Source organism: Amblyomma maculatum, chromosome 11, assembly GCF_055883805.1.
Source record: "Amblyomma maculatum isolate TAMU_Amacu chromosome 11, ASM5588380v1, whole genome shotgun sequence".
In the NCBI taxonomy this organism is placed as follows: domain Eukaryota; kingdom Metazoa; phylum Arthropoda; class Arachnida; order Ixodida; family Ixodidae; genus Amblyomma; species Amblyomma maculatum.
The window spans coordinates 117,689,968-117,834,146 of NC_139354.1; the positions used below are offsets into that span (position 1 = coordinate 117,689,968).

Consider the following 144,179-nt stretch of genomic DNA (forward strand, 5'->3'; position numbering starts at 1 on the left):
GTTTGTAACAGAGTACGCGACATATTTTATTCACGTCGCCACCGCAGCGGAGTAAAATGACTTCACTGGCCTACCAAGTAACACGGGTTACCTATTGCCCTGTCCCATTCGCATAAACAGGAATACAGCAGCGACCGATGGAGCACATGCCTTGCTCATTATGTAATCCATATGTGGAGTGTATGTTGAAATTGTACACATTTTTGCAGCGAAAACTTCACTGGCCGCGATGCAGTGATTTCGCCGATAATTTTCACTGTGGCTGCACCGCTCCGCCGTCAGGGTGGCTCAGTGGTCACGGCGCTCAACTACTGTTTCCAAGGACGCGGGATCGAATCCCGGCCTCGGCGGCTGCTTTTTCATGGAGGCGAAGAGCAAGGCGCCTGTGTGCTGTGCGATGTCAGTGCACGTTAAAGAACCCCAGGTGGTCAAAATTTCCGGAGTCCTCCACTACGGCGTCTCTCGTAGCCTGAGTTGCTTTGGGACGTTAAACCCCACAAACCAAACCAGACCAAACCGCTCCGCTCTTTCCATTTTTACTCACACCTTCCTCCCCTTCCCTTGGTGTCCACAGAACAAATGTGACAGGAACTTTCCTTTCCTTTGCTGTGAACCAATAAAATAAATTTATGGGGGAATTCAGCATGCCTTTAACCTAGTGATAGAGCGAAGGCTTAGTGTTGCAGCGATAGCCTGTTTAACACCCGCTTTTCAATCCGCAGCTTTCTTTCACAATTTTTATTTAAGTTAGGGTTGTGGGGAAAGGATGGAGTTTTGTGTATAAGTGGGCTCCACGCAGTTGTGAACATTTACACTTAAGCAGATCAAGACTCATATTTTTCTTGTATATTGTACATAGTCTTATAAGAAAGAAAAGGCACCGTATCTGACCTTCAAGGCTGTTCAAGATGAAAACCTCCGTGACGCTTACGGCTCGTAAATTAGGTTTTGGGGATAGGAAGGAGCTTTTATAGTTTTCAATGGACGCGAAGGAATTGTGGGCACCTACAATATATATATATATATGTATATATTTTTATATAGAATATAATATATATAGAATAATATAATAAAGAAAGTAACGAAATTCCCATAAAGCAAGGGGTTAGGCAAGAAGACACAATCTCCCCAGTACTATTCACAGCTTGCTTAGAGGAAGTATTCAGAGACTTGGAATGGGAGCAGTTAGGGATAAGGGTAGATGGAGAATACCTCAGTAATCTGCGATTTGCTGATGACATTGCCTTGCTAAGCAACTCGGGAGATGAACTACAAATAATGATTGATGACCTAGACAGGAAAAGTAGAAAGATAGGCTTGAAAATCAATATGCAGAAGACTAAGGTAATGTTAACAGCCTCGGGAAGGAGCAGCAGTTTACATTAGGTAGCGAAGTACTCGAAGTAGTAGGCGAATATGTCTACTTAGGACAGGTAGTAACCGCAGATCCGGACCATGAAAAGGAAATAACAAGAAGAATAAGATTGGGATGGAGCGCATTTGGCAAGCACTCGCAGATTATGTCTAGCAGCTTACCGGTATCGCTAAAGAGGAAAGTGTACAACAGTTGCATCTTACCTGTACTCACCTATGGCGCTGAAACGTGGAGGCTGACCAAGAGAGTTCTACTTAAGTTGCGGACAACCCAGAGGGCTATGGAACGAATCATGGTAGGGGTAATATTAAGAGGTAGGAAGCGTGCAAAGTGGGTCAGAGAAATAACTCAAGTTACCGACATTCTAGTGGAAATTAAGAAGAAGAAATGGACATGGGCAGGACATGTAGTGCGAAGAGAGGATAACCGATGGTCGCTTAGGGTAACAAACTGGATTCCAAGGGAAGGAAAGCGTAGCAGGGGGCGGCAGAAAGTTAGGTGGGCGGATGAGATTAAGAAGTTCGCAGGGGTCAAGTGGGTGCAGCTAGCACAGAACCGGGTTAAGTGGAGAAATATGGGAGAGGCCTTCGCCCTGCAGTGGGTATAGTCAGGCTGGTGATGATGATGATGATGATATATAGAATATCACCAGCCCTTATACATAGCATTCATTGATTACGAAAAAGCATTTGACTCAGTTGAAGCCTCGGCGGTGATGCAGGCATTGCGAAATCAGGGGGTAGACGAGCCGTACGTGAAAGTGCTGGAAGATATATATAGTGGCTGCACAGCAACCATAGTTCTGCATAAAGAAACTAACAAAATGCCCATAAAGAAAGGAGTTGGGCAAGGAGACACAATCTGCCCAGTACTATTCACAGCTTGCTTAGAGGAAGTATTCAGAGACTTGGAATGGGAGCAGTTATGGATAAGGGTAGATGGAGAATACCTCAGTAATCTGCGATTTGCTGATGACATTGCCTTGCTAAGCAACTCGGGGGATGAACTGCAAATAATGATTGATGACCTAGAGAGGAAAAGTAGAAAGGTAGGCTTGAAAATCGATATGCAGAAGACTAAGGTAATGTTCAACAGCCTCGGGAAAGAACAGCAGTTTGCATTAGGTAGCAAAGTACTGGAAGTAGTAAGCGAATATGTCTACTTAGGACAGGTAGTAACCGCAGATCTGAACCATGAAAGGGAACTAACAAGAAGAAGAATATTGGGATGGAGCGCATTTGGCAAGCACTCACAGATTATGACTAGCAGCTTACCTGTATCGCTCAAAAGGAAAGTATACAACAGTTGCATTTTACCTGTACTCACCTATGGAGCTGAAACGGGAAGGCTAGCCAGAGGGTTCTACTTAAGTTGAGGACAACTCAGAGGGCTATGGAACAAAAAATGGTAGGGGTAACGTTAAGAGATAGGAAGCGTGCAGAGTGGGTGAGAGAAATAACTTAAGTTACCGACATTCTAGCGGAAATTAAGAAGAAGAAATGGACATGGGCAGGACATCTAGTGCGAAGAGAGGATAACCGATGGTCGCTTAGGGTAACAAACTGGATTCCCAGAGAAGGAAAGCGTAGCAGGGGGCGGCAGAAAGTTAGGTGGGCGGATGAGATAAAGTAGTTCGCAGGGGTCAAGTGGATGCAGCTAGCACAGAACCGGGTTCAGTGGAGAAATATGGGAGAGGCCTTTGCCCTGCAGTGGGTATAGTCGGGCTGATGATGATGATGACACCTAATCATGTTTTCATGTTTTTTGTATACTGTACGTTGGTTTAAAAGAAAGAAAATGCGCAGATTATGCCTTTGACTGCCAGGACGGTTCAAGACGCCATTGGTCAACCCAGAGTTACCTCTCCCTTTTTAATTGGTTCATAGGAAAAGACAGTCGCAATATGTCACACTTGTTCTGTGGAAACCTGAACCGCGTCCTAATGAAAGGGTTGGTTTGGTTGGTTTGTGGGGTTTAACGTCCCAAAGCGACTAAGGCTATGAGAGACGCCATAGTGGAGGACTCCGGAAATTTGCACCACCTCGGGCTTTTTAACGTGCACTGACATCGCACAGCACACGAACGCCACTCCGCTTCGCCTCCATCGAAACGCAGCCGCCGAGACTGGGATTCGATCCCGCGTCCTTGGGCACAATAGTCGAGTGCTTTAACCGCTGCGCCACCCAGGCGGGGCCGTAATGGAAGGGAAAAAAGGTTTGAGTGAAAGAGCGGTGTGCCCCGCCGGGGTGGTGCAGTGGTAAGACGCCCGACTACTGTGCCGGAGTTCCCGGGATCGAATCCCGGCCTCGGCGGCTGCGTTTCGATGGAGGCGAAACGAAGTGGCGTCCGTGTGCTGTGCGATGTCAGCGCACGTTAAAGATCCCCAGGTGGTCGAAATTACTCCGTAGCCCTCCACTACGGCTCCCCTTTCTCTCTATCCACTTTCACTCCCACCTTCATCCCTTCCTTTACGGCGCGGTTCAGGTGTCCACAGAGCAAGTGTGACAGATACTGCGCCTTTCCCTTCCTATGAACCAACCAACCAACCAAGAGCGGTGCAACCACAGGGGAAATTGATACCACGGCGAAATAGCGCTGCCGGTGAAGTTTTCCTTTCAAAAAACGGAGACAGCTTTAGGTAGTGCGCTTTCACGTTGAACAACCTTGAAGGTCAAACACAAATAGTTCACATTTCCATTCTTATAAATGAATCTACAATATAAAAGAAAAATATGAAAACATGATTACATGTGTACAAAATAGAAGCAAAAATATTAATCTTGTCCTGGTTAGGTGTAGGTGGTCACAATTCTTTGGGGTCCACTGAAGAAGCATATGGCTCCTTCTTTCCCCAAAACCTAATTTAAATACCAATTATGAAAAAGCGGACCGAAATGCGGGTGTTAAACAGGCACTCGCCGCAACAATCAGCTTTCGCTTATCACTAGGTAACAGCCATGCTTAAACCCCCATAACTTTTCCTCCATATGTTTGTTTATACTGGTCATTAGAGCACATCGCGTTCAAAGTTTCTCTGTAAGCGGACTATTATGCCATAGAACCCAAGGAACACCACTACTATTACAGCCGAGTGGTTGTACGTGTCACTGCTCTAAGTTAAGCCAAGAAGCGCGCAATGGCGCTCAAGAAAATTGAATTTTTGTCTGAAACATCTGCCACAAAATATTACCCAGTCGTTCACAAATTCCAGCATTTTGTTTCTTAATTTTCATATAGGCGTTATCTAGTACTACATGTATGATACAAACTTAGTGCAAAAATGTGGAGGCTTAAGCATGGCTTTAAACTACTCACAGGACAAAAGCTGTGAACATTGCAGGGATATCTGTAGCACCGCCTTTTCAATCCGCCGATGAGAAGGTGGCTGCTCCTGATGACCTACCTGTCCCAGCCCCACCCACCGAATTTTTATCCGTTGTAGGCCGTCATTGCACCCCGCCGGGGTGTCGCAGTGGTTACGGCCCTCGACTACTGTTCCCAAGGACGCGGGATTGAATCCCGGCCTCGGCGTCCGCTTTTCGATGGAGGTGAAAAGCAAGACGCCCGTGTGCTGTGCGATGTCAGTGAACGGTAAAGAACCCCAGGTGGTCGAAATTTCTGAAGTCCTCCACTACGGCGTCTCTCATAGCCTGAGTCGCTTTGGGACGGCTGTTGTTGCGGCGCGCGTCTTTCTCTCCCTCTTCTTTTTCTTTATTCTCTATTTTCTCTTTTGTCCGCACGAGGCAACGGAGATGGCTTAGCTACAGAGCCAGTATCAGGCCTGTGTATTTTCTTTTATTTCTTCCTACAGCCACAACAACAACAATCAATCCGCCGTCTTTTCATAATGTTTCCTATAATTGGTTCACAGGAAAGGTTAGGCGTAGTATTTGAACATTTGCTATGGGGACACTTCAACTGAGCCATATGGGAAGAGAGAAACATGGGAGTGATAGTGGAAAGAGAGAAAGAGGTGCCTATGTGGAGGGCTGCGTAGTAATTTCCATCACTTGGGGATCAGGAGGGCTGCGGAGTATTTTCTACCATCTGGGGTCTTTGTGCACTGACATCGTACAGCACACGAACGCCTATTTCACCTCCACGCGGCCGCTGGCAGGAATTTTCTTCCTCTCCTGGGCTACGCCACGAATGACGTCTCAAAGGAGGGGCGAAGGGGGCGGCCGCCCCGTGGTAGGCAAAAGATTCCGCTGCTGGTGGCATGGTGCTGAGGATTTGGTCTCGCCTGGTAACGACTTGCTGTGTTTTTAGAGCGCAGATCTTCGGCGCCCGTTCCGTCGGCCTCATTACTAGCTTCACCCCCTTTCATCCCCCCAGTTCGAGCCGGCGCTGCGGCAACCGGAGCCTCGCAGGAAGAAGCGGGGGGGGGGAGAGGGGGGTACACTCAACGGCGAACAATGGGGGCACGAGCGCGCACAGCAACCGGAGAACACAAGGAAAGGAAGGGGGGGGGGGGTCGCCGGAGGCAGCGCTAGCAGCGACTGACCGGTGCCGCTGTCTCCGATAACGAGTCAAGAAAACGAGCCTGCCTAGAACACCGTCGCCGCCATGCAGAAGCAGGAGGGGTTCCCCCCTCTTTCTGCGTGGCGGCGAGGGTGCTCTCCGGTTGCTGAAACACCGGCTCACTATCAGCGGATCACAGTGCGTGCATCCCAAGCCGAAACGCAAAGTCACGTTCTCTATTCTCGCTAGCGGCGTCAGCGGCATCAGTCAGTCGCTACTATCTGTTCGTCGTGCAACGTTCCTGTGGGCCCACGCGCTGCTTTCCGCAACCTCCCGATAACTCAATTGCTCTCTTCATTTCTCCGACCACAAAGCTTCCTTCCTGACAGTCAAGAACTGTTAGTGGAGTGTTTCTTGAAGGAATACGTTTGAAAAATTAAAAAACGTTGTCTGTAATTGTACATACGTGTCTTGCTGGAAATGTTTGCCTCAATCTGTCGAAAAGTTGAAACAGTTGAGCTGCGCTCAAATTTTGCATTAGGAGGTGACGTAATCGCGGGTAATGTTTTGCAACGCCGTCATAATCCCGTGTGGTGTGATGCGATATTCGATCGCAGATGACCAACTACGTGTTTCTTCCGTTCTATACGCGGTCCAATTGTGTTTTAAGCTGTGCAAGGCGCCAAGCGACAAACGTCGTGCGCCGGCAGGCTTTGACATTGTTCTCGACCGTAAGCACATTTTTCTGGTATACAAGTGCGTTCGCGTAATTCTGGGAAAAAGAACATGCACTTAGTAGTTTGCTTTAATGCCCTTCCGAAAAAATCGTGCTGAATGCTGGCCAATCGCGCTCTAAATCGGCCGGGCGGCATGCGATTAATTACAGCGCCTTTAGAGATTCTTGCTCGGCATTGAATTTATTTAAGTTGAGTAGGCCCTGTTGAAGGAGCCAGCTCTCTCACCAAACGGCTTCCAAGGTCATGCCAGCGGCATGATCGCAGAAATACAACAGCATCTCTTGACGGAATCGTTATATAGTTTGTCCAAATGCTATCGTGTTCCAAGCAAAAAGTGTGTTTACTGAAATCATTTAAGCACCCTTATGAATATTTCTGTGCCTTGCATGAATATTATCTTATGGTACAAATCGCGCTATGTTACTTTCCATACCACGAAACGCATTCTTGTGTTATTGCTAGCTTCCTTGTAGCACAGTTTTGTTGACAGTACTGCACGACTAGGCGAAAATAATATTTTTCTTCGTCTGGCCGAAAATAACATAAACTAAAATGTCTGTACTTGGGAGGGACATCATCCAGCCAAGCACGAAGCTCGCGCGTGCGCTGCTGTTTTCGCTCATAACTGCTTACGCTTCGTGGGGCCCAAAGTCGATATTGTGGAGGTTAAAAAAAAGGGAATTATGTTTGTAATATGCCTGTATTGACCCGTTTTCCAGCATGCTTACGTCATATGAATTTCAAGCGTTTGGTAGTATTTCAGGTCGTCCGCAAGCGGCCGTGCCAGTTCATTAACGCTTGTAATATGCCTGTATTGACCCGTTTTCAAGCATGCCTACGTCATATGAATTTCAAGCGTTTGGTAGTACTTCAGGTCGTCCGCAAGCGGCCGTGCCAGTTCACTGAACAAAAATAACTGCATGCATGCTTGCCGAGACTGCGATCTTTTTCAAAGCAAAAATTTCTAATAGGTGCGTGTGCTAAGGAGTGCCGCATATTGTGCCGCATGGGAATATGGCTGTCGAAAGATTTGAAGCGAAAATTGCACAGCATGGGCAGCTTCCCTTCACTCCTTGGCAGGGAGACCCGGCTGAAAGGAGTGCTTTTGCCCGCCAAGCCCGGCGCGCCCCCATCGTCACGTGCCTCCCTGACGTCACATGGTTTGCAAAGAGGATGGCGAAAATGGACCGCGTAGATTTTCCACTATGATGAGTAGGAATCATAAGAAAGAGAACGCCACCATTTGGCAATGAAATTGCCGTGGGAACCGACGGAAGCGAGCGCTATTACAGCAGCACTTGGAACATGTAGAGGACAAACCAATTGGTATAGCGCTGCAAGAAACCGGAGGACATGGGGTCAAACAGGCCGGATACCAAAGCTTCTCTAGCGATAGGGGTGAAAAATGCAGAGTGCATGCCACGCTGGTAAAAAGGAATATAGCAACACTACAGCACGACTTGAGCACGGGAGACATAGAAGCGGTTATGATAGAAATGATCACGGGACCCAAGAGAACAAAAAGCATATTTCAGCTCAATATCTACAGCAACCCGAGGCAGAGGGAAATGAAATTCGGAACAATATTTAGAAAAGCCATCAAACTGGCCGGGCCAAGCCCGTTGGGACTTTAATGCGGCACACCAGGAATGGGGGTACGCAAGGCAAGATCCGAAGGGTAGATTTCTCCTTGAGGAGAGTCCCAAAACCTCGGACTAACCTTGCATACCTACCCGTGTGCGCCTACTAGAGTAGGTGGCGGTGTAATCAGAGACACCACGCCGGACCTCTCCTTCAGTAAAAACACTGGCAGAATAGAATGCGTAAACACCATGGAAAATCTGGACAGTGACCACTTCATTGCAGCCACGAAGCTGGGAGAAGGAGTCAAGCTGAGGAAACTCAAACAGGCGAGAATTGTGGAGTGGGACAAATTCCGGGCGATTCGCAGAAGCCACAAAGCTAAGGAAATTGACATAGGAGACTGGGCAAAACAGCTGAGGGAAGATGCCAGGGACGCGGAAGTGGTAGCCGAAGGGGAAGATGCACCAGAGATAATGAACAGCAAACTAATGAGCATGTGGAAGGAGAAGGAAAGGCTCGAGAATAGACTGAAATCTCAAAAATGGAACAGAAACTTAAGGCGCTCGTTAGCCAGACACATGAAAGAAATGGAAAGGTATGCGATCAAACTGAACGAGCAAACTTGGTACGGTAGTTGCGACGAGATGGAAAGGAGCATGAGCCTAGCAAGGACGGAAGCATCTCCTCGACCCGAGCAAACTCAATCAGGCAGCGAGCGTCAAACAGGTAAAAGCGAGACATGCATTCCAGGGGACGGACAAACAGCAGATGGACAAGCTCAGGGACATTTACATAGGGGACGCGACGGCAGTGCGACAAGCAGAATATGGAGGAGCGGAAAATAAAGAGTCGGACGTGGACATTACAATAGCGGAGATCAGAGCAGCTTTTTTGCTGGGCTAAGAACTCGCTCGCCCCTGGCCTGGATCAAATATTTAATGTCATGGTCAGGAACCTAGACGACTCGATAGAGGCGATTGCACGATACATGAACAAAGTATGGAAGGAAGGTAAATTGCACCCCGCCGGGGTGGCGCAGTGGTTACGGCGCTCGACTACTGTTCTTAAGGACGCGGGATCGAATCCCGGCCTCGGCGGCCGTTTTTCGACGGAGGCGAAAAGCAAGGCGCCCGTGTGCTGTGCGATGTCAGTGCACGTTAAAGAACCCCAGGTGGTCGAAATTTCCGGAGTCCTCCACTACGGCGTCTCTCATAGCCTGAGTTGCTTTGGGACGTTAAACCCCACAAACCAACCAAACCAACCAAGGTAAATTGCCGGAGGAATGGAAACAGGCAGAGGTGCTTCTCATCCCCAAGCTGGGGAAGGAACCAAATTTGGGCAACCTAAGACTGATCTCGCTCACGTCGTGCGTGAGGAAACTCATGGAGCACGTAGTGCAGACAAGGTTAGCGACATACATGAAAGATGGAAACATGTGGCCGCACGAGATGGTGGGATTTAGACCTAAGCTCAACACGCAGGATGTAATGCTCAGACTAAAACATGACATTATAGACAAGAAAGGATTAGATGCCAAGGTGATCCTAGGTCTTGACCTCACGAAGGCATTCGACAACGTCCGACACGAGTAGGTGCTCAGAGGTCTGGAGGAAGTAAACGTGGGCAAGAGAACATACGGGTATATCGTGGACTTCCTCCGAGATAGGAAGGCGGTGATCAAATTCCATGACGCAGAGTCCCCCAGCATAAGACTGGTCAGCAAAGGTACCCAGCAAGGAGCCCTTTCCTATTACATAGCGATGAGAGGTCTCCCGGCTATGCTAAACAAGATTCCTGATATATACAATTCAGCATGTACGCCGACGACATAAACAATTGAATGAATAGCGGAAGTGACGCGGAAATTAAGTAGAGTTTGCAAAGGGCAGCAGACGTAGCGGTGAAGTATGCGGCCGAAAGAGGCCTGGCGTGTTCACCGCAAAAGTCAGACCTTTTTGTATATAATAGCGACGGCAGGAACAAAAGAGAGAAGTAGAAATTAAAGTGGTGTTGGAAGGCCTGGAAGTGCCCAGAGTCGAGGAAATGAGGATCCTAGGCATGTTTTTCAACACGAAGGGCAACAACACCAACACCATAAAGAAATTAGCCACATATGCCGACCAAGTAGTAGGCATATTCAGGAGGGTATCAGTAAAGGGGACAGGACTAAAAGAAAGGAATCTCCTGAAAATGTCACAGGCGTACGTGATAAGTCGGATCTGCTACACGACGCCGTACCTAAACATGAACAAGACAGAAATAGAGAAGATAGACAGAATATTGAGGAAATGCGTCAAGCGAGCTCTGGGATTCCCCATATCCACGTCGACGGAGCGGCTTGAGAAAATGGGAGTTCACAACAGATGGGTTGAGCTGGCAGAGGGGGGGAGAATATCCCAATTGGAACGGCTCGGCCAGTCTGAAACAGGCAGTACAATACTTGAATGGGTAGTAATCCGGCCAGACTACATAATTTGGGAATGTGCTGGCAGCCCGGGCGCCGAGCAAAATATAGATAGAGAAGCCTGCCCGCCTCGATGCCTGCCCGCCGCGACGGCGGCACGGCGGGCAGACATCGAGGCACTCTAGTAGCGGAGCGAGAACCGCGCTCAACAGCAGAAATCCATCCGCCTGGCGGCTTAGGCCGTGAAGCAACAATGTGTCTTCACCAGACCTTAGTTTTGCGAGGCTCCTGAGTAGGGCTCCCTTAGACCTGGTTTCGGGGGGTCGAAAAAGGAGTCTCATTTCGGCGGAAATAAAACGTCTTGATGATGATGATGAGGAGGAGGAGGTCTGTTAGTTCACAGGAAATGGAAGGCGCAGTATCTCTCACACTTATTTTGGGGACACCTGAACCGCGCAGTTGTTGTTGTTGGGGCTGTAGGACGAAGGAAGAAGGAAAAGAAAATTCACGGGCCTGCTAGTGGCTCTGTAGCTGAGCCACCTCCGCTGCCTCGTGCAGACAGAAGAGAAAATAGAGAAGAAAGAAAAGAAAGAGGGAAAGAAAGACGCGTGCCGCAACAACAGCCGTCGGCCTACAACAGATAAAAATTCGGTGCCAGCCTAGTCCCCGCCGCAAGCGGCGGTTACCCACCTGTACCAGCCCCATCAGGAATGGGGCTGGTACAGGTGGGTAACCGCCGCTTGCGGCGGGGACTAGCCTGGCACCGAATTTTTATCTGTTGTAGGCCGTCATTGCACACGCCACCGTCATTGAACCGCGCAGTAGAGCTTTAGTAAAGCATTGTTGTTGTGGCTGTAGGAAGAAAGAAAAGAAAATGCACGGGTCTACTGCTGGCTCTTTAGCTGAGCCACCTCCGCTGCTTCGTGCGGAGAGATGAGAAAATAGAGGTGAAAGAAAAAGAAGAGGGGGAGAAAGACGCGCGCCGCAACAACAGCCGTCGTCCACCACTGAAGCGGTGGCGGGTGCATTGACGGCCTACAACAGATAAAACATTTTGTGGCAGGCTAGCCCCCACCGCAAGTGCCGGTGTCCTACCTGTCCCAGCTCCGTAGGGCCAGCCGCGTGAAAGTAGAAAGATATAAAGAAGAACCGTAGTTGAGAGCTACGGCGTACTTTCGACCACCTGAGTATCTTTACCGCGCGCTGACATCGCACAGCACATGCACGCCTCTTCGTTTCGCCTCTATCAAAACGCAGCCGCCGTCGGTCGCGATCGATGCCGGGAACTCTGGCACACTATTCGGGCGTCTTACCACTGCACCACCACGGCGGCTCCTTTAAATCAAGTTTTGGGGAGTGGAAGGCTCAGTATACTTTTGGAAATGCTCCGGCGTTGTTCTCAATGTGGAAGCATTCTTTGCGAGGTACTCCAGAAACATGTCTCCTTAACGCCTTGTACTTGCACAAAAATGCATAATCGGTAAAAATTCGTAGTTGGCTACGTTACACATCTTTTTATTAATTTATTTAAAATACCCTCGGGGTGCAGATGTACGTTACAGAGGGGAAGGGCTCATACAGGAGATATATCGATTATGCATTTTTGTGCAAGTACAAAGCGTTAAGGAGAAATGTTGCTGGGGTATCTGGCAAAGAATTTTTCCGCATTGAGTATATCGCCGGAGCATTATTATTCTGTAAATAAGAAAAATAGTTAATACAAACTTGACCACAATTGCTGTACCCTCCAAGTAGATTCCCTGAAGCATCCTACAGAACCTGGCGAACTGAACGTGCCCAGTGTATATATATATATGTATATATGTATGTGTATATATATATATATATATATATATATATATATATATATATATATATATATATATATATATATATATATATATATATATATATATATATATGAACAGAATGTTAACACAATAAGCGTACAAATCTCTGCAAAACAAAGTTCGTTTATTATCATTATTCGTTAGAAGTTAGCACATAAAACGAACAACGAGGCACGTGTGTAATTTAGAAAGACGGCATAGGTGTAAAAATTAACAAAATATATAAACTATAATAAGCAACACAATATACAGTGAAGATAAATAATGAGTCATACAATAAGTTTTAATACTAGGCAAGAAAGAAAGTTTACAGCGCGGATTTAAATTTTTTTTCTTCAGTTATACTTGTTAGGAATGCAGACAGGTTATTCCAATCATTACAGGTGCGGGGAAGAAACGAGTTAGATTAGGCAACTGTGTTTGAGTGCGGAATGTTTACCTCTGTGGTTACGGCGAAATGAAATGTAGGATGGTGGTTGAACCCATAAAGAGCGCCATGTTGAGTTATATTTTATGAAAATGTGAGAGGCGGGATAGTTTCATTCGAGTCGATAATAGCGGGAGTGTAAGTATGCTTTCATATTAGTAACACTGGCTGCCCTTTGATAGTTATTGAGGATAAACCGAGCCGAGGGTATTAATCATTATAATACCGTAAATGTAGAATACTGGTAGCTTTACAATCTATTCGGAACAATTTAATATACGTAAACTAAGAAAAACATAAAATGAACTAACGAAATCATTAAGGTTTATTTAATTCAGCGCCTTCACGCTATTACCATATATAAACACAAAAAAAGAAAAAGACGCTTTCTGGATCAAAAATGACATCGAAGAACGGCGAGATAAAAGCCAGACGCTTTACTTCTATGCCACCAAGGAAACGTAATTTTGGTGAAATGACGAGGCGCAAGAGTGCTTGTATATTAGTAGCTAATGCTCAAATGCTTTTCTGTCTTTCGTGCGATTTCCCTTGGGAAAAGGATATTACGCCTTAGCAACATTCTAATGTGAGAAACGAGATGACAATGGATTTACGAAACACGTAATCGCGGGCTTCTACGAATAGCCTTTACGAAAGACGTGAATGCCGCAGTAAATGGTCGACCCTGCAATTTCGATCGTGTTCAGCAGAAAGAGGCTCTTGAAAAGCTGCTTTGTCGATATACCTCAAGCAGGCAGGGTGCTTCTCAAAGCAGGCAGGGCATACACTGGAGACCAATATGGAGGCCCGTCAAGTTAGGTAGCCGCCACAACCACCGTTAGGCAACCTTGGACCTAGCTATCACCACCCTAAAAGACGGACATGTAGGCTCTCTAAATACAGACAACCGTCTGGTCCATCTATCGCAGGCCCTCGAAACCATACTAAACTGCTTGAAGACGCAACGCCACAATAGAACGCTTCGGCCACGAATAGCTCATATAGATAAGCAAATTGAGGCTCACACTCTTGCCTTGACTACCCAACAATGAGGCGAAGTTTGCGACAACATGCGCGGTCAGCTAGCGCTCACCCGCATCTGGCAACTTTGTCAGATGCGGGAAAATATCCCAACAAGACAGCATTTCCCGCATAGTTCATAAACACGCCAGCTCCGACCAAGACCTCCTCGATGAACTTGTAAGGTATTTCAACGCCGCACCTCTGAACCCTTTCTCCCTATATTGGCGATGCCAACCGCGCTATCGATGCAGAGATTTCAGAGGCTGACGTCAGATTAACACTCACTCAACTCCGCCCTAATTCGACTCCGGGACCGGATGGCATTTCAAACGAAACTCTCCTTAATTTGGATGACCCATTCAGTGAAGCCCTCACCGCCTCTATGAATGATTGCTAGGCCCAGGGTGAACTCCCCGCAGCATGGAAACATGCACGGGCAACTTTCATACCAAAGCCCGGCAAACGACTAGCTCTCGAGCATCTTGGCCCCATCTCCCTCACTTCCTGTGCTCGTAAACTCATAGAACACATAATTATCAACCAGATTAATCATTTTGTTAAAGATAATCGCCCCCTACCTTCTACTATAATTGGCATCCGCCGAAATCTCTACACTTAGTATATGATGCTGCAGCTGTCGAAAGAGATATTATGTCCCTCTAACAGAGCGTGAAAAAAGGCAATCCTAGGGCTAGACATAGCGAAATAATTAAGCAATGTCTCCTAAGCAGCTATTCTCACTAACTTCTCCCTACAACATGCCGGCTATCGTACCTACGAGTATATACGCACGTTTCTCTCCGGCCGTACAGCTGAACTAAGCTTTGGCTCTTTACTCTTAGGCCCGATTACCCTCGGTAGCAATGGAACGTCCCAATGATCAGACCTCTCCCTTTTCCTTTCTAATCGCGCCTTGCTCACTCTACCTCCTAAATTAGATGCTGTCACCGGCTATCCCGTACCTTATACGCGGACCACATCACCCCCTGGATTTCAACAGGCAATGATGCCGAAATTGAATCCACGCTTCAGCATGCGGTGGATGTCATTTAACACCACGTAGCTAGAGCAGATCTCTCATGCCCCCCTCAGAACTCTTAGCTACGCATCATCCGATGTTTACCCGGCATTCGGGATCATCCTCCCATCTCCATTACTCTAGCGGCCAGCCTATAGGAGAAGTATCCGTCATTAGTTTATCGGGGCTTCTTATTCAGAGAAATTGGAGCACTACCCACACTCACTCAGAAAAAAAAAATCCGCGTGTCGATGGAATTGCATAAACAGGTTTTGGGTGCGACCTGATGCCGGTGACCACCTCCGGCAACGCACTCCCTCACCAGAACAGGAGTTGGCCACCGTGATGCAGTAATTGGCCGCAACCTCTCATGATAAGCTCCACAAAACCCCGGCCCTCAGTCACCAGCGGCTGCGGAACAACTGACCACGGCGGCGGTCAGACCTGTGACGCAGCAGGGGATGCTAAGAAAGCCTGGCTGCGCTGGACAGGCCGCCATTGGAAACTGACTTTGGCAACGTTTAATGCTAGAACCTTAGCTAGTGAAGCTAGGTTAGCAGTGCTCTTACAGGAACTAGAGGGTATGAAATGGGATGTCATAGGGCTTAGTGAGGTTAGGAGGCCGAATGAGGCAACGAGGCATATACTGTACTGAAGGATGGGCATGTACTGTGTTATCGAGGTTTACCAGAGAGGCGACAACTAGGAGTAGGTTTCCTTGTTAATAAGTATATAGCGGGTAATATAGATGAATTCTATAGTATTAATGAGAAGGTGGCAGGCATCGTAATTAGGCTTAATAAGCGGTATAAACTGAAGGTTGTACAGGCCTATGCACCTACATGTAGTTATGATGACCAGGCAGTGGAAAGCTTCTACAAAGATGTAGAAGCGGCAATGCGAAAAGTAAAGACGCAGTATACTGTACTAATGGGCGACTTCAATGTCAAGGTAGGGAAAACGCAGGCAGGAGACAAGGCAGTAGGTGACTATGGCATTGGTTCTAGGAATAGCAGGGGGGAGTTACTTGTTGAGTTTGCAGAGCGCAATAACTTACGAATCATGAATACCTTCTTCAGCAAACGGAAGAACCGGAAATGGTCATGGAAAGGTCCGAACGGAGAGACTAAAAATGAAATCGACTTCATAATGTGTTCAACCCCCGCCATTATGCAAGATGTAGAGGTAGTCGGGAAAGTGCGATGCAGTGACCACAGGATGGTGAGGTCCCGAATTAGCCTAAATCTGAAGAAGGAACGCAATAGATTAGTAAGAAAGAAACCCATCAACGAATTAGCGGTGAGGGGGAGGGCAGAAGAGTTCAGGATCTCGCTACAGAATAGGTATTCAGCTCTAACTGAGGATGGCGACATTACCCTAGAGGCAAGGAATAATAATTTCAGAGATATCTTACTGAGTGCGCGGTAGACGTAGGCGGTAGGATAGTTAGAGAGGATACCGGTAAGCTGTCTAAGGAGACGAAAGATTTGATTAAGAAACGCCAGACTATGAAAGCTTCCAATCCAACAGACCAGATCGAGTTGGCCGAGATATCAAAGCTAATCAATACGCGCAAGGTGGCCGATATAAGGAAGTATAACATGGAGAAAATTGAGCATGCTGTAAAGAACGGGGGAAGCCTTAAAGCGGGCATAGGAAATTGGGCATAGGCAAAAACCAGATCTATGCGATAAGTGACAAGGCGGGCAACGTCATCATAATATGGAAAAGATAGTCAAAGTAGCCGAGGAGTTATATACAGATCTCTACAGTAGCCAAAGTAGTCAGGACCCTAATGAGATTAGCGGTAGGGAAAAACAGTCAGACGTTCCACCAGTTACGAAGGACGAGGTCAAGAAAGCACTAGAAACTATGAAAAGGGGGAAATCAGCTGGAGAGGATCAGATAACTACAGATTTGGTGAAGGACGGGGGGATATCGTGCTAGAAAAACTGGCCACCCTGTATACGCAGTGCCTGTGTCATCGACGGTACCGGAACCATGGAAGAATGCAAACATTATTCTCATTCACAAGAAAGGGGACTGTAAGGACCTTAAAAATTACAGACCAATCAGCTTACTGTCTGTTACGTATAAGGTATTTACTAAGGTAATCGCTAATAGAATCAGGACAACCTTAGACTGCAAAGAAGCAAAGGATCAAGCAGGGTTTCGGAAACGGTACTCTACTTTCGATCATATCCATACCATCAATCAGGTGATAGAAAAATGGTCGGAATATAACCAGCCCTTATACATAGCATTCTTTGATTACGAAAAAGCATTTGACTCAGTTGAAACCTCGGCGGTGATGCAGGCATTGCGAAATCAGGGGGTAGACGAGCCGTACGTGAAAGTGCTGGAAGATATATATAGTGGCTGCACAGCAACCATAGTTCTGCTTAAAGAAAGCAACAAAATTCCCATAAAGAAAGGTGTTAGGCAAGGTGACACAATCTCCCCAGTACTATTCACAGCTTGCTTCGAGGAAGTATTCAGAGACTTGGAATGGAAGCAGTTAGGGATAAGGGTAGATGGAGAATACCTCAGTAATCTGCGATTTGCTGATGACATTGCATTGCTAAGCAACTCGGGGGATGAACTGCAAATAATGATTGATGACCTAGACCGAAAAAGTAGAAAGGTAGGCTTGAAAATCAATATTCAGAAGACTAAGGTAATGTTCAGCAGCCTCGGGAAGGAACAGCAGTTTACATTAGGTAGCGAAGTGCTGGAAGTAGTAGGCGAATATGTCTACTTAGGACAGGTAGTAACCGCAGATCCGGACCATGAAAAGCAAATAACAAGAAGAATAAGATTGGGATGGAGCGCATTTGGCAAGCACTCGCAGATTATGACTAGCAGCTTACCGGTATCGCTCAAGATGAAAGTATATAACAGTTGCATCTTACCTGTACTCACCTATGGCGCTGAAACGTGGAGGCTAACGAAGAGAGTTCTACTTAAGTTGAGGACAACCCAGAGGGCTATGGAACGAAAAATGGTAGGGGTAACATTAAGAGATAGGGAGCGTGCAGAGTGGGTTAGAGAAATAATTCAAGTTACCGACATTCTAGTGGAAATAAAGAAGAAATGGACATGGGCAGGACATGTAATGCGAAGAGAGGATAACCGATGGTCGCTTAGGGTAACGAACTGGATTCCAAGGGAAGGAAAGCGTAGCAGGGGGCGGCAGAAAGTTAGGTGGGCGGATGAGATTAAGAAGTTCGCAGGGCTCAAGTGGATGCAGCTAGCACAGAATCGGGTTAAGTGGAGAAATATGGGAGAGGCCTTCGCCCTGCAGTGGGTATAATCAGGCTGATGATGATGATGATGATGAATGCCAGGGTCCTAGCAGGCTGATTTTGACATAACTGTCCCATGTGAAACGAGAGACCCAAGTTGGCAGTTCCTGCAACTGAGTCGCGGCTCTGACCGCGCCACGCCGACCGCTTGAGTTGGGAGCCCATCCCTCGATTTTTTGTCACGTAGGGTGTGACGTCACAGTGTCACGTGGGTAATACGTGGCTTCCGCCGCACTACACCGACCGCTTAAGTTGGTAGCCGAGCGCTCATCCTAGTGTCACGTGGGGTGTGACGTCACAGCGTCCCGTGGGTAAGACGTACGTGGCTACCGCCGCGAAACGCCGAAGGCTCGAAACCTAGAGTAGTATTTCTTTATTAAAAGAAGAGGGAGAGAAAGACGTGCGTCGCAACAGCTGTCTCCACCCGCGAAACAGTAGCAGCTGCAATGACGGCCTACAACAGATAGTAATGCGGTGGCAGGCTAGTCCCCGTCGCAAGGCTGCAGTGGCCTACCAGCCCCAGCCCCGTAGGGCCAGGAGCTGCCCACTAAATATATTTGACAGGACCTGCTGACTAAGGCGGAAAGGGACAGCCAACCGCAGACATTCAGTCTTGCAATCACGAACAATCTGCGTGCACTTGGCAGGCGTGCTGAAGCTGTCGTTTTTTGCTGCGGCCGGACCACGATGGCATGCTACAGGGCCCGCCTCTAGCGATGAATCCATGAGCGAATGGAAATGGCGAAAAGCGGATACTGTGGGTGCGAAACGTACGCGGCGAGGACTGGCACAATTGGGAGTGGGTGCAGTGGCATAGTTGGCGATGACGTCTGAGACATTGTGGGCGGGTTTATGGCGATGAACGGATAGTTTGCCCTCCCGGCCGTCGGTTCGCAGTAGAAAGTACTTAGGAGCACGCCGAAGCACCTAACACGAACCATTGTATGGTGACCGTAAGTGTGGACGTGCGGCGTCGTAGCGAAAAAAAGACGTTAGTGCATCGCTGAAGATCAAGGGGAAGACGATGCGACGAGAGTACTCGGGCTGACGTGGCGGAATGACAGTGCTCATAGTGCTGCGTAGACGGCAGGCGTAATCTGGGACGTCAGCAGGAGTGGGTGGCGAGGGCTCGAAGAACTCGCCAGGGACATGGAGAGTAGTGCTAAACGTTAACTCTGCTGCACAGTAGATGAATCACTGCGAAGTACGGGGCGGAGATCAAGCAGGATAAATGGTAGGCGCTCAATCCGTGATGAAGGGAAAGCGGACGCCATAAGTGAAGCTGTCAACTGCCGGTGAATCCTCAATGATACCATTGAACATCTGGTGGTAAGATGTCGTCTTAATGTGATTGATGCCGAAGAGCCCAGATAGGTTGGAAAATAATGTTCAGTCAAATTATCGACCATGAGCAGTCGTAATGCCGGGAGGTAAACCGTAGCGACTTATCCACAGAATGATCAGCGCTCTTGCGATCGACTCCGCCGTTAAGTCCAGAAGGGGCATCACTTCAGGCCACCTGTCAATGCAGCTTAACAGGTGGCGGCGGTTTTCACAGGGAGGAAGGGAACCGACAATATCGACGTGCAGATGGCTGAAGTGGGCATCCGGGGACGGGAAGGATCCAAGAGGAGTCGCAATGTGTCGGTGCACCTTACTTTGCTGACATCTGAGACAAGTGCGCTACCATAGGCGAATGCCGCCATTGATACGAAGCCAGACATAACAAGCCGTGACGATGGACTGAGTTGCGCGGATGCCAGGATGGGCCAATGTATGGAGGGCATCAAAGACGGTTCGGTGGTATGATGAAGGCACGTAGGGGCGAGGGCGACCGGTCGACGTATCACAACAGAGAGGAACCGCGCAGTCAGGCAGCAAGACAGCCTCCAACACCTAACAGGTGTCGCGCGTGCGAAGCCGGTGCAGCTCGGCATCGGCTCATTGAGCAGTAGCCGTAGCTGACGCCGTCCATTTCCCATCGCATTGACTTCAGCAGGAGAATGAGCGTCGGCAACTATGTTTCGACTTGTCGCTGAGGTGAAGAATGCTGCAGGTAAAATCGGAAATATAGGAGAGCTGCCTGATTTCGCGAGGAGCGTAGGAGGAACTTTGGATGCCAGGATATGAAATTGCGTCCCTCGATAAAATGACGAAAATGTTTCAAGGCTGAATATATTGCTAGCAGCTCTCGACCGAAGGTGCTGTAGCGACGCTCAGGGGGCGCAAGCTTCTTGAAAAAGATGGCGATTGGCTGCCAAGCACCAGCGCCGGACTGTCGCAAGACCGCACCGAGAGCAGTGTCCGATGCGTCAACCGTGACCGACGTGGACGCGTCTCATTTGGGATGAACCAGGATCGTCGCGCAGCCGATGGCAGCTTTGATGCCGCTGAATCCGCGGTCGGCGGTATCGCTCCCAGCGGCAAGAGCTGTCGATTTACTATGGCCCGAGAGAAAGTCGTAATGAGGCTGCAGTATTTCAGCTCAGCGAGGAATAAAGTGCCGATAATAGTTGGCGAGGCCGAGAAATTCGTGCAGTTGCCGGGTGGTGGTGGGCCGGGGGAACTGAGTATTGGCGGTGACATGGGCCGGTAACGGGCGGATGCCATGGCCGTTCACGAAATGGCAGGGAAAGTTCCACTCTGCAAAGCCAAATTCGATTTATGGTCTATTGACTACAAGAGCGAAGCGGCTACGCCTTGCAAGGATTTGGCTATGTGGAGCTTGTAGGCCTCTGCCATAGGGCTTAAGACGAGAATGCCATCAAGATAGGCAAAGCAGCACGTCAAACCGCGTACGCCTTGGTCAACAAAGCGCTGAAAAGTCTGGGCCGCATTGCGAAGACCGAAAGGCATCCTCAGATATTCAAACATGCCAAAAGGCGTTATAATGGCGGTCTTCGGGATATCTGAGAGCTCCACAGGAACCTGATGATATGCCTTCTCGAGATCAAGCTTCCTGAGGATTGTGCAGTCATGGAGGGCCGATTTAAAACCCTGGGCTTGGGGAATCGGGTAGCGGTCAGGGACTGTGGCCTTGTTGAGAGCCAGGTAATCGCTGCACGGATGCTAGTCGTCGTTCTTTTTGGGCACTATGTTGAGGGGCGATGCCCAAGTACTGGAAGAGGGACAGATGAAGTCAAGCTCCAACATATGCTACAATTCTTGTTTGGTGACAGCCAAGCAATCCAGTGCGAGGCGACGAGCGCGAGCAAACACGGGAGACACAGTCGTCAAAATATAATGGGCCACGCTGTGAGATACCAGTGCTTGAAGGGACGGGGGTTGGAAGATGTCCGGATTGTCGGAAAGTACACTGGACCAAGGGTCAGGAACTATTCTGTGCGCCTTGACCGGAGTGGTGGATCGCGGCAAGAGACGCCTTGGACGGCTAAAGTCGTTTCAGAATCCAGTATGTAGTTTTGCCACACGTGAACTAGGAGCCTGTAGTCCCAAGGAAGTCGACGCTGATGACTGGCAAGCGCACGTCCGCGATGACAAAAAGCCAGCGAAAGGTAAGGCGGAGTTTAATGTAAAGAGCCACCGACTTATGGCCGTATGTCCGGATTTTCGATCCGTTGATTGCGGTCAGAGGTGAAGAGTCGGACGGCCGGCGTCGCTCAACCAACGTAAGCACAAGAACACAGATCTAGGCACCAGTGCCGATTTTTGTACAAGATTTTTGTTTTACGGTCACTGACAAGGATGAGGCGACTGGATCGGGGGCCGAGAAAACCGATCGCCTTCAGTGTGTGGCCGGACCGTTTCCCGCAAAGAAGCATGGCGGAATTGGCGTGCGTGAGAGCCGTAGCGACGGTGGTACCAGCAAAACGTCCTGGAGGGTGGACAACGGTTACCAAGTATACTGGGGCTGGTAGAGCAGGGTGGCGGTGAGGAACGCGGCAGGCGAGTACAAAGAGCTGCAACATCAGATATAAGCTGTGCTACTTACCGAGTGAGTTCCTCATTAGCATCGATGAGGCAAGCATACTGATCATCAGGAGCTGGGCTGGGCAAATGAGGGGCACGAGGTCGATGAAGTCTTTCCACGGAGAGAAACTTGATGTCCATGATCTTATTTGCAAGGGATTCCAATGTCTGAGATGAAGACACGCTCAGGATCATGCGAAACCTGCGGTGGCAGGCGCTGCATGAAGAGTTCCCGCAAGAGTGTGCTATCGTGTGAAGCAGCAGAGTCTCTATGGTAAGGAGCTGCTGCAGACGATGCGGCTCCATTTCAGAAGTTGACTGGATGAGCGTCACCCTAAGATGATCGCAAGGGCGATTGGCGGGCAGTGAACGGGGGACGTCATGAACAATCGCAGCAGTAACAGCCGTGAGCGCACCAATGACGCGGTCGAACATGGTAACCTGCGAAGTGACACAGGGCCGGCGGAACAAAGCCTCGCTGATGAGGAACCAAAGTTCCGAGTGCGACAACCAGACGTCAGGTACCTTGAGAGAGGAGACCGCGGACTGATCAGGTGGCACCGTGTGAAGCGACGTAGATGGTATATGAGTGGGGGAACTGTGGCCACGGCTTACACGATGGAAGGTAGGCGGGGTCTCGAGCTCTGGGCGCAGGTAGGTCAAACGAAGCGGCTGATCCAAGCACAGGGCAGGAGCAGAGCGAAGACGCGAAGTCCGGATTCACCAAGTTTGTGGACATGGTTCACAGACACACTCCTTGTCGGGTCTCCACAAATATATTTGACATACCACTGAGCCAGGCTGGAACGGGACAGCGAACGCCTGGTATTCAGTCCCCCAGCTACGAAAAACAATCTATGCGTGCTTGGAAAGCTTGCTGAGGCTGTCATCTTCTGCGGCCGGACGACGATGACATGCTACAATATCACGTCAGGTCATGGCCGACGACGTCACCAGGTGGTGATGTCACAGTCGGTCATGACTGCTGATATCTCTGTCGCTATCATCATGATTATCAACATTACCTGTCACTCTCCAACTAACGCTATCATTATTTGTTACTATCTACCATTAACTAGTTCTTCATTGACAGCTGTAAATCTAAACAGAGCATTGCGAAGTCTCGCGGTACCCCTCCGAGCCTCGCGAAGTGGTGTGACACTTCTCGAGGACGCACACGTGCACGGACAAACGAGCACTTATGAGCCAATAAACGCTTTCACCTTAATATGAAAAATATAAACATAGAGCAGCTGGATATAGTCACCAGAAAACACACTATTACAATCACTAGGTGGGATGCATAGCCAGGCACTCCATTGGCAGTTCTCGCTGTCCGGCCGCGCTGTCTTAAAGCTCTTTGGGCCTCGAGGGTGCAGCAGCCGGAGATGGTCATCTCCCAGAATGGAAGGCACTATATATTCCCTTCCCAATTTTAAGGATGGGCTGCCGCCGCTCCATCTCATCATCTGCACTCCTAGCAAACAGGGTTTATGAGACAATAAGGCCACTGATGCGGCCACTTGAGCAATTACACACCAGATCCCTCTTCCTAACTCGTTTGGCTGAAGGCTCATCAACCGCTTCTTCAATTCTGAGAAATCCTAAGCCATTACCTTGACACCATCGGCTCTACCCAACCCCGGCCAAGGAGCGGAATAAGGTGGAGGCGCAAACTGCTGCGCATGTAGATAGGCACTCTTCTCAGTCCTGTCGTACGCAAACACCTTTATCCTAACATTGACGGTTGTTGCCCGCACTGTATATAGATCTGCAATCAATACCTATTACAAGATGTAGGCATGCGCTCAGAATCCCAACCTCCTCTTTCCCCTCCCCTACTCGAGAGGCATGAGAGATTTTTCCTCAGATGCTCCACACTCGAGGCCCAAAGGGCTCTAGTAAAGCAGGTGCAAGACGGCGCCTTGTGTTGTGTCCTGGAATAAGGACACTGGCTATGTGGCAGGGTATTCATACCTCGATACTCTCTTTTCAACCTATAATATTCACCACCACCACCTGCCAGGTCTTTCAGGTGAATAGGGCGGCGGGTAGCGATGGGTTCGGTTGGCAGGCTAATGCAATGTGGAATGCGCCAGACACCTCCCCGCTGTTCCAGCAGCGCCTATTGTATTAGGGATCAAGTTGGCTTCGGGTTACCAGGCGCACTGTATTGGAGAACAGGCACAGGTGTTACCGCACGTTGGCCTTCTCCAGCCCTTTGCACGAGGTGGGAAGAGTTTGGTGTGTGGATTTCTGCAAAATTCTTGTGATGAAGTTGTTTGGAATAAAAGGCGCAGTATCCGTCACAATATCTTTGTGGGCACCTGAACCGCACCGTAGAGGTCATTCGCAAGTCTCAATTCACCTTCAACCCTACATGCGAGAAGTGGAAAACGACCTCTAATGGAATAGTGTAAGGACGGAAAGGTGGAGGATCTGTCGCACTTTCTCTGTACTCACCTAAACCGCGACGTACTTGTAATTTCCAATCCTGACTTGACCTTGAATTGCCCTCTAACAGAATAATGTCTAGGAAGTAAAGGCGTAGAAAATGTCACATTTTCCTCTTGGACATGTGACTGCACCGTAGAGGCAATTTCCAAGCGTTGTTTGACCTTCAGCTCTGCATGCGAGACATGGAGCTTCGCTCCAATCCTAGAGAGGTTCAACGTTGCTGAACCGAACGTCGCGCGATAGCTTTGTTGCTACACGACACAAGGCTGGTTTCAATGTTCGTTCCATCGGTTCCTTTCACTCTTTAACGGCTACGAACAGAGCCTGCAGACAAGATTTCAATAAACTGCAGCGGTTTTTGTCTATTACTAAGAAAATAAATTGGTCAAGTTGATCAATGAGATTATGCATGATGCTCCTTTTCAAACCAAATTTTATGCTACCGATTACGTAATATGTTGTGAGATACATAACGCGACTGACCAACAGCGTTAAATAAGGCTCTTCAAAATATCGACGCTTGACGTTTTTTTTTTTTTTTTAATTGCTTCACAAGAAAGAAAAGAGTATCTGTCACAGCTACTATGTGGCACCTGAACCGCATCATAAGGGAAGGGAGGAAGCTGGGAGTGAAAGTTGATTGAAAGGATTGCCGTAGTGAAAGACTCCGGTATAATTTCGACCGCCTTGGGATCTTTAACGCGCACTGACATCGTATAGCACATTGACGCCTCTTCATTTCGCCTCTAACGAAATGCAGCCGCCGGTGGTCGGGATCGAACCCGGGTACTTCGGCGCAGTAGTCGGACATCTTAACCATGCACCTTGAACAATGCCAAATTTGAAAAGACTGTTCTGTGATCATCATACATAAAACATTCTTTTTATATTTCTGTACTGTGTTAACAGCATTAATCTATTCTATGCATATAAATAGCATTACATGTGGATTACGAGGACCCGAGCTGGACTAAACGCAGGCACACATGCAATCTTCTATTATTTCTTAGGCCGGCGCTAAGTCTTTCATCTTCTTCATTTGCCTTCTACCTACAAAACAATTGTGCTTCCCACCTTAGATTTTGCTCCCAATATCTGGCAAACCTACACAAAAATTTACATTAATAAAGTAGAAAAAGTTGAGAGAAAGAAGGTAAGGATTATTTATATTAGTTTTAGACGCACTTCCGTCATTACCTTATTAAAGAGAGCTAGCATGCCTACAATAAGCCATAGAATGTATTTATTTATTTATTTATTTTATTTATTTCATTTACCCTCTTGGCGCGGTGGGCATTATAGAGGAGAGTGGGAGTTGGTAAAAAAAAAGGAGGGGAGAAAAGAACATGGGTACATGGCATTGTAGGTTATGAAGGCAAATGATGTTTACAATGCAGCATTTACACAATAAAATAATAACTGCAAACAAAACAAATTATACAGGTTGCAAATTATTGAATGCATAAATACAGGATAAGGTAAAAAAAACAACGATGTTCACGATATCGCATACAAACAGCAACACTCGATAAAAAAAAAAAAAAAGGAAGCAGATAAAAAGTCGCATACAACGCTCAACATGATCGCTGGAAGGCCAAAGGGCACAGCTTAACCTATCAAAGTATGGAACTAAAATGAATATTACTATCTATCGTTGCTGCACAGTACACACAGCTTTCTTTTAAATTCATCGACATAGTCAGCAAGCACCAGCGTTTCAGGCAGGCAGTTCCACTCCGTTGCTGTTTTGGGTAAAAATGAATATTGATAAGATGCAGTTCAAAAATGAGGTATTCGTACTTTACAAGAGTTATCGATGCGTGATGAGACGTATGCCGGTGATGTTATAAGTGAATTTTTCATTGTTAGATTATTGTGATACATTTTAAAGAAAAGGCACCAGCGGGAGATTTTTCTGCGTCGCGACAAGGTTCTAATGACAATGTGTGCTTCATGAGTGTTACACTTGATAAACGCCCATAGTCGCCGAGAATTAAACGAGCAGCGAGATTTTGAAGGGACTCTAGAGCATTAGTTAATAAATCTGTGGCGTCCCACACTGACGCCGCATACTCCACTTTTGAACGGACGAGTGATTTATAAAGAAGTTTCACAGATGATGACGCCATATAAAAATTACGTTTAATATAGCCTAGCATGCGGTTAGCATTTGTGATAATGGAAATAATGTGCTCATTCGAAGTTAGGTTTGATGCGACAATAACGCCAAGATATTTATATGATTTTACTGATGTTAATGATGCATCTTTAAGGTTATACGAAATAGGACAATACATGCCGCGACGAGAAAAGCGCATTACTTTGCATTTAGACATATAAAGTGTCATATTCCATGCAAATCACCAGTCAGAAACAGCATCCAGGTCAGCTTGAAGAACTCTTAGATCATTAGTAGTTTTTACTGAGCGATATATGACACAATCATCGGCAAAAAGTCTGACTGTTGATTTAATGTTGTTAGGCAGGTCGTTCATGTAAATCAGAAATAATTAGTCTCAGCACACTGAATATCTTACTTCACTTAAGCGAAACATTAAAAATTAGGTCTCTTATGAGGAGAATGGTAAAAGCCTATTCTTCCTCTCCTATCACTTGCCTCTCATAGTTTGCTTCCAATTGTAATGATAACAGTCATTGTAGTAGTTACTCATTACCACTCAAAGCAAAGCATATAGCCACGTGCCTAGCGCCGCGCGACTGCCTTGCTTGGTGCCGACGACGACGAAGTGTTTGTTAGCTCGAGAGGCGCGCTAGTGCTGGACTCTGTGATCGGAACTAGAAGCGGACCTTATTCTCGGGTCCTCGGCTACGTGTACCTTCGCGGCTCCCTGTGACTTGAGTCGTGACAATATTTACTCATTTTAATCAAATGCGGTCATTAAAAGTTGTCTTTTGACATACTAGTCGTTTCGTAGTCATGCTTAGTCATGCCTAGTCATTGTAGTCGTTACCACTCATCGCTAAGCATGTTTACTCACTTCCAATCATTTTGCGATGCTTACTAATCGTCGTTTGACAGACTGGTCCCTCCGTAGAAAGTTTTGTTATTTTATGTTCCTTATGTTCATTTTATATTCAATAATAATAATTATAGAGAGGTAATAAATTGATAATGACTAATAGTCATTATCATTATTCGTTACCAATTGCTGTCAATATTTTGCATACCTAATTTCCTCCACATATATTCTTTATTAGCAAGTGACACAACAGCGCACAGTCCCATGCACAGATCCCGCGCACAACGTTTGCGCATGAGATTTCATTCCATGAACCTAGAAAGGCTCGCGCCTTAAACCTGACCTCTCTCAAACTATTTTCTTCTTAATTGGTTATGCTACTAGACAGATACGTGCTTAACAATAACTTCATTTAAGACGCGTAATAACTGTTGTAAGTATTAATTTTTCCAAGAACGGTGACTGACTGGGCCAACTCCAGTGACCCTGAAGTTTTGCACTATCGTTTGCTTCCATCTGTCAGTAGCGTCGTGTGAAACAAAGCCCCTTTGTTTGAAATTTCCGTTTTTCACTGCCATTTTGTCATCGCATTGTCTGGGGTATTGCTTTTCCTCCTCCCTTCTAGAGCCTGAAAATGTTTGATGGCAAAATATTAAAAATAAATACAATAAGAACCTCACCGCGTATTGCTTAAAATTTGCTAAAACTTAGTGTGCATGTCTATGGTCTAGTTTTGGCAAGAAGATTAGAACGACTTGCAGGACTACTGGCACCGATAGTATGGCTCAATGTGATGCACACCATCCCCACAGACGGCCCCATCGTATTCTAATATTAAATTATGATCTCCGCTAGCCCGACGCCGCATTTCTGCCCTTTCCTCCATGCCCATTCCACGCGAAGCACATTTTCAGGTTTCGAGTTAGTGCTACTCATCTTCGGTAGGAAAGTAGCTGGTATGGCCCTTTACACTGGCTCGACCTTGATTTCAGTAATTTTACCTTGCTATCGTACGGTTCCTACCATTCTTGAATAAAACTACAGATCGGCTTTTCCAGACGTGAAAAACTTTATGTCGAAATCCTATCGAAAGCCATGTTAGCTTATCAATATCGTGGTTTTCGTATTTCCATGTTTAAGTTTCACTCAGTGAAAGCATTCGATAGAAATTATTCCAAAACGTCTGGAGCTTTACGAAGTTTTCCACGCCGATTATAGTTGGTAACCAAATGATATCAATGTGCTTCCAAAGTGAACCAATTTGTGCAAAATTTTTTATCCTTCTGCCGGTCAATACAGGTACAGGAGATGTGTGTCTGCTAGAGATGTGACTGCCTCGGTGAAAGAGATATTTTGCAGAAATATTCCGGCCAAGTGTATTTAGATTTGCATGCACTACGTCATTCTCTTCAACTACTTATGAATGGTTTTCACTCTACTGCCTTGTAACTGAAGTGGGGGACTTACCTCGCACTGCCACTTGACAGCTATAGGGAAAGCGGCTCGACCAGGAGCAAAAAGGAAGTTGAGATGAAAGAGTTGACGACTCGGTGGGGTGGCTGTAACTTGTGGGTATCCACACGGGCTGCAGTCAGCAATGTATTTCGTGCGGCAAAAATCATGTATATTTTACAAGTCTTACATTGTACGCAGGCGAATTTCCAAAACTTCCGTCGCATTTTTGCAACTTTCTTCTGTGAAAACAATTTTGAGCGAACGTCCCAAACAACCCTCTTTTGAAGAGTCGGTTATGGGGTCTTGGCTCCTGTAATTTGTATTTAAGGAAGATTGTGGTGCGCTTCATATTTCCGCGATGACAAAGATATCCCTTTCTTCATTCTTTTGTCCAGTAAATGCTGTCCAATGCCTTACGGATTTAATCGTCTCATCAAGTGAAGGGGCTGGGTCATTCTGGTGTGTCGCGCTATCCTGGAGAGATGGTAGCCGCTTATCGTTTTCTTGCCACGGGTTTTAGTTGGGAGTATTTGCACAAGGTAAAGAAAAAGCGCCTACCACAGGACCTCAGGGGTGTGGCCTTGCCAGTAACCCTATACCGACAGATTTCCAAAGATACAGATGGTCAAGATGTGCTGAAGAGAGTGAGAAAGATGTGGGTCATGCCTGTAACCAAGACGTTGTTCTTCCATCGAGACACTAGTACATTACCGTTTAAAACTTAGCTATATTATAAAGGAATTGATGCACCATTGGGGACAAATTGTTTCCTGTGTAACAAATTAGAAACAATTAAATACGTTTTCACAGATTCTTGTAGTAAGGCTATCTTTTTTCGGGGACATGTTACAGCGTACTAATAAGAAGCTTCCTTTTATACCGCAAGGTATAAGGTTCTTGCTCGTTCGATACCATACAGTACCATAATCATAATCATCATCATCATCAGCCAGACTATACCCACTGCAGGGCGAAGGCCTCTCCCATATTTCTCCAATTAACCCGGTTCTGTGCTAGCTGCATCCACTTGACCCCCGCGAACTTCTTAACCTCATCCACCCACCTAACTTTCTGCCGCCCCCTGCTACGCTTTCCTTCCCTTGGAATCCAGTTTGTTACCCTCAGCGACCATCGGTTATCCTCTCTTCGCACTGCATGTCCTGCCCATGCCCATTTCTTCTTCTTAATTTCAACTAGAATGTCGGTAACTTGAGTTATTTCTCTGACCCACTCTGCACGCTTCCTATCTCTTAATGTTACCCCTGGTAGGGGTACAGTACCATACGATGCCACATTCTTGTTGGGGCTGCACTCTGTATGGCGCAGTGCTGTGGATTATCAACATTGTGACAATGGAGCGAGATCTGTGTAAGAATATTTGTTGAGAGTATTGTAAAAATCCATGATGTGTTGAAAGATGCAGACTGCGGTGCTGAAACAGCTGGTGTTTTGGAAGCTAGCACAAATAAAATGAGTCCATTTTTCAGGGCTGTCAAACGGCCTGGCGAAGTTGTAAATATATATGTGCTGTATATCTGCTAGTTATGTACATACAGCAATCAGGAAAAAAACAGAAGCGGTGGTCTTGTGGTAGAGCATCCGCCTTGCATTCGGGAGGCAACAGGTTCGATCCTCAATGTCGCCAGGTACCCAGCGGTTTCAATGGGTATAAGCTTTCCCCATGCCTGGTGCTCGGCTCTTTGTGGTAAAATGCTTGGGAAAGGGGTCCAAACAAGTTGCGCGGACAGTGATTCGTTCCGCAATCGGACAAGAGTAAGTCAGCCTCGAGCGGCAGAAACCCATTATGTGACCCTTTTCTTCCTGTTTTACCCTTTTGCCCATATTTATTCAAGTGTATCGCTTTTTCTTCTTGATAGCCTTGTACGTCTTCGCTTGCTTTTTTTTTCAGCTGTTTCTAACTGTTATCTACTGTAGTGAATTGGAAATTAATGTGTACTCCCTGATATGGGAGGTCCTGATACAGTTCATGGCTACGGGGCCTCCTTCTGTATAGACTGCTTGCTATTGTATTTTCACGAAAGAAATAAAATTTTGATTGATTTCATCTGAAAAATTGTCACTCAAAAAGCGGTGCTCAGCTCTGTAAAAGTTTTATTCACAAATGTTGCCCTCGCAATTTTTGTGTACACTGCAATTTTTCCTCATGCTTCTTAACAATATTTAGCACTTTTATGGACTCCATTTCTCAGATACAGAACGTGTTACTTTTGTCTCCAAAATTGAGGAGCAATATCTTGCGACATTTAGATGCAATGAAAACTGGAAATAAAACATCTGCTCAGCTCGTCATGAGGTCAAGCTTCACATACCCAAATTCCGTTTAGCAAACAAAAAATACACTGTTATGTTTCAGCCAGACCAGAGCTTTTAGCAGAACACCTCAAATACTTCCCATCAGCTCATTCAGATAGTTTGCCCCCCAGAATCATTCGCTCCCTTCATGTTCTGTGTGCAAAAAGGCAGGTTATAGCTTTCTTATTGTGTGATTTGACACAGTTCTTGTTAGCAAAAAGGTGTGCCTGAAGGAGTTTTGAAATGACTGGCTTGTAGAGCAGTGTCATACTGTGTCCAGCATGGCACAGGTTAAGAATTCAGTAGTCTGTTCCACGCTGTCAGCATGCACACCTGGAAACAATATGCATAAAGGAGTAGCGTGAGAGGTAAGCACTAGAAGCGTCGCCAATGGTGTGGTTTTTTTGCTTAGGCGTGTACTCACAAGCCCATCGCGGAGCGCCCGCAGTTCCGTTGACGAAAGTCGAGCGTAGGCTTTCTGGTAGCGGAAGCAATATGAAAACATCGCTTGAAAAAAAATTCACCTTGCAACTCCGACAAGTGCGTTGCTATTTATTTAATTGTGCGTTATTGTGACGTAGTATCTGAGTGCACTTTTTATTTTGGCATCATCAACCTTTTGTTTGCCCTTCACTGTCATTTGAATTTGCGAAGCCTACAAATAAGAAACGGTTATAACTACATTTTGCGAGTACACATGGTTAATAAACTTCCATCCAGTAATAAAGTGCGGACGACTAAGGTTTAGTGTCTCCAACGCTCATCTCCTGCATGAATCAAAAGCTTTTTGGCTCATATATCACTTTATGAACAGAGCGGTCTGCTCCTTCGTGTTTACATTTTATTATTGTGCCCTGTCGACTCAATTTTTTGTAGACAAGTGATTATTTACGTTTATTTCAATGTTCGTGCAATCAAACCAACACAATGGATGACAGGTTACATAACTTTAGATATGAGCCTCAAGAGCACATTTTCAGAGCTGCCCCCTCGATCAGCCTCTTAAGCAGTTGTTATATGGCTCATGCAAACCAAACAAGGCTTCCTAACCTTTTCGTAATGGTACGTAATTAATAATAGTTAGCACATAAGGGCACTAAGAAATTATTTTCGTTTTTTATGGCACTTCTGCCATACTCTTTTTCACGTGCACTTACCAAGCGGCATTTTTTGCTATCAACTAGGTGATTTCGTGCGACTCAGTGTATTTCACCCGTTTTGGACGAATGAGAAAGTAGAATAATTTTTAATTTTAAGTTTTCACCATTTGTCATTTCAATGATGTAAACCGCCACGTGCATGAAATATCCTAGATAAAAGGCCCTGCACCATATACAGCTTGTTAACACTCGGCAGTGTTGCTCTGGGGCTTTCAATGTCGACCACTGCTACAAAGGAAACGGGGATAAAACCATGTTTATGGCGGCTGGTTTTGAGGGAGGCCACATGAACTGAACTAACATCCCTCTTGTGTGCATTATTAGTCGGTTAAGCACCTAGAGGAGGTTATAAAATAAGGGGACACTCAATCTTCGCCGTTGTGAGTATGACGCAACAGCATTTTCCATACTTTTTGTTTTTATTTTATACACCGATATTTAGCATCAGCAAGCATGACCAGTTTGACACCATTGAATGCATTTTTCACATTTAAATATTTCAACTGAATAATTATCAGTTACAAAAGCTTTTTTTTTAGCATCATCAAGCATTGCCTTTTTCCTGAACATTTTGGCAACATTAGACAACACTTTTCAATTTTATATTTTTATTTTATTTTATTAATCAATTTATTGTAATGATTTCATTAACTCGTCGTCACTTATCACGCCTCTATATATAATAAATTACTGGAACAAGGACATACTGTAATAAGACTTCTTTTGCCCAGATCCCTATTATTCATATCCGACACGCGGTACCGACAGCTACACCGCAGGCTTTCAACCGAACGAGCTGTATATGCTATTGCCTAATTATTCAAAGCCTCTGTCCCGTTTTGCAAGCTAGCGTTGTTTTCGAGTGTTGTTTTCATCCTCTCCTCAAATCATCTGATTGGTGGATGCACCGAAGCCGGATGTCGCTTTTGTTGCCTTCCGGTTCCGGCGTTTACAAAAATCGAGGGCGATAACGGTGAAAAACCCGCTTCTGACAATAACGCAAAACCTGAATAGGGTCCCAGCATTAAGGAAGCTGTTGAACTAACGTGCCCATTCGGGACTCCCGTAACTAAGTGTCTCATCTGGTTATGAGCTCTCTTTGCTATAAAGTATTTTCTTATACCTTTTCAAAGCTCAAAGAGAACCTAGAGGGCAATTTTACTGAGTAATTTGGATACTTTTTATGCAGCTGGCAGACGTTCATTTCTGGTCTCTGGCAGTAGCATCGGAACAGTATATATTTGGCCGACAAATTCTTTAACAATGTACTTTCTGTATTGCACTGTTCAATCCGGTCGGCACTACCGACTCCATAGGATCCTTGAAACTACAATTTGTACTGGATGTTTGCAGGTACTATATTCATGAATTATTTCGCTTATGACCCAACAAGCCGCACTGAGCGACGGTTAACGCATTTCTTTCATATCCAAGCAGCGGTATGACTGAAAGATGGCCGCACATGCATGTTTGAGTTGGCAGCAGCTCAAAATTTATGGCGACAAAATGTTTAACAGAAACCACAAAATAATAAACTGCATACGATAGTAACAACATTAAAGTACGGCTTTAAAAACCTGTTCATGAAGTACTCACCAACAATTCTCGTTGATTTTTCATCACACAGTCGATGTACTGCCGGTAAAAAAAAAGAGCGAGCATGCCTTGTGATGGACTGCAAGATTTTAGACAAGCGGGAAGGCTGAAACGCGAAACTCAAGTCCAAGCGAAACCTCAAATACTGACGAGACAAGGTGTCATTAAAACAAAGGAGATGTACATTAAGTTCGTTAAGAAATGTGAAAGCATTACTTGTTCTTTGTGTACTTCTGTCAGACGTTCTGCATTTTGTGGCTTAATACCGTTGCGTAGAGTTCCTATTGCTTCAATTCGGATGAAGTCAAATTTTCGGTGGGGAAGGAACCAATTTTGATAGCGGTTCACAATATTTCAAAATCATCACCTAGTTGGTGATACTCCAATTAGGTTACACACCAGTCTTGATCGAGTAGCAGGCCAGATTTGAATTATTCCGGCCAACCTCTCTGCTTTTCCTTTAAATAACTCCATCTATCTTGATCAAATTTGGACGAATCAAAATTTCGGTCGTCCAGGTAGGACAAAGTTCGGAGATGGCCATATAAGTATGGAGGTCACCACTAAATTGACCATACCTGTTTTAGATTGGACATAAATTTGGTCAAATTCTGACGAGGGCACATTTTGTGGATCTAGGGAGGCAAACTTTTGGGAGTGGCCCATCCCAGTTTGGAAATCAGCACTGAATTGGTCATACCCGAATAAGGTTGGACATTACTTTTAGTCACATTCAGACGAGGTCGAATTTTGGAGTTTCATAGAGGTCAATTTCGGCAGTGACCCATCCCAACCTAGACGTCGCCACTGAATCGTCCCTACCCTTATTGGTTCGATATCAACTTTGGTGAAATCTAACAAGGTAAACTATTGGCGGTCTATTAAGTCCAAATCTAGCCAGGGGCGCACCTAAGCTTGGAAGACCAGGGACGGCTTGCACGATAAAGATGGAGCTAAGTCCAGACTTAAACGGTCCAGACTTAAACAAGCCGCACGCTTCGGTTCGGCTCGTGTCCACCAGAGTGACTTCCATGAACGCCCTCAGCAACCACTTGGGGTATTTTTCCTCGTAACACAATCTTAAGCCGCAAAAAGCAATGGCACGGATTTTACACAGTGCAAGATTGACCGAATGTTTACATCTTACCGCGAGGACAGGGCCAGCGCATCCCTGTAATTTCGTAATTTCTCGACCTAGGTACCGGGCGTCCTTGTGTCTTAACTAAGACGGCCTAGAGTCGTAATCGCACAAGCGACTTATTCAAGTCAGGACTGAAGCCCAGTCTTGACTTCAGTCTTAAGCGGCCATGCTAGCGGCCTAATCCTTTAGACTGCAGTTAAGTCTGGACTTAGCTAAGACAGTCTCAAGATCGTTTCGTGCAAGCGGGCCCAGTTAATTGGTCATACTCGAACTATACTAGATACCAAACGTGGGACTATTATATTAATTGCCTATGCAATGGAATACTGGAAGTTAATGCTGCCGCTCACTGATGAGATGCTCTGTCCACAAACTCTGCCGACACAATTTAGTGCGGTCATTCATGAGACAAGTATTATTTCTTATTAAAACGTTGCCCTGTTATGAGCAGCTGAATTCACAACTTTTGCTTTCAAAACTCAAGTGTCATTACCGTCACTATCGTTTTTGTTGTCGTGAAGTTATGACCATCACTATCGTTTTTGTTGTCATGAAGTTAAACACGCTTCAGGACACTTCCCTCCAGTTAGCCCAGTCCTTTGGCAGCCGCCTGATTTCCAATCTCTAACCTTAAGTGCTTCTCTTGCAGCACCTGCTCTGTTGTACCCCAACCCACGCTTTGTCCATTGCATCGCTCCGCTGATGATAGTTCTCTGGTGGGGTGTGTATTCGCTTTTCATTAGATGTGAAACATTTCTCGCCTCATAAGGGGCGTCATCAGGACGTGTCACCACAGGCCCCCTCCTAACACTCTGTTGCCTTATTTATTTTATTATGTACATTTGCAGTCCCGCATTCGTTTTGTCCAGAATGCGCATACCTGGTGGAATCTGCAGTACGCGACAAGCGAAGGGGCTCAAGAGAAGCTGGAAGCAAACGTTTTTGCTACAAAACATAATCACGTTAAAGTGTGCACGAAACTGCGACTACAAATAAACTATAGTGAAATTTGGGATACCCAAGCTACAGTCAAGTATGGACCAATAGCCTGCTTGAAAACTTCCACAAATGTCAAAACTCTTCGCCGTTTCTATAATAGAATGGCAATTCTACACTGACTCAGTGCGGTATGATGTACACTCTGGCGCTAATAATAAGGAGCAGCCCAGCTCTTCGGATTTATTGGCCGTGGAAGCAGTTCTTAGGCGTTGCTTTCCCTGTTTGAAAACGCCTTTATAAGTACGGAAACACGAGCCGCTGCGCACTTGTGTATGGGTATGTAACCGTCATGCTTTCTCTACAGAATGCGTAAGAAAGTATGAAACACCAAAGCCTGCTCATTGATATTGTGGTCACATGGCACCACACCCGATCTGATAATGCAACAAGGTTCTGTGTTGATGCGCAAGTCGCTCAGGATAAAACATTGTGCCCGGAAAGTCCGCTTTTCTTTTTGGATCTTATGTTCTTTGATAAAGACGAATATCAACACTATGTCTTCTTTATAGTAGTGAGTTTTCTATGACCGTGTCCACGTCTAAAGGTATTATTACCATTATTTGAGAAGCGAGTTCTTTTATTTTCCCCGAAACGCTGTTAACTAAGAGAGTCAAGTATTCTTAAGCGCTTCGTTTCTGTCATAGTGTATACATTTATGCACAGCGGTTTTTTTTTTAACTCGAAAGGTTCTTCGCAAGTGAAGATGTGTTTCAAAACTCTGCAAGTATTTCCACGAGTTAAAGCGCCCATATTTGTCCATATACGCACCGGCTGGAAGAGTTCCCTTCGTGCACAGAAGACGTCCCGGGGTTTTTCTTCGTCAGCCTCGGGCCCAGCCACCTGCTTCAGGCAGGCGCCATTTCTGTGGTCGCTCAGGTTGGCAACCTCATGCGGGGAAAGCGGAAGCGTATTTTTAACGACAATTATCTGCTGCCACCGCCTAGCAGAAATTACGCCCCCCCCCCCCCCCAACGTTTCAAAAAAAAAAAAAAAAAGAAACGTAAAATCAGGAAGCAGCAACCCTGGAAAAAAATCCACGTTTTCTTTAGCGATACACTAGTGCAACGGAAACGAAACAAAACCACAATACAGTACGAATACTGACACTGCCAACGGAACATTGGCTTGTTTTCTGTTTACCTGCGTAAGCCAAAAAAGTCAATAAAGATAGGCAGGAGAAGATATATCCCAGCTCATTGTTGCGAAAGCAAGCAATCCGGCCCATTGCTCCACAGATGCACGTTCTGCGAAGGTATCAAGATCGAATGGCCGGAGAAATTTGTGCAACTTTTGTTATTCATATCAAGGGACAGGCCAATGTTAGGTCGGCCACGGTTGCGCCCCTGAAGAAGGAATTGATTTATCTTAACTCTCATAGGTATAAATATTTGTGTCTTTCTAGCGCTATTTATTTCATTCGGAGGAAAAGAAACTTTCCAGGGGCACTAAGACCCCTTAATAGGTACAAGGCTAAAGACCTTGGAACGAGCTTTTCTGCTGTAGTATTTATTCGACTGAATCCCGCCAACCTCACTGGGCAGGGCAGTGGCTTTTTAGGTGAAAGATTCGAGGTTCTAACTTTATTGGACGTTGATGGTTGATGGTAAGCTCAATACGTCGATTGGTCTTCGGAGCTGCAGGAAGATGGCGTGTAGTAGTGCTCGACTTGTGGCGGCGGGCGGCCGGATAGGCTCCCTCCTAGAGACGAGCGGGAAGCAGTAGTCGTCGCGCTAGCTACGTTGCCTTGACACGGCAGAAACGCTAGACAAGAATTATGATATGCTTCCTACGTGCCGAGGTGGCATTATTGCGCTCGGCTGGTGATAGGAGGGGCGGGAATTCGATTCGCGGTAAAAGACAATTTTTTCATAAAGGTTACTCACTCCAGGAGCCAAGGAATGCTGTAATCATCACGTGACGCGCCCGGGAAGCCGGTGGCTGCGGAGCAGGCTCCGTGACGTAGGAGATACGTGAATGTGACGTCGAAATTCTGCCTCTTCAAGTTAAAGCGAGCACGGTTTTTGAAGCTACAAAACGGGAGTTAGTAAAGTTTTGCATTAGAACATGCAATTATTGGCTAAGAAAGGAAATGAAAAGAAAGAGCCGTTTTTAAATTGGCACGCAGCGCTTGTACTACCTTCTTATGTTTTGTGTATTACCTGAGCTACTTCAGTTCAGTTCAGTCGTTCAGTCGTGTCCGACTCTTCGTGACCCTATGGACCATGTCACGCCACGCTTTCCGGTCTCTCACTATCTTAACATCACATAGCTTCATCTGCAATGCCTCGAGAATGCCATCTAACCATCGCGTTCGCTGCCTACCCCTTCTCCGGCGACCCTCAACCTTTCCCAACATCAAATCTTTCTCCAGCGACTCCTCTCTTCTCATCAGATGACCAAAGTAGCTGAGCTTTAACTTTAGAATTTGACCCTCCAATGAGCAGTCAGGGTTTATGGTCGACAATATCGACTGATTTGATCTTCTGGCAGTCCAAGGAACTCTTAAGAGTATATCGTAATTAACTATTCAGACCAACTAGCTCGAAGAGCTGCCCTTGGAAAGATTACAGTACCAATTTCATATATGTTTCCGTCCACGTTATATATATATATATATATATATATATATATATAGAAGACAGAGAGCCCGAAGAGATGTGGACTGATGTTCGTGATATAATACAAGAAGTTGCTACTAAGGTAGTTCCAAAGCAAAAGAAATGCAAGAAGGCAAAGTGGTTACCTGAAGAGGTTTTGCAAATAGCTGAGGAAAGGAGGATGGCAAAAGTTATGGGGGAAAGAGAAAGATACAAGGTTCTCAATGCTGCTTTTCAGAAAATAGCAAGGAGAGATAAGAATGCCTTTCTGAACATACAATACCAAGCAGTTGAGGACAACAGCCAACTGAGGAACACAAGAGCTCTGTATAAGACAATCAAAGATATCAAAGGAAGCTTCTGTGCTAAGCTGGGCGTGATAAAGGACAAACGAGGCAAGGACCTCACTGAAGCCTCAGAGATAAAGAAGAGGGGGCAGGAATACACAGAAGAACTGTACAAGAAGGACCCGAATGTGCAAACCCAACATAAGACGGTTGTGATTACTGATCTCGAGCCGGGCATCCTGAAGAGTGAAATTGAATGGGCCTTAGCCAGCCTTACTAAGAACAAAGCTAGCGGAATTGATGGCATTCCAGCTGAGTTGCTTCAAAACCTCAACTATGACGCTGTTAACATTCCGCATACATTATGTCAGAAGATTTGGACAACCCTGCAGTGGCCACAGGATTGGAGGAGGTCAGTTTACATACCCATTCCAAAGAAAAGCAGTGCCAAAAATTGTTCCAACTACCGCACGATCGCACTTATTTCGCATGCTAGCAAGGCGATGTTGAAAATCCTCCAAGGTAGGCTGCAGCAGTATGTGGATCGGGAGCTTCCGGACGTGCAAGCTGGGTTTCGCAAAGGCAGAGGAACTAGAGACCAAATTGCCAACATTCGCTGGATCATGGAAAAAGCAAGAGAGTTCCAGAAACCCATCTACTTCTGCTTTATTGATTATGCGAAAGCGTTTGACTGCGTAGATCACAGCAGATTGTGGCAAGCTCTCCAAGAGATGGGAGTTCCAATTCACCTCATCTGTCTCCTCAGGAACCTGTATGAAGAAAAGAGGCCACAGTCAGAACTGGGCATGGTCTTACTGATTGGTTTTCGATCGAGAAAGGAGTGAGGCAAGGCTGCATACTGTCGCCCTGCCTATTTAACCTATATGCAGAGTGCATCATGAGGAAGGCCGGTCTGGACGAGCCTTCAGCTGTTGTGAAGATTGCTGGAAAACGTATGAACAACCTCAGATATGCGGATGATACCACTTTAATGGCAGAAAGTGAAGTGTAAATCAAGAGACTTCTGATGCGCGTACAAGAAGAGAGTGAGAAGTTTGGGCTTAATCTGAACATTAAAAAGACAAAGATCATGGCGTCTTGCCCTATCAAGTCCTGGAGCATCAATGGACAAGGAGTGGAAGCTGTGACAGATTTTCTGTTCTTGGGCTCCAAGATTACCACGGAAGGAGACTGCAGCCATGAAATTAGGAGACGCCAACCAAGATCCGTATAACCCGTGCTATGGTCTTTCCAGTTGTGATGTATGGATGCGAGAGTTGGACTGTGAAAAATGCTGACCGCCGAAGAATTGACGCGTTTGAATTGTGGTGCTGGCGAAGACTCTTGAGAGTTCCTTGGACTGCCAGAAGGTCAAATCAGTCGATATTGTCGACCATAAACCCTGACTGCTCATAGGAGGGTCAAATTCTAAAGTTAAAGCTCAGCTACTTTGGTCATCTGATGAGAAGAGAGGAGTCGCTGGAGAAAGATTTGATGTTGGGAAAGGTTGACGGTCGCCGGAGAAGGGGTAGGCAGCGAACGCGATGGTTAGATGGCATCCTCGAGGCACTGCAGATGAAGTTATGTGATGTTAGGAAGATAGTAAGAGACCGGAAAGCGAGGCGTAACATGGTCCATAGGGTCACGAAGAGTCGGACACGACTGAACTGATATATATTGAAGGCTCCGCCTTCTGGAATACGGGTCCACGAGCGATGGTCTCGCCCGACGTGTGAAAACCAAGACTTTCTTAAAAACACCGGTTTATTCCGGATCAACAGAAAATAAACAGCATTGGTCAAAACTGCGCTGGAAACATGCCGTCGAAGTGCGCGACAATGGACTATGCAGAATAAAACGGAACATTGGTCAGGGCTTCACCGCGACAACACAAAACACACTGCGGCGCGGATAGGGCGAGTACAAAGCGTTGATTACGGTACAAAAGCATTGCTACTCGCGTGGCAGCACTCACGCTAACACTCCTGAGGCTTTCTTGTAGGCGCCGCTTCCGTCTTTGCCTCGCAGGACTCCGCTCCGTCGTCCGTGTACATCCTGCCGGCTAGGGACGCTGCCACGCCGCCCTTCCGTGGCCGGCCTCCCGGCGAAAAAGCCACGAGCCCTGCTTCCGACGCGCTTATCTACCCTCTGTCTCGCGCCGATAACATGCCGCCCCCGCTCCGGGCAGCTCGCTCATGCGTACTCGCGCTGCCCGGGCGGACACCAACACAAACAGAAAATGTGCGCGCGGATAGAAAACCTAAAAGGGGCTGTGGGGCCCCACACTATATATATTGTAAAACAGGTAATCGGCTCTGATATGTTCAGCGCCTGATGCTCTGAAGAGAAAGACAACCATGTTCAACGCGCGTGACGGTCAGGAAGGAAAACGACGACAAAGCTCTCTCTCCGACGCTCGTGCGTGCGCTTACAGAAGTGCAACGACTGATCGCAGAACGTTCCATTGACTGTTGACGGCGTAGCGCCCTGTTCAAAGACTCCTATTACAATATATATATATTGGTCGGTAGTTTTTTCGTAATGACGGTGCGGTACAACATAAAGCTCTACTTGCCTTCGAAATTACACCGCTTCTCGATAGCCTGTATTCACAGTTGAGCATTTAGCCACACAAGTGTGCTGGAGTATAGATATTTACGTTTCATCGAAACCACTTTGAAAGGAGAAGAAAACATCGCACAAAGTTATGTGCGGAGCTAATAGAGCCACTCATTTTCTTTATTTTCAACCAAACGACTTCTTTCTCACACAGCCAAAGTATTATAGGCAAAGATATGCTCCCAAACATGTGTTTTGTAATGCGGCGACTTGTGATCCATGCAGTTTTCGCACACCATATAGTTTTAACCAATGTCTTATCAAATAAAATTTTGTATTTATTTGCTGGCTACCATAATATTCACAACATTATCATAACGCGATTATGATGATAGTGGAGTCTACATTCAAGTCTTCAGGTCACTTCACTTCAGGTCTTGTTCTGTCACGTCCATATTCGGGGTATACACAGTTAAACCAACACAGAATAAGCGCTTTAATAGGCACTTGGTGAAAACTAAAGTCCTGTCCAGATATCAAACTGCATTGTGACAATCTCGACACGTTCAGGGACAAGAAATCTTTATATACTGCAAAAAGTATTACTGCCAGAATACTGCACTGAGAAAGCAATGTGCTGGCACTTTGCTCTGCGCTGATACCGGGTACTAATCACGCAGTCTTTACGGCGCAGATGAGATTAGTTTGATTTAGGTGCCGGAAAATAATTTAAACGCACTGCATTGGCCGAAGAAAGCGTGTTTTGCTCGAGTAGTCGTGGCATCATGTGCTAAACGAAGCATGAAATTCATTTTTGCCTCAACAAGGATTGTATCCCTGTCTGTTCTTGCTGCATGAACTACGAAGATGCATTTATTCTGTCACTGCTATCAGTGGCTTCATAATTACTGGCGTAGGTGGCCTGCTTTGTATGGTAGAATATGGCGATGCATTGAGCGTATGGCATATGGACAAAGAAATGCACACCAGTAAATGCTGAACTAAAGGCCAGCGCCTGAGTGTAATATTCAAGGGGGAAACAAAGCGTGCTTGGTTTCAATGGATGACAGTATTTTAGAAAATAATGAGGAGGTAGTTTCTGACTGAAAATAGCTCCAGATGCAGAAGATATTGAAGAAGCGACCAAAAAAATATTCGCGCAAAGCATGCCACTACTCTTGAAGCATATGAGGACCTAGTTTCCTGAACAAATAATAGTAGCATTTTGGCGCACTTAAACCTAGTATAATAGGCTAAAGCTCTTCCCGACAGATGAGAATTGATAAGGACGACGGCGTGGAATGTACAGTGCGAGAATTTTTTTGAAGTCTGGAATATAGAGGTGTATTGCAGTGTGCATAATACAGAAAAAAATGGTGTTACAGTTTGCATAATGCAAAGAAAAACTTTGCTGCACTCCGCAAGCGGCGGCGAACAGCTGCAGCGATAGCTCCGACATTGCGTACTCGTTTCCCACGATGACATTTTGTGTTCATATGCGTTCCGCTGTGACCTTTATGTTTTTCTCCGATCTCGGGATAAGCAAGACGCAAAACTCCTGGTTTTGTTTGACCATGTGAAGTACCGCTTTTACTCTAAAATCATCCGGGATTCAACCAGGTTACGTCGATGATACCATGCAAAAGCAATGTTTGAATTACCCGCTTCAGGACACCCTTTCTGTGACGTTGTGATCTAGCGGGTAAATTAGCATTGAGAAACAGGAATGGTTTGCAAGATTCTTGCAGAAATCCGGTATTTGTATTAGTGCTTTCTTTCTTTAAAAAGTTATCATGGAAACATCTCGTCCACATCACATTCAGGAGCTTTGAATCTTGGCAACTGGATACGAATATAACTATTTTCATAGAACGCTCCTCTTCTTCTTCTAAAACATTTCATGATTATAAATAAACTCAAAATTAAACAAGCACGCTGAGAAAGGGTCAGCAGCTGCAGTCATTAACCATCGATTTCGGTTCAACTTATTTCTTCAGCCTTCGTCACAGGTTAAAACGATGCCATGCTCTGGTTTTCGTTGGTATCTGAAATTCAGGGGAAAATATTGTGCAAATACAAATGACTCGCTGCTTCCTTAATGACTGGTGTTTCATATATGTGCTTCGTCCCTATCCCTGGAAGATCGCCATGTTTATAGGAGCGATATTGTATAAAAGGTTTAACTCTGCGAGGTAATGTGTGCTACGAGAGATCATAAATGAGACAATCTGGAATCCTTTAACGTCCAGAGAAGTCTCACATTTCATGGCTAACGTGCGTTTTTTCTCAATAGAAATGCGGTCATTGAAGTCAGGTTCCCATACTCATCATCTTGATCACAAGTCGAGCTTTTTAACCATTTACGAATCGTGGCGGGGCTCCTCGTGTACAGTCACAACATGAAACGTAATGGTCTCTATATTTTTTAGTTGCAAAGAGAGGACGCTTCATGTAGGCAGGTAAAAACACTAAGATACGACGGACAAGCGCCATCGTTCAAATGTTCTTTGAACAGAGTACTAAAAAATTCCCGATGATGGAATGCAGGCACATGAGATGGAAACAGCAGTTTAATGACACCGCTTTAAGGAGAGGGGGACATAAAAGATAACGTGAATTCATTCGGCCCACTTATCGTATAAGATTCTCTGTAGTGAACTCGCGGACACTTGAATTGACAAACTTATCCACGCATATGGTCCTTCGTAGAGCAAAACTCTAATGTTCTTGCCTCCCTTGGAACGATATCATAAGCGTGTTTTGCATTAGTCATTTTTCTGCTGGTCGTTTAAATTTATAGGGTATTTTTTTCCATTTCGGTTTTTAATTGTTGAGTATAAAGTGCTCGGAAAGTCACATGAAGAAAAGAAAAACACGTTCTGACTCCGTATTCAATTTGTTCACCCATTGCATCAGCTGGAGCTGCCGCATTGCACAATTTATTATAGGAGTTCAGCACAAATTGACCAGCAAGAGACGATAAAAAATACCTCTCGTTATGGATCAAGATGCTACATTTCATACACTGCCCATCTTAAGCAAATCTGTGCTCTTTACATCATACTCAGCCCATGGAGGTGACTCCATGACGACGGAACGGACTGTTAAGAATCCTGAAAAAAAAAAAAAAGCTGGTCAAGAAGACTCACCGATACAGGAAACATCTTTTCGCATTTTTTGGCGTTGTTCCGCAGCTGATCGTTTACTTCTGAGGGAAGCTCTAAGAAGAAAAACATTTCATTTTTGTAAATACTCAAATGCCTAGCTCCATGAAGGATTTATTGAACTGCTTCGCAACCGCGTGACTCGAAGTTTCATAAATTTGTGCTGAGTTAAAGTAAATAATTTTCTTGCAATATCGTGTATGGCAGAACTGTGTTTTGGGGGCACCCATCGTCTTTCTCAAAGCAATCATGAAAGCCAAGTAATGTCGAGCACTAATCTCGGTAATTAGGTACACATCATCCTGTCGATGTGTGTATTTGTAAAATGGAAAATCGTGATGTGTACAAAAAATAAAGAACTAGTTTATCATTGACACAACGAAAATATTTATATTTTTACCAAGACTTGAAAAACATATTCCGCGTAACTTCGGCGGGTTCTGACACCGCTGGCTGCTTTAGTGCACCAAAATGTGGGCCTTCATCAATCTGTCATACAATGTAGAACTTTGAAAGAGTAGCGTCTCATTTTGTCTGGTTTCCCATCATACAACCAGAAATAAATATGCTGGATCGATGACCTGATGGTATAGCTCTCACTGGTTTTGTGCTTCAGATATATAAAAGGCCTTGAATAGACCTTAAAGATAACTCACACAACCTCATATACGAACGAAGTGGTCGGCTAAATTTGCTTTGCGGCGCCTTGCCTCCTTCATGACCCTTGGAAAGAAAGCGGTGCTGATTGTGTACAGCCCTAGAAGAATAGGAGTGTGCCCAGAGCAGGCCTTCCAGATAAAGTATACTTATGTCGCGAGTTAGCGAAGCAATGTTATACGGAGCAGTATCCCTGACGTTTGTGTTTCTGAAGATTTTATGGCGAGCTGGAGAAGCAACGTTAGATAGTAAAAGTACAAGATAGTGCAGCATTACTAATGTTTGTGTTTCAGAAGCAAAACCAGAGAGCTCGCTCTTTGAAATTATTGGTTGGCTGGCATCTGAAACTATGGCAGATACCCGCAAAGGTGGAGCTACCAATCCAAATTTTTCCCCTGGATGGACTGGAGCAGGGGCGGCCTCTTCTGCATTTTATAAAATGGTGGAATGAAAACTGACCGCAGATGATGTCCAGCGCAGTACGCTTTGGTACCGCGCTCGCCCCGACCACTTCTTCGATGGCACCGCAATACAGGAGAAGAACCACTAGCAGTGCGCAGGCCGTACTCGGCCACTGTGTCGTCATGTCCGAGCTCCGTCTCGTACGAGTCGAATGAAAGTGGTTTTTTGCGCTCCGGCCAACACACCACCCGAATGTCGCGGACGAGGAAACCGCTTCGCAGCGGAATACATTACGCTGCCCCAAAATGGGGACACGGATCATTAGAGCAATGTGTGTACAGCTGAAGCTCGAAGGATGTAGCAATCCGTATTGCGCCATTTCTGCTTCACGTCCATTCCGGTGAGTGCGTGGTTCGAAGCATCCGGTGCCGCCACCCATAAAGGTGCACGCACGAAATTGGAGCGCTAGGCAAACACTTCCTGCCAGCCGCGTTGATTGAGTGCTTGTCTCTAAGGGTCGTTGTACTATGCAGCGTACTGAGAGCACAGGAAGCAGCTTTAGAAAAGGGGTACAATGCTTTTTGCGCATCGAGGGTCATGTGACGCCAAGACGAATAATGCCTAGCCGCCATTGTCTTTGTAGACATCCTTTTATAGCGTTCCACATTTTCCGCTATTGATGGCTTTTCTTGATTTAAAAAATAGGTTTGCCGAACTAGAAGTCGTGCATGTCGACAGTCTCCCACAAACGTGAATGTCCATCAATCAAAAATTTTCGGGTGACATCTGGTTGCTTACAAGAACATCTGCGAGAAACTCGTTTCTTAGAATGCTACGTGACGCCCCCAAGGACGAGTGGTCGCAGTAGAGCAGGCAGTGAAAGTGCACGGTCACGGAACTGTCGGACTCGTCGTGAATCAACATTCATCCTAGAAGTGCGAACCAATTCTTTTCCGTATTCCCTTCCTAAATCTACGCAAATGTAGTGGTCCTGCGTAATTTGCTACCACCCTCCTGCTGGACAACACTAGGCCGACAATATGGCGGTCGCTTCTGGTGTTCCACATCACTCCAGAAAAGAATTGCTCGGCGAGTCCTTGGCTGTCCGTCTGCGGGCTTTTCTCCCAAAGACCGCTTGAGCAAGCGGTTGCTCTAGGCTGGCGAATCGGAAGGCCGTGATTTCTCCATTCGACCACCAGCGTCTAGATGTATTCAACTGGGGTACATTTTCATTCGTCAAAAGATAATAATCCTCGAAGGCAGCCTCAATGTTGTCGCCTTTTTTTTTTTTTCAGCTCCGCAAGTAAGTACTTGTGACGGCGAGCGATACTCATTTAACCTTAGGCTTCATATCAATAGTTACCATTCGCCTTAAGGCGCTATGTTTCTTCCTCGTGTTCTGCGCAGCAAGATATTTTCTTGGGCGGGCTGCCAGAGAAGTAAGCTCCTTCGCTGGGTACGGACATTTAACTTCTGCAAGAATATCGTCACCAATGATACCGTCGGCGTTGCGCCGAAGAGCGGTTTTCCTAGTCTACAAAAAGGCCACAATTTTTCACCACAATGTTGCTCCCATTCTCAAGCTGTCTCGGTGAAATACACTTGTGGTCCTCTTCGTACCTCCGAAATGTCTCCGACTGTGCGGCCGAATCCGTCGTTGATTTTATTCTATAACTGCACCAGAAATAGATGTCAGCCGCGTAGATTTAAACCATTAGGAAGATCAAAGCTCGGTCCAGCAGAAGGCCAAACCATATTTTCCAAGAATGTAGAAATTGATACTACTTTTATGTAGCAACTGACCATCCTGCTGCAACGCTGTAAATTTAACTCCCCGAATGCATTTTAAAAGTAATTACAAAAATTGTTCATCACTTTCTATACTAATGAAGTCTGCCGAATTAGTGAGGTCCAGCACCACCAGTATTCCTAAGCAGTAGAACATTCTAGCCGAAAGCGTTTCGTTTCAAATATTGGGGCTAGGCAGTGCTAAAAGAGCCCATGAAGACTGTATACACTGGACGTATTACTTTCTAGATTATTTAACGAAACCAATTTTGTATGCTCAGAAAAGCATTGTATACGATGATGTCTTGGAAGCCTTTCACAACAGCGCCGAGAGGCATGCGGCTTGCAGAAGGTAGCCCTATCTATAATCTCATGAAATAATGGGTTGTTTACTCTCAACCAAACTACATTCATGTGTTCCATAACCTGGTGTTGTGAATCGCCATGTCGCAGGAATGAAGCAGAAGCTTGCGAGTCTACTTGCCTAAACCAGCCAGTACTGCTGCCATCAGCTGGCCGTGTATCGAATAGAGTTTCCATGGACTCGTTATCAGAAATTAGAAAAAACAAACTATCTGAAATTACTGCTGTTACAGTCAAGATAAAAGACACGAAGCGCGCCTAGCACGCAGCTCTGAAAGTCGACCAGAAAAACAGCCAGGGTGCATCCGCCGCCCACGCATCCTTGGAATAAGCGCCAGGGAAAATGACCAAAAAATTAAGTCGGTCTCCTTTTTTAACGAACTTTATTTAGCCTTTCTTGGTCGTGATGGGTGACCTAGCCAAACATTTATCAATTCAACATAAATTTATTTTATTTGTCACTTTTGCACCTAACAAAGAGGATAATATTAATTATTTTGAGATAGTATGCAGATTCAGGGCGAGCAGCTGAATTTACCGAAGGGCCACAGTTTTCCTTTATATGGCATTGCATTTGGACGACTAGAATGACGTGAGGTCGAACGCAAGCAAGAAAGCAGGAGTGAAGAATTTTACGCTGTTTACTATGATAACAGCTCGTTTATTGAAATCCAGTGATTTCCATTAGCGCTAGTTACAGACAAGTTGCAAGCACACAAACTCCACTGGAGGTATCCAGAGAGAGAGAGAGAGAGAGAGAGTAAACTTTAATTATTTGAAGGGAATAGCGAGGGTGGTTTCCTCAGTCCGGGATACTATTGGCCTGGGCTGTCTCACGGGCCCTGGTGAGCAGGCTGCGCTGCTCATAGAGACCCGTGTGGGTCAGCTCTGTCTCCCACTCCGCTTGGCTGAGCGCTCGAGCTTTATATTTCTCTAATTGCTCTTTGCAGTTCCATATCATGTGAAGGATGTCCGTGACTTCACCGCATGCAGTGCATGCGTTATTTTTTAGTTTTTCGGGGCAGATTTTGTGGCACTGGAGGTATCCAGAACTTACCTAATCAGAATCGCTTTCATGTGCACTGTATAAAATGAATATTCGAAGCATTTCTTAATGTCTGTCTGCTTCATTTTTCTGCTAAATATAACTGTCACATTAAATGAAATTGATGTCATAAAACGATTTTCCCGGAGATATAGGAGCCCCGCCGGGGTGGTGCAGTGGTAAGACGCCCGACTACTGTGCCGGAGTTCCCGGGTTCGAACCCGACCGCGGCGGCTGCGTTTCGATGGAGGCGAAACGAAGTGGCGTCCGTGTGCTGTGCGATGTCAGCGCACGTTAAAGATCCCCAGGTGGTCGAAATTATTCCGTAGCCCTCCACTACGGCTCCTCTTTCTCTCTTTCCACTTTCATTCCCACCTTCCTCCCTTCCCCTACGGCGCGGTTCGGGTGTCCACAGAGCAAGTGTGACAGTTACTGCGCCTTTCCCTTCCTGTGAACCAATTTAACTTTAACTTTATATAGGAGAAGTTTAGCCTCATGGATGCAGCTGGAGTTCTTAAAATGGCGTGAAGTGCTGAAACTAATTGATTCACGACAGCAGAACAGCCGCAAAGTTGAAACAAACGCTGGGAGATTATTATAAAAACTAGGGTCTCAACGCTGCTGAACCGAATGGGGTACGAGAGCTTTGGTAATGGGAGACCTAGCGTTGAATCAAACAGGATCGGCATTCCGTTGTACGCATCAAACTTCCCCCGCGTTCAGTGCAGATCCCACTTTCATTCCCTGTGCGTGCGATGCCTGCAGAGAGCACCTGATTATCTCCAGCGCGATCAGAACGGTTACGAACCAAAAGATTTATTCTGCAGTATAACAATAGAGACTTTTAGTATAACGTACATAAACACAGCAGAGAAATAGCGCACGACAAACATATTGTGCTGCACACTGCGCATGCCCAATACGATAGCCGAGAACGAGCTTTCGCGTATGATCGGCCAGCGTACGCGAAATTTTGAGTGTATCGTGCCAGGCTCTCACGTACGATGGGGAAATAGCATTGATAAGAAGGCGGCGTCGAGTTCGCTTCGGTGCGAATTTCTCTTCATTAGTCTGTTTTTGGGCGCGCTCATGACTATAAATGGTACATGGTGTAGCGAACTATGCAAGGATATCACGAAGACGAGGATGAACTACGCGAGGCCGATCGATCGCAGTCATGGCTTCAAATTGGCCTCTTCCTGGAGCTGTTCTTGCGCGTCACAAGCTATGGATTTCGTAGTCAGTAAAACATTGCTTTATGAGTATTGCGAGCAAAATGAGATAAAAATTTACAAACCACTCTAGAAGCAGAAAAAAAGATTGCATATTCTCTACATTTTTTATTTTTGTTCAGTCCCTGAATTTTGAAAACTTAACCTCCTCGGTTTTATGGCTTGCATTCTTTTTTCCTCCTTTCGTGTGATAGTATGCCTTGCAATAACGAAAGATTTTTTACAAAAATAGGTACACACCGGACTCCTAAAGGAAATATACTAAGCCCCATGTATAAGTGGCCCTTGCTAAATTTCCTTTGGATCAGATTCATACCGTCCGATATTCACATCTCCATTTTTTTTTGGTGCCAAAAGTAACGTTTCACATTTGAATTTTATGCTGTCATTATTGTTTTTTGAACCTAATGGATGACATCTTATCAATTGGTTTCCTTCCACAGTTTCTGCCAAGATATTTAAAAACAACTTCCTTTATTCAATAGGCTTTTTTTTTTCATTCCTTCTGTGGGCCAGTATACAAAAATCTGCATGTTTTAGAACTCTTGAAATGCCTGTGTTGTACTGGCACTCATGTAGCGGCAAAATGCCTGCTAAAAGTTGGCAGAATTTCTGACCAATGCTATTTCTGATTTTTTTTCTGGAAATCAAAAAGCTATCTCTTGTAATATTTTAGTAAAAGGGAGCAATATTGTGCAGAATGGTGCATCAAAATTTGCATAATGTGCTTCAGTTTCTTTCCGCACTTTTGTGGAGTATATTTCTGTCAGTGGTCATATAACTGAATGTGTAACTTACTTTTACATTTTTCAAAATACCTTTTTGCCAAATCCTTTAGGGCATGCCAATGCCATTATTACTGCTGATCAGTCTTTTTTAATACAGGCATGTCTACTTTACCTGCAGCTACTCTGGAACCCTGTTCTATGTCAGCACTCATCACTGACAAGGACAAGGTGGCTCAAGCTGCAGTGCATTCTGTGGATCTAGCTTAAGACCATTTCTTGCCTGTCGACTGCGCTGCTGCACGCCCTCTGAGCTCTGGTATATTTATTCAAGCCATCACCCGCCTGCAACTAGAGAGAATGGAGTCATGCAGTCACGTTTTCAACTCAGGTTAGTTACGAGACTGGTAAACAATTCTTAATTTTTATATATCACCTCCTTTGACATTTGTTGCTGATTAGCATAATCCATACACCTACATGGCCTATCAGGAGACGTGGAACTAAACCCTAGACCACGCATAGTAGCCTGCCTGCATTCCGTATAATTTATCTGAAAAGCTTTATTGTAGTTGGAACTTACCGAATACAAAATCCTCGCTTAACTCACTCTTATTTCCTGCTCTATGAAACATTGAAGGTACATTTGGCTGTTGGCCATTTTGTGCTGGCGCACTAAAAAAGGCTGGGCAAATTGAATACCTGTTTCATTCTGCACACTGATGAGAAGCATAGGAAATGTGCGCATATGATGAGGATAAGGGTGTGTTCAGTTAAGAACGGTAATCAAGGTCCCATGGCCATTTTTTGTCTTCAATGAAATCTTTATATGTGGCGGGCAAATGTCTCGATACAAAAAAATGAACCTTAATTTTGCATGATATGATGTAGTTTTCTCTAGAAAAAAAAAAATCGTAAATCACTACAGGTCGAAAATGCCATTTATGCCCTTTCAGAAAGTTGCAACTTTGGAGACCTGCTGCTAGCGTACAGAAATTTTGTCATCCATCCCTTTTTACCCACTGAATCTATCCAACTTTTACCTCTATAAGAATGATTAAAAACCTGCTTTGCTGTTGCACTTGAGTTAGTAAAAGATCGCAAACATTACTCCGGAAACAGCGCGCTACAAGAAAGTCAATTTTCAAACTTATATATGGGCATGATATACTATGTCGTTAGCATTAAAATCTTTTTCTGTTTATTATTCAGATTCTTTGCTTATTTCCTTAATTTCATGCAAAATTGGGAGCTCATCAAATAAAATATGATATAGAAAAAAGGTAAACCAGGTTAAACCGTTCTGGCATTCTGCCATGAAATTTTAAGCAATAGCGAATTTAATCCATTTCAAGCAATCAACACTGCCAACAAGCAGAAAGTGACTTTATAAGCGTTGAGAAGGCTTTGGAAATTGAATATGTTAGATTGAAAATAAATTCAGCAAATAATAAATTGAACTTTTGACTCCTACTTCTTAATAGGAAGCCTTAAGCATTTCTACAGACAACATGCGTTCAGTTTTATATTTATTTTTATACCTTTAGCTTACATAGCGGAACACATTTTAGTACCAGATGTTTATAAAGTACTAAGAATTGTTTTTATGGGAGTTCAATGAAAAAGAAGATGCTGTAGTTTTTTAAATCCAAGTCACAGTTGTCTGTTTTTTTTTTGTAGTTTAAAATTTTTGCCAATTGCAAGATAATATGGAGGAAGAACAAGCAAGTCTAGGACTTCCAATTTTTTGAGAAATAGAGAACTAGGCCAGGATAATGTGCAGAAAGAGTTTTAGTGGCAGCACTTTATTTAGTTGTGCCAGAATGTAGCGTTGAATATTAACAAGCTTCAAAACCAGTGCTCAATTTTTAACTTTCTTTATAATGTTAAACAATATAATGCAACCCTTCTTCAAGCTGTAATATTCATTAGGTACTGAGGATTCTTGAGAGGGATTTTCATAAAAATCGATATCTAAAAAAAGTTGAAATCAAATTTTTGCATTTCTGCGGTTTTCAAATCTTGGGCAGATTTCATCCATTGGCGAGAACACGCAGGGCAGTCTAGAGCTCCCTGTTTTGCCTGAAAATAAGGAAATTATCAGATTTATAAACGAAAAAAGTCTTCATAAAATTATTGTCATCATGCCCCTATTTAAGGTTGAAAATTGATTTTTTGTAGCGTGGTGCCTCTGGAGCAAAGTCCCGGATTTTTTACTACATCAACTGCCACAACAAAGCATGTTTTTAAAACTCCCATAAAAGTAAATTTTGCATAGACTTAGGGGATAAGAAGAATAGCTGACAAGCTTTTAGTACGCTAGCAGCAGGTCTTCAAACTTTCAACATTTTTAAATAGCAAAACTGCATTTTTCACCTGCAGCGATATTCGACTTTTTCCCAAAGAAACTACACCACACCTTGCAAAACTAAACCCATATTTGTGCAGAGACAATTGCCCACCACATATAACAATTTCACTGAAAACAAAAAATGGTCATAGGACCTCAATTATAGTTCTTATCTGAATACGCCGATAAGATATTGTAGATTGCTTTTTTCAATGACAGCTATTTCAGTTTTCAGTAAATCATGAAGCTGCTTAACCGGCTTCAATGTTGTGGTGTATTGGGCATTATGGCACATAGACTGCTAAGGCCATTATGCATTAGGCTTATTTCTGTAACCGAACCCCAACTTTTATTTCACTTTATAAGGTTACCGTGCCCACTTTTCGGAAAGTTACTACTACCACTTTTTTACCCATGCCTGGAAAACAGTACAGAAATAATATCAATAAATCATCTTAATTCTGCTCACAACAGTACATAGAAGAGAAATCTCTCACTTAAAGGTATTGTATAACCTTTTTTTTCTGCTGTTTGGGACATAATTCTACTGCCACCTATGAGCATCATTGCAGCTCTCACATGGAGTTCTGTTATCACTGATGAAAAGAATTCATTATATTGGACCACTCTCTCATTAAATGCGGCCCTTCCAAGTTCAGTCGGCAGCTTATATTTCACTTGGAGCATGAGCACATGCTAATTTTGCCTTTCATTTCCTTTTATTTGTATTTTTCAAGTGTATTAAAGGTGTATAGGGCTTTTCTTTCTTGGTGCCTGCAGTATCTAAACTGTAAGACTACTGCCACTCTTCAAAGTTACGTTTCTTAGAGCACCTTAAAAGACAATAAAATAATGATTATCCTTTGTATTTTGCATTATCTGTACACATTGTTTCCAAGAATACTAAGCAAGGGTTGAGGGTGAGCCTCAGTCCAGAAGCCAGCATTTCAATAAAGGTACTTCTCTTCATCTTGGCAGCGTGGTCATCAGTTGTGGAGCTTGTGCATGCTTTTGTTTTACAAGAAGGAAGCATAGGAGGGAAGGAGAATAGAGCTAAGAGTTAAGAGAATGTTATCTTTTAAATAGCTTTCTCTGAGCTCGGCTACAGCAGCAGCAGCATAGTACTTTTTAAAAGCATTCCGGAGGTGGCGAATTATATACCAGCGTTAGGTGTCCAGGAGTGCAGTGATAAAAAAAAGAATTATATGTCGCATGTGAATAGTGAAAAATTATTCAACATTATCAAGAAGAAAAAAATATAAAAAGACAGAACTTTGGGTAAACACGTTGAGTCATGCATTGGAAAAAGTATTCATTACCTACTGTCTAGATAAACAAAAATTGGAGAGACAGGGCAATGAATGAGCATAACATGAAATAGTCGTCGGGCAGGCACAAGCAAAACCTTCCTGAATGCAGTCTATAGCCTTTAAATGAAATTGGCCATAATTTTGATGAAATTAGGGTATTTATCTCGAGTAATCTTTAATTCTACAAAAAACCAACTATAGGGAGCCATTTCTAATCCATGAATTTAGAGCAGTGGAAAATAAATATCTCAAAAGGAACGTTTGAATCCCTTAAATACAATCCCCCCACACCATAAGTAGTTGGCAAGGCAGTCACATGCACCATGAATAGTGCAATTTATTTACAGCAAGTGTATCTCCACTAGCATAAGCTCAACATGTTTATTAAACATTTCCTCTTTATCACTGGTGACTTTGGTTACCCCTTGAATCTTTCGTCTGATAATGCCTTTTTTGGCAGGTAAGGCTTACTAAAATCTATTTTTTCAGTTGTCCTTTCTCCTCAGCATTTCATTTATGTTTTGCATGGCATTCTTAGCCTATGCTAGTACTTAACCATTTCCAAACTGCTCCTAACAACTATTTAACTGCAGCTGAATTGCCTGTTCCTTTCAAGAAACATGTACCAGCGTTGAACCTGCTTTATATGCTGACTTTTCTACCCCATACTGTAGTTTTCCCTGCTACTTCCACCTTTTTATTTTGTTTTTCTGGTGATAGACCACCCAGACCAAAGTCATAGAAGTTAATACCAAGGCAAACATAATTTCACTTCTCGCTCTGCCCCTCTTTCTCTCCCCTCCCTCCCTTTATCAGTTTTCGCCTTGGGAAGTAAAAGGTTCTTCCCTGCCAGTAATGCTCATGGTGTCCAGATAGACAAGCGCTTTTTCAAACTTTTGGCTTGGCTTGCAAACTGAAGCTTTTCTGCTACCCTTCAATTCTCTTTCATGCTGTGTAGTCACCTTGCTCTTGTTTTATCCTGGGTCATCTTATAACAAGTAGTATGTTTATGTACAGGTAATGGCCACAGTTCTATGGGCCTCTACCGCCCAAAAGGGAATCTGTCAATCTACATGCAAAGTAAACCCATAAATAAAAGGTGATCTAAAGGCCTAAAAAACATATTATGGAGAGCTGCTGAATGTCATTTTGATTCCATAGCTTACTGTCTTCAGGATTTGTTATAAGCGTTACCATGTAGCATTTAAAATTGTATTGTGCAGAAGAAAATAATTCCTTTAGAGCTATGACGGTAAAGAGCAACAGAAGCATCAAAGAGCCTTAGAACTGTGAGCAAGAGCAGGTGGCACATTGTATCTGCAGGTGGAGCAGTTTCCCAATTATACAACATGAAAAAACAAAAAAAAAAACAAATGCTGTTTCAACTAAAGGCTAACTTTTAAAATGTGTAGTCTTCACGCACATACCTATTGTCAGCATTCCACCTGCAGTCGTGCCACTTGTTTTCTGTTTCATAGCGAATTTTTAATGACATCTCTAAATAACTTGCAGATTACAGTTGGCAAAGAAATTGTGTCATGTGTATTTTCATCAGTGTTTAATTAAATTACAAACATATTGACATGAGTAAATTTGGAATAATAACAAAAAAACGAAAGCTGCCAATTTAGACATTGTAGGTTTGCTGGCCTTTGCCCCCAAATTTACATTTGCCTTAAGCAACTTTTGTGTGCATAAATATCAAACAAGCCGTTTGTATTGTTAACATTCTTTGTATTATAGTGAGGTAATCTGTAGCATTTGAGTAGCTATAAAAGAAGTGGGTTTGAAGGAATACTTTAACAAATCTTGAAAATGGGCTAGATGATATATTGCAACTTGACGAAAGGTAAAAGTGCACAGGAAGACACAAACCCAAGTGAAGACGACACAGGACACACGGGACAGTGAGTGTCCGGTGTCGTCTCTACTCAAGTGTGTCTTCCTGTGCACTTTCAACTTTTGTTGCAAGAATACCTCTTCAGCAATCGGCACTGATGCAATATTTTATTGCCACTGCAGGACTCGTGTACCAGCTACTCCTGTCAGCATATACTCTGGGGAAAATATTGAAGATGCCGACCTGCTGCGCATCCAGGTGGACCGTGAAAAGCTGTTCTCTGTGACAAGTGGGTGCAGTGACTGGCAGCGGTTCTGTCCGCGAACATGGTCTTCAACATTCAGTATGACTGCAAGCTATTCAACACATGTTCTAGGTGCCTCTTCTTTCATTATGCATTGTACCTAGAGTGGTGGCTACCAAGTTCTTGAACAGTCACCTAAAGTATCTCAATTTTCATGTGCTAGGAGTTGTACGTTCTGCTGTCTTGTCATAAATATACATGCCGTTTTTGTATATCTACACATTTCTTAGCCATTTGTGTAGGAGAGGGTGTCATGCACTAAATAAGTGATGCAATATTTTGCTCTTGCTCTGACATGTCATTATGTTGTGATACTACACTGTAATAAATTGTAGACATTCCTCCAGCCTAAGTAAGTTTGAGTTGTCCAACCCTATAAACCAGCCAAATAACTTGCTGATAGTGTGAATAAACTTTGCTACCAAAACTGTAGGTGTCACTTGTATATGATTGTAAAGCTGCCTCTGAGTAACTTTGCAGCACACATTATTTCCCGTTATTGTTTCAAGAATCTCCATGCCCTATTTTTGATATGTTTGTGCTCAGCATGCTTGTCTGAACAGTTGCCAAGCAGACCTTCAAATTGAGCAGTATACATGTCATTGTGCCTCATCAAAATTACATATACCTAAACATGGAAAGTATTTGTGTTAGATGCCTATAGGATGTTCTTCATAGACTCGCCCTGAAGCGGAAGCCTGGGATTGATGTGTGGCAGGAAATACATGCACAAATGTAGAATTCTGTGACCCCATATTCTTAGTTGTATTATTTTTGCCCTCAGTTTATTGATACGAACACAGGAACTCCTCGTCAATGCTGACTAGCAACCGAGCAGACTTCTCTGCAATGCTTTAACAAGTGCAGGTGAAAGTGAAAATGACACTTAGGACACATCACGGGTGCATGAAAACTTTTGAATATGAGTTTTTATGCACCCTTGACATGTCCGAAGTGTCATTTTCACTTTCTCTTGCAATGGTTAAAGCATTTCAAAGATGTCTCTTGGGTTGCCAGTCGGCATTGACACGGATTTCCTGTGTTTACTAATCTGTTGAGAGCGAAAACGATGCAAACTAAGAATATGGGCCCACAGAGTTCTATATTTATGCTTACAATTCCTGCCGCTTATCAATCCCAGGCTACTGCTTCAGGGCGAATCGATGCGGTGCACCCTTTGCCACCTATTTCGTAAGGGTGCAGAGGAAAAAGTGCACCCTTAGAGAAGGGTGCAACAATTGCACCCTTTAAAATTTTAAGCTGGGTACCCTTCTTTAAGGGTGCAGTATCTGCACCCTATTTTTTGCACCCTATTGGTTGCACCCTTTAGGTAAGAAAGGGTGAGCGTCTGGGGACAAGCCAATTTTCACCCTTAAGGGTGAGAAATTGTTTAGTGTGTACAATCCGTTTTCGCGCCCGCTTACTCTTCTACGGGGTGAAGCTCCTGGTTCTATTCAACAATCCCACCTTCTATCCGACCTGGACGCCTCCGAGGCCTACCGTAGTAACTACATTGATGTCCTGCAGTCCGACCCGACGTCTTATCCGTTGCCAGACTTCTTCCAAACCGCCATAGATGACGCTCTTCCTTCCATATACCGCACGCAACTTGTGGCCCTTTTACAGACGTTTCGCTCCACTTTCGACACCGCCCACACACCTCTCGGCCTCACTTCCACAGTCGCGCGTCACATTCAGACCGGCTCTAAATCGCCTTTTCGACAGCGATCCTATCTTGTGTCAGTGGCACAGCGTCGCGTCATCAGAGAGCAAGTTGAGGACTTGCTACAACGTGGTGTAATCCGTCCGTCTCAAAGCCCCTGGTCTTCACCAGTGGTGCTAGTAAAGAAGAAAGATGGCTCAATTTGCTTATGTGTCGATTACCGGCGCCTGAACAAAATTATGATTGCCTCCAAGGTGCCGAGTACTTTTCGTTTCTTGATTTCCGTTCCGGTTACTGGCAAGTGCCAATGGCCGCCTGTGACAGAGAGAACACCACATTTGCGACCCCGGATGGCCTCTATGAATTTAATGTAATGCCCTTCGGTTTGTGCAACGCGCCCGCCACATTCGAGAGGCTGAGGGATAACACGTTGCGAACAAACGCAGCAGTAGCAGGCGTGAGCGCGCCAATGACATGGTCGAACATGGTCACCTGCAAAGTGACACGGTGCCGGCGGAATAAGACCTCGATGATAAGGAACCAAAGTTCCGAGTCCGTTGACCTGAAGTCAAGGAGCTTGAGAGCGGGGACCACGGACTCAAGTGGAAGCGCGGCGTGGGACAACGGAAACGGTACCTGAGTGGAGGAACCGGTGGCCATGGCTTACACGAGGGAAGGCAGACGGGGTCTCGAGTTTCGGTCGCTGGTAGGCCAAGTGAAGCGGCGGATGCAAGCGCCGGGCAGGAGCAGAGCGAAGACGCGAAGTCCGGAGTCACCAAGAACGAACTGCGCGTGCTGGGCAGGCGTGCTGAGGCTGTTGTCTTCTTTTGCGCCGAAACCACGATGGCGTGTCACACTCGAATTGACGCAGTTTCCATCAACCATCGCATTTAAAAAAGAAGCAGGTACATGGGCTACAAACATCACATCTCCAGTTGGAAATTACCGCAAACGTCTCGTTGAAAGTAGATGACGATTACATCATTTCATCACTTAGAAATAAAAACAACGCCCACTGGGGCAGGTGAAGATAGGCTCCCCTGGCTTAAGGTTGACATAGGGTGTATTTAAGGTCGGTGCTTGTGTCAAATCACTTAAACTTATAAACTGACTTTGTTTTGCGCGAAAATAGCTTGTCATACATTTAGCTCTGTATACAACAATCATAGATATCAAAGAAAGCTTCTGTGCTAAGCTGGGCGTGATAAAGGACAAACAAGGCAAGGACCTCACTGTAGCCTCAGAGATAAAGAAGAGGTGGCAGGAATACACAGAAGAACTGTACAATAAGGACCCGGACGTGCAACCCCAACATACGACGGTTGTGATTGCTGATCTCGAGCCGGGCATCCTGAACAGTGAAGTCGAATGGGCCTTAGCCAGCCTTGCTAAGAACAAAGCTAGCGGAATAGATGGTATTCCAGCTGAGTTGCTTCAAAACCTCAATCATGACGCTGTTAACATTCTGCATACATTATGTCAGAAGATTTGTACAACCCTGCAGTGGCCACAGGATTGGAGGAGGTCAGTTTACATCCCCATTTCAAAGAAAGGCAGTGCCAAAGATTGTTCCAACTACCGCACGATCGCACTTATTTCGCATGCTAGCAAGGTGATGTTGAAAATCCTCCAAGGTAGGCTGCAACAGTATGTGGATCCGGAGCTTCCGGACGTGCAAGCTGGGTTTCGCAAGAGCAGAGGAACCAGAGACCAAATTGCCAACCTTCGCTGGATCATGGAAAAACAAGAGAGTTCCAGAAACCCATCTACTTCTGCTTTATTGATTATGTGAAAGCGTTTGACTGCGTAGATCACAGCAGATTGTGGCAAGCTCTCCAAGAGATGGGAGTTCCAATTCACCTCATCTGTCTCCTCAGGAACCTGTATGAGGGGCAAGAGGCCACAGTCAGAACTGGGCATGGTCTTACTGATTGGTTTCCGATTGAGAAAGGAGTGAGGCAAGGCTGCATACTGTCGCCCTACCTATTTAACCTATATGCAGAGTGCATCATGAGGAAGGCCGGTCTGGACGAGTCTTAAGCTGGAGTGAAGATTGCTGGAAAACGTACCAACAACCTTAGATTTGCGGATGATACCACTTTAATGGCAGAAAGTGAAGTCGAACTCAAGAGACTTCTGATGCGCGTAAAAGAAGAAAGTGAGAAGTTTGGGCTTAAACTGAACATTAAAAAGACAAAGGTCATGACGTCTTGCCCTATCAAGTCCTGGAGCATCAAGGGACAAGAAGTGGAAGCTCTGATAGGTTTTTTCTTCTTGGGCTCCAAGATTACCCCGGAAGGACACTGCAGCCATGAAATTAGGAGACGCCTGCTTCTGGGAAAGAGAGTCATGGTTAGCCTTGACCGCCTAGTAAAGAGCAGAGACATTAGTCCGCCAACCAAGATCCGTATAACTCGTGCTATGGTCTTTCCAGTTGTGATGTATGGATGCGAGAGCTGAACTGTGAAGAAGGCTGACCATCGAAGAATGGACGCGTCTGAATTGTGGTACTGGCGGAGACTCTTGAAAGTTCCTTGGACTGCCAGAAGATCAAATCAGTCGATATTGTCGACCATAAACCCTGAATGTTCATTGTAGGGTCAAATTCTAAAGTTAAAGCTCAGCTACTTTCGTCATCTGATGAGAAGAGAGGAGTCGCTGGAGAAAGATCTGATGTTGGGAAAGGTTGAGGGTCGCCGGAAAAGGGGTAGGCAGCGAACGCGATGGTTAGTTGGCATCCTCGAGGCGCTGCAGATGAAGTTATGTGATGTTAGGAAGATAGTGAGAGACCGGAAAGCGTGGCGTGACATGGTCCATGGGGCCACGAAGAATCGGACACGACTGACCGACTGAACTGAAGTGACATTTAACTCAGGATTCGAGCCAACGAGACTTCAGTTGTCAGTGGAAAGTGTTACCAGCGGCGCCACGAAGTCACTTTTCTTTTTATTGCTTCAAAACAGAATAACACCCACATTCGTAACACCTCAAATAATTATGATGCACCATGCGAAATGCCCACATATTACTGCCAGCTTCCTTTTACAATTTGCCCGCGCATAAATATACCATTATACACAGGTATACTTCAGCTAAAGGCACTTGATCAAAGTTGCGCACCATATAACCCCCGCCGCAAAGCCTATACTGCTTTGCATGTAGACTGAATGTGTGCGCTGTGATTAGCGATACCATGCGGCTCTTCCACATGTTGCCTACAGCATACAGGTATCAACAGATCAAATAGAACCTTCTAATTCAGAAACATATCTTATAGTGCGCGTATCGCAATGAATATCTAGATTATTTATTGCAGGGGGCACGAAAACATGCTTGTAAATCTGTGGTACTAGTGGGGCTTACATGCATGTCGTTTGGTATTTCCCATAAAATATTTTTGTGCGCTTTCTCGTGCGATGTGAAAACCGTTCAGAGCAAATGAAATAGCCCGAAGGCAAAAAGAAAGGAGGACAGGAAAGAGCGCTGTTCCTGTCCTCTCTTCTTTTTTGTGCGCGTTTGTTAAATGCTCCGTTCATACCAACTGAATATCTTAGCATTATTTTGAGTTCCATCATATTTTAGCCTTTTCCCCTGTTTTGTGTTTTATTGCCTTTAAGACCCTTTACACCATGTGCTGTTTGACTGCATCTGACTCTTCTTCCATCGCTCTAGTATTTATTGCACACGTTTTGCTGAACAAAAATCAGTTTTCATTCAGCGTTCTTTCCTGTCCTCTATTCTTTTCGCCTTCGGGCTATTTCATTTGCGCTGAAGTTTTTTCGTATCGTTATGGACCAACTAGGCCGACAAAAAGTTTTACTTCACTTGCTTTCTCCTGCGGTTGCGTTTATTTATTCAAAGAAGTTTAAGCATAGAAGTAGCATTTACGCGAGCTACAGAGTGCATGTTGGCGTTTATCATATTTGCTTGACGTGGGATTGTGGAACTCTTACGGGAAAGCCACGGGAACACACGTGCAACCCAATGCATGCTGCTGCTTCAATGTATGGAGTACGACCAGTATGAAGTTTAATGGGATTTGAATCTAGGTGGAATGCTTATTTGGAGTTTCAGCATTATCATGCATCTAGGTGGCATCATTCCATTAGTCCTAAAACTGGCTTTAAACATTAGTCCTAACACTGACTCACGGCGGCGGGTTCCATGTAACGATTTTGTTTTTTTTTTGTTATTTATGAGTTCATATTGAACTGTATAATGTTATAGAGCGCATGCATTAAACCATAATCTCGCTATGTATTCAGAAGTCGCTAACACTTATATCACTTGTTCACGGTTTCTAGAGGTATCCGTTCGGTATTTTATATTAATAACTCTTTTTATGTTGTAAGAAGTATTCACATCAAAGTTTGATTGAATCAGCAAATACGGCACAAATGTGAATGGAATAAGCTTGAATAAATTACTATTATTCACAACATTTAAATGTGCCTACCAAAGCAATGGTTTTCTTGAATGTTTTATTCAGGTGTGACCTGCTTGGACCTAACCACGGTCCGCAGTATGTTTGTAAATAAACAAATAAAAAAATTATCAATGTTTGTGCTACATTCGCTCTTGTAAACTGTGGTTGTTTGTTCCATTTCCCAGTAATAAAGAAGCCCAGAGAGCCATACAGATATAGACTGCTATCGTGTCATACCTTACAGGTATGACATAATTATAACTAGTGAACTTAATTGGTCGTGAATAAGCTGTCATCTTGCCGTCTGAGCACCCACCAAATTATCAACTCCTCTTGCGAGGCTGGAAGTGTCATAGTCCTCGTTCGACGGACTACCGGGCAGACGCAGCGTTCTAAGATACAATACCTTTAAACGTGATAGCTTCTTTAGCCAAGACACTTCCATCGCCTTCTACTGTTCTACTGATCCTAGTTATCACACAAATCGTATGAACTACCTTTCGCTGACATTTATTGCCACTACGAAATGTTCCGATTCAAGCTATCAGGAATGGTACGTGCAACATTTAGCACTGTTCCAATTCCCATTTAACTTCAAGCTAAACCACTGTGTGCCAGTGAACCTCATCAACTGAATGTCGCTGCTTTTGATATATGGCTTTTAAATTACTAATTTCCTAAACGTTATTGAGTGAAAGTTGCTACTCCTAGATTTGTTATGCGTTTCCTTGTGCTGTAGATTCTTTTTTTTTTTTACTTTCTAAACTGGTGAATCAATTCTACATTAAAAGCTATAACTTTCTCATTTATGAAGTTTATCTATATCTCTATCCTCGAAAAATTCTGACTTCTTATGTACAGTGTTAACGATATTATGCTGCTCATCTTTTGTTGCTTATCAATTGGTGGTATTCTGATCTAGATTGGTTAATCGGAGCAGAATGGCATTATATCTGCCACTTCTCGGTGGACGCCTGACTGCACAGTGAGGGAAGGGAGGGATGTGTGACGGTGAGAAGAAATAGAAAAGGCACCATGTGTAAGACTAGAATAATTTCGATCACCTGGGGGTCCATTAAGTGCACTGAGATAGCATAACATACGCCTCCCAGTTTCTTTCGCCACCAACACAGCGATTGGGTTCGAACGTGGGTACACCGGTTCAGTAGCGAAGCGTCCTAACCAATGACCCACGGCGGTGGGTTTCATGTAACTGTTCTGTTTCCTTGGTTATTTATGAGTTCCTATTCAAATGTATAATGGTATAGAGTGCATGCATAAAATCATAATCCCGCTATTGTTTCAGAAATTGCTAACACTTATATCACTTGCTCGTTGTTTCTAGAAGCCTCCGTTCGGTATTTTATATTAATATCTCTTTTTATGTTGCAAGGAGCATTCACATCGATTTTTTATGTGGATCAGCAAATTCGGCACAAATGTGAATAGAATAAGTGTGAATATCTTACTTTACTATTATTCATAAAATTTCAATGTGCCTACCAAGCCAGTGGTTTTGTTGAACGTTTTATTCAGTTGTGACAGACTGCATAGCAGTTAATGCACTTCGTTACGTCAGCTTGCTTTACACCAGTAACCTATAGCCTGGAGGCACCCGGCCACGAGGGTTCAGACAGTGTCCCGTCGCAGGGTTGCTCCTCTGAGCATAGCAGAGACATCCTTGAGGACATATAGTGCGAGCGTTCAACGGACGACACTGCAAAACAAAAATGAATGTGCTTAAAAACATCGGTGAATTAAAACTGAAGGGTTGCTTACATCAAAGACCGCTATACAATATTTACACAAAGAAGGTTCAGATAAGAATAATTGTATTCCGATATCTTCAATATAATATCTCGTCATATTATTTCTGTTATTGGCTGAATAAAACCATATCACAATGAAATGTTTTACAGGCCCTTTTAGGTACTCTTGTTCTTTTTTTTAAACTGAGAGGACACAAGCTTCGTCGTTAACGGTAAGACGGGATAGCGTTTCTCACACACAGATGATATTTTGTACTTTTTATTTTTTGTCATTCATTGTTTTCATTTTTATCGTTTCTTTTCTTTTTATTTTTTTAAATTTTATACACCGATACTTAACATTAGAAAAAAGTAGCTTCTATTATATCAAGTTTGGCACCTTCGAACAATATTTTGAATTTTCTTCAGTAATTTCATTTAGTAATTGATCACTTACGCACTCTGAATTGTCTTAGCATCATTAAGGATTGGCTGTTCATTCTGAGCATTTTGAGAGGTTTGCATCACCTCTGTCCTTTTTTTCACTTCATTGATTCATCAATTAATCAATTCTTAAAATGGTTTCATAAACCCGTCACCGCCTACCAGAACAGGATCAGTCATCATCCGGAGGTGACCGCAACCACTACCACTATCCCTACTACTATTACTACTACTACTACACTTTTCTCCTACTATTACTACCACCACTACTACTACTACTACTTGTAACACTTAACTATTACTACCGCTGCTACTACTACTACTGCGCCGGCAGCTTTTCGACCGAACAAGCTGTATAAGCTATCGATGATACTTATTTTGTAATCTGTACCCTGTATCGCTCCTATCTTGGTCCTGACCGGAATGATAGTATCTCTAATAAATAAATAAAATAAATAAATTATACAGCTACGTGCAGTCAGTCTCATCTCTTGTAACAGAAAAATAAAGTTAATTTCATGATTTCCTAATTCCGTAGGCGATATTTAACTGTAAATTTGGAAGGCTCCCTTTCTATTAGTCATTTATTATTAAAGGTGCGCACCTTACATGAAACCGCAGTCACCGTTCGAGAGACCAATATAGTGTGGCACAAATCAACAAGATGTATGGAATGATCTATGACCATAAATGCATGCATTAAAGTCGTTCGGGACACATGGCTGCTGTCACGAAATCGGCGCCCATTTTCATCAAGCCGGTACGGCGCGAGGCCCGCACGGCGTCGCGTGGAAGGCATGGAGAGAAAAGCCCCCTTCGCCGCGCGGGAGAGCGCGTAGCTTTGTACGCGTTGCCGTCACCCTCTTTCCCATTGCCCGGGGAGGACGGTGGTTCATCGGTCTGGAATCAGCCAGAAATTTCCAGCATGTTCTATGGGACCTGGCCAATGGCGACGCGCGGCTCGACGGGAGGAAGAGAGAGCGCTATAACCAGCGAAGCTAAGTGTGTGTGCGCGCTAGCTTTGACGCGTGCTAACAAACAGACGCGGCGCGCCCTATTTAAAGAGACCGCGCCGTTTGATGAGCCAGTCAGTCAGCCAGTCAGTGAGTTCGTCAGTGTCTTGCGACGTGTTCGCCTGTGCTTCGGCTGGACTCCCGGGGATCACCCGCTGCTGGCAAGCCCACGGACCTACAAGGGAGCGGCGCTCGTCTCGTATGGCGGCCACATCGTGACTCTTGAGGCGTCGGACTGCAACAGTGCCCGGTGAACAATTTGGTGTTTGTTTATGTAACTCTCTCGTGTTTGATCTGTTGGAAAGCCTCTATGTTATTGAATGCCTGTGTAATTGCATGCTTAGCGTTTGTTATTCTGTGAACCTCTCGTCTGCGCATTTCAAGTGATCTTGTGTGTTCCTTTGTATCGTCTCTTGCTGTGCATAAATTGTGTTTTGTTTGTTACTTCTGGCTCCGACCCTTACTCTGGTTTGAACCGGCGACCGCTGGGCACCAAACGACTACCCCCTTCTGTCACTACAAGGTAGTTGAATTCCGGCTGAGCTTGCCACGCAGGTCGAGGGCATCTCCTTTGCGACCGGAACAGCTACCCCCACTCACTCTAAGGGTGTCTGGGAGTGTGCGCACCGTTAAGGGCGCATCGTTAATAATATTCCCCTAATTATTAACGGGTGACAGCTGCCCAGCATTCTGGACACTCGTCACCCAGACTTCCTTCTGGCTAAAAGGCTACGTACTCGTGTATATGGAAACCGCAGTCATCATCGGAGAGACCATCACAGTGCGGCACAAATCAAAATTCTGATACGTAATGGCCTACTACCATGAATACACTCAATGAAGTCGGACAGGCCACGTGGCCGCCAAGCGTCCTAGACACTCGTCAGCCAGACATCCGTTTGGCTCAAAGGCTATGATACTCTTGTATATAAAAACCGCAGTCCACATCGGAGAGACCAACCCATTGTGGTACAAATAAACATGCTTGTATGGAATAATCTATGACCATGAACACACGCAATAAAGTCGTTCGGGACACGTGGCTTCCCAGCGTCCTGGACATTGGTCACCCCAACGTTACTATAACAAACTGTTTCACAGCTCCACCCGGAGAGGTGTCTCCGGTGACGGTCGCGTGAACTAGTGGCGCTTCAATCGACGCTTACTTAAAGCCCCTCAATAAACTTTATTGAGGGGCTGAAGTTTATTGAGGGGCTTTACGCTTACTGCTTGCCGGGCGCGTTGTCTGCTACACGCGGCGCGAAAGCATAGAGCGGCCGGCATACACGTAGCTGTTACGTGCCGCCGTTGCACTCTACACGGCTGCAGTACAGTTATTTATTTATTTTATTTATTTATATGATACTGCAGGCGAAAGGCTCAGGCAGGAGGGGCATACAAGATGTAGAGAACGATGAAATACAAGCACAAGATACATAAACTGAAGCAATGGTACGTGATCAGGGCACACAAAAAAGCAAAAAAACAAAACAAAAACAAATTGATGAATTGATGCGGTGCTACAAAAACAAAATACATAAGGATAACATCAATCATTTGATTGCAGCACACTGTCAATGGAGTCAAGCGAGTGAAGGCAATACATGCCTATATTATGACAGTTTTGGCTCCGAAGGCATGCATTACCTCTTAGAACGCGTTTGTGTGATGGGAAATTCAGTGCCGTGAAACAACTGTGACAACATTGTCGACTTGCTCGCCGGAACCAGCGTTCTAGTAACGTTATCTGCTCTTCGGTTTCATTTCTTTTTATTACGCGATATTGTGACACGAAGTCATTTCATATTAAATTATGACGTACCCGTTCATTGCGCAGCGTTCAGCTTGCTGTCATGCAATTTCATTGCGACAGTAATACTACTTTCACTTTTCAGCCCTTGGTGTAGTTATGCGGTAACTACCATTGACCTTTAGCTTGACCTTTGGCGCACCGCCAAGCACAGCTGCGCAAAATGCGCAAACACAGGGGCCCCAACTCGCGCCGTCAACTCGCGAGGCGGTAGCTACGAACCGCGGCCTAACTCCCGCTCCTTCCGTGAGGGAGCGCTACAGCCGGAGTGACGCCATCTCATCTGCCTTAAAAGCAGGGGCCCCAACTCACGTCGTCGGCTCGTGAGGCGGTAGTTACCGTTGGCTCGCGAGGCGGTAACTACCAACCGCGGAGCTGCAGTTGTGCCACATGCTCCTAAAGCTAAGAACAATTATGGGGCTGCAGCCGCAGCTACCGCCGGGTGTGCAACGTTGGATACTATAGGAGGTGGCCTAGCGGCAGGTGGAACCAACGCAGTCTCCAGGGATGCTTTCATTTCTGCTGGCGTAAAGAATGCCGTTGCAGCCGGTGTCGGAGCGGCAGTTGTACATTCTACCTTAACTTCACCCACAACCAAGTATATCGTTGCAGCCACGGCACTCCTTGCCTCGCAACTAGTTATACATAGAATAACCAGGTAGCACCCCGCAATAAACAATAGTTGAACCATATGCCGCGGCCAAAGTGAATCACTGCATAACCATAAGCATAACCACAAGCACCACAACCAGCTACACCACCAGCTGAACCTAGGCGTAGCCATAGCTATTGCTTTCGCAACTACCAGGCTTGACCAAGCTAAGCCACTGCCAATTTTTTCACTTCTTTTTCAGCCCCACCTTCGTTTCCAGCTTCAGTCTAGTTTGTGACAGGGTTTCAAGGCGCCGACACGTGTGCCTCTAATTATATGCAGTTCACTGTAAACGTAGGGTGTGTGCCGAAAAGATGCTTCGTCTTTACCCTGAAATCAAAAACAGATAGACGTACACTTTGCCAACTACGTGCCAGCCTCTAGATGCCTAAAATTGGCGGAATAAAGAGTGCGTTAAATCCGTTATCGCGTCCTCTCTTAAGACGAAGCTTTCTGCTATATTTTTTTTTAACACCAGGCCTCTTCAGGCTGGCCTGCATGCTTTGTACAAGGGGCAACGAAGCGTATTGAAACGATTACCTGTAAGTCTATCATTTGTTCGTGTCGGTGATAGCCTTCCTCGAGATTAAAAGGTGGGCACTAGCTCTGCACTTAAGATATAATTTACTTCGAAGTGAACAATTTCTAATCTGCATTTAGAAAAGGAATAATATTCAAGTACTCTCGCGATATTTCGTGTAGCAAAGCTCTTTATTTTCTTGCTGGCGCATATTTTTTGAACGCAAAAGACATTATATACCGAAGAGAAAGCACCCTAATACTCGCTGCTGTCCCGTGTGTTTTGACAGCAATTCCAGTAAATAACTTGCAAAATTCCAAGGGCTTATCAGTGTGCATAGCTCAAATCGGACAGGTAAGCTGCACGAACGCATTTTTATTTGGCTCATTTTGAGTTCTTCACAGTGTCAGCAATTCGAAGGAAATTTGAGTATTTTCGTGACGAGGAAATAGACGAACCATGAGGGAGAGGAATTTAGCTTGTTGAGAAGACTTTTGTCATTAAGCGATCAATTTTGCCGGCAATGTTATGTTGCGCATAAAGTTCTCATATGTGAATTGAGCGTAGATTATAGCTCTCATGCCAATAAAGCGACATTGTGCATTGGGCTTTCAAATCGGAGCTTATGCGAAGACAGGAGACATCATAAAAACTGCAGAGAAATTCAACAAGCAGGATGATCACAAAAATTAAAATATCTTCAAAGTAACAGAGCATGCGGCGTATGAAAACGCAGTGAGCTGCGGCAACTTACAAGAAAGAGAAAAAAAGATAATGAATGAATAAAGCCTTTTTGATTAAAGGGATAATTCTCGGCCGGTGTTTGGGTAATTAGGAAGTTAGGAGGGACGGGAGTGTGGCTTATCTCTTCTTCACGGTTCTTCAAGCTGTTTCTCGTTGCTAAAATAGAACCATCTAAAAGCTCAGAAGAGGATCTAGACTGGCATCTACAAGTTAGGCCTTCCAGACTTGCAATGGCTGGTACGTCCGGATCCTGCCTGAACTGAGGTTCGATATGTAGAACAGCTTTGTAGCGGCATTTTTGTGAGGCGGGCAAGCACAAAGCTTATAAGCTTCTGAATGTGCTCAAGATATGCTACCAACCAAGCATATGAGCTCTAAGCTTAATACATGCATTAAAGTGAATTCGCTGCGAATATAGCTTTTACTGTTGAAGCAATACAAAATCACATATGCAAAAAAAATGGTCAGGGGAAGTTAGGAACGCTAACGCTGATTTACCCCTATAGACACACACACACAAAAAAGGATTATGCTGCCCGCTGACATACTTTTCAAAAGAAGTATAATGTTCTCCTCTTAATTTCGTGTAATCTTGCAATGTTTGTCTACGTTGATGAAGTCAAGTTCTGGTTGTTTCCTGCATTTCATTAGCATTCGAGATTAGTGTGGTTGATAATATTGCATTTTTGCTCATTTTTTCTTGTTGCGTTAATAAATAACTTAGGTTCATGAGATTCACTTCTAATCCCCTTTGCGGCGCTGTTGGTACCTTGAATAACGTGTTTGAAAACTGCAGTCCAGTACTAGTTTTAAATTACATTAACTTCCCCTACAAGCAGTAAAATTATGTCGTTTTTATTTTTTAATTTCTGTGTGTGTGTGTGTGTGTGTGTGTGTGTGTGTGTGTGTGTGTGTGTGTGTGTGTGTGTGTGTGTGTGTGTGTGTGTGTGTGTGTGTGTGTGTGTGTGTGTGTGTGTGTGTGTGTGTGTGTGTGTGTGTGTGTGTGTGTGTGTGTGTGTGTGTGTGTGTGTGTGTGTGTGTGTGTGCGTGCGGGTGCATGTGCCTGCGTGCGTGCGTGCGTGCGCGCGCGCGCGCGTGTGTGTGTGCCAAGGGGGAGAGGAATCAATGTTTTTTTAATAGACCCATGCGCTTGTTCACTCATTTCCTTTCGCAGTGCACACGCCTAATCTCTCTGATTCTCTTTTAGTACACTCATTAAATCATTCTTCACATCTGACATTGTTTTAGACGAAAAAAACGACTTTTTTTTTACATTGCTATACACGGGACTACGAGAGTACCGATCCGGAGCTATGTTCCAGTCCATACCTCCTCCTCTTGATTATGCGACGACAGAGGCCGCTTATTCGTAATCTGTGAGCACTATATCGTTTACGCAAGTAGCCAGACCTCACGAACTGCATGAACAGGCTGCACAGGCTATCAGATTTCTGCGTGTAATGGAAGCAATCTGCGCAGCACAGTAGTAAACGTGACACCCACTGCGTTACCTCCTAAGGTTAGAGTGCTCCTACGCACTGAAAATTTGGCTAACGGGTTTGTGTGACAGGATCTATGCCATGAAAGAACATATTACAAAACACAGGCCAGGGAGTAAAGCAAGAAACAGTGCTTGTGAGCAAGCCGACGGCGCTCATACTTGTTTCACAGCATAAACAAGTGAATTTCACATAGGACAACGCGTTCGCCAATGTAATGCGTCCCTTCGAAGCCAAAACTGTCGCAATGTTGTCATCACTGCACTACAGCCATGTACAGTGCAACGGCAGCACGCAGAAACTATGGATGTGCTGGCCGCTCCATGCTTTCGCGCCGCGTGTAGCAGACGACATGCCCGGAGGAGCAAGAGTTGACAGCAGCGCCGCTAGTTCTCGCGATCGCCACCTGGAACACACTCTTCCGCTGGGCGGTATGGGGCTGTGAAACTGAGTTTGTTCTAGTAACGTTGGGTCACCCAGACATCATTTTGGATCAAAGACTATACTCTTGCACATGGAAACCGCCGTCACCGTCGGAGAGACCAACACAGTGTGGCACAAGTCAACATTCTTGTATGGAATGACCTACGACCATGAACGCACGCAATAAGGTCGTTCGGGATACGTGGCTGCCCAGCGTCCTCGACACTGGTCACCCAGAGATCCTTCTGGCTCAAAGGCTATAATACTCTTGTTATGAAAACCACAGTACCATCGAAGAGGCCAACACAGTGTGGTACAAATCAACATGCTTGTATGGAATGACCTACGACCATGAACGCACGTAATAAAGTTCGGGATACGTGGGTGCCCAGCGTCCTCGACACTGGTCACCCACACGTCCTTCTGGCTCAAAGGCTATAATACTCTTGTTATGAAAACCACAGTGCCATCGAAGAGGCCAACACAGTGTGGCACAAATCAACATGCTTGTATGGAATGACCTACGACCATGAACGCACGCAATAAAGTCGTTCGGGATACGTGGCTGCCCAGCGTCCTCGACACTGGTCACCCAGACATCCTTCTGGCTCAAAGGCTATAATACTCTTGTTATGAAACCACAGTACTATCGAAGAGGCCAACACAGTGTGGCACAAATGAATATGCTTGTATGGAATGACCTACGACCATGAACACATGCAATGAAGTCATTCGGGACACGTGGCCGCCCAGCGTCCTGGACACTGTTCACCCATCCATCCTTCTGGATCAAAGGACATGCTACTTTTGTATATGAAAACCGTAATCACCACAGGTGAAATCAACACAGTGTTTCACAAATCAGCATGCTTTTATGGAATGACCTACGACCGTGAACACACGCAATAAAGTCATTTCGGACAGGTGGCTGCCCAGCGTCCTGGACACTGGTCACCCAGGCATCCTTCTGGCTCAACGGCAAACTTTTGTAACAGGGCTCTTCCAATGAGTACCGCTGGTGCGCTTTTCGCTTTCGAGGACCTGCATGTAGCGTATATTTATCCTCATTCGTAAAAAATTTTGACACAATAGCTCTTTTTATAGCATGACGAGTGGTGTGGTACCACTTCGCTTCACTATTCGCATGTATCTGCTAGTCCAATATGAGATAGGGATTTGAACCAATTGATGCCCTAATCACCTCACTACACTACGTGGCCTAGCTCTGCGGGCGCTTCAGAAGCAGGCATCACTCCACTCGCAAACTTTCACCTCCATACACGTAGGTGGTGCTAATTGTATGAGCGACAGCTTCACTACACCATGTATCAGACATGGTGAACAAGGCGTCCGCTTGACCTTCAACGAGCGAGAGATCACAGTATGACTCTATGGCTTAACCATGGTACCACCTACGGTGTACCACCACAAGCCTTTTTACCTTCGATGGCAGATACGACCTGAAGCGTTCCCTCTTGTAGTTTACGGCTTGCGACTGCATTCTCGCTTATTTAATCGCTGCAGAGCGATGTCTGCCCATTTTAAAACCTAAACGTGACCAAATAAAGTCAAGCAAAACGACGCATTCGCTTCGCTTAACTAGTTTTACCAACGTTAAACTTCAATCACGTTTTTCAACGAGGGTCAGTAGTACAGTATGCAATTAGTCATTCAGAAAAGAAAACTAAGACAAGCTTCACCTTAACAGTAGACGTGATAGAGTCTTTAACATCCCCGTTTCATTCCACGAAATTTTATAACGCAAATTGTTTTACGCTCACCCAACAGACCAAGAAAATTATCCGATCTTGTTTGTTTGTTTGTTTGCTTGTTTGTTCGGCCGCGTCGTCGCTCTGATTGGAGAAGCTGCCTTGCGAAGTCACGGCTAAGTGACATCGAGCCACGTAGACGTGAGGCCGGTACAGCGGCTTCAACGCATGAGTGTTCACCAGCCAACGGAAGGTGTGACAAAGCATGCGATCATGGCATCTTGTAGTGCTTTGACACTAAATACATATCTGCAGATTCTAACTGGTTGAGATAGTACCTTGGCACTCAATTTCAGTAGCCGAGAATATTAAGCCCTTACTACCGCGGCTGCTGCTTTCGCTTGTTATAAGCAGGTTTAAGAAGGGTGAAAAAACTGTCATTTCACGCGCTGTCTCACAGATAGCGCCACATGTAGAGCTGAAACTGAAGCGCACCAGGCTCATATCCACAGAAATTGGTATTAGGTATCCTTAAAAAACAACAAATATATCGGGTTAAAAGGTAGACGAAAAAAGCCAGTGCTTTCTCATTATTGCCGGTTTAACAGAAATGAAACGATAGGGAATGCAAACATCAAGCCCCATTCCTGACCGCACACATGCGACGGTCGCAGACTCGGACTGCTTCGTACCCTATGCTTCTACATGCCCGATACTTAGACCAATTAACCTCATCATCATGTAGACTTCACGGCAAATCAGGAGACTTCTTACACATCCTCATTACATCCTTTCCTGATCCCTCATCACCAAACGTAGCAGTCTTACTGGAAGAGTCTTAAGAGAAGCACTTCCACTCAAGACCAGCGCAAGATCATCTATAGTTCCTGAGGAAGATTGCACTCCAAGTGATTTCTTTTGTGCTGCAAGGGTGTCTGCGCACAGTGAGGGAACACCCAAGTGTCATGCAGGGGGCTTTGATCCCACAATTTGCATATTTGACAACGAATGTTTCTACCACCATGACCCCCCATACAAAAATATCCTATGGTGATCTATAGAAATCCTTTGTATGCTCGGCTATACATATATGAGCCAAATATTTATAGCCCTTCTTTCTGTAGTATTTATGATTTGCTATAGTCTGTCCCATAGAAGTTATTAACCTATTCTATAGACGTATGGTTGCCTATGTACTGCAGTCTTTAATATGTTCTATTTCCCAGTATAAAAGTTTATGGTAAGCTGTATGAAATGCTTTGTATGGTCGGCTATAGATATTTGGCTCAAAACACTATAGCTCTTCCTATGGCAGGCTATAGTTTTTGCTATAGCCTGTGCTATTGAAATCTTTAACTTCTTTAGACTTATGGTTGTCTATGTACTGTAGTCTTTAGCATTTTATATGGCAAGGCATAAAAATTTATGGTCACCAAAAGCAAATCCTTTGTATAGTCGGCTATAGATATCTGGTCCAAAAAGGTTTAGCTCTTCCTATGGCAGTACTTAGCTTTAGCTATAGTCCATGCTATAAAATTCTTTAGCCTATTCAATTGACTTTCTTTTTTTATTCAATACTACGAACCTTGTACAGGTCCAAGCAGGATGGTAACATGGCAACAAAACAATAATAACAAACGTAATAAACATCAAAGTGTGGAGAAAGGCAATAATGAATCATTCCAGTCGGTTACTGTGCCAGGAAAAAATGAAAACTTAAATAAATAATTTCGTGCGAAACACGGCGTCAGCGAGTTAGGATAATGGTGGCGCGTATGCCTCGATGATAAAAGCGACAGATATGGTGAAGGGTTAATAGCTAGGTCTCGATTCCAAAGCGCGGAAAGAAATTGCAAGCGTAAATTGTTTCTTCGTTGCTCAAGACATTCAATACCATTAACCTGCATTAATTCAAAGGATGAGTCATACAGAGAAAATTTACAGTAAATGAATCTCACAGCTTTTCTTTGTACCTTTTCTAAACGGGTCCCAAACAGCGCAAGCATATTCAAGTTTCAGTCTAATTAGTGAATTGTAAGCAAGTAGTTTGACGCTCGAGGGAGAAGTTGTAAGCTTATGTCTTAAAAAGTATCGTTTACGTAAAGCGAAGAGCAGATGTTATCTATATGTAAGTTCCATGACAAAGTATTAGTTAGCGTGACACTTAAATACTTGTATTTGGCCTCTTCCAACAAAGGTGAAGAACCTAGCCTGTAGATAAAAGAGAGCGGAGTTTTTCTCCGAGCGAAGCCAAGAACGACGTTCTTATCAGTGTTAAATTTCATGTCCCACGTTTTACATCATTCATGACTCTTAGCCAGAGAGGAGTTAAGATGGATTTGGTCATTAATAGAGGTTATTTCTTGAAAAAGCACACAATCATCTGCAAACAGCCTAATATGCACGTTGTGATCAAGGTCAGGTAAGATCATTATTATATAATACAAACAATAATGGCCCCAGCACGCTTCCTCGGGGCACCCCAGAGCCGACCGGAAGGCAACCTGATTGTTCCTCATTAACTTCTACAAATTGGTACCGATTGGTTAAATAGTTTGTTATCCATATGATCAAAATCTCAGGTAGGCCAATGGTTCGAAGTTTTAATATTAGTTGGTCATGTGCGACTCTATCGAAAGCTTTGCTGAAATCTAGAATTATTGCATCAATCTGACCGTTCTTATCAAGACATGAAGCAAGTGAGTGTATTACGGCCACTAGTTGCGTTATTGTTGAGTACCCTTTTCTAAACGCGTGTTGGAATTTAGAGGACGTTTTGCGCATCTAAAAATTCATTAATCTGGTTGGCAATAATATGTTCAATTAGTTCACAACATGACGATGTAAGTGATATCGGACGGTAATTTTGCAATAACGCGCGGTCACCTTTCTTGTATACTGGAACAATCCTGGCTACCTTCCAGTCACTCGGTAAGTGTCCATGAAGTAATGAATACGGAAGAGAATAACTAAGAACTTCGCAACAGATTCAGCATATCGCTTCAGAAACACGTTAGGTTTCTCAACAAAAGGAGAATGGGCGTAAGAAGGCGGAGAGAGCAGCGGAGACGCCCGAACAGAGTGGAACGGCTTGCCAAACCGAGATGCTAGACTGCCGAGCGTAATAGACAAAGCATAGCCGCTGAGATCGAGCCTATGGAAGGAGTGAGTTAACGGGAACCAACAGAAGAGGATATGAAAGCCCATCGTGAGATTGATCACATCATTCGAATTTTCGAAAGGGCTTCTGCGACGTAGACATTTGAGCCAGACTTTGTGAACAACCCTTTTGGACACATGTGTAGTGTGTGCGAGAGACTGTGGCACCAAAAAGCTAAGCATACAGTGACCACAACAAGCTCAGCTTGGGAAACGTACCCCTCGCTGCGTATTGGGCGTGAGGACATACCATGGCGCCACCTCTCGGCAACCCCGCGTGACGCACTAAGTGGGATAATGCACTTTGGACTGCTGCTGTGCGATCGTTTCCAATGAAGTTCAGTTGCGCGCTAATACTGCATTCACATATTTATTTACACTTCGGTTTGGACCTGTTTAAGTTTAATTTGAGGTATTAGGCCCACTCTTCAGCAAGACAGCACTTCACCGAGTCTATTAGCTGCCGAGCAGCGGGCCTGATCGATACGTTTACTTGGACGAGGACGCGGACCGGCCAGCGTTGTTACCCTTATGGAAAGAACTGAAGCTTCCACGCAAGCAGTAAGTAGCGAGCTCCAAGTGAATCTTAATTAGAAGGATTTTTTGCAAGGGGAAGCAGACCTTCCAAGCACCTGACAGATGTTGAGCGCCTTCAAAGAGCGCCAGCGAAAGCGGTGCCATTCACTTGTCCTTGAACATAGTAGAACAGACAAGTTAGGGCGTCGGAAAGATGTGGTTTAATTTTTATAGCAAGTGTGAAGAAGTGCTTCCCACACAACGAATCCTTGCGCATTGACTACCGTCATTTGCACTCTTGGTTCGGGCGCGCATATTTGTTTTCTCCATGCCGAGTAGCTTTTTTGCTGACGTATACCTCAGCATACAACAACATGTATGCTCTATTTCCCATTTAATCATGTACTCTGACATTTGAAATTACATCAGCACTGGAGACGCCGCCTGAGACAATTCATCATGCATACCGCTACCAATGGTGGCAGAATCTTCAATTCACTTCAGTGAAACGTGAGTCAACGCCTTCATTTAGAATAATGAAACATTGTCTTTCGCACGATCCTTCCTTGTTTGAGAGCGTACTGCATCATGAAGGCAGCACCTTTCCCATCTTACCAGCAATAGGTCTTCATTAGCTTCACAAGTGATAAGAGCAAATTAAAACGAGTGCGCCGTTCCTTCTGCCGCTACTCACTGAACTGTTTAGCGCGAACTCCATGGACGACCTTCTGCTCGCTGAAATGTCTGCTGCAGACACAAGAATGACCACTCGCTTCTTTGTGCGTTCCAATCATAAATAAGAAAGATTCCGTGAGTTTATTTTTCGGGTAATAACTGAAGCTTGTTGCGGGTTCCGACGCTCACGTCCGGATACAGAGCAATAGCGAACCCTGGCAACAGCTTAAAGAAACTTCGTCAAACTCAGCAACAATGCAAGATCAAAAATTGGGATGATATCACTTATTATCAAGCAAAGCTACAGAAACAAGCGCGACTGTCAGCGTTTAAAACGCACAAATTCAACTGAGCTTCGTCTACAGCAACAGCAAGAGGAGTCACATGATCCCACTTGCTTCCTAAGTCGACACTAGCGCCGTTCATTCCAGTGGTAATACTCGCCCCCAATATCCTGGCATAGCCAAGCTAAGCCACTTCCAATTCTTAAGACAGTTTTATAGCTTGTTTACGAATCTATGCACTCATGCTATAAGTCTTGGAGGTGTTTAGAAGATGTTTGATTAGACATTACACACTGACATGAGCGATGACAAATAGAGGTGTTTACAAAAAGTTTTATTAGATATGAGACATTGACAGGTGCAATGACAAATGACCAACACTGAGAACGTTCCCGGTTAAGAACAAGGGACACTGCACATAACAAACCTCATGAGGAGGAAATTCACTATTTTATTTCAGTAGCAAAAAATCGACCACTAGCCACCACGACGAAAATCACCATGGGTCGGAGGTGCTCACCGCAGGCGGACTTTCATGCGGCGACAGTGGTCCCACCAATTGTTGCAAGACTGTGATGCAATCTTTTTGTTAAACCTGACTGTGGTTGGTGACACATCGAGGCAGATCGCGAGAAGGATTAGAGCCGACAATATATACCCCTTCAAATAGGTGTCTATGTATATGTATTCGTGTATGTCTATTCCAAATTGATATCAAAATTATGAAGCAACCATTCGTTGCACACCATTCCGGATGGTGTCATACGACCTCTCGTTGCATACAGCACACAACTCCACGATGGAGGCTAAGTCGCAAGAGGGATTCGAACCGACGATATATGTACCTTCATATTCATGCATTCCCAATTGTATATATGCTGTAAAAAAGGGCATATGGCCGCTGGTCTATATCTTTTGGTATAAACAATATTCTATAAAAAGCTAGAACAGCTTATATGACTTGCAGTCTGTATTAGTAGTAACCACTGGCAGTTTGCAGCTTTTAATGCATTCGCATTTCTGTAGACAACTAAAGATAACTGTATGACTACTAGTTTCTACTTTCTATAGCCAACTAAAACAGCGTATGCGGCTTGGAGTCTGTAGCTTTAGAGGCATTTAGAGTTCACTAGACAGCTAAACGTAACTGTAATAATACTGGTCTTAGGTTCAGGAACATAGTTTTTTATAGCTTGCCAAACTTGGTTCTATGGCTTGAATTCTGTAGCTTTAGAGCCATTCGTATCTGTGTCGACAGCTAGACATACCTAATGGCTATTCATCTACAGCTTCACGAACATGTGGGTTTCTATAGCTAGCTAACTAACTTTTGTATGGTTCACAAGCTGTAGCCACCGTACTATAGGATTTTTATAGATGCCTGAATATAATCCAGCGCACTTTATGGCTGAATATAAAAGCCCATAGATAGGCATAGCTGAGCATACACTTTTTCCTTTGTAAAGCCAAGCATTTTTGTATTATGTTTTATAAAAGTTGTTTTTTGGGGAACAGAAACGCGCAGCATCTGCCTCACTTTTCGGTGGGAACCTATACATACAATTAACTACATAAACTCGGAGCAATGCATGTCGTCGGTCTGAATCGCTATTGCTAACTGGTCTCGAACTTCACTAGGAGATGGATGCAAAGTGGGAAGCGAAAAATCATGACAACACTCTCATTGCCGTTCAGAGAACGGCCGTGTCCCACTGCTTACGCACAATTACTGCGTATTATTTTTGAATCGTTTTTCTGAATTCTGGGTAGTGGCGAAGGCGTCGGCGATACCTTTTCACTCGAACGAGTATACAAGCTATCGCGCAAAACAGTGATGGTGCTGCGGCCACATTGAAGGACTTGGAGCAGACACTAGTCACGTGCCTCTTAAAGACCAGAGCTAAAAGGCTAGCTGCAATGTTGCGCCAAGCTTCACAAGGGGTATCCTTCAGCTGTATTTCCTTTCTTTTCGTTTTTCTTATCCATGCATTTGCTGGGCAGGCATTTTTCATGCGCGCATATTCTGTCTCATCGACACACTACACAATTTGCGTCGCCCGCTAACATATGTCAGTACCGCTTCTTTATGTATCATTTCATGAACAGAACTCATAAAACATTACGGCGATGTCGTTAGGCTTTCGCGTGGCAGAAAATGTAGCGCTATTGTTGTTTCTCCTAAACCGAAAATCGCGATGAAACAATAAAATTCAGGAACAAGTGTACATTTTCTCACTGATGTAAATTTCTCTTAAAAGCTCATGAAATGAAAGTAATTGCGCAAAAAAAGAAACTGAGCACTATTGCCTTTCGGATGACGAATTTCTGAAGTTATTTTAAAGCAGAAAAAGTGATCAAGGCTTTTTATAGCTTTCTTTATAATTTCGTAGCAACGTTTACAGCTTAGTGGTGCTCTATTACACGCCATCAATTTTTTTTCCTCTGCATGCATAGTACATTTTACACGAGCAAAGCAAAGTGTCTAAAGCACAGCAACTTCGATTCAGGCCGCAATAAACGAAATTTTGTTGGAATTTATACGAGTAAAAGGTCAATGACAATCATACCGGTCGAATGCATAAGTAATGGTCGCTCAATATACCGTTCATGTTTCCTCCTCTGCAATAAAAAACAAACAAAAATTAGCACTCAGGGAGCCTGCGTTAACCAAGTTATGTCATTTGGCACGCCTTGCACAAAAAAAACTAGATCTCGGGCCTTGTACACATACTGTGGTGCACATGGAAAACTGGACCTCGATACCTTGAATAGAACAGCGATATTTTTGAATGTGGATCAAAAGGAACTACAGGTAGTATATGTCAGTTTTTTTACTTGTTTAATACACTCCAGAAACCAAAACTATTTATTTTACTGTGACAGGGAGGGCGACGCTCACCGAGGGAGTAGTAGTCAACATTGCCGATGCCGCACCTTTCAATACAAACAATATTAGCAAAACACCCCACATCGATGTAAAAATTTTGTTTGCACGCTTGTTTGTTAGAGCACTTCAATATTTTATCTACAGACCAGCGCGTACATTCTGCATGATGCGTGTTATTGCGTGTAGGGAGCGTGTGCTTGTAGGGAGCGTGTGCTCGAACGAAGCATCATCGGCTCTGTGAGAGACGGTGAGAAACACGTGTCAAAGCATTCGTTTGTAGACAATACTTATTCCAATCATTTTTCTCCTTATAGGAATTGAATTTTTCTTCCTTACCTGGATTTTTACTGAATCGTGCAAACAGTTGTAAATAAATTTTTGTTTTCACTACCATTAGAATAGTGCTCTGGCGCTAGCGCCCACAATTAATCTCTGCAGCTTCAGTAGATGAAGGTAATTGCAATAGGGCTCCGATGAAGAGCTACTGCTGCGTGTACAATTAAATTCAGAGTGAAAGCATGTCAATTTTCTCGTGTTAATTACATGTGATGACCTTATTGTGCTCCTGCAAGCAGTTTCGAACATCAGTGCTGGTAAATACCTGGCAGTGGAGTTGCATGGGGTTGGAATGGCTGCGTTCCCACGCAATCTTTTAGCATATCGTATCAATTGCCACTTCTTTCCTCGTAACCATTAAAACGAAAGATCAAAAATCTAAACTGAAAATTGCACATTAAATTTATGAGCAAGAACTACTCGAACAATCATAAAGCAAAATTTGGCGTGTTATCGTAGACAGAAACACTTAGCCCTACAAAACCTAATTTTCCTTTCAAACGTTTACTGAGTATTGCTGTACACTGCCGCAATCAAAATACTTTTTTTTACTGAGAGTATGGGAGTGCATAACGGCAGCTGAAGGTAACAAGGCAACATGCGCATTTCACTCGGCCAAAATTAAGTTATATTGCACCAAGAAGAAGTTCAAGTGATTGTTGGAAAGTACTGTATTTCTATAGACACGGAAGAATCTGTCGTATTGACTTGAGTATGAACAGACAGAGGACCAGAATCCCTCTTTGCGCTTATGAGAAACTGGATGACAGGGAGGAGTGACTTTGTTAAGTTGGTAGGGTGGTCTTAGAATATTTTAACTCAAAATATTTGCACAGGATTCACTCTTCGTTAGAGAGACAAAACGTTAACAGCATGGAAGAGTATTTTCACTACCTGGTTAAAGAGGGAGTAACATTACCCGGAACATTTATTGAAAGGTTCTCGGAATCATCTTTCAACGTTGTAAAGGGATGATCCACAGAAACGCATGAGCGCAAAGCACCGATACTGTTAGGTGTTATGAAAAGTTATTTCTGAATATGATGCCCCATTTTGTAATAGAGACGTACAATGTTGTTCACATCATCCGGGACTGCAAAAACTAGTTCATAGATAAATTTGTTAGTGGTAGCAACTTGGTAGTGAAAAATGTAGTGAAACCGTGAATTTATATGCTGTTGTTTAAAATTATTGACAATCCCTTCCAGCGGAGCTGATGCGCATGTTTTAGACTGGTGAAGAAAGACTACTACCAACCCACCATCGGGAAACGAAGGGTATGCATGGGTTCTTCTTCTGTGCTCTGTTTCGTTAGAGTCCATTTATTCAGTGAGAATAATATACACCCTCATATTTAAGCCGAGGTACCGGAGTCCTCCACTACGGCGTCTCTCATAGCCTGAGTCGCTTTGGGACGTTAAACCCCACAAACCAAACCAAACCAACACTGAGTGTGAGCGGAAATCAAGATAAGTTTTTTACGACTTAAAGAGACGTATTCAACAAGCAAACTTAAGTCGCTGAAGCAATGAATTATTCAATATGATTTAAAGGTTTCTATGACGAGCACATTGACATTTCCATCCGCATAAAGTGTTGCCCAGTCACTATGCCATCCATCAACCCACCAGCGCGCCTCACAAAAGCCAATGTTTTCCGTCAAAACGCAGGTGCAATGAGGGATATTGAAATGGTGAAACCATATCATTTAAACAGCCATAATGCATTTTCTATACTGGTACGCTTTCCTAGCCCGACATTGGCCTTTATTCTTTGATGACGAGTTCATGGAAAGCGACCGGACCTGACCATTAGCTGAACCGGCATATGAGGCGGTCGGTGAAGATTGCCGCGGCGATCGGTCCTCTTATGCATGATTTCCGCGCATTTAAACAGGCTGTTTTCGAAAGGAAATTGGAAACATCAGACATTTAACATGCTTACACCCTTGCCATAAATGTGTTGCCAGGTTAACCAGTGAACTTTGGCGCCGACTGAGAACGAGACAGCATGACCCATTATCATTTTCAATTTATATGTATGTGTATGTACACTGCTGTTTAATAATAATGATAATAATTTACACTTCATTTCACCAACTGTGAATGAACGCACGTAATTGGCCAGCCAGAACCTCATAGAACATTAGTGGGGGGGGGGGGGGGGGGGCTTGACAGGCATCGAAAACACACCCATATAATCAAGACATGTTTAAGCAATTACAAATAGACAAAAAAAGTATATGTTATAAATTAGAGAAGCAACATAAACAGGTACACAAAACAACTGTACGCCACTACATTTCGTGGTCTGAATGCTGTTCGTGTAATAGCTCGCGCAAAGTTAACACGACAGAGTTAAGGGCCCCGTTTTGCAAAATGAATGGCGCTGGCGTTGTTGGGACCGGCATTGTAAGCGAAAAATCACGGGCATAGTATCAAAGTTGGAAAAGGAAGATGGCATGTCTTTTCTCTGAATAGTCGTCGGGTTGTATGAATCTGGCAGGAGCTGACAACTCTGGCTTCGACTTTGCGACGGGATGCTGAGATCGGATCTAATCTTCAGGGACACTTTCCAGGACACGATTTTCCACGGAGAGAGCATGTAAACGGGAGTCTTAACGCTCTCTCGTTATTTCCTTAACGGCGGAAGTTAAGTGTTCTCTACTTTTTCCGACGTCACGAACCCACGTGACGTGGCCACGCTGGCAGCAGCTGCCGGTTCGTATACTTTAGACCCATTGGATCTTGAATGAGACACATTACCTTTAGGCCACGTGGCAGATTCGCAGGGACTAGTTTAGGTTTGTATTTTATCTACATCGCGTGATCTTTCAAATATTGTGGTATCTTACGACTGAGTGCTAAGAATCGAAGTTTGTGTTTTATGTACATAGCGTGATCTTTCATATATTATGGTATCTTACGACTGAGTGCAATAACAGAGGCACATATATTATGTAACTCCTTAAGTGAATATCAAGGTGAAGGGACGTGAATGAGAATGCAGAAGGGGCGTCGCAAACCAGAGCCAATAACGCTGTGGACTCGTATCCTTAGAGGCGGAGTTTAAGTGTCACTTGACGTTTAACGCGATAGAGTTAGAGTCTTCATTCTGTACAGAGTTTGACGTTCCCGGCGTTATCAGCGAAAAACTATTGCAGGAGTGCGCTTAAATCTGCTTAAGAGCGGAAATGGTGAAAGTTTGTTTACAGGACTGTTTTCACTGAGCGTCATTGTTATCCTTATTGTCATCATCATTACAATTGCTCCGATCATCATTTTAATCTAAATGCACCCTCGTTGTCATCGCTACTACTATCGTTACCATTATCATATCATTATGGGAGTGCATTACGGCAGCTGAAGGTAACAAGGCAACATGCGCATTTCACTCGGCCAAAATTAAGTTATATTGCACCAAGAAGATGTTCAAGTGCATCCTTATTGTCATCATCATCACAATTGCTCCGATCGTCATTTTAATCTACATGCACCCTCCTTGTCATCGCTACTACTATCATTACCATTATCATTATCATTATGGGAGTGCATAACGGCAGCTGAAGGTAACAAGGCAACATGCCCATTTCACTCGGCCAAAATTAAGTTATATTGCACCAAGAAGATGTTCAAGTGATTGTTGGAAAGTACTGTATTTCTATAGACACGGAAGAATCTGTCGTATTGACTTGAGTATGAACAGACAGAGGACCAGAATCCCTCCTTGCGCTTATGAGCAACAAGATGTTAAGTGCATCATCACTGACATAGTTACTATCATCCTCACTCTAGGCCAGGAGAATGACAATCTGTTCATCACGCGGCCGGCGGGGATTGGTGATTGGCGCGTTTGGCTGGAGATAGGAGAGACAGTGATTCGATTCCAGGTGAAGACATATTTAAGTGTCAATTCGCGAAAACATTTCTTGTGGACATATCTACAGCCCATGAGGTAAGAAAGGCTTTCGCTTTAAGATGGTGGCCATAGCTGTGGCAAGTACTTTATAGCTGACATATCCGAAAACTGATTCGTCGCTAATTTAAAGTGCGATGGTGAAATAAGAATAAACTTTCCAATGCTTTTGGATGTCGAGTCGGGCGCCCTGTTTCTGGGTCGTACAACCACACTAGTATTGCTTGATAAAATCTAAGCTTTGTATCTATGTCGAGGGGTCGTTTAAACCAATATTCGGATGACGCGATTGCTTATGAGTGCGCACGAATACGAATATGTGAGGTATTAGCGGCAGGAGCTAAGGAATTAAAATTATTTGAGCAGACATCATATGTACTCAAACGACGACCAACAAGGTGAGCCGCAGACAAGAGCCCTCTTCAAATACGCCTACTGCAAAGGCTGTCCTATCGACAGATGCTACCGAAGGTGAGTAGCTGAACTGTACCAGGAATAATTGTCTCGAACAGGCTCCCAACATGATTGCAATAAAAGGTGCCACTTCTCTTTGCTTCTGTCAAAGCTGTGTATCTTCGGCCAACAGTCTTTTGTAGAATAGCTTCGAGGAAAGGAAAACAGTATACAAAACGCTGTAGCGCTTGCCTTATTATCACTTGGAGGGAATCTTGACATCTAAACTTAATGAATATCATACTTATTAGGCATTCATTTCTGATTTTACTTTTTAGGAAGAACATAACGCTATTTCTTCTAACTGGTAAACAAAACAGAAAGCTGCCAGATCAATATAGAAAACTTACTCCGCAGCAAGCGCGAAGAACAACAGAAATCCCACGTTCAGGACAGCGCAAATCATTTCCCGTAAATATGCGATGCGAGAGCGGCAGTCAGTATCACAGGTATTTGGAATTCGAACGGCATTTTGAAGGAATTGTAAAGTTCAGCTCATAGCAAAATCAGTCGCCATATGCATAATGAGGCCAAATTTCCAAGTAATAAATCTTTGAGAAACATGTCCATACGTCAGTGTGCAACATCACTTGCGCACAGAGATTATTGCGCATGATCTGTTAAGAGCGCAATTACACATCCAGCAATCTCTCTCTCCAAAGTTCTGTGACACCTCCACGTCTGGTTGTCGTAATATTTGTGACGCCTGCTCTTGTCAAATCACCTAAGCGGCGCGGGAGACGAAGGTTTGTACAACAGATGCTTTGTGGCAGATCCTCTACTGCTCCTTGCACGCCAATTTCTCGTAAGGCACCACTAGCATATCTTCGTGTAGCGCCAGATTTCCCCTCTTTTGTGCCAAAATAGCGAGGCGAAAGACTTGTGTACCTCCACTTGAATGCCGTAGAATAAAGACGGTTAACATTTTGCCAAAATCTGTGCCAGTCACGCAACGCTAAACTACCAAACAAAACTGTCAAGCGGAGTTTTTGGATTCTGACCATATGATCAAGCCACAACAACTGAAGAGAAAACGTAAGGGGCCCAAGATGGAACCAGCTGCTTCAACACCAGACAAACGGGCTACGAGGCGGAGGGATGACTGAAATCAAGAGAGCGTTAAACACGCTGTTCAGTCGGAACGTAGAATAGTTTTCGTACGATCACTGGTTTTACCATGATTCAACCTGCCTATATTATGATTCTGTCTTTTCCTCCAACTTTATGAAAGCATTCGGCTGCAAAATTGAGTGAAGCATTAGTTTTCAAGATTTTCTAAGTGTAACTGCTTAAATTAATTAAATTGGTTGACAGGAAGGGAAAGGCGCAGTAACTGTCACACTTGCTCTGTGGACACCCGAACCGCGCCGTAAGGGAAGGGAGGAAGGTGGGAATGAAAGTGGAAAGAGAGAAAGAGGAGCCGTAGTGGAGGGCTACGGAGTAATTTCGACCACCTTGGGACCTTTAACGTGCGCTGACATCGCACAGCACACTCTTCCTACCATTCAGCCACTTCATCCTATTTTGAAGACTGCGCTCAGTATCAGGATAGCGCACAGTATACGGCTGCGCTCATGTGGGCGTGTTCATTGTAGTGCGAAAATATTAAAATAACAGGGTCATATTATCCCCGTAATGCTCATTGGACCACTTGCCCTTATGTTATGACGTAAAGGGCTCGTAAAACAGAATATAGAACGTGTTTGTTACTGCTCCAGTAGTGCGCAGAACCTCCGTCATTCTCCAATGACTAGAACTATAGTTGTAGGGTGGCTTTATTCTATCCGCTTCTAATACGTATCAAAGCTGTGGTCTCTTGTTGTTTTTTCTTTTTCGAAAATATTCTTCAATGATGGTTCACGGCATTTTTGTCTGAGACCAAACAAAAAGAGCAATATAGCCTAGCCAACAGACGTAAAACTGGATTTAAGCAACAGTTAGAGCTTGAAGTTTTATCTCAATTGCCATCCATACGCTATTTTTGAAAACTTTGTATTGCTATAGAGTAGAGCCTTTTTACTCCAGAGTGTTCTTCTTAACTTCCGCATTGAAAACAGCAAGCACGCAGAACAATTTCCAGCCCAAAGAAACAGCAGAAAAGGACGAAGCTAGAATTTATGGAGAATAGAGACATTTAACGCCAGCCCTAATCGCAGAAGAGGAAGGTACCATAAATCACAGTTCTGGGATTTTCTGAAATGTTTAATTCCTTCTGACAACATTCATTAGCGAACAACAATACGAAACTGCGCAACCTTCTCAGCCGCGGTTTGAATTCCTCTCCTTTAGTGTCAGGGCGAAGCCAGGGAGAGTGTTCGGTGTCAAAGCATCCAAGAAATGTTTGAGCGCCGCACCCTGCTCCCTCCTTACTGCCTTTTTCTCACCCAATGTTTTTCCACTGACACCTCATAACCAGGCCTCCCCCTCTCCCCCCCCCCCCTGCCAAAATATGTTTCTGGCTACGCCATTGCTTACCGGCACTGGTCAGACGAACACAGCTTGAGACCCATGTTATTTACATACATGAATCTCATCGACCACTTCTTCACATATCAGGTATACCCTGAACGTCGCCAGGATAAAATAAATGAAAAATGTTCTATAGCCTTGACATTTGACCTTCGCGGAGTCAGTGGAAATATTACGGCATTTTTAAAGCAGGCGGTCGCTAATTTCAGTTCTACTTCGAACAAAGTCATTTAAACACCCCTTTAAAATGCCGGCGCGTTAAAGCCTACCTCAGCCAACGAAAGGTACTGGACTGAAAAGTCATCAAACAGGGCCTTCAAGAGGTAATCGAGGAGTAATTATCTTGGCAACGATGAATGAAATATTGCAGTTCGGAATGTAGACAATAAAGCAGGATATCGTAATTTAGCAAGTAATTTGTGACCTAATTGCGAATAAGTATAGCTTTCATGCATCGGAACAAGGTACCTACAGCACGAGGCTGGGACGAGGGACGTGGTAGAGCAAAAAACAATTACAAGGAACTTTAGCGACTAAAGCAGTGAAAGGTGAAAGCCTGGGGTCTCTTCTTGTCTAGCGTTCCTGCCATCTTCAGTCCCACACTTCAACTCGCATCAAGGAACGCCACACGTCCGGAGCGCTAGCGTGCCATCCAAACACACACTTGTCGAATAAAGTGTGACAGATACTGCGCCTTTCCTCCAGAAATCTCATTTTCTCCAGTATTCCTGCCATCTGCAATTCAGCATTTGAAAGCCCGCCAAGGAACGCCACGCGACAGCCGCCGTAAAATTCGGTGGCAGTCTAGCCCCCGCCGCAAGCGGCGTTGACCTACCGGTCCCAGCCCCGTAAGGCCAGGAACAGCCACCTTTCACAGAGCGCGCGTGGTGGTGGTAGTGATTATTTTAAAGTTCGTTTGTTTGTAGGGTTTAAAGTCCCAAAGCAACTCAGGCTATGAGAGACGCCGTCGTGGAGACTCCAAAAATGTCGACCACCTGGGGTTCTTTAACGTGCACTGATATCGCACAGCACACGGGCGTCTTGCTTTTGAGCTCCTTGGAAAAGCTGCCGCCGAGGCCGGGATTCGATCCCACGACCTTGGGAACATTTATATACAAAAGAAAGGAAAAGATGTTTGCCAGCCCCGGTATCTGCTATCTGATATCTGAAGCACCTAACTGGGGCGGCGGAAATAAAGGGATAGAGAGGAAGGGGTAGAGGAAATCAAAGAGGTGAGCGATAGGGAGAAAGGAAAGCGTAGTTAAAAAAATAAAGAAATATATACACTACAAACACTATAGAGTAGTTTGCTTGAGGCCCACCCGCAAATGTCAGGTCACTGAGCCCTCGGCACATCGGGCGGGTCTCCGCAGCCCGGAGGTGCACAGTTTACAAAGCAATGACGGCCGACGTGGGGCGATCGACCATTATCGTCCAGAATAGTAATAATTAATAATTGGCTCACTGGAAGGGAAAGGCGCGGTAACTGTCTCACTCGTTTTCTGTGGACACCTGAACCGCGCCGTGAGGGAAGGGAGGAAAGTGGGAGTTAAAGTGGAAAGAGAGAAAGAGGAGCCGTAGTGGAGGGCTACGGAGTAATTTCGACCACCTGGGGATCTTTAACGTGCGCTGACATCGCACAGCACACGGACGCCTCTTCGTTTCGCCTCCATCGAAACGCAGCCGCCGAGGTCGGGTTCGAACCCGGGAATTCCGGACAGTAGTCGGGCGTCTTACCACTGTGCCACCCCGGCGGGGCCGTCCAGAATAGCACACGTTCAAGTGTGGCATTGCAGATGGCAGGGAGTCATCCCGCCTCAGCCAATCAGAACGCATCCCGCCTCGGCCAATCAGAACGCCTCAAAAGCGAGACACACTTTGTCCACGACAGCATCAGCCATTGAAGGCTATCGCCTTAATAACACGCTAAGAACAAGCAAGATAGTCTACGATAGAAACGTCGACTCCTATGTTCGTGTCCTTGATGGTGCGTCCGGCGGAGAGGTGTAGCTGGGCGTCGGCGGAGTCGGTGGTTCAGGATGCGTCCCGAATCGGGGTGCCCGGTCAACGGCAGTGTCTGCAGGAAGCCTCTGCGCTACAGCCTGGACCCGTCATTTACGAGACTATTTCGCGTACATTATATGGCCGGAGCAGCGTCCGGTGGAGACGCGAGCAGCTTGCGTTCGGTCACCCCGGTGGTGGCCACATCATCATAGTGATCCACAGAATATCGAGCGCCAGAGTATGGCAGCTCTGGCTCATGCGTCTGGTGATAGGATAAAGGTCGATCAAGGTCGGGAGACCCGGACGGCCACGGCCGAGGCCCAAGCCTAGTCACTCCGGTCGCAAGCAGACACATACAGCAGTCTTGTTGTTGTTGCTGCCACTTTAGGAGGGAGAGAGAGAGAGGGAAAACCTTTATTACACGTAGGAATTCGGAACGCGCAGGCTCCTGGGTACCCGCACGCCCCCTTTGAGATTCAAGTGTTTGTGTCCCTGAGGATCATAACACTGGCAGAAACGAAAACGCACGGGCCTGCTACTGGCTCAGTAGCTGAGCCATCTCCGCTGCCTCGTGCTGACAGAGGAGAAAATAGAAGAAAGGAAGACAATGAGGGAGAGAGAAAGGCGCAGTCATTTGTCCCCGATCGCTCTCTTCCTATTCTCTGCCTCGCTCGGCACGCGCTCCTTTCTCCACGTACTGCTTTCTCCACGTGGCACGTTCTCCATGCGCCACGAGTTTGAATTTCCCCGCTCCTTATTCGTCTGCCTGCGTCTTTGTAGAGTGGTACTGGCTCCTGAAACATGGGCACCGACAACGCAGTTGCCGCCGACGCCTACAAGAACAACCCGACTTCTCAAGGGCATGTTCGTCGAGGGGACGCGACGACAGATGTTGGATCCTCACGGAACTGCTTGCTTGGAAGCGGATACTGTGCGCGCTCGGGTAAAAGCTTGTCGAGCGCCTTCCTGCAGTAAAGGGATTGCGTTTCGTTCCGTATCAAGCTGTCGACAGGGGTCCTATTGCAGCCGTATGCATAGTGGCTGCCTTAACACTGAGGCTTCGGCATCACGGCTGCATCAGCGACATGCACATATTCTGCGCAACCGCGCGAAAGGCACAACTATCCAACAAGCTCTCGCCTACATTCGTCCCCGTCCACCGTTTGGGTAGGACAGCATTCACAACACTCGAAACTCGGAGGCAATGACGAAGACTGCCGATGGTCTTAACGAGTTAGGATACACCTCCCTCCTGCAGGAAGGCCTTGATATGGTTTGGGATCATGACGAGATGAAGATCAACGCTGATGGTGGTAATCTCGGACAGGACTGATGAAGGGCCATAGATATCACCGGTCTGCGCCTTCCACGACGTCTGGTTGACATTCTTCTGTGTCTCGGAAGATGCAAGTCACTCTCGGGTTTGGGTGCAAAGAGGGCAGCTATACCAGCACAGATACCGGCCGTATGCTGTTACAGAGCTTAGTGGCTCTCACGAAGTTTAGCGTTCGTCCACTGCATGACTCACAGTGTAGAATTTTCGGTGCGACTGAAACGTTGCGGGACCAGTGTAACCTTAAAAACTATATTTCTATGTATACCAAGACAACGACTCACGCTTGAAGCTGTTCGAGCCCTCGGGGACAACACCAGCCTCAAGAATCTTACGGACGGCGTCCGCGTTGCCGACGCCATCTGTGCCGGTTGTCTTGGATCGGCACTGAGCAAGAACGCTCCCCTGGTCAAGCTGTACTTGAGAGCTAATGCCAGACAGAGACCAGTTCCTGATGTGCATCGCAAAGGCCCTCTCGCAAAACGCGAAGTTGGATACAGTAGTGTTAACGAATTTCTGCGAGTACGTTCACGGAATTTTCGCAATGTGTGATGCGCTGACTATGACAAGACGCTGAGGTAGCTGGTGTTTCATTTCTTCATCGCTTCCATTCAACAGAGGACAGTGCAGCACGCATGGTGATGGCGGAAGCCGCGCGCAGCTCCTTCGGACAGAGGTCAGCTTGCCGGTACTGCAGTTTCTATCGAGACGAATTTATTGACGTGATAATAAAATCTTTTATTCGGAGCTCCTGTGCAGTACGACCGTGGATGCGTGCTTGCATGCTTGCGTTCCTGCAAGAGCATTTATGCTTGCTTCTGTGTGTGCTTGCATGCGTGCGCGTACAGGCGATTACTGTATGCGCGCATGTGTGTACTCAATGCATATGTGTGAGCTTGAATACAGGGGATCGCTTTCGGACGCTAGGCTCCAGGCCTGCAAAACTGAATTTTAAATTTTTATATTGGAGATTTAACTTTCCAAATCGACCTACGGATTATGTTTGACGAACGCTGTAGTAGAGTTTGGTTTGATTTTGGCGTTTTACGTTCCAAAGTTACTCAGGCTATGAGACATCGTAGTGAAGACTCCGGAAATTGCGACCACCTGTGATTTTTTAAGACCCATTGGCATCGCAAAGAGGACGGGCGCCTCGGTTTTCGCTTCCATCGAAACGTGCACGCCGCGGCCGGATTCGATCAAGTATCCTTCGGTACAGCAATTGAGCGCCAAAGAGTGCGCCACCACGGCGGGGCGCTTTAGCAGATTTTTCTGGGATACATTAGACCACTGGGCTTTAGTTGCGGTGCACTGTCGTCGCACAGCAGAGGAGAATTTTTGGAGCATTAGCTTCACTACGAGGTGTCTTCCAGAAAATCGCCGTATGTCATACTACTGCGCTTTTTCTATATACTAATTTTTGTTTTGAAGCTGTAGCTTCAATACACTGGGCAAGCCAGGACATCGCCATGTGTGTCACTACAGCACCTTTCCTATATATATATCAATTTATTTTGAAGTGGCAGCTTGGCCTGCCGCGGTGATACAGTGGTAAAACGTCCGACTGTTGTGCCTGAGTGCCCGGATGAGATCCCGGCTGCTGTGGTGAAGGGTGGCTGATCCTAGCCCTGATTGGGCCGGGACAAATAGGTAACCGCCGCTTGCGGCGGGGTTTAGCCTGCCACCGAATTTTTATCTGTTGGCCGTCATTGTACCCGCCACCGCTTCGGTGGTGGACGACGGCTGTTGCGGCACGCGTCTTTCTCTCCCGATTATTTCTTTCTTCTCTATTTTCTCGTCTGTCCGCCCCTTGCTGTGGGGCAGTGGTAGGACGCCCGACTACAGTGCCGGAGTTCCCGGGTTCGAACCCGACCTCGGCGGCTATGTTTCGATGGAGGGGAAACGAAGTGGCATTCGTGTGCTGTGCGATGTCAGCGCAGGTTAAAGATACCCAGGTGGTCAAAATTACTTCGTAGTTCGCCACTACGACTCCCCTTTCTCTCTTTCTACTTTCACTCCCGCCTTGATATTACATTTTCTTATAAATGTAGCCTGTAGCCTGTAGCGGGCCCGTGCATTTTCTCTTCCTTCTTCCTACAGCCACAATAACAACACTGCCGGCGGCTGCGTTTCGATGGAGGCGAAACGAAGAGGCGTCCGTGTACTATGCGTTGTCAGTGCATGTTAAAAGCCCCCAAGTGGTCGAAATTAGTCGGCACACTTCTTTCTTTCTCCCATTCACTTTAATTTTCCTCCTTTCCCTTACGGCACGGTTCAGGTGTGCCCACAGCAAGTGTGACAGATAATGCGCCTTTCCTTTCCTGCGAGTAAATTATCATAATTATTACGGGCAGCTTTGCTGCCAGGCTAAGCCATGAGATCATCTTGTCATAATGATCATGAAGGTTTGGACTGGGTAAAATCTTAAATTTCGCTACAGGAGGGCCAGGAGTAGGTGAAATGTCAAGGCACAAAATTCACGAGCACTGCCACTGAGAGCGTCTTGCCGCGGAGGCCTTGTAGCCGTGACATTGAGCGGCCAGCCGCATGTGAAACGTGGGAGATTCAGTTGAACCTGTCGAGAACTTGCCGTGGCTACACCTGGCCAAGCCCAAGGCAGAAACTGTAGATAAACAATCCGAGAAATAAACAAGGCTTTCCTAGGCGCAGCCACAAGAAGCTACCGTGTCGCAGCAGGTTTAATCGAACCTAAACTACAGCCCATTTTTATTGCCAATACTACGCCAGGTTTTGGCTCATAGCGTAGTCCCAGGAAGGACCACGTTTGACTTTGAACAGCCGCGAAGAAGACGAAGAATAAAAAGATAACGAAGACAAGGACGAAGAAGACGAAGATGAAGAAGAAGACGGAGACGACGAAGAGGAAGACGAAGAAGACAGAGACGAAGACGACGAAGAAGAAGACGAAGGCGAAGAACACTCGGTTACCCGCAGCTAATGCTTTCGCTCCACATTCGATTCAGCAACAATGAACCCTTCGCTTCTCATTTATATGTGGGCGGGTAGCTTACGCCCTCGCGTCATACTCTTAAAGGATGAGCTAAAGTGTCCCCCAACAATGTAGCACCTTACACTGATAGAGCGTGATAGGGGAATAATGTCGCAGGTAGAATAAGGATTCCGCCGTTGCTATCGCAATTCAACTAGGGTTAACCAGAGCTAAGTCGCAACTATTTTTTTTCATTCCGCTTCAGTCGAAACGCCACCGCTGCAGCCGGAATTCTGCATCTCGCGGCTTTGGATTCAGGCTTGCAACTTATGTTAGCTGGGTGTTAACTGTAAAAACAAGGTTTTTCTGCCTTAATAATCGGTTGTTAGGAAAACGAAGCGTGGCCTTGTGGCAGAGCATCCGCCTCCTGTTCGGGAGGTACCAGGCTCGATCTCTGGTGCCGCCGGTTACCCACCGGCTTTTCAATAGGTACAAGTTTACCCCCGGCCTGGTGCTCGGCTGTTTGGGGTGAAATGATTGGAAAAGGGGTCATAGGTGTCAAATACTTGCTCCGGTGTGGCAGTGATCTGTTCCGCCTCCGGACAACAATAAGTCCGCCTTGTGCAGCAAAAGCATATTATGTCCAAAAGCCCAAAAGAAAATACACGGGCCTGCTACAGGCTCTATAGCTGAGCCACCTCCGCTGCCTGATTCGTTTTTAGGAAGGGAAAGGCGCAGTAACTGTCTCGCTTGTTTTCTGTGGACACTTCAACCGCGCCGTAAGCGAAGGGAGGAAGGTGGTAGTGAAAGTGGAAAGAGAGAAGGTGGTCGATTACTCCCTAGCCTTCCACTACGGCTCCGCTGCCTCGGGCGGACAGACGAGAAAATAAAGAAGAAAGAAAAAGAAGGGAGAGAGAAAGACGCGCGCCGCAACCACAGCATTCGGTTCAAAATTGTGGTGTACTAGCTGGACACACGAGGCTCGGACCAGTGTTAAACGCATCGCTGGGTAAATGCACACAGAACTGCTAGTCCAGTCGAGCTTTCGGATGTGTGAATAAGTTGTACCGATGATATCTGGCCATTGCAACTGCAAGGGTGCGTAACGTCCTGGGGCCATGGAGATAAAGTGGTAAATTAGTTAACACATTTAGGCGTATTGTCACACTTGTCTGCGCTCATCTGAGCCGCTCCTTAAAGAAAGGGAGGGAGGTGGAAGAAAAAGACAATTAGGTCTCGTAAAACTCTTTTAAGAGGAGAACGCCGACACCTCTCATCGTTTTCAGTCTGTTGCAGTCATTTCAAGTCGTTTGAGATATTGGTCGTTCCGTAGTCATGATAAGCCATTTTTAGTCATTGTAATTATTATCACATATCGCTAAGCATTTTTACTCGTTTTCACTCAGTTGCGATCATTCAAGTCATTTGACATATGGGTCGTTTCGTACTCATATAATCATGCCTGGTCATTGGAGCCATTACCACTCATAGCTAAGCATTTTACTCATTTCCAATCATTTACTCATTTCCAAGTGGTCGTTTCACATATTGATTAGCGGTCATGATTAGTCGTATCTAGTCATTGCCACTAATCGGTAAACGTTTTTACTCATTTCCAATCAGTTACGGTCATTACGAGGCATAGGTGCTGATAATGAAAATATTTTAATGAAAATGTTTAGGAGGTTATAGCGGTTGGAGTCCTCAGTCCGGAATCCCATTGGCGTAGGCTGCTGTCCGCGCTCTTTGGACGAGTTCTTTTGACTCCTTGCGTCCGAGCTGGTCAGATGTGCCTCCTACCCCTCCTGCGTCGGCAGGTTACCAATAGTGATAGTCTGATTTCGCTGGCATGCCCACACCATATAGTACAGGGCCGCCTTCTTCCCGCAGAATTTGCATTGAGTCGAATGACTGGGTCTATTGCGTGTAGTCATCGTGGGTTGTTAAAAGTGTTGGTACATAGCTTACGGAGGTGTACCTCCTCCCCTTTGTCTAGTATGTTAGCCGGTGGAGGGTAGACCCGACGAGATAATCTATACTAGCTGCGGTATTTCAGTGTAGGCTAGAAATGGGGTAGGAGGTTCCACGAGATCCATATTGGGTGCTCTGGGGAGAAATTCTCGGGCTGAGGCATGTGCACTCTCGTTCCCTGGGATGCCCTGGTGACCTGGTACCCATATTAAGTGTTTATGTGCGGGTTGGTAGCCACGGGCATAACTACCTTGCAGGACTTTAGTTGCTAGCGGTGCTATCCTGCCCCTGAGGTAACTGCAAAATGCTTTCGTTTGATATATTGGTCATTACAAGCCATTTTAGTCATTATTATTTATAATTACTCCTTAGCACTACTCATTAACTCTACCGATGTCTATAATTTTTCATTGCCTATCATCAATCGTTTTTATTCTACATACCTCTCCCCCCCCCCCCCCTCACACGTCCGCTATTTGCGTCTGACACATCCGTGCACAGATGGCGACGCACAGATTTTCACTCCATCACCATAGTAAGGCTTTTCCCATAAAAAGCACAATATGCTTAGCTGTGTTGTAGGCCTATGTAACAAATGGCAGGACGACGTCCCGGTTCTTGCGATTTGACGCTACATAAATCGACGTCATGCTGTTGAGAGTCCAGTTTAGGCGCTCAGCAATGCCATTTGTTTGAGGGTGGTAGGGGGTAGAATGACGGTTTTCCGATCCACAAATGCCCAAGAGTTCTTCCACAATACGTGCAGCGAACTGTCGACTGTGGTAACTAATAATGTCTCGGGTTACGCCGTGTCGAAGAAAGACCACGCAGCATACATAAACAGACGCAGTACAGCAGACATCAGCGGTGTTTAAATTTGATTTATAGTAATGCAAAGGCGCAGCATCTCCCGATTCTGCGCTGTCACTTTAACCGCTGCCTTAACCGAGCCGTAAGGAAAAGGAAGAAGGTGGGAGGGAAAATGTAAAGAGCTGCTATAGTAGAAGGCTTCGGACCACCACGCAATAGCGGCTTTCGCCTCATCGTAGTTTAGTAGCCCCGTGCCTGTTTATGTATGTATGTATGTATGTATGTATGTATGTATGTATGTATGTATGTATGTATGTATGTATGTATGTATGTATGTATGTATGTATGTATGTATGTATGTATGTATGTATGTATGTATGTATGTATGTATGTATGTATGTATGTATGTATGTATGTATGTATGTATGTATGTATGTATGTATGTATGTATGTATGTATGTATGTATGTATGTATGTATGTATGTATGTATGTATGTATGTATGTATGTATGTATGTATGTATGTATGTATGTATGTATTTATGCACGTCAGATATAGGAGCGCTTTTACCTACTATGACGTCATTTTTATTTGTAAGCAAATGAAGTGCCACCCGTTAATTATAATTTACTAACGATGTGCCACTGTTTGTGCACACACTTCTAGACACCTTAGGGTGTCAAATCTTAAATGCCCTCGACTGGCTTGGCTAGTAGCAGAAGGGGTGGCCATTTGGTGCCCACCTTTCGCCGGTTCAAGCCAGAGCAAGGGTCCGAGTTAGAATTAGCAAGCAAAACAAACTTTATACAGCAAGAGACGATACAAGGGAATTCACACTAACATTTGAAATACACAGACAAGAGGTTCAGAGAAAGGTGACGCAAAGCATACAGCTAAAGAGGCTTTCTATAGCGACAAAGCCTTTACAACATCTAACAATAACGAGATAGTCAGAGCAAATGAGCACCAAATTGTTCACCTGGCACTGTCGCATACCGACATCTGGAGAGTCACGATGTGGCCGTCCTGTAAGCGATCACCGCTCCCTTCCAAATCAGTGGTCTTGACGAACAGCGGGTTGATCCCGGGAGCCGGGTAGTAGCACTTGATTCGTTACAACACTGGCCTAACACTGGCTAGCTGGTCGATGCGACGCGACTTCAATAAATAGGACGCGCCGCGACTGCCTGCTACAACGGTCCAAGGCCAGCGCGCACATATACGTAACTTCCACTGTACAGGCGTCCTCTCCTCTCAGATATGCGTGTCGTCATTGGTCATCTTCGACCGAACCTACTGGAGGCATTCAGTTGCTTTTCCGGTCGGGTGTCATTGTCACCGCCAAGTGATGAGGAGAGGGTGACGCCGATGCACCGAAGTCTACGCGTTCTCCTCGCGCGGAAAAAAAAAGGCATTTCTTCAATCTTCTAGAACCCTCTACACTACGCCACGCGTACGCTGCGTTCGCACCGCTTTCCCGCTGTCGAAAATGTGAGCCGATTTCATCACATGGAGCACGGGCGGAAACCATGAAAAAAACTTCGCTTAGTACACAACCCCGCTGACGACATATATAGTACCACTATCAAACACAACGTATTGATGGCCCGGGTCCCGCATGGCTCCCCAAAACAATTTATTCAGAATATTTCTCTATACAACTTCCCCTTCCGAAGTTTATTTCGGTACTCTCCGCAAACACAACGGCGAAAATAATGACGAATCAAATGTTTACCGTGGTATACTTACTGGCCGTAAATCAATAGACTGGTATTAGAATAGGGTTATGAACGGTTACGATCGGGCTGGTTCACAATAGAATTATTACATATACAAAAATAACTGCAGGGAGGTCTAGTATGGATATGATTTCGTGTTCACCCTCACGTGCTGTGCGCATCAAAAGGGTACCGTCGCTTTGGCGCCCGAAGTGTAAACCCTTGAGGGCGCGGCGCCATAGCGAGCGCCACGGCATGCTGCGGCCATGCGAGCAGATACTGGCCGAGGCTTCTGTTTGGTGCTGGTAGACGGTGCCTGTCGCGTCGTCCGGGTCCAAAGCGCCTCCACACAAGCACGGGCAGGGCCCCCACAGTGATGAAGGCGAGTGCTCCCCCGCAGAGCAGCAGGGCGGTCTCGTGAGCTGGGGGCTCCTCTTCCGAAAAGGACAGCATGGCCGCCACGCTGTCTCTGGACGTCGCATTGAAGGAAGAGTGGAGATGAGCCATAGGGTCAGCTTATGGGCACAGCTACAACTAGGGCGTTGGAGCGTATGCTCTGCAAACGCTGTCATCAATTCAGTTACGTTCACGGGTATCTAATCTGAACAGTTGGGAAACTTGTCATGGGTTAAAACACTCCACTTTCTGTAAAGCTTATTTTTTAATGAATACACTACCGCCTGTCAGAAATCACTGTAACCGATGCAGTAGAACACGCACGCGCCTGCTATGTTCCTCCAGAAGAAAAATTGAGGGCTGGAACAAGAACAAAATTCACTCTTTGTAGAACCATAAAGTATATGGACTATGCTCATTGCAAATTTGATATGCTGCGCCTCAATGATTGTTACCAATGGCATCAGTCGCAATTTTACAGTAAAGTTTTAAGAGGAATGGACAAAGTGCTCCCAGTTACATTCTCTTTAGAATAATGGTATCTTCGACCCATCTTTAATTATTCTTCTGCAGCCTCAGCTACGACCAATCTGTCCTCGTAGACTTCCTGGTCTGTCCACCTCCTTACAGTCAAGCTCTATTTTATTGAAACTGATACATCGCATTACTGTTAATACGGGAAACAAAAAAAAAAAAAGCTCGTTCCACATCAAAGCGCAAGACTTCAGCAGACACTTAAACCGCCTACTTAAATGAAGGCGAAAGATCGCTCGCGCTATGCTATGCCGTGATGCAAGATTCGCACACCTCCTTCTAAGGTGCGCGCCACAACGCCTCCGGTAGCGCGATGCCCCCTGTGCTCTTTCTGCATCATTGAGGGGGCGCTCGCCACTGTTCCTTCTTCTCTGACGGTGCATTCGCCATTCCTATTCCTCTGACAACTGCCGCTGCTCTAGGTCACGTGGTGCAGAGAGTTGATTGTGGGATACAGTTGGAGGTACATATGTCGCGGGTTCGAATCCCGTGGTAAACTAGACTAGAAGATACATGCCAAGTAGGAAGCGAAATACTGTAACACAACCAGGAACGCTGATTGAATGACAATTACGTCGCAATTCATACAAAAAAGGAAATCTGCCGCAAACTTGAAAATACGTTACTGATGCCACAAGAACAGATGGCGTGCCACAGGTGAAGATGGGGAGTTGGTTGCTCCTGGCCCTACGGGGCTGGGACTGGTAGGTCACCGCCGCTTGCGGCGGAGGCTAGCCTGTCACCATATTTTTATCTGTTGCAGCCCTTATTGCATCCACTATCATTTCGATGGGGGACAACGGCTGTTGAGACGCGTGTTTTTTTCCCTCTTCTTTTCTTCTCTATTTTCTCTTCTGTCCGCACGAGACAGCAGAAATGGTTCAGCTACAGAGCCAGCTTGCCTGATCGCAAACTTCTCGAATAAAAAAAAAAGCTACAAAACCAGTAGCAGGCGCGTGCATTTTCTTTTACTTCTTCCTTCAGTCGCAACAAGAACAACGGGCGAAGAAGAGCAAGAGGCCACAGGGGTATCTGTTGTGCATGCCATCGGGTCACTCGCCTCTATGCTGGCACTACGACTGCTGGCATCCCAGTTGCTACGGCAATCAGCGAGGCACGACGGGATTATTGTGCCTCTAGCTGTTAACACTTCTTGACCACGTCACTCAGGGGCCAAGTAAGGATTTCGCCTTCAAACATTTTCGGGCATACAGGACCCACGTTTATGGGGATAACGCGACAACGTAGTAGCTCCCGTCGACAGCTGTCTTTGTGGGGCTACTTTTGCGTCCATGATCTTTGCTACTCAATTAATCAGTAGTCATTCAATTTGTTCTTCAACTATTTCGCACAAACTTTCAGCACAAAGTCGTGAGATGAATTATATGAAACATCGCCTCATATAAAGACCCTTTTCAAACAATCCGTACAAACATGTTTCCTTACACAATATGCGAGGGCCCCGTCTCACACGATCATACAAATGTCTTACACACGATATGCAAGGGCCTCGGAGAGCTCAATTTCCCCATGAAAGGAGCTACTTTAATTGTTTAGTTTTCCGTACAACTCAATAATCTCGCGTGGAATCATGAAATGAAAGAGCACTGATAATGGTTCAGGGGGAGCCTCTGTTATCAAGCCGAACCAAAGTTTCGACAAACAGACACAGGTCTGTTTGTCGAAACGTTGGCTCGGTTTGGGAACTGAGGCTCCCCCTCAAGTCTTGTTCAGTGTGCTTTAAAGCTATGTCGGATGGTCTTTCACAAAGCGGTAGCTTTCGAAATAATAGAGACATACATTAAAAGATTGTAATTTAGCAAGCAGTGGAAGCTGTGCCAGATTTTCTCTTCTTGGGCTCCAAGATTACCCCGGAAGGAGACTGCAGCCATGAAATTAGAAGACGCCTGCTTCTGGGAAAGAGAGCCATGGCTAGCCTTGACCGCCTTGTAAAGAGCACAGACAGACTGCCAACCAAGATCCATATAACTCGTGCTATGGTCTTTCCAGTTGTGATGTATGGATGCGAGAGTTAGGCTGTGAAGAAGGCTGGCCGCCGAAGAATTGACGCGTTTGAATTGTGGTGCTGGCGGAGACTCTTGAGAGTTCCTTGGACTGCCAGAAGATCAAATCAGTCTATATTGTCCACCATAAACCCTGACTGCCCATTGGAGGGTCAAATTCTAAAGTTAAAGCTCAGCTACTTTGGTCATCTGATGAGAAGAGAGGAGTCGCTGGAGAAAGATTTGATGTTGGGAAAAGTTGAGGGTCACCGGAGAAGGGGTAGGCAGCGAACGTGGTAGTTAGATGGCATCTTCGAGGCGCTGCACATGAAGTTATGTGATGCTAGGAAGCTAGTGAGAGACCGGAAAGCGTGGCGTGATATGGTCCATAGGGTCACGAAGAGTCGGACACTACTGAACGACTGAACTTAACTGAATTTAGCAACTAGCAAAGAGCATATACGCGTTTGACGATCCGCAATGGCAGCCTCAGACAGAAGCCAATATAGTTGCCTTTTCATTACCTTAATGATGGAGCTTATGTGCCCGCGCAATGTTTTTCTAACGGCCAAGTGCCCGGTTTTCTGCTTAGTCCTCCCGCATAGCGCAACAAGTGCTTCACTCCGATACCCTTGCCTGCTCGATACCTAATACCCCTGTCACGCGGCTGCTTTCAAAGGCTATTGAGTCGAGATACTTCGCGTTTCTGAATCGTGATCGAATGAGTTGGACCACTGATACAAGGCTAATCGATTGACTTCAATATATTCCATTATCCCACCCCGAGGTGGCATTGCACCGCCGTCGCCTGTAATTCTTCTGCAGGGATGCAAGCAATTGGCCAGAAATTGAACCTTCATACGGTGAAAACTAATATAATATTAGTTTTATCTTACTATTCACTCTTCAAATAAATTTACTTGTTTTAACGAAGGTTATGGTATTCGTACGCTTTTCAGGGAGCGAGTGTCCGTCGTTTTTGGTGCCGCTGGTATCAATTGTATTGAACTTTGTGCAACGCTTCAAAGTCAGGGTTGACTTTTTCTAGAAATAAATTCGTATGATTGAATGTTCCTCATTTATTTTTCAACAATTATACAGCTCTGACTTCATTCCCAAGCACATTGCTACACGTGCTTCACGTCCCAGAGTAAACGCTGCCACCGCTGAAACGCCTTCGAGATTTATATCGAGTTCAGAGCTGCTCTGTGCACTCCAAATACTATTGACTCAAAGGTCATTGAAACCGCCAGTGTAGCAGCGCTCGAAGGCCATTTGAAGAGATATTAATGGACGATCTCTGTTTCTAAGCTAAGAAACCACAAACTTGCTGGCTAGGCAGCAGACGCTGTAGTTGATGCTACGTTGATATGGTCAAAATCAAAACGTTGGACTAAAACGCCCCTGGAAAATACAGTCGTGAGCAAAAGTGGTATACAACACGCAGCCCATGATGGAGATAAAAAAAACTGCATCAAAACGTCATTTAGCGATAGCAGGAGGGGCAGCGACAGCGACGCATGTATTTCGGTAAAATGAGTAACTGTCATAATCGCCTCAATCCCTGACAGCTTTTGCTCTATGGCACTGCAATGAAATTTTGCCGAGCACCGCCACTGACTGCATGTTGTATGTCGCTTTTGCTCACGACTGTGCAGTTGGCGAACTCAGACGAGCATGGCGTGCGAAGATTACAGTGAATACCGCAACGTCCACAGAAAAAAACAAAATGTCAAGATCATGCGCTCTTTTCACGCGAAACGAATAGCGTGAGAGACACTTCAACCCACTATTTAGCTTTGCAGGCCCAGAAAAGGAGAATTCGAAATGCTGCAGAGTCAAACGGATATTTACTAGGAATTCATTCCAAGCTTCCCTTGCTAAGCAACTGAAGTGTCAATAGGCGAAGATAGCGGCGTCTGTGTCTGCATGGTGAATGAGTGAAGCCTCTTGTTACAACAGCTTGTGAAAAGAAAACAAACAGAAACTTTCGAACCTGATTCTGCTTAAGCAGTCTATTGCAACGCACCATGTCAGCGTCTGTCATCTTTGAATAACCGTTGCATCCAAAGTATGACTTTTGTGCGCTTTAACTTTGAGAGTACCGCGATATATCCGCCTTACTTTCAACTGCTAATCTTATTTCTCTTCAGAATAACCGTGCGTGCCTGTGTATTTTCGAGCCCCACTTGACATTTCTAGATGCAAATCAAAAGCAGACTGCTGACACCAACACACCCGCAGCTGGCAGAGTCGTTGACCTCGGCGCAGGAGCAGGCGTAGTCGACGCAGTGCCATCCCTGTCCCGGACAGGGCAGACCGTGGTGGCATTCCACGGGTGCACAGGTTTCGTAACCTCCAACTGCCCGGTACACGTATCCGGGGCTGCACACGCACCTACGGAAAAGTCGTGGCGTTCTCTGAATGCATGACACTTCCGATGACACCCATTCAACCATTCCTCACCGAAAGGAAACGTCTGGCAGGCAGACACTACGGAAGTCTAGTCTGCATCTTAAAGCAATCGATGTCATTTTTATGCAAAAGCTGTACTACCCGACAAAAGACGAGACACAGCAAAGAGGGGACAGGACAAAGCTGGACTATCAACTGAATGTTTATGATCGGAAGAAAACAACGAAGACTCCTTCCGAAAAGCTCGCGCACAACCCAACCGGTGGAATGCAAGACATTGGGAAGAAGATGAAGACGAAAATACAAAGCCAATTCAAAGTCAAGGCCTAACTAACGACTTTTCTAAAAGGTCAAATTCCTTACAATGAAGGCTAACCGACGCCTTAGCCACACACTTGTCCTCGGCTTTAGCAATGTAAAATGCCTCAACCAACTCCCTGCAGAGTTGATTACCATTGCTGTAAACTACACCCGTATTATCGAAGTCAGGCGCACAAAGGGACGGGTCATGCTTCGACTTACACTCTCGGGATTGCACATGTAGCGCAAGATTGGAACTCGCCTTCCCTCCCAGAGAATTAGAGTGTTCCGTCAGGCGCACATTTAGACATCTGCCTGTCTGCCCGTAGTAGCACCGGCCACAATTCAACGGAATGCGGTAGACTACATTCTTTCTGCAGGTGGTGAACTTTTTCTTATGAGGCTTTTGGGCTCTTATGAGTCTTATGAGACTTTGAATTGGCTTTGTATTTTCGTCTTCATCTTCTTCCCAATATCTTGCATTCCACCGGTTGGGTTGTGCGCGAGCTTTTCGGAAGGAGTCTTCGTTGTTTTCTTCCGATCATAAACATTCAGTTGATAGTCGAGCCTTGTCCTGTCCCCTCTTTGCTGTGTCTCGTCTTTTGGCTGGTTAAGTATGAACCCACAAAACGTGCCCAGTCATCAACCTTGTTGTACTACGCGAGTTCTTTGATTTCGCCCGGGTAACTGTGAAGGCACTTGGTTCCAAACCAAGGCCGAGGGAAAGAATCAGCCTGGCTGGCCACTGCGTTTCACAGCTGTGTCGTCTCTAGGTAGCCAGGTTCTTCACGAGATAGGCTACCCGCGTCACTGCGCACTTTGAACGTCGTCGATATAATCGCTTTTATATCCTCCAACATATTTGCACTAAAGACACTAATTAAGAACCTCTATCCTATTATAGCCCCAAAGCACCCATTAAATACTTAACTGAACATTACAACAAGTATTAGCGCAAAGTTAAACGAGCCAAAACTGAGCTTTACGAGTGCGGAATAATGTTGTTCCCGCATATAAGTGGTTTGCCAAATATATAGCCACCTAGTATTTTTAAGAGACCTTCTTCCTGGAGTGAATGCTAGCACCTGGCAGCATTAGAAAAGATAGTTTCAGCGGAGGCAGTGTTTTTGTCTACTTTAGCCTCCAAAGCGGACATGCATGCGCCTTTTTCAATTTACTCTTCCGGGCTGAGCTATGATACCACTGAGCTCCAGTATAGGCGTCCCTAAAGGCACGTGTCCCAGTCGAAATCACTCCGTCCGCGCGACGCGCTTCTGGATCAGTAAGTTTGCAACTAGTGGATATGGTCTGTAGCAGCACCTCTGTACAAAGTCACGTCGATCAAAAGCGGCGCACAATTCACTCAAAACTACCGTCTAGCATTTTCCGAGGAAAGAGTAATTTATTAAAAAAAGTATTGATGGCTGTTTTGTCGTTCTGTGTTATAAGTCCAATTGCTATTTACGTGCGCTTTCACTTCGGTTTTCACTTCAAGGTGTTTTGACTCCAAATGTTTCTCAGGATGCCCTCGTAATAGATTGTAATCGAATACATTAATTCAATGTGTAAGACAACGTGGCATAGATATTGCCAGCTGGCATTTACAGGTGATGCATGACTTAAAGGAAAAGCAAGCCAAAGTATTGCTCGCGTTTTCGCGTCTGTGCCGCTTCTTCCTTTCCCTCTAGGCTGACCCCCTGGTATTAAAGTTCGTTGCCTTTGCATCTTGCTCCGGAATCATTGAGTACGCGATATTATACAGCCCCGCTTCAACCACCCTGTAGGAACACACCGTCATAGCCTAAGAGTACCTTATACGACTCGGAATCCAGCGGTCGCGTTTAGTTGCTGCCCAAGTTAGCAGCAGCTCCCGCATATACAGCCATGAAATGCATTCTCATGACGTCACACGAACCACCAACCAATCAGTTGCCGGCGACTTCACATGCCAGCTACTACCTTTCCGAGGCATTCTCCCCAGAAGGGCGGACAAGCACCAGCAAAATGAGGAAGTGCGATCCATAGTGCTGAGACAGGAAAGGTCGGTTTCTGTCCCCATATTAGTACACAATCCATCACACTCAACTAAAGCGCTCGAGCGGTGTGCTTCAGAGCAAATAAAGTCAAATTTCTAAGCACCTTCTTTGTTATGGGTTATGCGCTTTTGTCTGCGCAGTTCACGTAAGTGCAAGTATCCCAAAGCAACTCAGTACGTGTCTTTAAACTTCATTTCCCTTCCACCGCCAAGCACCAGTAGAGCACTGTAGGCAAGAGTGATCGACTCGGTACACCGCGAGCGGTTGTTCAGTGTGAGCACTCACATGGCCCCGTCTCCGCACTGGCTATTGGGAACCGAGGCGCATCCGAGACTGCAGCTGCCGAAGTATTCTCGGTCGCAGTCTCCATCCACGACCCTGTAACCTGGCCGACAGACACATTTCCCTGGTAGCAAAAGAATACAAGAAAAAGCCAAGAAGCGTTCATAGCTGGGAAAGTTGCCGTTTTTGCGGATAAACACACTTCTTTGGAAAAGCGAAACAAAACTTGGGTAGCCGAAGGTAGTCAGGTGTCGTAGGGCTGTCCGCCATATTGCCGCGAAACCTTCAAAACTGTATTTGTTGTTTTTCAACAGCCGCCGGCATACAGGCTTATCACTCTGATTCTGGATCGCGTATCAGTTCCGTAATCTTTGTGTGTTAATGCTCAATGTCGCGAGTCACACCTTTATCAGTTTTGTTGTAGCGCAAGATGCACCGAGATCTGTCTCGAAGATTCCGGCCACTCGTGTGTCTTTCCACAATGTTCCTGCCCGTGCTGGTAGCTGTTTGCGACGTTATCTAGATTGTTCTGTGCAGTCTTTAAATTGAGCGTTGACGAGTGTGACGAGAATTCTTTGTTCGACGATCGACCAACACGTTTGCTGCTATCGCCGCCGACGAGTTGCCTAGTTCTTTTGCGGGCGCAAGTCAGCCCAATAAAAGAGTTAATTTCCGTACCATCAAGCCTGTGTCTTCATTTGTGTCATCGACCCTGGTCACTACCACGCGACAATATTACGAAACGATATCCGGCCCCTTTCCAAATTGATTGAAATTCTGAATTTATTTATTCACGATATATGTATACGTCCCTGGGCAGGCTTCAGAAATGGTTTAACGTCCCAATGCGACTTGGACTATGAGAGACCGTGGTAGTGGAGGGCGCCGAAAATTTTCGCCACCTGGGATTATTTCACGGGCAGCGACATCGTGCAGCACACGGGCGTCTTGCTTTTCGCCTCCATCGGCACTTAAAAAGGTGAAGCAAAAATTAACGTTGTTGCTTTTATTACCTATGTCTCTTTTCTATGTCCAGCTTACTATAACAAAATCGCCAGTATCAAAATCCCAATTTTCAAAGGTATAAAAGTTGCTGATGAAGAGGTGCGATTCATATCTACGTCAGGCCCATGGGTGCATACTTAAAGACTGTCCATTCGCAAACTTCAGTGACCAGCTATCTCAGTGGTGGATCATCTCTTTCCTCAAGGCCTACGAGTATTGGCATTCTAATCACTAACAAAGCTCATATTGCCCCATAAAGATGGGTACAATTATTTTTAGCACATTCGCTTATACGCTCCCTACACCCCAGCAGTTGAGTAGTACCGACTTGTGGGAGAGTTGGTGCATGATTTGTTTAATTGACGCGCACCACAGCGGAGCAAGAAGGTAATGACTCACCCGAAAAACACTCGGTGTTCTTCCAAATGCAGTCCGCACTGGTGAGACATTCTGCCCGCACGCAGTGGCCGCGGTCCACCATGTAGCCAGGACGGCAAAAGCACCGCCCGAACACGCACGTCTCGTTAAGGGAGCAGCGGACGCGCTTTCCGCACTGGTCAGGGATGCAGCTCCTGCACCGCACAAAGATGCTGCAGTCTAAGTCACAAGTTGCTAAAATGGGAACACGCGTATATATCCCTAGGATAGCAGGCTCGCAATGAGAAGAACTAGACCTTTAAAAAACGGTCATTACTCAACACTCAAGAACAACTGCAGAACGAAACAGCGAAGCAGTTCCTGAAAACGGGGAAACCATATATTGAAATCACATTTTGAGCTGTACCTTAAACATCTGACAGATCATCTAACCTTGTGTTTGGCGCATGATAGCCACTGTCCCTTATGTGCCATAGGACCACATATAACTAACTAACGTTTAATACGGTTATGCGTGGGTTTTTGTTTTCGAGCAATAGTTTAGAACTAAGAACATTTTACCAAAAGGAGGAGGGACAGCAGGCAAGTAGCCGGGAAACCTGAGCCCACGGCTTCAGTATTTCGCGCTCATTGCTCTACCTAAATACTTGGCTATAGTGGCAGTAGTCAACCTTTCTACATTTCAGTGTATTTCAATTTCTGTGGTTTTTATTTTATTCTTTTGTCTTCTATGCAATCTCACTTGGTAGGAGGAGGTGTCTGTGCACTGGATTTGGGCAGGAGCGGATATGACCCCTTCTGCGCGTCATCGGTGGCGTGATCAACGCTTACAAGTGACCGAAAAGTGCCCGTATTGTGGTGTTTCACCGGAACTTTGCGATGTGAGGTATCTATTGTGGACCTGCCCAGCTACAGCATCCATGAGACAGTGCTATCTACGGAAAGTAGGCCTGCGGTGGGACCTTGACTGTGATTACAGGAAGTGGACGCTAAACAATCAGTTTATAGGCAGCCTATGCGATTATTTAGGGCAGACCTGTTTACACTCCTCCTTCTAGCTTCCTCCTACTCCCGCTCCCTTTTCATTATGTCTGATGGCAAACTTCTCGAATAAAAAAAAAGTTACACGAAAAATGTTTTATGACGGTGATAACGGCTTTATTGTTATCAGTTAAAGCAGAGAGGATGAAGAATCAGACGGCCGGAACCCCCTGAGGCCCAGCAGCCTCCGTTCCCAGGCTGCTTCATTCCGCTAACGTTTCGTTCAAAACTGAGTCTTTTGGGACTTTAAACACCAAAAAGCTACAAAATATAAACAGCGTTGCAATCCTCTCTGCGAAGGAAAGACTGTTAGAATGCCCTAAGGCACACTCATATGACAACTGGATCGCCTCTTTCAGCACAGGGCCTAAAATACGTAGTAAAATATTTTGCTCACTTTATTTATGTGCGCTGTCCGCAAATGTATCGCGCGAAAAATGTAGCAGGCACTACAGTTGTCCCTTAACCAGTGGATGAAAAATAGCTTGCTAACAACGACGTGCGAAAAGAACAACCTTAATAGTAATACGAAACGCCAGCTTTTCAAAGCTATACCAGAATAAAATAACTGAAATAACTGAAATAAAATACAAAGCAGGGAGAAGGTATTACGAGCGAGAAATTTCTAGACATGTAAATAGTGCAAAATAATGATTGGTACTTCTGGACGATTTTATTAACACGCGATTAGCTTCTTCTAAGATAATTAAATTTGATTTTCATGGCAATGTCTATGGGCCAATCGATATCGCAAATTCCTTCAAGGGCACTTCTCTATACCGGATATAAACCCTCATATCATTTCCGTACAAAAAGAGAGTGAGAAGTTTGGGCTTAAACTGAACATTAAAAAGACAAAGATCATGGCGTCTTGCCCAGTCAAGTCCTGGAGCATCAAGGGACAAGAAGTGGAAGCGGTGACAGATTTTCTCTTCTTGGGCTCCAAGATTACCTCGGAAGGAGACTGCAGCCAGGAAATTAGGAGACGCCTGCTTCTGGGAAAGAAAGCAATGGTTAGCCTTGACCGCCTAGTAAAGAGCAGAGACATTAGTCTGCCAACCAAGATCCGTATAACTTGTGCTATGGTCTTTCCAGTTGTGATGTATGGATGCGAGAGTTGGACTGTGAAAAAGGCTGACCGCCGAAGAATTGACGCGTTTGAATTGTGGTGCTGGCGAAGACTCTTGAGAGTTCCTTGGACTGCCAGAAGATCAAGTCAGTCGATATTGTCGACCATAAACCCTGACTGCTCATTGGAGGGTCAAATTCTAAAGTTAAAGCGCAGCTACTTTGGTCATCTGATGAGAAGAGAGGAGTCGCTGGAGAAAGATTTGATGTTGGGAAAGGTTGAGGGTCGCCGGAAAAGGGGTAGGCAGCGAACGCGATGGTTAGATGGCATCCTCGAGGCACTGCAGGTGAAGTTATGTGATGTTAGGAAGATAGTGAGAGACCGGAACGCGTGGCGTGACATGGTCCATAGGGTCACGAAGAGTCGAACGCGACTGAACGACTGAACTGAACTGATCATTTCCGTACACAGAATGTCTCATGCAAATCAATCTTGCTTTTTTTTTGTTTGTTATGCCTGATGAAGGTTTAAAAATTATTCTTAATTTTAATAACACTCCTAGGACTCGATATCTCCATTTACCGCATCAAACTGTTTCACAGTTATGACAGACTTGATTTGCAATACTGGTAACAATATGTTTACCGCAGGCACGTTTCCCAGTTACCTAAAAGAAATGAAATTCATTCCGATATTTCAAACTGCAGAAACAATCTATCTTCCAATTAACGGCAAATATCAATTTCGACTTCTGAAAAGGATGAAGCAATAATTCGTTCCTTCCATTGGTACCTAAGCAAAGCAATTCCTGCACTGCCAATTTTATCGCCTTTACTATTATTAGTTTAAAATAATACCTAAGACAGGGCACTGATGCTGGCCGACGTTTGGGTTCCATATGTTTTTAGATTTCATCTTTGCGATCGAGCTCTTTAATGTTTCAACTAATTTAACCAACTTCAAACCTATAGCTTTTCTATCCCACCTCAGCGTCTCTAGAAAGACTACTTACCCCACCGGACACAGCGTGCTTATGCATCTGGTGCTTTTTCTGAAACTAAAGCCATTACCGAGGAAAACCGGAAGACCCTATTTTGGACCTCCTCTCTTTATTCTTTATATGGTAGTGATCAGTGGTCCAGAACATACTTGATAACTCACTCAACGTCACAAAGTATTGGAGAAAAAAATTGACTGCGGCTTAGCTTTGGTTAAGCCTGTTAGGTTGCGAAAGCAATACATCTTAGCTACGCCTTAGCATGGCTTGTGGTTCTTTACTGGTGAATGAACACGTGGATACAGAGTCAGCTTCGCTGTTAAGAGCATCCCTCATGCTCCAGTCTCGATTATCGTCAGATGAGCAGGATTCACGAGATCATCGAAGTGCCCGCCTAGCTGCGTCTTGAGCACGCCGTCGAGTGAGACGCTCTACACGCTGTTCATCTGTCTCCGTAGCTCGCCATTGCTTCCTAGCAGCAGCGAGGCGACGCGTCTTTTCTTGCGGAGGCATGGCGACTGACTTGGCAGACTGTGAACGCCTGGCTCCGCCACCTACCTCTCTATTGTGACGTCAAAGCGAGCGCAGCGCCTCCCACAGAAGGAACGCAATGCGCCGCGGCCACGGTGTTAGAAGTAGTTGCCGCGGCTTCACGTGTGCCTACCGTCCACTGCTACGCGACGACTCGACTTGCTAGTTCGTCTCTCGCTCCTGGTATGACGTCAGAGATCTAGCGCAGCGCCTCTAACGGGAGGAGCGCGGCGCGCCATGGCTACCGGCCACCGCTGCGCGACGACTGGACTTGGTAGCCCTTCCCTCACCCTGGTATGACGTCAGAGGTCATTCTAAAGGTCAAGACTACCTGCCGCTGCTACGCGGAAGGCCGTTCATGAGTGTAGTATTGCTTTCGCAATAAAACATAATTTATAGGTCAATTGAAATACAGAGCTTTTCACGATAATTTACACGAGGGCAAAAAATATGTTTTACTAGTAACAGCAGTCATCTGCTAACGAGTAAATGATGAAACCTAAAGACAAAGCAGAAATAAATAAGGATAAACATTTAGTTCTTGCACGATTAAAGACGGATATAAAACAGTCCTAAGACATATTCGAAATACATTAAAATAGCCAAACAGACCAAACACTTGCATTCAAGGAAAAATACAAAATGACCCAACTAAACATAGTAACGCGGAAAAGGTCGAAATGTTTTACATCTATTTTGAATCATTTATCAGGGAAAGCTACATCAAATAGTCACAGCCATGCGTATGATCATTGCATGCCTGCAACGAACATCGATCTATATCGTGATGATTATCTTTTGCAGCAGCTTGACAACTCTGCAGCTATGGGCTCCTATAGTGTATAAAGCCATGTCACAGCATTATAGCGCAATATCGCTTTACGATAGTCAGAGCTTTGTTCGGGGCAGGATTCGTTCGACAGGGCTGAAATCTATCAGTTCTTCCCCCAGTTCAGTGGGCGTGGGAGCCTGTTCAGTGGGCGTGGGAGCAGCTACGTGATGCGGCTCTTCAATTTTGTCCGTTTTTTTGCCCAGGTTACTTCCTATCTACAGCTTGGCGCCCAGTGTACTTCGGATGCGTGGAATTGCAGTGACGCGCCTGTGCGTTTCGTCGGCCTTCACGATGAAAATTTTGACCAACACTGGCAACCCTGCTGGATAACCTCTCCGTGGATCAAGGCGTCCGGATCGACTATGCCATCAACACCCGTCGTCGATAAGAACTGCTGGCGTGCTCCGGAACTGTTCAGTGGGCGTGGGAGCAGCTACGTGATGCGGCTCTTCAATTTTGTCCGTTTTTTTGCCCAGGTCAGTAACGACTCTTGTCTATACGCTAGTAAATCGGACAATGCCTGTTTGTTGCTGTTCCCACGCCCGGGAATACTTTTGTCTTTGCTACGCGAGTGTGTGATGGTTGTTAAAGAGTTGCTTTTGCTGTCTGGTGACGTGGAAGAAAACCCAGGACCCGGACGCAATACGCGTTCCCAAGAACCAGGAGCTAATGACGATACACAGCAGAAACAGTTAAGTGATCTGTTTTCATTGCTACAAGATATGAATACTCGAACCGCCAAAATGGAGAAAGACCAAGTTGACTTAATCAGTACTGTAAATGAAATCAAGAAGAGCCAGGAGGCTATTCAGAATCATCTATCAGATATTGACAGAAGGCTAACTGTAGTCGAAGGCAAAGCTGCCGCTAGTGAATCTTTGCAGAAGGAATGTCAACGACTGCAAAGTTTTGCTGATAACCTAGCTTGCGAAAATTTGAAACTGAGGGCTAGTCAGGCAGAGCTCGAAGATAGGCAGCGCCGTGATAATCTTCTGTTTTTTGGCCTTTCTGACAGCGATTCTGAGTCCTGGGATGACACTGAAGTAAAGCTTCTGAATGTACTTTCATCCGCCTTGAACTTGACACCATCGGAGCTATCAATTGAACGGGCTCATAGACTTGGTAATTTTTCTGAGGATAAAAGCAGGCCGGTTATTGTGAAGTTCTCATCTTTTAAAACTAGGCAAAAAATTCTCTCTTCAAGTTCTAAACTGAAAGATAAAGACATTAAGGTAAGCGAAGATTATTCTCTCATGACTCGGCAGGCACGGAAAAAACTCGTAGAATTTGGTATCGCTCAAAAGTCTAAATTCAAACTGCGCTATAATAAGCTTTACATGAACGGCAAGTGTTACTGTTACGACCAGCTTAATGACAGCGTTTCTGAAGTTCGCAGTACTACAAGCTTTTCACCGGAAACTACTGTACAATAACGATGCGTGAGGGGTAGTGGGCGCTCCTCGGTGTCTGAGCGTTCATTATCGTTCCTTTACACAAATATTAGAAGTGTCGTGCCTAAACGTGATGAGCTATGTGCGACTATCGATGCATGCGATGCTGATATTGTTTGCCTTACTGAAACGTGGCTTTCAGCAAAAGTTGATAGCTCTGAAATCTTTCATTGCAATAAGCATTTTACCACTTATCGGTGTGATAGGGGTGACAGAAATGGTGGTGGCGTTTTGATAGCTGTTGCCGACACACTTTTTTCTTCTCCTGTTCATGTCGTCACCAGTTTAGAACTTATCTGGGTTGAACTGCGCACGCGCTTTAAAAAACTGATCTTGGGAGTTTGCTATCGCCCTCCCTCGTACAGTGCCACGTTTGTTGAAGAACTTCATGATGCTATTTGCTCCATTACCGTTCGTTTTCCAAACGTTCCTACTGTTTTGGTAGGTGACTTCAATTTTCCAACTATATTTTGGTCCAATGAACGTTCTTATGTTGATCCTTTTTCTACAGAGTGCGATGGTTTTTTGCGCATGTGTGCCGACTTTAATTTCTCCCAACTTGTTACCCAGCCTACCCGTGTTACATCTTCTTCGTCAAACTTGTTAGACCTTGTTCTCACCACGTCGCCTGATATCGTTGCTCCAATATCTTGTTTGCCAGGTTTAAGTGATCATTACATTCTCCATTTTTCAGTAAATGTCGCGATACCACACCGATATAACACTTCTAAATATATCCGTGACTACCAAAAGGCAAACTTTGATGCAATTAATCGTGAACTCGCTGCTTTTATCGATGAATACTTGCCCTCTTTTCATGACCGCCCAATTGAAATTAACTGGACCCTTTATAAGGATAAAATATCCTCCCTGACTAATTCTTACGTTCCGCTGCGAAAAATATTAACTAACAACTGTTCGCCCTGGTATAATTCTTCACTAAAACGGCTATCAAACAAAAAGAAACGTCTGTTTCGCTCCGCCAAAGTGTCTAATTCTATGCCCCGATGGGACGCTTACTATTCTGCTGCATCTGCATACAAATCGGCACTAAAACAAGCTAAGGAGTCATTTTTTAGTCATACTCTTCCATCGATGCTAATAAATAACCCAAAACAATTTTGGAACGTGGTTAAGAAAACTGACCCATCTACAATCAATCTGAAAACTACAGATGAACAATTAATTCCTAGTGAAATGTGTGCTGATGTTCTTAATGATGTGTTTACTGCTTCTTTTACGAACAATTTAATTACCGAAATTCCTCATTACCCACCGCGTGACTTCTTTGTTATGGACCCCGTTATAATGGATCCTGTGGGCGTAGAAAAAATAATTGAACAACTGAAGATGTCATCATCATGCGGAGTGGACAACATTAACTCAAAATTTTTGAAAAATACTAAAGTGTATAGTGCCATTATTTTTGCCGAACTGTTTAAACAATCTCTTGAGTGTAGCTGTGTTCCTAGCGACTGGAAGGTGGGCAAGGTGGTTCCCCTGCACAAGTCTGGGGACAAACATTCTCCTAATAACTACCGACCCATTTCACTTACTAGCATCCCATGTAAGATCATGGAACATGTCATCTGCTCTCATCTCGCCAATTTTCTTGAATCAAATTCTTTCTTCAGTCATTCCCAACACGGGTTTCGTAAAACATTCTCATGCGAGACTCAGCTTCTATGCTTTTCACAAGACCTTCATTTCATTCTTGACCGGGGTTCCATAGCAGACTGTATATTCCTCGATTTCTCCAAAGCTTTCGATAAAGTTTCTCACCAATTACTACTTTTCAAATTAAGTAACCTCAAACTCGACCCTAACATCGTTTCGTGGCTTCAGTCTTTTCTCACTAACCGTTCTCAATACGTGACAGCAAATAAATCGAACTCTCGTTCCTCTCCAGTGGGCTCAGGCGTTCCCCAGGGCTCCGTACTTGGGCCCCTACTTTTTCTAATTTATATTAATGATTTGCCTAACAGCATTGCTTCTTCTGTGTGTCTCTTTGCTGACGATTGTGTTATTTACCGTGAAATTAACAGTGACTCTGACATTTCTGTTCTTCAGTCTGATATTAACCAAGTTTCAGAGTGGTGTAAATTATGGCAAATGGAGCTTAACATTAACAAGTGCAAACATATGCGTATTTCTCGTCGTAACAATGAAGTAGCTAATTACAACCTCAATAATACTCCTCTTGAAACTGTGTCTTCGTATAAATACCTTGGTGTGCACATAACTTCCAATCTTTCTTGGAATCTGCATGTGGAATCTATTACTAACAATGCTAACCGCATGTTGGGGTACCTGCGCCGAAACTTTAACCTTTCTTCTAGTTCAATAAAATTGCTTCTTTATAAAACCCTTGTTCGTCCTAAATTGGAATATGCAGCCTCTGTCTGGGACCCTGGCCTTGCATCTCTAGAATCTGAAATCGAATCTGTTCAAAACCGCGCGTCACGTTTTATACTTTCCAACTATCACCGTAACTCCAGTGTTACCGTTATGAAAACAACATTATCATTACCACCGCTTTCACTACGCAGAAAAATTTCTCGCTTATTCCTATTTCACAAAATCTATTACCACAATCCTGTCCTTAAGAGCCGGCTACTAACTACCCCCACATATGTTTCAGGTCGCATTGATCATCTTCACAAAGTAGGTGTTCCGTCATGTCGTACTAAACACGCCTCTTATTCTTTTGTTCCAAACACTTCTGTCAGTTGGAACCACCTTCCTAGGCACATTGCTGATATTACGGACCCAAATTCTTTTAAGACTGCCGTATGTAATCTATATTTATAGATGGTAGTCAATTCTTTTTGTTCGTTTTCGGTGACATTGTTGACTGTCGGAAATGTTTTTTTGCCTCAACTGCTTTTCCGCTTTTTTTTTTGCGCCAATCCTCTTTTTTTTTATCACTTTTCGCCGTGTTGTTTCTCCTATGTTGTTTTATGCTGCACTGTACCCTGTACCAATGTATCTTTCCCACTCCCCTCTTTAATGCCTTCGGGCCCTGAGGGTATATGAATAAATAAATAAAAGTCTTTACATAACAAGACAATAAACTCCGAGAACATTACAGGCCAATAACGTCAGTTTTGCTGCAAACCTCTTTAGCATAATTGCAAATCCTATCATTTAAATACCTCGAATCTTGATCTTTTTATTGCTTCCAGCATCGCTTTTGCGGCAGTCACTTACAGAAAGCGCAATTGAAATCCAACGCTTCACATCTTGCTCCCTTGAAAGAATATATTGTGAGACAGCACTAGCACAAACGTCTGTTCTTTTTCAGAACCAGCTGGCACACAGCGCGCGACGCTCCGAGAAGCAGTCAGCGATGATGATGATGGATCTATACCGATGAAAGAGGTGAAAGTTCACGCGCTGCGCTCACACAAATCCCCCCGACAAGAGAGCGGCCACTCTGGTCGCTGATTACAGGGATGAGGGACGACGGGCATAAGTCTTCATGCGCGAGACGTGGACGATCTCTTCGGAGCGACGACGTCGATCTGCGACGGTGTGCGAGGGAGTAACGCGATAGTTCGCCGGAGACGTTTGTTGGAGTACTGTATAAGGGCCTATGTAACGATGGAGGAACTTCTCACACAGGCCAGGAATGCGGATTGGTGTCCACAGGAGAACTTCATCACCGGGGTAAAAGGAGGGAGTTCGATGGCGTTGATCATACAGGGCTTTGCGTTCTTGTTGAGCATCTTCAGTGTTCAAACGGGCAAGTTGGCGACACTGGGCCATACGAGTGGCAAATTCTTCGCCCAGAGATTCAGACGTAGAGGGAGCAGAGAAGAAAGTAGTGTCGAATACTGTCGACGGTTGACGGCCATAAACTAAAAAGAAAGGGCTATAACCAGTAGTGCGCTGAACAGCGGAATTGTAGGCGTAGGTGACGAAAGGTAAAACATTGTCCGAGTTCCGGTGATCAGGAGCAATATACATGGATATCATGTCGGACAAAGTGTGATGAAACCGCTCGATGAGTCCGTTGGTCTGAGGGTGGTAGCTAGAAGAAGTCTTATGGACGGTGTTGGCTGCGCGCAGTACTTCCTCAAGGACTTGAGAAAGATATGTCTTTCCACGGTCGCTAATGAGAATACGAGGAGCCCCATGACGCAAAACTATCGCACGCAAGAAAACATCGGCGACTTCAGAGGCGGCACCGGAGCGAAGAGGTGCGGTTTCAGCGTACCGCGTTAGATGGTCGATGGCAGTGACAACAAAACGGTTGCCGTCTGACGTCAAAGGGAGAGGACCAAAGAAGTCAATGGCGACCGTGTCAAAAGGCACAGATGGGCAAGGTAGAGGTTGCAGTAGGCCAGCAGGAGGGGATGTTGAACGCTTGCGATGCTGGCAAGACGGACATGATGAAATGTATTTGGCGACGCTGGCAGAAAGCCCAGGCCAGAAGTAGCGGCTCTTGATACGGTCGTAAATTTTAAAGTGGCCTAAATGTCCAGCAGTAGGGTCGTCGTGGTAAGCCTCCATAATTTTAAAACGAAGGGAGCGAGGGGCAACGGTTACCCAGCATTAACCCGTAGGGTGATAAACGTCGCGGTAAAGTGTTCCATGGTGAAATCGGAACCGACGAAGCTGACGGCGCAAGCGACTGTTTGGGACAACTGATTCTCCACGGAGGCGAGCGATGATTGTGCGGCAGTAAGAGTCAGTCAGCTGCAGGGACGAGAAATCATCATTGTTCTCGAGTGGAGCTGTAGCGATGGGTGCAACATTCAGGTGGCCCGCAGAAGGCTGACTCGGATGGCAGGAGGGAGAGGAGACCGTATGTGGGGCCGCGTCAGTAGGTATCAATGGGCAGCGAGAGAGAGCGTCAGCGTCGAGGTGTTTTCGCCCAGATTTATAAGTGATGGTGAAGGTGTATTCTTGAAGACGTAGTACCCAGCGACCCAGTCGACCCGATAAGTTCTTCAGCGATGACAGCCAACAAAGTGCGTGATGGTCTGTGACAATGGTGAAGTGGCGGCCATACAAAAAACGTCGAAATTTTTGAACCGACCAAACAGCGGCGAGGCACTCTTGCTCGGTAATAGTATAGTTATGCTCAGCTGCAGTAAGCGTACGACTGGTGTATGCGACGACTTGCTCTTCAGACACTGCGTTGCGTTGCAAGAGAACCGCGCCAATACCGTGGCCACTGACGTCTGTGTGAAGTATGGTGGGCGCGTCAGCGTCAAAATGGCGAAGCACAGGAGTGGAAGTGAGTGCCTGCTTGAGAGCTTTAAAGGCGTTTTCACATTCAGTGGACCAGGTGTAAAGCACTTGGGAAGACACGAGCTTGTGTAAGGGGGCCGCAATTGTTGAAAAGTTCCGAATAAAACGGCGGAAGTAGGAGGCTAAGCCAAGGAAGCTGCGAAGATCTTTCTGACGTTGGGGCCGAGGAAAATTAACGACAGCCGCAATTTTTTCAGGATCAGGCTGGATTCCTGCCTTACTGACGACATGGCCGAGTACTTTGATGGTCTTACTGGCAAAGTGGCATTTCTTGGTATTCAGCTGAAGCCCCGCCTGGGCAAGGGACGTGAGGACTTCAGTGAGACGCTCTAAGTGCTGAGCGAAGTTTGACGAGAAGACAATGATGTCGTCGAGATAACATAGGCATGTTTTCCATTTCATGCCGCGAAGCACGGTATCAATCATGCGCTCAAAGGTGGCCGGCGCATTGCAGAGTCCGAAAGGCATCACGTTAAATTCGTAGAGACCGTCGGGGGTAGAAAAGGCAGTCTTGTCCTTGTCTGCATCGTGCATAGGAATTTGCCAGTATCCCGAGCGGAGGTCGAGACTGGAGAAATACTCAGCGCCTTGGAGACAGTCTAATGCGTCATCAATACGAGGCAAAGGGTAAACATCCTTGCGCGTGATCTTGTTAAGTGCCCGGTAATCCACGCAGAAGCGGACTGAGCCATCTTTTTTTCGAACGAGAACCACAGGTGAGGACCAAGAGCTCGTGGATGGCCGGATTACATTTCGAGCAAGCATGTCAGCAACTTGCTCCTCAATGACTTTGCGTTCTGCTGCTGAAACGCGATGCGGCCGTCGTCGAACAATAGCAGAGCCGTCCGTCTCTATGCGATGAGAGGTGACGGAGGTCTTCCCTAACGCTGAGGCGCACACATCAAAAGACTCTCGGGGCCGCATGAGGACGTCTAGCAGAGCTGTGGACTGCTCGGATGTAAGGTCAGGGCTGATGGCGGCTGCGAGCGTAGAGGATGTCGGAAATGGAGGCTTGGCAGCAGGCGCTGGTGCGCAGGAAAGTGTGTTGAGGGGAACGGGATCGCAGTCAAAAATAAACCCAACTGTGGCTCCTCTGGGCAGTAAGAACGGCTGGAGAGTTGTATTGAGGGCCGCAACCACCGCGCAACCACGGGTGAAGGAGGTGAGACACGAGGCAAGAGCTAGGCCGTCGGAGGTCCACCGAGGAGCGGGCATAACGAAGGCCTCGCCATCGAGAGGGTAGTCCAATGCCACGATGATCAGCTGCTCGCGTCCTGGGGGCAAAACAAAATCAACTGCTGCGAACACGTGCCGTGGTGAACAATCAGAAGTCGGTAATATATCGGGGTCCGCCAGATGAATAAGGCGCTCACGGCAAGAGATGAGGGCGGACGCCGACGATAAGAAATCCCACCCCAAGATCATGAGATGAATGCACGTGGGGAGCACAATAAATTCAATATGATGCCGCTGGTTATCGATGAGGACACGTGCTATCGGCCGGTGGGTTTCATAAGAGTTCCATTAGCTCCACGAAGTGGCGGACCGATGTATGGCATTAGAACTTTGCGCAGATGAGAACACAGAGAGAAATGCATGACGGAATAAGCGGCGCCGGTGTCGATGAGGGCCTCAACGTACAATCCTAACATATTCGATGGTCGCCCAGGAGGAATTGTAGATTTCGAACTCGAAGCAGCTTTCCCTCCAAAAACTGCTTCGGTTAGTTTTCCGTTATAGGTTGGAAGGGTTGCGAGGCAGGACGAAGCGGTGACGTGCGGCGAAAGGCGAAGGCGATCGGCGTCAGGAAAAACGCGAGGGCCGTGAAACATTAGTGGAATTCGGAGGAGATGAAGAACGCCGGTAAAAGTCTGAGTAGGGCAGTGTAGAATCATCAGACTGGCGCACGCGGGGACGTTCAAAGGGAGCATAACCCCGTTGCTCGTCTTGCTGGCGGCGGCGACAGACACGGTTAATGTGGCCACGTATCCCACAATAGTAGCACACAGGGCGGGAGGGGCGCCAGGCTGTAACAGGACGGTGCACTGTAGGATATGGTGCCATGGCAGCGACGTGACCGCACACGGGTGCCGAACAAGTCGAGGAAGGCGGGATGGGTTGACGTGAAGTAATCTCGGCATAGGTTGGCAAGGGATGTTGGGAGCGATGGGAGGCGGCGAGGGAGGTTGGGAGGCAATGGGAGGTGGGGCAGGTGCCACAGTGCAGTTGAAATTCGTCAATTCATCCTTGATGATGCTGCGCAAATTCACCGTTGCTGGCGGAAGAGTTCGAGAAACAGCAGAGGGGTTGGTCAGGCCGTAGAGCTCCTCTCGGATCATGGTGAGTATTAGGGACCGCAAATTTCCATCTATGAGGGAGCCGCCATCACTGGGGTCTTGTATGAGGCGGCACGACTGTAGCTGGTCCAGACGCTGACATGTGGAGGTGATGTCAGATACGGACGACGGATTTTTAACCGCGAATGCGTTGAAAGCAGCAGTGTTGATGCCCTTAATTAAGTGGCGAACACGCTCAGATTCAGGCATAGCAGCGTCGACACGTCGACAAAGGGCCGGAACGTCCTCGATATACGACGTATAGGACTCGCCGGGCTGCTGGAGACGAGCTTCAAGTTTTTTTCTTTGCCTGCTCTGAGCGACCAGCCGGAGTGCCGAAAATTTTCTTTAGCTGGTCCGTGAATGTAGGCCAGTCAGCGATGTCATCCTCATGATTGAGGAACTAGGTTTTGGCGACGCCAGCCAAGTAGAAGACGACGTTGAGAAGTTTATGAGCGTCATCCCAGCGGTTAAACGTACTGACCCTGTTGTAGTTGTCGAGCCAGTCGTCGACATCTTCACCGCGAAGGCCAGCAAAGATTTGGGGATCGCGCTGGAGGCTGGTGACAGTCCAGGCAGGGGCAGCCGCAGTAGAAGCAGGAGACGCCGGAGGTGAGCGAGCACCGTTGCCCTCATCCATAGCACAGGACCGCGGACGCAAGCGAAGGCCTGAACGGAACTCCAGGGAGAACGGTAAGTGGGTCTAAAGCGAGAGGTGGGGAATACGAATAGCACCTCCGCCACTTGTGAGACAGCACTTGCACAAACGTCTGTTCTTTTTCAGAACCAGCTGGCACACAGCGCGCGACGCTCCGAGCAGCAGTCAGCGATGATGATGATGATGATGATGGATCTATACAGATGAAAGAGGTGAAAGTTCACGCGCTGCGCTCACAATATGAACCTGTTGACGTCATATTCCTCGACCTCAAGAAAGCCTTCAACACTGTGCCACATCAACAGTATGTCACATCACTGATGTACTCGTTTTTATTTCGCAAATAAGAAATTTGAACCACAAACACAATGCGCTGTCGAATAGACAATGACAAGAAGAGTACCAGGATACAAGTATCTTGAACATATTTTCACGCAAGCGCACGCATGGCACGCACACATCCTGCAGAAAGTATCTGAGACAAGTGAAACGAATTCTATTCGTAGAAACATCAATTATGGGCCCGAATATGTAAAGAAACATTCCTTTTTTACATGTGAGATCTAGCCTCGATTATGTTTATTTTTGCAACACACATAAGGATCTGATAAACACACTAGTAAAACTTCAAAATCAGGCTGCGCGCTTTATGTGTAATAATTATAATCCTTTCTAGAGAATTACGAACATTAAAGCCATTCTAGGCTACGGAACATTACCCGCGATAAGAAAAGATTTAAGGCTCTAACCATTTAATGCTGCCTTCTGTACATGCGTCAAGAGAAACACTACCAGTCAGAACGAACTTGCGTCTAAAGCGCGGTCAATCCTAGTAGGTGCACGAGTATGATTACAGAACGATTTTTTCAAAAGCCTATTTTTCGAGAAAAAGGAAGGGTGAAACTAGTTGCCTCGAGAAACTTTCAGTCTCAGATAATTGTGTTTTTGTAGCATAAGCTACACTGGCCGCACTCTCGCTGGCGTCGCGCGGCTCTCCGGCAACCATGGAGGAAGGAAACAACTTAGGAGAGGCCCTTGCCATTCCCAATGCATTGGAGAAAGTGTGGCGGAAGTGACGTCAAAATTTAGGGTTAGTCAAGTCGGGCCATTAGCAACGGCGACGCTGTTGCTATGAAAACTCGGGCCACTAGCAACAGCGTTGCTAAGGGCCCTAGGTACGTGAGCGTCGCGGAGAAAGGGTAAAGGAGGAGGAGAGACGTTGCAGCGTCCGGTCGCGGCGCGGCCGCGTCGGCTTCAAACAAATGACGTCAGGGTCTCTCCTAAGCTTTCCTTCCTCCATGCCGGTATAGGGCCTAGAATATTCTAGGCACTAGGCACTATAACACCGCCGGGGTGGTGCAGTGGTAAGACGCCCGACTACTGTCCGGAGTTCCCGGGTTCGAACCCAACCACGGCGGCTGCGTTTCGATGGAGGCGAAACGAAGTGGCGTCCGTGTGCTGTGCGATGTCAGCGCACGTTAAAGATCCCCAGGTGGTCGAAATTACTCCGTAGCCCTCCACTACGGCTCCCCTTTCTCTCTTTCCACTTTCACTCCCACCTTCATTCCTTCCCTTACGGTGCGGTTCAGGTGTCCACATAGCAAGTGTGACAGATACTGCGCCTTTCCTTTCCTGTGAACCAATTATTAGGCACTATAATGCCGGCAACCGTATTGTGTATGTGCGAGGAGCGAGTGACGTAACTGCCCGCAGAGCCGGTTGACGTCAGGAGTCGGGTGACGTCACTTCATCGGCACCGCCACTTGTGGAGCAGACGCGGTGCGCTCTACTACGGGGAGATAGCGTCGCGCGTATAATGTGGTGCGGTGAATGCAGGGGGAAGCCTTAAAGCGTTAAAGAAGAAATTGGGCATAGGCAAAAACCAGATGTATGCGATAAGGGACAAGGCGGGCAACGTCGTCACTAATATGGAAAAGATAGTCAAAGTAGCCGAGGAGTTCTATACAGATCTCTACAGTAGCCAAAGTAGTCAGGACCGTAATGAGATTGGCGGTAGGGAAAAAGAGTCAGACGTTCCACCAGTGACGAAAGACGAGGTCAAGAAAGCACTAGAAACTATGAAAAGGGGGAAATCAGCTGGAGAGGATCAGATAACTACAGATTTGCTGAAGGACGGGGGGGATATAGTGCTAGAAAAACTGGCCACCCTGTATACGCAGAGCCTGGTGTCATCAACGGTACCGGAACCATGGAAGAATGCAAACATTATCTTCATTCACAAGAAAGGGGACTCTAAGGACCTTAAAAATTACAGACCAATCAGCTTGCTGTCTGTTACGTATAAGTTATTTACTAAGGTAATCGCTAATAGAATCAGGACAACCTTAGACTGCAATCAAGCAAAGGATCAAGCAGGGTTTCGGAAACGGTACTCTACCATCGATCATATCCATACCATCAATCAGGTGATAGAAAAATGCTCGGAATATAACCAGCCCTTATACATAGCATTCATTGATTACGAAAAAGCATTTGACTCAGTTGAAAACTCGGAGGTGATGCAGGCATTGCGAAATTAGGGGGTAGACGAGCCGTACGTGAAAGTGCTGGAAGATATATATAGTGGTTGCACAGCAGCCATAGTTCTGCATAAAGAAAGTAACAAAATTCCCATAAAGAAAGGTGTTAGGCAAGGAGACACAATCTCCCCAGTACTATTCACAGCTTGTTTAGAGGAAGTATTCAGAGACTTGGATTGGGAGCAGTTAGGGATAAGGGTAGATGGAGAATACCTCAGTAATCTGCGATTTGTTGATGACATTGCCTTGCTAAGCAACTCGGGGGATGAACTGCAAATAATGATTGATGACCTAGACAGGAAAAGTAGAAAGGTAGACTTGAAAATCAATATGCAGAAGACTAAGGTAATGTTCAACAGCCTCGGGAAGGAACAGCAGTTTACATTAGGTAGCGAAATACTGGAAGTAGTAGGCGAATATGTATACTTAGGACAGGTAGTAACAGCAGATCCGGACCACGAAAAGGAAATAACAAGAAGAATACGATTGGGATGGAGCGCATTTGGCAAGCACTCGCAGATTATGACTAGCAGCTTACCGGTATCGCTCAAGAGGAAAGTATACAACAGTTGCATCTTGCCTGTACTCACCTATGGATTGAAACGGGGAGGCTAACCAAGAGAGTTCTTCTTAAGTTGAGGACAACCCAGAGGGCTATGGAACGAAAAATGGTAGGGGTAACATTAAGAGATAGAAAGCGTGCAGAGTGGGTCAGAGAAATAACTCAAGTTACCGACATTCTAGTAGAAATTAAGAAGAAGAAATGGACATGGGCAGGACATGTAGTGCAAAGAGAGGATAACCGATGGTCGCTGAGGGTAACAAACTGGATTCCAAGGGAAGGAAAGCGTAGCAGGGGGCGGCAGAAAGTTAGGTGGGCGGATGAGATTAAGAAGTTCGCAGGGGTCAAGTGGATGCAGCTAGCACAGAACCGGGTTAAGTGGAGAAATATGGGAGAGGCCTTCGCCCTGCAGTGGGTATAATCAGGCTGATGATGATGATGATGATAATGATGATGATGATGATGATGATGATGATGAATGCAGTTTAACCCGGAGTTCTCCATGGAGAGCGATATTAAAAAAAGTCGGGCCGCTGCTAAGCGGCGTAAGAGAATGGACAGTCTCAACTCGTCGGACCCCGAGGTTGTCGCCTCGCCGTTGGCCGTTGAACGTAGGAAAAACACGATTATGTTACTTCCTAATGCGAAATTTGAGCGCAGCTCATCAGCTGTTTCATCTTTTCGATAAATTGAGGCAAAACGAAGAGGCGTCCGTGTGCTGTGCGATGTCAGGGCACGTTAAAGATCCCCAGGGGGTCGAAATTACTCCGTAGCCCTCCACTACGGATCCCCTTTCTGTCTTTCCACTTTCACTCCCACCTTCCTCCCTTCCCTTACGGCGCGGTTCAGGTGTCCACAGAGCAAATGTGACAAATACTGCGCCTTTCCTTTCCCGTGAACCAATAGAGAAAAAAAGAGGCAAGGATTTCGAGCAAGGCACATAAGCACAATTACATACTTCTTTTTTTTAATTTTTCACACGTATTCCTTCAAGAAACACTCCACTAACAGTTCTTGGCTGTCATGAAAGAAGCTTTGTGGTCCGAGAAATGAAGAGAGCAATTGAGTTATGGGGAGGTTGCGGGAGGCAGCGCGTGGGTCCATAGGAACGTTGCGCAACGAACAGATAGCAGCGACTCGCTGATGCCGCTAGCGAGTGAAGCGAGCCTGGAAGCGAGTGAGAACGGGATGCACGCACCGTGATCCGCCGCTGTACGGTTGCTTTCTGCGGATGAAGGATGCGAGCGCTATTGTATCCCCCTCCGGACCGGTCGTCTCGGTGCGCGCGCATACTTGCGGAGCGGGTCGGCGTTTCCGCAACCGGAGAGCAAGAGGGGGGGGGGGGGGGGTCTCCTCTTTCTGCATGGCGGCGACGGTGTTCTACGCAGCACGTTGAGTTGACTAGCTAGCGACGTCAGTCAGTCGCTGCTAACGCTGCCTCCGGCGACCCCCTTTTTTTTTCCTCGTGTGCTCCGGTAGCTGCGCGCGCTCCTGCCCCCATCATTCGCCGCTGAGTGTACCCCCCCCTCCTCCTCCTGCGAGGCTCCGGTGGCCAAAGCGCCGGCTCGAACGGGGGGGCTGAAAGGGGGGCGGAACTGGTTACGAGGCCGACGCCGCCGCGAAACCCAGGAACGGCCGCCAAAGAGCTGCGCTCTAAAACGAACAGAACAAGGCTAAGCGTGTGGCGGAGACACCAGAGCAAAGAGAGGAACGCCTAGCCAAGAGACGTCGTCAGGAAGCGGAGCGGCGTGCGTTGGCCTCGCAGCTGGTCGAAGATGATGCAAGCCAGGACCACGTGAAGAAACACAAAAAGAACGCCTTGCCAAGAGGAGACGCCAAGATGCAGAGTGCAATAATAATAATAATAATAATAATAATAATAATAATAATAATAATAATAATAATAATAATAATAATAATAATAATAATAATAATAAAATGGTATAATAAAAAATAATAATTGATTCACAGGAAAGGACAGGCGCAGTATCTGTCACGCGCTTTGTGGACACCTGACCCGCGCTGTAATAGAAGGGAGGAAGGCGGGAAAGTGGAAAGGGAGAAAGAGGAGCCACAGTGGAGGGCTTCAGAGTAATTTAAACCACCTGGGGACCTTTAACGTGCATTGACATCGCATAGCACACGAACGTTTCTCCGTTTCGTCGCCATCGGAACGCAGCTGCCAGCATAGCATAAAAAGCGGCGCATAGCAGCAGCAAAGCGAGAATGAGAATAAGAAGACGAAGAGAGCAGCGGAAACGCCCGAACAGAAAGAGGAACGGCTTGCCAAACGGATAACCGCCGAAATGGGGCCTATGCAAGAGTTCAGCCAACGGGAACTAAAAAAATTTGGAGGACGCTTAAGCTTCGCCTTCAAGAGTGGAACGCGATAGCGTTATTGCAGCTCGTCGAGAAAACTTATTAAACGCAAGGGTATTAGGGCATCCTCGCACTGGTACCCGCGCGGCCCGAAGGGGAGAAGCGGGTGAGCGAAGATAGTGATCTAAAGAAAGGAAAGACGCTTGATTCTACAACCCGTGAGGGTGCACGGCGAAACGTCAGGGGCGAGTGGCGCGCCACGTGTCGGGGCAGCGCCGCACATTGCGAGGAGGGGTTCTTCTGTGTTTGCCGCAAGGTGGCTCTGCATGTGCGCAGAGCGCAGAAGAAATGTAGCGGAAACGTACTTCGCTACTCGTGTAACTGCGACTTCTGTAAGTAACATGCTCATAATTACCGATATACACCGCAGTATAACGTTCTACTGCACGTTTCTAAGGCAACACCGCATTCACTAGAAGCGCTTTTGTACCGCTTTCAAGCATCGAACTCGTGGCTGAGTGGTAGCGTCTCCGTCTCACACTCCGGAGACCCTGGTTCGATTCCCACCCAGCCCATCTTGGAAGTTGCTTTTTATTTATGAAGTGCATGTCGGAAGTGCATGCCGGGATTTATCGCTCACGGCCAACGCCGCCGACGACACCGGCATTTCTGCGACACGAGCTCCTTAACGCTACCGCGGTAATAAGAGGATCTGACTCTCACACATGAGCACAAGCTCAGCCAGGGAAACGTACCTCTCGGTACATATATACTGGCATACCTGACCTAAACCAACAGCTCTTAGAACAAGACTAAACCACTGCCATTTTTTTTGCTTTAGGATACATTTGTGAGAGTGTATTACTGCTTTCATATTATGTCAACTGTAGGTTATCTTTGATAATGAGAATTTTTCTCTTGTTTCAACTTAATGTTAGGATCGCCTATTGCGATTGTTTTTCTTGACTGTTTACAGAGTTTTTTCACCCTGCGAATGATACGCCGGAGCGGTTTGTGCAGACTGATTGTACAGTGAAGCGGACATTATGTACACAAAAGAATTCAGTGGTGAAACGATCAACTACTTAAAAAACTAATCTACTTTACTTTCTTACTTCTGATTTCCCGGACCAACATTTCATTGAAAAATTAAAGGATGTCAACCTGTAAGCTGAGCCCAATTTTCACACTTTCTTTATCGGCAATGCGTTTTGAAATATTTAACGTCAAAATACGCTTTGTTAGTTTGTAAAGTTGGCTTCCGCAATGCACCTTTTTAAAATGGCTTCGCTGGGTGTACTCCTGTCGAAAAATAGCATTGACTGCTACTGGAGATTAATATAGACAGACAACTTCCGCATTTGCTTTATTAGAAATGCGAGCCACGATATTTAAAAAGAGACATTGTGGGAAGCCAACTTGAGGAGCTAAAAATTAGGCAATTTTGGCGTTAAATATTTCGGACTGCATTACAGATGAAAAAAATTAAAAACTGAACCAAGTTTTAATGTCATTGCTGCTTTCAATTATTTATTAAATTTGGCCACAAAAATCAAAAGCAAACAGTCGATTAGTTAACATCAATAAGTTAACTGATCATTTAATCACTGGGCTCTATTGTGCACATTGTGCGGCTGGCAGTGCAATTTACCTGCACAGACAGCCAAGGTTACATAACAACTGCACACTGTTTGTTATCCAGTTCTGTGTTGTAGCCTAGAATGTGGACATTTATTGCAGCAAAAGAACATCGCTATGCAGAGCTTTTTTCAAATTTGGAATTCTCTTCCATCCTGTTTTAAACAATGTCACATTTCACACGCCTCACGTGGGTGTAGCAATTCTTAAGTGAATTCTATTGCCTAATATTCATGTTTTCTTTCTAAATATTCGAGTAATTTTATGTACTTATATTCCTTTCATATATATTTATTCTTGGGTTTCCGTGAAGTCCTACAGTTTGCAACCTTTGCCTTATACAAAAACGCCGGCATCGGTATTTTTAACAAAGTTTATTGCATTTGATTTGCGGTTCACGTTCACTGTGATGGTAAGATTTCTCAATTTGTGATGATCACATCAGGATTGTAGTAGTAAACGCGCTCCCTCCTGCCAGGCATCCTATTGATGAATTGTTTCCTCGAAAAATATCGAAAGCAACCGACACCACATTCCAGGGGTTTAACACTAAGTACCATTCCTGTTTCCATGGCTAATCACCAGTGAATAGTTCGCGAGTACCTGTTGTGCAGGTGCATTCCCTCGAAGCACTGGCAGACGCCGCCTAAGCAGTAGCTGTGCTGAACAGAGTCGCAGTCGTTTGGTAGAGAGCAGGCCGCTACGCACTGACCGTCGACGGGGCGCCCGTGGTCTTTTCCAGTGCTGTCGGTACACGAGCAGTGACCCTGTTCGAATTTCTGTGTTCATATTACAGGAACAACACAGGATGTTTACTGTCACACGTGGTGTCGTTCGAGCGCAATTACTGCCAGTGCAGTTTTAAGTCTAGAAACGTTTTATGTAAACCCCTTCTATTTTCTGCAACGTCAGCTGCAATGCTTTATGATTAGGGAGACGTGGTATAGACCTCGAAGCAATGCATATTACCACCTCTAATTAGAGAGAAGCATATAGTCAGCAACCCTCTTGTTTAGAATACATTCGGCCTTCTATATAACTGCAATAGAAGCTCATACATTTAGGGCACTCTTTTGTTGCCCTTACCTGAAAACCGCTGTTTATCCTTGAAGATAAACCAACTCGGCCGAACATCCACCCTGGTAAATTTAGAGATGGTCAACTGAGCTGATGTGGAGTAAATGCGATGGCATTTTATACTGTATCTTCTATGCGTTGGTTCGATCATTCTGCAGCCTAGAGCCCGTTACACCTTAGCACTACGACCGGCACCGCAATTTATAAGTTAACTAAACCACGATCATCAGTACAAACACACCGTTATAACCTGCCACTGAGGGTGATTAACAGGTTGCTAGAGGCATAATTTACATGCGGTGACACAATCCAGCTGGTGCTTCTTTGTAGCGCCTGACTTCAGACGTTCACCGACACCACCAACTCTGATCAGTTTTTACCTCCACGGCACTCCGAATGCAATCACATTAAATGATTACAACTTGTTTTCTTACGTACCCAAGCAGTCGGAAAACTCGCATCAACCGAAGTCATTCATTGTGTTCTTTAGGCATACCTTCATGCAGAAGCCCTTGGAGTGGCTGCAGTCCAAGTCGTCTTTGCAGGCGTCGCCTATCAGGTAAGTGCTCCTCGGCACCTCAATTTGCGCCACTCTCGATATGGACGTGCCAGACAGCACAGCCGTCACGTTGACGGTGCCACCGTGCTCGAACTGCTGGCGCCGCAAGTAGATTGTGCCGCTGAACTGGCGACGAGGTGAATCCACCAGCACTTTGGCGACGAAGCGCCCGCTTCGAACCTTGTCGCTGTACCAGGTGACCGCGGTGTCACCGAATGTCACCAGGTAGTAGCCGATCTCGAGTAAGTCAAACTGAAGGAGTTGCATAAAAATAGCAATGGCTTAGCCCCGGTTAAATCTAGCTGAGTTGCGAAAGCAAGAGCTGCATGGCTACGCTTAGGATAGCTTAGGCTGCCGGACTCTCCTTCTCCATACTTACACGCACACCCCTTCTCCGCACAACCAACGGAGAGAGTGATGCGCAACTGGCGCCGGCTGCGGTTATGAAGTCACTTCTGCGGCACCGGCGAAGCGCGGCCGCGACGGCAGCTCCGACACACCAGCTGCTGCCTCTGACGTCACGCGGCTCCTCGCGCATGCGCAGCTTGGCCCACGCTGTGCCACGCGAAATTTCTCGACGACTAGCGTAGTGTTGCTTTCGTAACAAAATGACGAAGCTATGTAACTTCCCATAGGCAAATAAATGTAAGTACATGCGTGGCCGAATGTCCGCTTCATGGCCACAGCGTAAACAGTACAAAAAGCAAGGCCGAAGTATGCTGGCGACCAACAAAGCGGCACAGTGGCTTCTGTGAGCAATCAAGATGACGCTTCTTAAATGATATGACCTCGAAGTAAGGTTTATTCTTTTTTTTTTTCAAAAACTGTCTTAGTTTCAACAAAATCTGAATTTTATTCAATGCGGTTTGATGCGTCATGACAACGATAATTGACAGCTGATACTATCTTTGGAAACCTTCTGATGAGGAAAATGACACGGAGCATACCCAGGACAAACGTTACTTTGCTTGAAAAAATTCAGATAAGAGGCCAGTCCTCATTATCAAAAAGCGAACCCGAATATGTAAGTGGCGCTAACAGTTTTTGAGGATTTGAAAAAGCACAATTAGTTGTGAAACTCGCTACATTTCTGGCCACGATAAGTCAGTTGACGAATTGAGTCGGAATACCTGGTAGGTAAGACCGCTTTGGTGTTTAAAATGCATTTTTCATTGTTTTACTCAAATCTGCTAATGATTATCAAGACAAAATATTAGAAGTAATAGTGTTTGTAAAAGGCCATTCTGAAATGCCATTTTGAAATCAGGAAAAAAAATCATTGTGTGATTGCGCATCTGTAAGGCCCTGAAAAACTACCCACTGCACAAGTAACTAGTACAGCTATCATTTTGAACAGTTACCTCTCACACCTGCCGAAGTGGCTCAATGGGTGAGTTTTGTCCATAGTTTTGAACCTACCCAATAAATTTCGCACGTATACACTTTGATACCAGGAGATTTCAACGAAATTCTGTTCTTCATGGTCACAGGTGAAAAAAATGAAACGATTCTTGTGTTCCAGGGTACACAGTCCAACGGGTTCGAATGTAATACTAAGCATTTTTTTTGTGATACCTTTATGACGATGATCATGCCCCCCAAAAATTATTCTTCGAATACCAGATGATCTCCCTTCTGATCTTGTTATTTTCACTGCAGATGGTCTTTTATTCTAACGTATAATGCTTCTACGCAAACATTTGTAGCTATACGTTTTTTGCGCTCGCTTCTCCCATTGTCATCACTCTGACAAGCTGTTCATGAAATGATTGCAACAGACGCTCCTCTCACTGGCGTTTGCTTCAATTTCACCACCACGAATTTCCTTCTGTGCGATTTAATGATCCTGTTCTAAGAAATTTCATTGATGGCTCTTCGGTGCGCATTGCTCATATGCCATTAAAATCTAAGCATGATCATCATATAATATGCTACTGTAAGTAGAAATTTGACATCTGTCTGACATTATGTAGCTGCCTACTGTAATTCAAACTCGAGGACAACCTTCAAATATTGTGTGATGTATTATACGGAACTACAGACCATTGAGACCCAAGCAAAGATCTTTGAACATTTTAATCCCTAAAATCAATACAAAGATAAGGAAACATTAGTGAAACAAAGGCGCTGTGCAAGTTGTTGGAACATCCAAATGTGTAGCCTAAAATTTACTACGCAGTGTCTTGCGAAATTCTTTAGCCAGTTTCCCATAATTAGTCAAACTAAAATAGCGAAGAAGTCTTTTTCTACTCCTGATGCTGAAGGAACCAAAATATAATTTTAATAACAGAAAAGTTTGGGATAGACGAGTTCGAAGCTTATTCAGAAGATAATTTTTTTTCTGAGCTGACTGGCTCATGATGCGAGAGTACCCCAGCTTACAAAAACACGCCCCACACGAGACCACACGCAAACACGAGGCTAACTTCAATCGGCCTCGTGTTTGTGCGCTCCTTGCTATGTGGCGTTTTTCGTTGTCTGTTGTTAATCAGCGTCGTCTTTGTGTGTTAATTCTTATGCGGAGCTTTTGGGTCGTGTATAGTACTCTTCAGCCAAGCACAAGCATAAGGAGAACTAACCTAAACAGCGCTATGCGACGGGATAAAGATTAGAAGGGGCATAAATGGCGTTTAACTTACAACTAGTTTTATCGGAACATTGGATGTCATTTTATGCACGCAAATGTGGACGCGCAGGCGTACTGTCATACATAGAGGCTCCAATAACATTACACAAAATGTAACAACTTTCGCACGTGATGTACCCGCCTTACAGGTCCCCTTAGTTTAACAAAGGCATTTATTTTGCAGAACAAGTTATAGATGTCTTGCTAACGCATTCACTGATATTCTGATTATATGGATCAAATGTATAAATTTATACACATCTGTGTGCACAAATTGAGATTCAATCTTTAATAAACCAGTTGTAAGTTGAGCGCCAGGTTTGTCTCTTCTATTCTTTGTCCTGTCGTCTAGCGCTGCTTAGATTACTTCTCGTTATGAATCACCACGAACTTGTCCAATCTGCCGTTCTTCTACTAGCATAAGACCCTCACCGCTGAGCGAGGCAGTGCAGTGATCCTCGCCGTGAGGCTGAGTGCCCCCGTGAGGCGGCAACGGCGGTGGCCCCTCTTGGAGAAGAAGCTCATGTCTGAAGAGCGGCACGAGCACTCATCCCTCCAGCAGCTGTGACCGTCGGCTTCCACGCACGATTCGTTGACGAGGCAGGCCGGCGGACGCCGTTGCACCTCCAGGTACCACGTGACGTTGGCTGCCGGAGCATCGCTGCCGCCTCCCGGCAGGGGCACCCGAGCCTCGCACAAGTAAACGCCTACGTCACGGTACCGGATAGAGCGGATGCTGAGCGAACGATTTATGCGCACCGTCTCGTCGCCAGGCACCTGGAAAGCGTGATAGCACAGCTGAAGCCGGATGTCTACTCATTTTGGTGAAGCCAGCAACTCCACCAACAAGAACGAGAAACAGCTATGCCGGATATTTAGATTGTCAGTGGTGGCGAATTGGCCAGGTTATTTGCCTACAGCTCGACATAACTGCAGAGAAAAAGGGCCAACCACACATAGGAAGCAGTCATTGAAGAGGGAAAGAAAGACGCGCGCCGCAACAACCGTCGTCCACCACCAGCGGTGGCGTGTGCAATGACGATCTAGAACAGATAAAAATTCGGTGCCAGGATAGCCCCCGCCGCAAGCGGCGGTGACCCACCTGTACCAGCCCCATCAGGGGAGACAACTCATATAACTGCAGCGAAAAAGGGCCAGCCACACATAGGAAGTAGTCATTGAGGCGGAAACTATTGTCCTTGTCCGTGAATGTTTTCTTCCGATGTGTTTCTCTATTTTTTGCGCTGCAGCTTCGTGGAAGCAACTGCGTTATGCCTCTCGTTCAATGAAAAATTAGATGCCAGTACAGTGGGCGATGAGATGGCCGGACCTGATAAGTTGGCGGATTGAATGACGTCACAGGATCACGTGTCATGTGTGAGTTGGTAGGAGCCGCCGACTCGGGAGCTGCGTTTGAGATGGGATGAAACCTGGACCTTTGCATCCCTAGACAAACCTATACCCGCGGGACACACAGGCACGTGTGTTCGGCTTTATTAAGGCGGGGCTCATATATGGGTGATCTTTCACGTAATACGGAAGCTTGCTACTGTATGTTAATGAGCATAATTTATAATATAAAAGCACCAATTAAGTACTTAGTTATTAAGCGAGTATCATGTACGCGAATGAGGTTACTCGAGTAGAGCCATATCAACGGGAGCCATTCACGCTGTAGCACCATGCCCTAAATAAAGGGCAGAGCTTAAGTGTCCCGCAATTTTTTTTTTTTCAGGTTCTGCGCACATGAAAATAAACAATAATAATAAATGATAATAAACGCATCTCCAACTTCACCTATGTTTGATATGTTTGATATGGGAAGCGCCTGTGGTCTCCCTGTATTTTTCAGAGGCTTGGTGAGTATCCGCTATCAGCTGCTTTTCTTGGCTGGACAGCAGGCTCGGCATCTTTCTCCGCTTTTGGTGCATTGCATGACGCTGCCGTTGAGCTAATTCTGTTTTAGACTAAACAATGCGTTTAGTGTTTCTCGCTTCTTTCGCTCTTTGCATCGCCTGTCAGCTAATATTCGCGGCACAGAACAGGCGCATAAATTATGGCCAGATGACTAGTTATCTAATTGCGCGGAAATATACAGATGAGAAAGCAGCACTAAGTCGCCGATTGTTTTAAAGCATCAGAAAGTGAGCGTTTGCTGTTAGTGCCACCACCTTTTCGAGCCTCTTACAAGGCAATATTATGGTGAAGTTTTTTCAGCTGGCAGTCGTCTCAGATTATTTAGGAAATTTTTAGCTACGTTGTGGCGTCTTCCGAATGTTGTTCGCATTAATTTGCTAGAATGGAAAGTTAGCGTTCATTTCACCCTTGAAAATCCCATTGCTTGGGGACAGCTACGCTGGGGACCTGACGTAGATGAAAAGAGCTATCACCAGAGCGACAGGCTGCTGGTATCAGTTAGTCTGCAGAGACTAAGGTTCTGTGCGACAACGTAGAGGTAATAAGTATGTGAAGAAACATCAAGAAGGCTAATGGCAGCTCTTTTGCATCAAAAGAATCTGGAAATTCACGTCCAGCCTTCACTGCTACTTTAACTGCAATCTTCAAAGAGCGAATACTGCTACTGCTTTCTTAGTTATTTTATATGCTGCATTTCATTTTCTTATGCACCATTTTGTCACTTGATTGTCACCATTTATCGTCATCTTTGTTAGTTGTTGTCACTTGTTAAGTCATGATGCATGATCTGCTTTTTGCATCCTTCGCTTCCTGTACTCGCTCTCCTCACACAATATACTCCTATTTGGAGCCTGTGAGTATCTTGAATAATCCGATAAATAATTAATTATCCAGACTGCAACGTTGTTGACAAGCAGGAGCCAATCACTAAAAGTGAACCAGAAGGCTACAGCACACCTAAGGCCCGATTATTTGCGCTGCTGAACCGCTGGAACCACATAGAAGCCACCAACCCCTCGACTCCCCTGGAGCGTGACGATCGACCATCGGTAGCGACACAATAGGAGTTCCGCAAGTATAATAGGGTACATGAGTTCCGGATCATACCTCTCTCTCTTCAGTGAATTTAATAGGATACCATCGTTGTACACCTCGTAAACAAACACTCTAGTTGCATGTAACAACAATCAACGCAAAGGCATTAATGCGCAAGGAACAAAACTGCTCTGCATCGAACCAGCTGTGATGCAATTCACTACTGGAACACCAAATAAAGCGCTGAACCCGATACGAGGACGGCAAGCATCCATAAATAACATATCCTTCCTTTTCTTGCAAGGTCTAACTCAATCCGGCAACAGTTCTTCCCCGTTTCCTTGTGCCATTGAAATTGTATGTTGAAGTATATAGTGACTGAATAATACAAAAACAGTAAAGTGATTTGCGAGTGTCTGGGTCACATGCGGTCTTTAACTTATGTGGATGTTTGCTTTTACTTGAGGGAACGCATAGACCATCACAACGTACATCCGGTATAATCACAAGAGCTTTAGTCGAATCAGTAAGGCACTCCGCCATACGCCTGGAAGGTATAGCAGGCGGTTTGAATCATGTTCAGTATAATTTATGATGCACTTCAAGCTCCATTACAGCCCTCCCTATTGAAAGGCTCTGTTGGTAAAAGTTTTCCGGCTCACTTGAACACAGGCGAAATACTATAGATGTAACCCCGCGTTGCACAACCAGTCGGGTGAGGATAAGAGATGTGACCACTGGGTTACATGATGTGGTGGACATTCTATGGTCAAGCCACTGTCGGCCACATGTTCACGGGGTCACACAGTGGGCAGCATGACGTGGCGAAGAAGGCCAGCAAGGGTGTCCCAACATCTTTTTGATCTTTTTGGTCCAAACATCTGGGGATCTTTAACGTGCGCTGACATCGCACCGCACACGGACGCCTCTTTGTTTCGCCTCCATCGAAACGCAGCCGCCGCGGTCGGAATCAAACCCGGGAACTCCGGCACAGTAGTCGGGCGTCTTACCACTGCACCACCGCGGCGGGGCAGGTCTTCGTGTGACAAATTTTATTTTCAGGTGGCCTTATTTAATAATAATAATTGATTTCGTGGTGTTCACCCATATATATATACTGCTCCTTCCTTTCCCTAAAACCTAACCTAAGCGGTAGAAACGGCCCCGCCGTGGTGGTGCAGTGGTAAGACGCCAGACAACTAGTTACTCCTGAGTTAATGGGCTCGATCCCGACCGCCTGCGGCTGCGTTTTGATGGAGGCGAAACGTAGAGGTGTTCGCAGGAAGGGAATGGCGCAGTATCTGTCAAACTTGCTTCTGTGGACACCTGAATGCACCGTAAAGGAAAGAGAGAGAGAGAAGGGAGGAAGGTGGGAGTGAAAGTGGAAAGAGAGATAGGGGAGCCGTAGTGGAGGGCTACTGAATAATTTCAACCCCCTGGGGGTCTTTACGTGCGCTGACATCGCACAGCACATGGATGCCTCTTCGTTTCGCCTCTATCGAAACGCGGGGAAAAGGTGGCTGTTCCTGGCCCTACGGGGCTGGGACGGTCGGTGAACGCCGCTTGCGGTGGGGTTGTTGTGGCTGTAGGAAGGAGGAAAAGGAAATGCACGGGCATGCTACTGGCTCTGTAGCTGAGCCACCTCCGCTGCCTCGTGCAGACAGAAGAGAAAATAGAGAAGAAAGAAAAGGAAGAGGGAGAGAAAGACGCGCGCCGCAACAACAGCCGTCGTCCACCTCCGAAGCGGTGGCGGGTGCAATGACGGCCTACAACAGAAGAAACTTCTGTGACAGGCTAGCCACCGCCGCAAGCGGCGTTGACCCACCTGCCCCAGCCCCATCAGGGGAGTCTTCTCTCTAGCCAGCCACCAAGTTTTTATAGAGCTTAGGTGATGGGCGACGGTTGTTGCGGCGTGCGTCTTTCTTTCCCTGTTCTTTTTCTTTTATTACAAAGCAATACTGCTAGCACTTCGAGCCTTTGGCGTGTCGTGGCGCCTCCATACGGGGTCCCACCCAGCTCGCGCCATCGGATGGTGGCGGTGAGTTTACAGGAGCCGCAGCGGGTACGTCACGCCATTTTCACGTGACCGTGTGACGTCACGCCAGACCGAGAGACGGGGCCCCAGCTCGTGCCATCGAGTGGTGGCGGCAAGTCCATACACGGTACTGTGTCGTATACGAGAGAGGGCGCTCGCTGTTTGTGACGTATCTCGGCTCCTCGCAGTAGTCGGGGCGCAGCCTTTCGGTATATCGGATGATGCGTATAGGGTGAGGCTGGAACGATCTGCTGCAGCCAAGCGGCGGCAGCGTGCTGAAGAAACAGAAGAAGAACCGCCTGGCAACGCTTGGCTCAATTTTCTCTACCTTCTCTCTTCCGTCTGCACGAGGCAGCGGAGGTGGCTCAGCTACAGAGCCAGTAGCAGGTCCGTACATTTTCTTGTCTTTCTTCCTACAGCCGCAACAACAACATCAAAACGCAGCCGCCGGCGGTCGGTATCGAATTCGGGTACTCTGTAAAATTCATCCCACAACATATGAGAAAACTGCAGAATCTGCATTGGAGTAAGGCGAAAGCACGGATGCTGCGGTTGGTTGCTTCTGGTTGCTTCCAGTTGCTTAATTCACTTCTTGTTTACCCATTTTTGTCTCTGTACTTTCGAATTGCGCGCCAAACTCTTCATATGCCCTTTTTTGGTTCTACTTCTGGTAGCGAGACATCACATCCTCTACGTCACATTATTCACTTCTTGTTTACCCATTTTAATCTTCGGTACTTTCAAATTGCACACCAATCCCTTCCTATGCCATTTTTCGGCTCTACTTCCGGTTACGTGACGTCACCTCCTTAACGTCACTCTAATTGACTGATTTAAGGGCCATTTGTTTAACCTACACCAGCTACACTAGTGTAGAAAATCTCCAATATCTATAATGAAGTTTTGCTCCACTGGTGTAGCTGGTGTAGGTTAAACAAATGGCCTTTAATTAAATATTGTAGTATTTGATACATTCAAATGTGGCGCCAAGCCATTCGCTATTGAGAACATTTTCGCCTTTACTTTTTCATTTTTGCCTCTAAATAATAACATGCTTAACCTATTGGGCTAATTATTTTTACCACACAACGCTACATCACCCTCTATCGATCGACACCACTCATTAACCTTTACGACTTTTCAATTATTCACAACTGCTGCCAACACGATTTTGCGTATTTTGCCTCTAAATGATTACCTAATTCGTTTATTGACCTAATCGTAATTTCGGACACAACATTACGTCACCCTCTATCAATTGACACCCCTTATTAACCTCTTCCACTTCTCAATTACTCGCAACTGCTGCGGACACGATTTTGTAGACGCGGCCTGCGGACACGGTCTGCTGACAAAAATCTGTGATAATAGCGAAGTAACGCGCGTTAATAAATGTCCACTATGCGGGGAACCCCCTACACGCTACCATGTTACATGGGCGTGTCAAAAAACACAGAGAGCGCCAATAAACACCACATCAACACCGGAGCAGTGGGAGGCTGCGCTGTCTTGCTCGACGCCTGATGACCAGCTCAAACTGATCAAGAGAGCACGCAAGACGGCAAAGGCCACTGGGGCCCTGGACTAAGGACCCCACCCACGCCGGGAGAATTCCCAATAAAGTTTTTCATTCATTCTGGCACAGTAGTCGGGCGTCTTACCACTGCACCACCGCGGCGGGGCAAGCTGTGCAATGTCAGTGCACGTTAAAGATTCCCAGGTGGTCGAAATTACTCCGTAGCTCTCCATACGGCTCCTTTTAAAGCTCTTTCTGCTGTCAATCCCCATTTCCTTAGGGGGCGGTTTAGGTGTCCACGGTACGTCTGACAGATAGTGCGCCTTTCCTTTCCTGTGAACCTATTATTATTATTATTAATACGAAAGCATTACTTCGCTATGTTCACAGATTTCTGTCCGCAGACCGTGTCCGCAGAGCCTGTCGCAGGCCGCGTCCGCAGATCTTGTCCGCAGAACATGTCCGCAAAATTGTTCCACAGCAGTTGTGACTGAGAAGTGGTTGAGGTTAACGAGTGGTTTCAATCAATAGAGGGTGACGTAATGTTTGTGAAAAAATAATTTGGCCAATAAGTTAATTAGATGATCAATTAGAATAGCTGGTTCACAGGAAAGGTAAGGTGCAGTATCTGCCACACTTGTTCTGTGGACACCTGAACCGCGCATATGGGAAGGGGAGAAGGTAGGAGTGAAAGCGGAAAGAGAGAAAGGGGTTCCGTAGTGGATATGAGGTCAAGGATGTGACGTCGCGCAACTGGAAATAGAGCCGAAAAAAGGGCATAGGAAGGGATTGGCGCGCAATTTGAAAGTACCACTAACTAAAATGGGCAAACAAGAAGTGAATTAAGCAACTAGATGCAACCAGAAGCATCCAACAGCAGCATCCGCGCTTTCTCATTACTCCAATGCAGATTCTGCAGTGCTCTTCAATTTTAATAACTTATTGATTGAAAAACTTTATTTTCCACTAGAAGAAGCCGATCTCCCCGGCCCCCGGCACGTAGGCCTGGGAGACGGGGGCCGCCACGTTAAAGGCTGGCTGGCAGGCCTTGACCAATGGCAACCTTCTCCACCAGGTGGACGATGTTCCGCTGGAGCTCAGGGTCCGAGCTTTGGAGCAGGGTCTCTCAGTTCTCTCTACTAACTATATTTTGTCCCACCCCGGGAGAGTGCGCGCATTCCCATGTTATGTAGTCGAAGGCCCTCTCACCCGACAATCACTACATCTATCATGGTCTCTCGTCTCGGGGTACACATGGTACGCCAAGACCGGATTCATGAACATATTAGTTTGCAAGTGCCTCCATGCAGCAGCTTCTTTGTTATTCAATTTTGGGTCTGGGGGGGAGGGTTGATTATTATTGATAATGGTTTATTATTATCCCATAATTTAACAACCGCTCCTCGTTACACCAGTCGTCGGAGGGGGGGGGGGGGGCATGACTGCCCGGAAGTAAAGTGCTCAAGCTACCTCATGGGCCGCCTCGTTGCCAAGGACGGCAGCGTGCGCAGGTGTTAGATTATCTGAATTTTCCTGTTCAGTGGATGTTCGCTAAGGGTATTTGCCGCCTCCTGCGAGATCCTGCCTTTTCCAGTGTTTTCAATGGCAGTCTTACTGTCGCTTATGATAATTATTGCTTTTGTTTCTGCTCAAGCTAAAGCGATCGCCACTTCCTCCGCGGCCTCTGTATTGCGTCCCGAGATAGCCGCAGCGCAAGTTGGAACTCCTCGGCCGTTTACGACCAAAGCGGAGTGGGCCGGCCTGGGTTGTGTGATGTCCACGCACGTTAAAGGCCCAAAGTTGGCCTAATTATACTCCGTAGCCTTCCACTACGGAACCTCATTCCCTCCGCCTCCACTCCCATCTTCCTTTCCTCATGTCTGACAGATACTGCGCATTTCCTTTCTTCTAAAGTGTGCTGTGCGATGTCAGCGCACGTTAAAGATCCCCAGGTGGTCGAAATTACTCCGTAGCCCTTCACTACGGCTCCTCTTTCTCTCTTTCCACTTTCACTCCCACCTTCCTCCCTTCCCTTACGGCGCGGTTGCGGTGTCCACATAAACCCGTGAGACAGTTACCGCGCCTTTCCCTTCCTATAAATAAATCAGTTAAAATCCTTTCTTCTAAATGAATACACAATATACAAGAAAAATATGAAAACATGATCATGACCTTGTTAGGTGTAGGTCTCCACAGTTCCGTGGCGTCCACCTAAAAGTATAAGGCACCTTTCTTTCCCAAAACTGTAATTTCAATTAAAATTATGAAAAAACAGCGGGTTCAAAACCTGGTGTTAAAGAGGCTATCGCTGCAACACTCACAGCTTTCGCTCTGTTACTAGGTCCATGCTCAACCCCTCTCCCGCTACATTTTCCCGCTCACCAACATTTGACCTCAGCAATTAATGCAAGCTGACATCGCACCACACCGAGTAGTTTCGCCATTCTCAAATGTGGCCGCTGTGGCCTGCATTCGATCCCGCGTACTTCGACACAGCAGACCACACTATAGCCATAGGCTCACTACGACGAGTGAGGAGGCACGCATGAATGTGGGATAATTTTACAGCGCGCATAAAATCGACATGTCAATCAGGTGACTTACCAGGACAAAGTACGAGGTCACATGGTCGCCGTTCCTTGTGCATTCCACTATGATTCCGACGCGTGTGCTGACGTTGTACGCAAGCTCCACGTTCTCACCCAACCAGCCTACCAAGCCGCTGGAGTTGGTCAGCGCGGTCATATTCACGTCTTTTGTTGCGGTTGAAAACCTCAGGACGACGAACACAAGGGTGACAACCAACATGATCTTCTACTTCTTTACTTCAAAGAAGGAGTACTACCTCCAAAACAGAAAATTATTTTTTCAACCTGTGAAGTCTGTTTGACTGAAGTCAAATTAAGAGTGACTTATTACAGTATTTCATAAAAAAGGCATTCGGGAGAGATGACATTTCTATAGACGTGCGTATTTCGCCTTCCCGAGTGACTACAACAAATAACGCTTTGTAAAGCACGCGCAGTTTGAGTTTACTTGCTTCTAGCAAACGTTCGCATTTATTCGCAAATTGGCCATTCTCAATGTAAAGGCTACAAAACCATTTTTAGCGCAAGGTATTAAATATTGGGCTGCTTCTTCAATGAGGACTTGTCTTTGCCAACACGGAAGCAGACATCAGTTGATTGGCTTCGAAAAACCCCAATTACTAATCTAAAAATAACGGAAAATAAAGTATCATGTGGAGAACTAGACTTGCGATTCCTATTCGTTTCTTATACACTGTATCTTTGATGAGAATTTAATCTTGTACACGAGATTGAGAATGATAAAAGTCGCTTGTAGTGCTTCCCGTACCTGTTTCCTTAAAAATATTCAGGCCTTGGCGCGTAAGGTAAGTTGTATTGTACACAGTTGTATTATACAAAGGATCAAGCAGGTTTTCGGAAATGGTACTCTACTATCGATCATATCCATACCATCAATCAGGTGATAGAAAAATGCTCGGAATATAACCAGCCCTTATACATAGCATTCATTGATTACGAAAAAGCATTTGACTCAGTTGAAACATCGGCGGTGATGCAGGCATTGCGAAATCAGGGGGTAGACGAGTCGTACGTGAAAGTGCTGGAAGATATATATAGTGGCCGCACAGCAACGATAGTTCTGCATAAAGAAAGTAACAAAATTCCCATAAAGAAAGGTGTTAGGCAAGGAGACACAATCTCCCCAGTACTATTCACAGCTTGCTTAGAGGAAGTATTCAGAGACTTGGAATGGGAGCAGTTAGTGATAAGGGTAGATGGAGAATACCTCAGTAATCTGCGATTTGCTGATGACATTCCCTTGCTAAGTAACT

General features: G+C 45.6%; 2 protein-coding genes and 1 long non-coding RNA gene across 4 annotated transcripts; all 3 read right to left on the reverse strand.

The window, feature by feature from the left end:
* Window positions 1-31,108: 31,108 nt before the first annotated feature.
* LOC146174832 (uncharacterized) lies at window positions 31,109-46,066 on the reverse strand. Its single transcript, XM_084585465.1, has 6 exons — window positions 45,940-46,066; window positions 44,809-44,879; window positions 36,985-37,101; window positions 34,077-34,115; window positions 31,745-31,798; window positions 31,109-31,653 (listed from the first exon to the last, which is right to left on the reverse strand). The coding sequence occupies exons 1-6, from the start codon at window positions 46,064-46,066 to the stop codon at window positions 31,612-31,614; spliced, it is 450 nt and encodes a 149-aa protein (XP_084441591.1). The 3' UTR covers window positions 31,109-31,611.
* An 18,372-nt stretch (window positions 46,067-64,438) lies between these two features.
* Window positions 64,439-86,200, reverse strand: LOC146174833 (uncharacterized). Of its 2 annotated transcripts, none has more exons than XR_014701994.1 (3): window positions 86,066-86,200; window positions 80,692-80,743; window positions 64,439-64,645 (listed from the first exon to the last, which is right to left on the reverse strand). It is a non-coding gene; the product is annotated as an uncharacterized LOC146174833 (long non-coding RNA). The 2 variants fall into 2 exon arrangements; XR_014701993.1 differs by lacking the exon at window positions 86,066-86,200 and adding an exon at window positions 81,613-81,722.
* A 12,245-nt stretch (window positions 86,201-98,445) lies between these two features.
* On the reverse strand, window positions 98,446-143,062 carry LOC146174834 (uncharacterized). The gene is made up of 8 exons (XM_084585466.1): window positions 142,922-143,062; window positions 134,247-134,591; window positions 131,126-131,440; window positions 130,156-130,319; window positions 108,341-108,513; window positions 106,940-107,060; window positions 104,142-104,300; window positions 98,446-99,439 (listed from the first exon to the last, which is right to left on the reverse strand). The coding sequence occupies exons 1-8, from the start codon at window positions 143,060-143,062 to the stop codon at window positions 99,136-99,138; spliced, it is 1,722 nt and encodes a 573-aa protein (XP_084441592.1). The 3' UTR covers window positions 98,446-99,135.
* Between the last annotated feature and the right edge of the window lie 1,117 nt (window positions 143,063-144,179).

Excerpts from the sequence above, each read along its gene's own strand:
- LOC146174832 (XM_084585465.1), bottom strand. The coding sequence starts at position 46,066 with ATGACGACACAGTGGCCGAGTACGGCCTGCGCACTGCTAGTGGTTCTT. Across the intron at positions 37,102-44,808 it reads AAAAGATGTTTCCTGTATCG|GTTGCCAACCTGAGCGACCA; the intron begins GTGAGTCTTCTT and ends TCCCCGCATGAG. Across the intron at positions 31,799-34,076 it reads AAAATCAACGAGAATTGTTG|AAAGCCTACGCTCGACTTTC; the intron begins GTGAGTACTTCA and ends TTCCGCTACCAG.
- LOC146174834 (XM_084585466.1), bottom strand. The coding sequence starts at position 143,062 with ATGACCGCGCTGACCAACTCCAGCGGCTTGGTAGGCTGGTTGGGTGAG. Across the intron at positions 130,320-131,125 it reads CCAAGGGCTTCTGCATGAAG|GGTCACTGCTCGTGTACCGA; the intron begins GTATGCCTAAAG and ends AAATTCGAACAG. Across the intron at positions 99,440-104,141 it reads AACGACTCTGCCAGCTGCGG|AGACAGCGTGGCGGCCATGC; the intron begins GTGTGTTGGTGT and ends TGCGACGTCCAG.